The sequence below is a fragment of the Brienomyrus brachyistius genome, chromosome 17 (assembly GCF_023856365.1).
Source record: "Brienomyrus brachyistius isolate T26 chromosome 17, BBRACH_0.4, whole genome shotgun sequence".
NCBI lineage: Eukaryota > Metazoa > Chordata > Actinopteri > Osteoglossiformes > Mormyridae > Brienomyrus > Brienomyrus brachyistius.
Window position 1 is genome coordinate 17,515,826 of NC_064549.1, and position 118,366 is coordinate 17,634,191.

At 39.8% G+C, this 118,366-nt stretch overlaps 5 protein-coding genes across 9 annotated transcripts; 3 read left to right on the plus strand and 2 right to left on the minus strand.

Moving 5' to 3' along the window:
- Window positions 1–10,960: 10,960 nt before the first annotated feature.
- On the minus strand, window positions 10,961–16,282 carry LOC125711708 (vitamin K epoxide reductase complex subunit 1-like protein 1). Its single transcript, XM_048980915.1, has 3 exons — window positions 16,062–16,282; window positions 11,612–11,721; window positions 10,961–11,373 (listed from the first exon to the last, which is right to left on the minus strand). Exons 1-3 carry the CDS (start codon window positions 16,250–16,252, stop codon window positions 11,147–11,149), a joined length of 528 nt encoding a protein of 175 aa, XP_048836872.1. The 5' UTR covers window positions 16,253–16,282; the 3' UTR covers window positions 10,961–11,146.
- A 12,593-nt stretch (window positions 16,283–28,875) lies between these two features.
- Window positions 28,876–34,158, plus strand: LOC125711703 (dehydrogenase/reductase SDR family member 11). The gene is made up of 7 exons (XM_048980909.1): window positions 28,876–29,148; window positions 30,106–30,315; window positions 31,057–31,151; window positions 31,477–31,606; window positions 31,822–31,914; window positions 32,500–32,565; window positions 32,832–34,158. Exons 1-7 carry the CDS (start codon window positions 29,017–29,019, stop codon window positions 32,871–32,873), a joined length of 768 nt encoding a protein of 255 aa, XP_048836866.1. The 5' UTR covers window positions 28,876–29,016; the 3' UTR covers window positions 32,874–34,158.
- A 484-nt stretch (window positions 34,159–34,642) lies between these two features.
- On the plus strand, window positions 34,643–68,535 carry LOC125711692 (flotillin-2a-like). Its single transcript, XM_048980897.1, has 11 exons — window positions 34,643–34,793; window positions 43,215–43,296; window positions 43,438–43,528; window positions 61,322–61,445; window positions 61,959–62,077; window positions 62,367–62,480; window positions 62,577–62,696; window positions 63,677–63,891; window positions 64,225–64,408; window positions 65,539–65,688; window positions 65,843–68,535. Exons 1-11 carry the CDS (start codon window positions 34,745–34,747, stop codon window positions 65,879–65,881), a joined length of 1,287 nt encoding a protein of 428 aa, XP_048836854.1. The 5' UTR covers window positions 34,643–34,744; the 3' UTR covers window positions 65,882–68,535.
- A 7,496-nt stretch (window positions 68,536–76,031) lies between these two features.
- LOC125711701 (uncharacterized) lies at window positions 76,032–79,534 on the minus strand. The gene is made up of 2 exons (XM_048980907.1): window positions 79,233–79,534; window positions 76,032–77,811 (listed from the first exon to the last, which is right to left on the minus strand). Exons 1-2 carry the CDS (start codon window positions 79,238–79,240, stop codon window positions 77,040–77,042), a joined length of 780 nt encoding a protein of 259 aa, XP_048836864.1. The 5' UTR covers window positions 79,241–79,534; the 3' UTR covers window positions 76,032–77,039.
- Window positions 79,535–84,615: 5,081 nt separating this feature from the next.
- LOC125711691 (protein FAM222B-like) lies at window positions 84,616–106,336 on the plus strand. Of its 5 annotated transcripts, none has more exons than XM_048980894.1 (3): window positions 84,616–84,735; window positions 96,439–96,625; window positions 102,719–106,336. In XM_048980894.1, the coding sequence occupies exons 2-3, from the start codon at window positions 96,544–96,546 to the stop codon at window positions 104,335–104,337; spliced, it is 1,701 nt and encodes a 566-aa protein (XP_048836851.1). In that variant the 5' UTR covers window positions 84,616–84,735; window positions 96,439–96,543; the 3' UTR covers window positions 104,338–106,336. The 5 variants fall into 5 exon arrangements, with proteins under 5 accessions (XP_048836851.1, XP_048836850.1, XP_048836849.1 ...); XM_048980893.1 differs by having other exon boundaries at window positions 84,623–84,735; window positions 96,497–96,625; XM_048980892.1 differs by lacking the exon at window positions 84,616–84,735 and adding an exon at window positions 86,388–86,531.
- Window positions 106,337–118,366: the final 12,030 nt, after the last annotated feature.

Sequence of the window (118,366 nt, forward strand, 5' to 3'; positions counted from 1 at the left end):
CCACAGTCCAAAGGCATGCTGAGGCTAATTGGACTTGCTAAATTGCCCGTAGGTGTGCATGTGTGAGTGTCTGGTGTGTGAGTGTGCCCTGTGACACTGCGATGGGCTGGCCCCCCATCCTGGGTTGTTCCTTGTCTTATGCCCACTGCTTCCAGGATAGGCTCGGACCCCCCGCGACCCAATAGGATAAGCAGTTTGGAAAATGGATGGATTTAGTCTATTTTTATTTTAGCTGTCTCAATTATCAACTGTCATAAAAATATCAGTAAAATGAAAAATGAAAACTTATCCTAGTAGTGCTGCTCACTTAACACTTTCACAAAAATTTTATATTGTTATATACTTAACACCACTTCAGTTCCCAAACTTCTCCTCAGTGGCACCTGAACCATCCATCCATCCATTTTCCAAACCGCTTATCCTATTGGGTCGCGGGGGGTCCGGAGCCTATCCCGGAAGCAATGGGCACAAGGCAGGGAACAACCCAGGATGGGGGGCCAGCCCATCGCAGGGCACACTCACACACCAGACACTCACACATGCACACTTGGCAGTAAGTCGGACTCGTTCCCAGTGAGGGTTGGACTCCACCAGGGCTGCCCTTTGTCACCAATTCTATTCATAACTTTTATGGACAGAATTTATAGGCGCAACCAGGGTGTTGAGGGTGTCCTGTTTGGTGACCTCAGGATTAGGTCTCTGCTTTTTGCAGACGATGTGGTTATGTTGGTCTCATCGGACCGTGACCTTCGGCCCTCACTGGAGCAGTTCGCAGCACCTCCAAATCCAAGACCATGGTCCTTAGCCGGAAAAGGGTGGAGTGCTCTTTCGGGGAGGGGGTCCTTCCCCAAGTGGAGGAGTTTAAGTATCTCGGGGTCTTGTTCACGAGTGGGGGAACGATGGAGCGGGAAATCGACAGGCGGATTGGTGCGGCGTCAGCAGTGATGCGGGCGCTGCATCGGTCTGTCATGGTGAAGAAGGAGTTGAGCCAAAAGGCAAAGCTCTCAATTTACCAGTCGATCTACGTTCCTACCCTCACCTATGGCCATGAGCTATGGGTACTGACCGAAAGAACGAGATCGTGAGTGCAAGCGGCCAAAATGAGTTTTCTCCGGAGGGTGGCTGGGCTCTCCCTTAGAGACAGAGTAAGGAGCTCAGTCATTTGGGAGGGACTCACGATTAGATCCCAGTACTGTACCTTTTGATTGATACATTAGTGACTGTACATGGTTATATATGTACATATGTGCTTGTATATGTATAATCTGAATATGTAGGTCTTATAATTTTGATCTGCTTCGCTCTCTCCTAATTATTATTATTTAACTTTTCTTTAATGCATGTTAATCGCTTGTAATGGTACAATAATGGTAATGGTAAGACTTGGGCGCGAGTTGAGGGTTTGAAATGTCTTTTTCTGTTCTGTTTTTTTTTCTTTCTTTTCTTTCTCTGTTAAAAATGCCAGTAAAAAAACTAACAAAATTAGGTTGGCTGGGCTCTCCCTTAGAGATAGGGTGAGGAGCTCTGTCATTCGGGAGAGACTCAGAGTAGAGCCGTTGTTCCTCTGCATCGAGAGGAGCCAGATGAGGTGGCTTGGGCATATGCTTAGGATGTCTCCTGGACGGGTGAGGTGTTTCGGGCATGTCCTACTGGAAGGATGCCCTGGGGAAGACCCAGGACATGCATGTCTCCCGGTTGGCCTGGGAACACCTCGGGATTCCCCCGGAGGAGCTGGATGAAGTGGCCGGGGAGAGGGAAGTCTGGTAAAAAATCTCAGCTAAAATAACCCTATTATTTCCAGCAACCATACAATACACCCGGGTATTTTTTGACCTGACCTGAGTGCCCACCTTAATAAGTTAATTAATTAAGCGAGCTGGTGGTGAAATTTAATAAGTACGTAGAATGGTTCAGGTGCCGGGGGCAGCATGGTGGTGCAGTGGTTAGCACTGTTGCCTCACACCTCTGGGACCCGGGTTCGAGTGTCCGCCTGGGTTACATGTATGTGGAGTTTGCATGTTCTCCTCATGTCGTCATGGGGTTTCCTCCAGGTACTCCGGTTTCCCCCCACAGTCCAAAGACATGCTGAGGCTAAATTGTCCATAGGTGTGTATGTGTGAATGACTGGTGTGTGAGTGTGCCCTGCAATGGGCTGGCCCCCCATCCTGGGTTCTTCCCTACTCCATGCCCATTGCTTCCGGGATAGGCTCCGGACCCCCCATGACCCGGTAGGATAAGCGGTTTGGAAAATGGATGGATGGATGGTTCAGGAGCCACTGAGGAGAAGTTTGGGAACTGAAGTGGTGTTCATCTAGCTATCCAAGTAGATATCAGTAACTTTTGGAGAACAGAAGACACTTTTAATAGTTCTTATTGTGTTTTAATAGTTTTTATTTAACATAATGTTCTTATATGAAATATTTAATTTATATTAAATTATATTTGTTTTAAGAAAATGTGCACTTACTACCCACACAAATAGCATTAAACATTTCTTTTGAGTGCCTAAGACTTTTGCACAGTACTGTAGATACTCACATTAAAAAGTTTTTGACCAGAGAAACAGGAAGTGTAGATGTGCATTTTTTGAAAATTATTTGGAAAGTTACTTCAGATGAGTAAATTTTCATAAAGAGGGAGGGACCACAATTCAATTTTACCCTTAAAGTGGACAGCAACTCTTAAATTAACCTGTGTCCTCTAACCCCAGGTTTCCGGGAACGTTTGTGCCAGCAACAGAAATGTAGCTGTGAATAGCTTATTCCGTCATGAAACTATGACAAAAAGAGGAAGTGGCTGCAGTGCAAAGTTTGTGAGACAGAAAAAAGAGTCCATTGGGCTGTGTGTAGGAATAGTACAATTTGTTTTCTTTTAGCTTTCAGTGTTTCATGAAAAGCCTTGAGTGATTAATTTCCATTTAGGGTTATTGTAAAACAAATATGCATCATCCAAAATAAAAAATTGTTTACTGAAGAAACATCTTTTATTTCGGTTACAACAATTCACATTGTTTATTGGGAGGTTTACTGAAATTATTTCACAGAATCTAGAAACAATTAATTTCTTTTAATTGCTTGTGTTTTTATTATCAATGATACCCAAGGTTATAGCAAAAGGAGCTTAAGTATTACCTTATATGGGCAAGGCCTTGAGGGAACCAACCAGTGAGAAATGAGTTTGCAGGCCTGTGGGTTCTAACGACTGAGATAGTTTGCACAGAGAACATGTCGAACCACGCACGCAAAGCTAGGCAACTGTGTGTGGGCTGACACAAGCGGAGTTGTTTTCAAGGTTGTGGTTTAGGAAGTCCCATGTGAATTCAGAAAGTGAACTGGTTCCCGGTTTTGCTTTGAATAATTAGCTTGGTTTTGCTTCTGTATACTTTCCACTCACATAAGAGTTATGAGATTTCTTGCTGCATACCTGACAGGAAGTGTTAAAATGAAACTTGGCCACAGGCATTTCAATTTTACTTTAAAGGAAACTTACATTTACATTGACATTTTTGGAGGGAAGAAAATTCTTTTAACACAATAATCAATATACTGCATTTGGGAAATGTAAAAATGAAAGACATGTTTTTTTTTTTAATGCAATTTGGACATTCTTTTTTGACAAAGATGTTACTTCACCATTAAATACTAATTTTTTACAGTGCCGAAAAGGAACTGAAATCTTTCAGTACAAAAAGAGTCCCTTAACAAAAATAGCTAGTTTGTAATATAGTTTTCCAAAAAAAGTTATAAAGGTGTCTGTTTTTGTTCTATAAACGTTAGCACAGGTCTCAGTATTTAACAGTTATTTGTAATGTGTTTCTAATTCTATATATGAACATGTGCAGATTAATGGTCTGCCATTATCTCTTTGTCAATCCTGAGTGATCACTGTGCAGGAATACAAAATGTTACCTTTTTACATGCATCTCTTGATCCAGTACTTTTACATTTTTATAAAATCATAAATAGGATGATTTAAAAGAGCATTCTGGGTATATCACAACTGATTGAACTGATCTCGTTCATTAAATGTAATCCACAGTTCTCTTTTTTTTCATTTGACAGAAGTATGACACTGAATCGCATTCCGAAATAACACAGCCCTATTGACGGAGAAAAGTAAAGAAAGGTGTAAAGGTCTTTTGAACAGCACTGGTCACATGGTAAGATTACACAATGTGGACATTTACATATATTCATTAATCAGTCCGCTAACCATACACCCTAGGTCCCAGGGGATCCAGGAGCCTATCCAAGGCAGCACAGGATACCCTGAGGTACACCCTGAATGAGATGCTAGTCTATTGCGGAACATCAATTAACAAAAGGCATAGGGAAGGTTTCTCAGGAATGGTAAAGTGGAAAATATGTCGTGGAGGGTAATAAGAAACAGAAGTTAAAGAATCTTTGATTGTAATAGCCTACACTCATAGGACAGGTGGTTCTGAACAAATGGCAATTTACCAATAATCACTTACGGAAAATAATAAATTTAACAAACATGAACAAAAAAGAAAATAAAAGTCTTCACTTAACTTTGCCCTGTCACCCTAAGGCCACTTAAGTGTACAGCAAGCCAAGCCAGGCAAGTAAAAAAAATATTTACAGTAAGCCTATGTCTAACTAACTGCGAATATTGCAGGCGAAATGAGTTCATGTCAGATCATGTATTAACTGTAGTCATAGTCATTTTAATTAGTCAAATGACTAGACTTTCAATGACAGCTCATGAGAAAAGCACTATTGAAAAGTTAAATAAATCTTGACAAGGTGCCCACTAAAACTGACAGCTGATACACAGCAAGAACGATTTTGGTAGTCTTAAATGCAGTTATGTGAATTGGTGTCTAACCTGCCCATCGTGTGAGTATGTGGGGATGGATTGTAATCCTTTACATTGTGTTTTCAGCTCTGTATCTTATGCTAAGAGGCACAGTACAGGTCTGGTGATTTCATAATGCTTTATTGCCTTCTACTGGAGACATTTATAAAACAATTACACTTTCGAGTGCAAATGTCAAGTGAAAAAGTATGTTATTTACATGTATCTTGCAGTGAGTATGTGGGGATGGATTGTAATCCTTTACAGCGTGTTTTCAGCTCTGTATCTTATGCTAAGAGGCACAGTACAGGTCTGGTGATTTCGTAATGCTTTATTGCCTTCTACTGGAGACATTAATAAAAACAATTACACTTTCGAATGCAAATGTCAAGTGAAAAAATATGTTATTTACATGTATCTTGCAGTGATTTTTATAATTGCAATCTACAGTGGATTGTGAGAACATAGATTATTTTTATAGCAATTTACCTTTTATGGCACTAATGTAGAAACAGAAAGACACAATAACTATGTCTTTAGTATTAATCCATATAGCTATTCTTAACAGAGGCAATTAAATCTGTGCTTTCTGTGCTCTCTGGGAGCATCTCTGTCTGGTACGTCAGCTACAGTTCTGAGGACCACAGAGCTCTGCAGCGGGCAATAAGGTGCAGAGAGACAATCACCAGAACAGAACTACCCACCCTGCAGGACATCTACTGCACATCCAGCGATGTAGGTCCAGAAATGTCATCTACAGACATGGATAAATTTGTTGGTACCCTTACAGCTTATTGAAACAATGCTTCATTACTTGTGAAAAGTGATTCAATTAAAAGCAACTGTCTAATGTATACCTGCAAGCCTTTAGTATGTAATCGAGTAAACCAATAAAATTGTGAAAATAAATTATTTGTTGTTTATTTTACAAAGATATGTTAAAATATGGACAGATCTGTTGGTATCCCTAAAGAGACTATTTATCCTTGCAATATAATCATGTTTCAAACATAGTGTTTCTAAACTGAATCAGTATCACGGATGCATTCAAGATTTCCATCGGCCATTCACCCTGTTTCAAGGGAAAGAACCTGCAACTGTGTTGTTTGGTATCATTGTGTGCACCACACTGAACATGGACTAGAGAAAGCAAATGAGATAGCTGTCTGAGGAGCTCAGAAAGATGATTATAGATTATAGATATCCATGTTAAAGGTAAAAGCTATAAGGCCATCTCCGAGCAGCTTCATGTTCCTGTGACCACAATTGCCAATTTTATAAAAAAGTATAAGGTTCATGGGACAGTGGCCAACCTCCCAGGATGTGGACGCAAGAGAAAATTCAACCCCAGGTTGATCAGAAGGATAGTGTGGGCGGTAGAAAAAGGAAATGGTCCTCCTTGAACCCAGATGTTAATTCTACTGAACATCTATGGAAATATCTGAAAATTGCAGTGTGGAGATGCCACCCTTCAAAACCTGAGACCACTCAAGCAGTTTGCTCAGGAAGAGTAGGCCAAACAGCCTGTTTGCAAATGCAGACATTGCGAAGTACAGAGATTGCTTGTTGGCAATGATTGCTGCAAAAGGTGCTGTCACAAAATATTAAATTAAGGGTACCAGGTTTGTTGTCCATGCCATTTTCATTTGTTTAATTACACAAAATATTCAAAGTCCGATTTCTGTTAAATATGGACAAACAATAAGGGATTCCATTAAACTTTTGTCAGTTTCAAGTTTCTTGTGGATGGGTGCCAACAAATTCATTTTCCTGGAACCTTCCTGGTAAAATAAAGGATTAATAAATTAAGTCAATTTTGCCCAGCATGGCATCCACGTGGTGTTGAATTTCATAAAAATACTCTCCAAATTGCCACAATTCATCAGAAAAAAAACTTGATTTTAAAAACACGATTTCAAGAGCGTTTAAGTTGACAAAATAACTCAGCGGGACCAAGCAGCGACGGGATTTTTGTGTTTTATGGAGAATTATAAAAACGTTGGCGGCCGAAATGAGTTTCCTCCGCAGGGTGGCTGGGCTCTCCCTTAAAGATAGGGTGAGGAGCTCAGTCATTCGGGAGGGACTCAGAGTAGAGCCGCTGCTCCTCCGCATCGAGAGGAGCCAGATGAGGTGGCTCGGGCATCTGATCAGGATGCCTCCGGGACGCCTCCCTGGGGAGGTATTCCGGGCATGTCCCACTGGGAGGAGACCCCGGGGAAGACCCAGGACACGCTGGAGAGACTATGTCTCTCGGCTGGCCTGGGAACGCCTCGGGATCCCCCCAGAGGAGCTGGACGAAGTGGCCAGGGAGAGGGAAGTCTGGGTCTCCCTGCTGAGGCTGCTGCCCCCACGACCCGACCCCGGATTAAGCGGGAGATGATGGATGGATGGATGGTTGACGTCCGCTTGGGAAACCTCCGTAGACTTTCATTTTTTTTCCTCTTGTCGCTGCCGGCGGTTTTAGCATACACAAACCCATTATCTCAGACCCAATCAGCAAATGGTTGTCTTTTGAGTGACAAATATTAAGATGGCTGTGGAAGTGCGATGCGTTTACAGTGACCTATGGCAATTTACAAAGACGCTAAAACGACACCGCCCCTTTTTGAAAGTTCACGGGAAATGAATACCCGCCTAACGTGGGAAGATTCAAACACGCCCCAGTAAACAGGATTTCTTCATAGGGGGTTAGGCATGGTGCTAATATTGGTGCGATTTCGGGTTGTAGTTACATAAATTATTGAAACGCGAGATGTGGCTTGGATTTTTGATATGTTGTCTTCTTTATTCTGAGGACAAACGTTTCTTAACTTGCAAAACATACAGTGCAGCAAGCACTGTCAAAAGACCTAACACACACTTTGTGTTTCCCCAAATAAAACTGACATACCATTTATTACGTAAAAAAAGAATTTCAAGATGACAAGACGGATTACAGACAGAAGTTACATTGGCTATAACAAATACCAGTGAATATCATAACAGTGCATATCCTTAAGTTAATAAAAAGGTGAATTTGCAGTAACCATTCAGAAGGGGGCACAACATAACCCGTAACAGTATAGGAATGCATGTTTAAATGTAGGCCATGAAAAATTCTAAAAGAGGGAATCTATTTGTCAGTTTTCTGTTATTGCCTAAATTGTATATAAATACAGGACAAGTTTTTACACAAAAAAAAAGTTCTAAAAAAAATGTTCTGCTACTTAAAAGATTAGTGTGCGTAAAGTGCTTGTTCAGCAGATTTCACACAGCATAACAATCAAAATAATACACTTATAGCATCCTGAAAGGCACTCCCATTACATGGTGCAGTAACTGGGCAATATCATACGCAAAGTGCAATTGTACAAGCCTCTTCATCAAGAATAATCAATAGCTACACATAACCCTACGTTTAAACTGGAGGATCAGTCTTCAGTAGAGACCTCTTTACAGCAATAGTAAAAATCATAAACGGGAGATGTTTTACTTGTAAACCAATTTCACAACACATTTAAATGTCATTAAATTTATCAATAACCATTTATTTTACATTTCCTAGTCACATTTGTATTATGTTTGGCTTGTATTTCAATTCCTGTATACATTTAACATATATACTTAAATCAACATATGAACAACTTGCATTTGGCAAGTGTTCGTCAACCTTGCTTATTTTTACGAATTATACAAATACAAAAAACAAAGTCAGTATATAAAACCTATAATCAAGAAATTAGAAAATCCTTCATTAAATGATCAATGAACAATGGCTAAACAAAACTCCGACTTCCAAAACGAAAAAATCAAGAAATTAACCTTCAAAATAATCAGTCAGTTGGGCATGAGCATCGTGGAAAACTATTCCTTCTTCATTAGAGGAAAAACAATTAAAGAAATTGCAGACACAACAACTTTATAACAACAAAAGCAGCTTTAACAACGACGAGACCTATTCTGAAATCAGACCATCAGCAGAGATATTGTAGCATATCCTAAACACCAAGGTGCAATTTAACAAGCTTCTTCATCAACAATAACTGATAGCTACACATAACCCTATGTTTAAACTGAAGGCACTGTTTGTTACATTAAAACAAACATTTTATTACTCTACTGTATTTGGGTGAAAACATGTTACATTGCTTATATATTATCTGGTAAATTTGGATTTTATATATATATATATATATATATATATATATATATATATATATATAAAAATCCAAATTTACCAGATAATTCCTGTATTTAAAACTGTTAGTCGGAAAAATGCATCAAAGTCATGTTACATATTCTTATGGATACTGATGTCATTTTATTCTTATTTCAAGGATACTAATGTCATGGCCAGACTACCTTAAATCGGACAAATTATTTGGCTAAGCAAGAAATCCTGCTTCATGATAAAGACCCCAGATGGGTTGTTTTTACCCAAAGACACACTGGCCTCTGCAGGTGAATACCTTCAACCATGTGCTAAAAATCTCTGTGATTACAAAAAAAGTTACTGGATCCCCTTCTCCATGTACAAAATAGTGACATTAACCTCTTTGTCAAATACAGATACAATGTGAGCTTCAGTATGATGCTGAAGTTCAGATGGAAATGTATCAAAACTGTTTCTTAGAGGAAGATAAAGTTAACAGTTTCATCACCTAATTATGATCACACAGTCACCCAGGTACATCACATTACATATCCATGTAAGCTCACAAATTAGGCACTTAATAATCATTTTGGAAAAAAAAACATTTTAGCTTCCTTGACAATAACACTTCTGTAGGTCACACTACTGTGAGTATGAATCTAAAATACTGCCTGATATTTCACACTGAATCTATTATTCACTACAGCCAACAAAAGCTATATAACAACCTGTTTCACAACACAAGCTTTTTGACCACAGACAGGTAGTCAGGCCTACAACTGCTCCATACCATCCCTGTGAAGTTAGGTCCAGTTTCAATGTGGTGACATCAGCAAAGATTACAACGTATTCTGAGAGAAATAAATACACAAAATTAAAGTTTATACTATGTGTAGTGTCTTTGTAGCTTGTCTAAAACAAACTACATGTATGTTTGTCTGTGCACATGTTGCACTGTACGCACCAGAACTTCCCCCTGGGATCAATAAAGTTAATCGTAATCTTAAAATTACCCATGTAAAAACTGCATCAAAATTCTTCAAGAAGACTTGCCTAATTTTCAGATGGTTCCTTTAAGAAGCAGTTTTAACAGTTTATTTCTAAGATGACTGGTAATCATAAACAGCTGAAGTACAACTGCTAGTGAAGAAAGTGGAATGCTACAAAACTGCAAGCAATGAAAATTCTACTGGACTGGACAACTTGATCCTTAATTAACACCCTTCCTTAAAGCCACGTACAGGGAGAAACAAACTAAACATATACTAATTTCATAAACACCAAGCATGTATCAGAGAGGGTAATTATGGCAAAAATACACACAAAGCTATCAAAACTGACTTCATGATAAAACTTTTTAAGCAGTTATACTTTTTAAACACATTGCATGTGTATCTTATTTCTCCCACTTTCCAAAGGAGTGTTATGAAAATAATCCTTAAGTCCTTGATTGGACAAATATTATTTCTAAGTACATTTCAAAACAAAGAGACAGTGAATACTGTTCCAGAACAGTAAACATTTAGACTGTTACATGCCAGTTTCATCAATTCATTTTCACACCCTTTACACAGACATCTTTCCTTTGTTGCAGTCTGCATCACTTGTAAGAAAGTGTCTCCATTTCTCAAAAGTTAGGATAGTTGTACAGCCACGTTCTCCAAACATTCAAATGTGGCATTGTAAACATGAATGCAAATAAAAAATAAAAAAAAATCACTTTTCAAGTATATGTTTGAAGTCCAGTTTATCCATCAGTTTCAAAAATAATTCCCACGACCCATTGGAAAAATATCCATCTCAGCTTCGTTCCTTCATGAGGACATTATATGCAAAATCAGTTTTAAATTTTGGAAACAAAAAAGAAGTTAGGAAGAATCAAGATAGATATATATATATTATATATATATATATATATATATATATATACACACACACACATACATACACACATACACATATACATACACACACACACACACACACACACACACACACACACACATATATATATACATACACACATATACAAACACACACACACTTTCAGTGTTCAAATTAGCGCTTACAAAAACAAAAATCTTATTCTGTTTCACCGATGCAACTGGAAAAAAAAGATCTCCCAATGACAAAATAAATGATCAAAAGTCACATTTTTCCAATTGCTTCGCTGTTGTCTTCCTCTTCTTCTGAAATTTAGTCCCGTTTAGGGTGAAGTTGTTGCTTCCAGGCATCATTTAAATAAACAAGTCGCTTGTAGTTAAGAACAAAAAGGACCAAGTTCAGTATATATGCTATAACGCTGACAATACAAAAATCTTTCAACACAAAGTAAAGAATGTAGCTTAGGTAGAGAGAGCCCATTACTGACACAATGGATGTGGTCATGAGAATGAGAGCTGCCATTGCACTCACTGTCATCCCTGCAGAAACAAAAAGGGGGGGGGGGTCAGCATGGCAGCTACATCTCGGGTCACTCCCTGCCAGGGGTGGAGGTTTAACACCCTTACTGCATTACAGGCTTTTTACGAAATTTTCATTGAACACCAAACAGTCTTTGTATTTAACTGAAGTATAGTATGGTCGTGCCAAGATAGGACAATTACAAGTCTATTAAAAGTTGACTTTTTAGTATCTTTCAACCTGAACTCTTAGACTTACCTAGTAACAGTTGGAATATGTAAAACACAAAGCCGTAGACACTGTTCGGCTGGTTCATTACACCGTTTTTTCCAAATACTGAGCCGAACAGCCCAAATCCTCGACCCCACCTGAAGAGACAGATGGTACTTAAGTTTAGTTCACTGTAAAATGTAACCAAATTGCATCACCATAAAATGATGACCTCTTTATAAAATATTTTCAGCTTGATACTACAAAAGACTTGGATGGAAACATTAAGAGCAAATACCAACAGTCAGTAAACAACACAGAAAAGTAATAGATTAATGTTGGGCCATTTAATTAAATACTTGAAACTAGGTACCAACAGAAAGACACATTGACTGGAGTAAAGCATTAAAACTGGCCCAAAATGCTTCACTTAGGCTCTTCTCTGTCCAAAAAGGTGACATTTTTTGAGAAAAAAAATATTTATAACTATTTTTGCCAAACGATACCTTGTTATTTCTTTGAAAGACCCCATTGAAATTATCCACCAAATTGCAATGATTTTTCAACAGTTTGACCAAATATAAGTCAATGTAACCCTCAATGTTCATAGAAGCCTATAAAAAACCCAACAAAAAACAGATTTCCAGGAGATTCAAACTGAAATCCCACCATCAACAGCATAAATCTGCCTTGGAAATGAAAGTGAGCCCCCCCCCACTCATCAGGTCAGGTTGTGCCCCAATACAATCTCTCAAAATCAGACAGGTTTGAATGGTTTGATTATTTTTTGTCATTTACTGTACTCTGACTTATTAAATCAAACCAGGGCCAATTTTGGTGCTTACTAAAACAGAATGGCTGGTTGTCACATTTTGGGTAAGGGAAACCCAAACCTTTTTTTTTTTGAATATATTAGCCTAAAAGTAGAAAGATTACGCAAATTCTTTAAGTAGAATTTATGCAAATGTTTTTCTTCTACATATGTGCTGCAAGAGCTAAAGAAACTATGACAAAAAGTGTAACAGCCTTATTTTAGTAGGACAATCCACAGAAAATTAAGCACCAGCCAAACTAACCCTGTTGTGCCAATATACTGAGCAATTTGTTGTCATATATAAATAAAATTTAAACCAAATAGTACAATTCAAGATCGAAGTACTTCAAGTGTCATCAACTACAAACACAGTATTGTTTTATCTGCATGTTCTATATATAGCCATTGATAAAAGCTTATTATAGCTCTCAACTAGGTTTGGTGCTGTCGGAAATGAAAGCATGATATTCCCTGGAGAGTCCTTTCATTTGCTCTGACCATCTAAGCCATATCCGTCCCACACTCAGCAGCTTGTACAATTTCTAGAACTACTGGATGGATTACCAGAAAATTTAATAAAATTGTTTTTACCTGAATGCTCAGAGTCCTCATTGTGATATGTAGGTCTGAATGTATACTTACTCATTTATTGCTCATTCCACTTATATGACAATTTGCTAAGTCTTTCCCCACCGGTTAGGTGGCTACTTGTATTCTTTTGTTCATGTTTTAATGTCCATGTTTGAAAATGTCATTTATTTGTAAGTTTAAATATTAGGTATATTAACTTCATCATAACTTAACTTCATAACTTAACTTCATAATGCCTTTATGATGCATTCGTAGAACATTCAGTACACCTTCATAATGCATTCAGAGGACATTCATAAGAAACATGTAAGTATACTTTAACATCCTAACATACTTTAACAGCATTAACACAATAGACATTATATGATAATCATAAAATCATATACATTTAAAGCATTAACAAATATTTATATTGTATTTATTTCTCTTTTACACTATGACAAAAATTTTCCGTGAGTAAATACTATAACAGATATACTAATGGTATGTACCAGAGGTATTGAAACACTGGTGTAAAAGGTATGAGGTGTGAAAGAATTGAGGGATGGGGGCACAGGTGAGGGAAAAAAACACAAAAGTCTACTGGGGGGGGGGGTTGAGCTGGAGGTAGATCCATTTCGAAAATATTAAAAATAACATGAACACATTATATGCCTGTAGACAACGCCAACACATTGAAATAATTAAAATGTGTAAAATACTGTATTGCAAAAAACCAAATGTCAATGGTGTATTGTAAATATTGTAATGTATTGAATGCACTAAACTGTCAAGACCAATAATGTAATGAAAGCTTACGGTGGGAAACTTGCTCAATTAATGCTTACACAGGCTACTTGGAGGAGCCACTAAGAGATTTCTAGCTGCTAGTATTAAAAGAACATGCCGAAGAAAGAACTGAAAATATGACAACACTAGTGGTGGATGGTGATTTGCAATTTTGCAATGGGGGAAGCACAGTGTCAGCAGTATAATCAGTCAGCTACTTATATGTAAATTGTTATAAAAAAAGATCTATTATTCTGCCATATCAGCATGGCTGCTTCTCAAGCGATTTCAACCAACAAACTAGTCCACTAGAAATCACTGAAATATATAAATTTATATGTGTACCCATTTATATAATAAATAAATGAGAATAATGCAATCCAGATGTTATAGTCTTCAATCACAGTGCCTTACAGGACCATTTCAGATTGCTTTAACCTGTCTTTACTGTCAGCTCTTCTTGTAAAGTGGCCCATACATTGATTAGATCTGATGCATAAACTTATGTACATTATTAAACTGAAATGACAGATCAGTATAAATTTAGTTTTTTGAGACAGAACATAATCCGGCCTGCAGCTTCCTTGCACCAAAACAAAACCGGAGGTGCAAAGACATTGCCAGCAGGAAAGAGTTTGCTTACTCTATTATTTCTCTGTGCATAAACTAAAGGACAAAAGAAAAAGAAAGCTAACTGGTATAACTAGAATTCTTATGGATAACAAAGGCTTAATACTGTCTGCCTTTGAGGCAAAAAAACAAAAAGGATCATTTTGGTAACGACAAAGGCTGGATAGTACAATGTGTTAAAATGAATGATGACAGCATTTAGACCTGCAGTTCTTATATATGACAAAGGTATAATAACTATTTTGACAATTGAATACATTTACGTTCTTGTTGCTACTTTGATAATGCCTTTACCAGTGTGGTTCAACAAGTTCTTGATTAGTAACAGGAAAACTAAGAACATGTTCATTCACCAGATACCCTTAAATTCAAGACCTTTACGGCTAACATGTTTTTGTACTATTCCTTGCCAGTATAAAGATACATTTTACATGCACCAAAATTAGCATAATGTAAAAGCAGATTCAGTTTTCAATTTTGAATATACTTGTAAACAATTACGTTAGGAAAAAATGCATTTCTACTGCTAAAGTGAAATGTAAAATATTTAAAGTCAACCAATGTCAAATATGGAGCCCATTTCAAATGACAATAGAGGCCATATACAAGATGTTGAAGTAAAAAGAAAAAAAAAACATGCATGCTAATTGGTGGAAGCTAACAACTACTTAACCACCAAGCCATTCCAATTCAAATCTGGTTTTGTAAGAAAAGCGGTAGTGTAGCATTAAATATAATGAAACTTGTGTTTTAATAACAAGAGCCCAAACACTTGCATACCTCGATACTATAATTGTATATAAATATTTAGCTCATTTAGTTTTAAGCCCCATTAACTGAGCCAGGGTACCACGACTGGTACCCATACGTCTAGCAAGCTCAGCGTGTACAAAGGGATTAACAGTGGATTGAAAGGCCATAGATAACCGCTCCGACCTCAGGTAATGGGGTCTATATATCTACTGTGTTATCAATCACAAATCAGTCCAACCTTCCTACTAGAACATAGTATTAGAAATGTTAAATCCTTCATAGTGACTGCTTGAATATAAAGCGGTAACACGGTATGGTCAGTTACAATAACTGCATGTAAATATTAGCGGAACATCATTTCAAACACGGAGCAGTTTCGAAATAATGTTACCTGTAAAACATCCTGAATAGATACAAACGTATGACACAGCAAGTGAGCAATTTGTCGCTGTATGGGTGGCTTGTACGACCCAAGAACAAAAAAAGAGTTATCGGGGTAACTACGCAGGAGTAAAAAAAAAAAAAAAAAGCATGTAGCCAGTTCAGTACAAAGAAAAACTAATGTACTTGATATTAAACTACAACTCTCTTCAACTAGGTAAATGTTAACCCAGTTTACAGTGAACCGGAGACAGTTACTGGAGACACTCATATTTAGCATAAGGGAATTCTTCAAATAAATGAAAAAAGAAATATAACTTGGACCATTTAGCAAAATAATGCACGGTGGTGCACCGCTTCACTTACTAAATCTTTTCACCAGATTGTCAGCTAGCTGCAATTTATCTACTTAAAATTTTCTACACCGTTCATATAATAGCTTGCACTTGTCACTGTTTTATAGACACTGTCATAAACTTCTATATATAGTACATATAGTGGCGGTACACTTTTTTGTTTCCTTTAAATTTTATTTCATTTACCAATAACTGCCCAAGGTACCTGGAGTTGAACACTTTACAGCAGCCCATGGAAGTGATCACGTCGCATATGGCTTGGTAATTCGGGTCTCTCGCCTTTTCCCTTTCTACATGGAGGGCGTACATTGACAGCACCATGCCGAACATGCAGACTAAGAGCCGAGCTATTCTTTCCCACCGAGGGGTAGACACTCTGAGGACGGGCGCCGCCATCTTTCTCCGGCGTCGCGCGGGTACGCATCCGCCTGCCCAAGGCGGCGCTCTGTTATAGCGTGTGGGAGTCTGGTGCCACGTTTTGGAAGCAGCTGCTCACAGACACCTCCTTCACAGTCTATGCTTGTAGGCATAACTGCAATTTATTATGCAATTACAAAATAATCTCACAGTCCTAGAATTTACCTTTGCTAAAACAGCGGAAAGAGTGCTTCATAGGCATAACTGCTAATTATTATGTCCCAGAAATTACTCTAGAATTTAGGGAAAACGTTGTCAATGGAAACAGGGCTCGAGTCTCTGCCATGGCTTTGTGGGTGGAGTTTGCTTGTTTATCCCCCTGTCATCAGGGGGTGTTCTGTGGCTTTCCCCCACAGATCAAACCCATGCTGAGATTAATTGAGGTTACCGTATTGTCCATTGGCGTGTCTGTGTGAGTGTGCCCCATCCCGGGTAATTTCCTGCTGTGTACCCATAGGCTTTGGACCCCCGCGACTCTGAACCGGACAAGTGATTATAAAAGAAGATCGGGTAGGTTTGTCTTTCTTCCTTCTTCATCACAAAGTTTAAAAAAAAAAAATTGGTTATTTGTTTTTACTTTTGTTGTCAATTAATTTTCTGTCAAGACAAGTCCATCCATCTATCCATTTTCCAAGCCGCTTATAACAGCTCCCAAAGTTCTTCATTTGGTAGAAAACATACGCCCGACAGATGTTGACGTTTATTCCGTCTTTATTCCTTTAAACATCGTGAAAAACGTGTGCGCCTTCTGACCAAATGCTTAGGAGTTATTACAGGTCCTGCCGTGACAAGCCGACAAACCACAAGTCCACTCCATGAATCTCCCAGCATGCATTTACGCCTACCCGCTTCCGTCAGCTGACCATGTATTCACGGATCAATTAAACAGTCAGCAGAGGGCACTGGCATACATTTCACATTCTATATTAAATCAAACCAACAAAAGGTGATTATAAAATAACCGTCTTAGCGACAGTTACACTGCCACCAAAATTACAGATTTACTTGAACAGAACTGAATAATCACTGTAATTTTTCTAGAAACTGGAGTATATCTACAAGACAGCAAACATCCAAGTACAACAAAAATAAATCAATACCGAATTCTATGTTTTAAGGCATTCATGCTAGTGTCAATTCAGGCACAATTTAGGCATTACTCTCCACTAGTACCACTAATTTTTGAATAGGCCGCTCAAGAAATGATGTTTTTTTTCAAGAGTTCACCTTTCTTTCCTAGCTCACTCTCTCCTATTTGAATTTTGACCTTTCGCACAAGACCATCATCATCCACAATTGTCTGAACAACTCTTGCTAGTTTCCACTCATTCCTGGGAACATTGTCTTCTTTGATAATCACCACATCTCCTACTTGCAAATTCCTCCTAGGTGCATGCCACTTCTGTCTGAGACTTAAGTTGATCAGATATTCCTTGCGCCATCTACTCCAGAACTGTTCCGATAAATACTGCACTCTTCGCCATCTTTTCTTGGCATACAAGTCTTCTCTGACAAAATTTCCAGGAGGCGGAAGAGGTGCACGTGTCTTCATTGTAAGTAGATGATTAGGAGTTAATGGTTCAACACTTGTGGGGTCATTGATTGTATCCGTGGTGAGTGGACGATTATTCACTATAGACATGGCTTCATAAAAGAAAGTTCTCAATAAGGTGTCATCTAATCTTCCTGCAGCCTTTGTTAAGACAGCGCTCAACACACTCCTGACTGTCCGTATCTGGCGCTCCCACACGCCCCCCATATGGCTTGCTTCGGGAACATTCATCTGGAAGTCACACTGTTTCGTTGCGAGGTATGTAGCGATTCTCACTTTGTCCAATTCCAATAGTGCCTTTCCCAGCTCATTTCTTGCCCCAACAAAATTCGTACCTTGATCTGATCTGTTTCACTGCACCCCTAATGACTATGAAGCATCTCAAAGCATTTAAAAACGCATCAGTCGTGAGATCCTCCAACATTTCAATATGGATGCCTCTGGAACATAGACATGTGAACAACCCGTACCTCTTGAGTTCCTTCCGACCTTGTTTCGTGAAGAAGGGACGAAAACAGTCCATTCCAATATATGAAAATGGGTGTGAGGGATCTACCCGATCAACAGGCAGGTCTGACATGCGCTGTTCTTCAGTTGGTCTGTGTAACTTCCTACAAGTTACGCAGTATTTAATATACTTGGCCACTAATTTGCTAGCACCAATTATCCAATATCCACTGGCTCTGAGCTCATTCAATGTTTGGCCTCTGCCTTGGTGCTCAGTTTTCCTGTGACAGTGGTCAAGAATTAGCTGTGTGACAATGCCTTCTGCAGGAAGAATTACAAGATGTTTGAACTCAAAGGATGCAGAAGATCTTTTCAACCTTCCTCCAACTCTCAGCAATCCATTTACAAGGAAGGGATCAAGTTGGTAAAACTTGTGAGTTTTTGGCAATTTTGGAGATTTTTCTCTAAACTATTTCAGTTCCTCTTCAAAATACTACCTTTGGGCTATCCTGATAATTGCATGTGAAGCCATCCTTCTTTCCTCCACGCTGATGTGTCCTGTCCTGTCTCTATTTGCCAGCCTTAAAATCTGATAAATAATATTAAGGGCTGTGTTCCAGTCTGAGAATCTTGACATTCTTTCTAGGAAGTTCTCACCTTCAGAGGCATTTATTCTTAGGACTTTTACTTCTGGATCGCCTACTAGAAGCTCTGGGGACGTTCTGTGTGTAACAAACTCCCTTTCCCATAAAAATGAAGGTCCTGTAAACCAACTAGAATCCATCAGCTCTGCCACCTTCAGACCTCTAGACGCATGGTCTGCTGGATTTTGGTCTGTTTCAATGTGGATCCATTGCTTTGGATCTGTATGGTCTCTTATTTTCTGGACACGATTGGCACACATGAAAGTGCCTGGCTTCATTCTTAATATACCCAAGAACCACATGTGAGTCTGTCCAGAAAAATTCTTGATCTATTTTCAGTTCAAGCTCTTCTCTTAGAATGCTACTAACTGCAGCAGACACTGTGGCAGCAGTAAGTTCTAATCTAGGTATAGTGACTATATTGGTGGGTGCTACTCTGGCTTTACCCATGAGCAACGCACAATGCACCTTCTCATCGGCAACAACCCTAATATATGAACACTGGCCATAGCCGGTACTACTCGCATCTGAAAAATGATGGAGTTCAATTCTTTGAATTGTACCAAAGCTCTTAGGAATAAGGCATCTGGATATTCGAATTTTTTGAAGATCCTTCAAGTCACAGAGCCATGTTTCCCATTTTGGTTTCAGGTCAAGGGGGAGCGGTTCATCCCACCCTATGCTACGTTTGCACATTTCTTGTAGCACCTTTTTCCTGATCAAAATGTAGGGAGAAAGAAACCCCAAAGGATCATATACACTTGCAACTACTGACAGAATTCCACGTCGTGTGGCAGCCCTTTCATTAAGAACAACGTTGAATGTAAACGTATCTGTCTGTACATTCCACTTTACTCCCAGTACATTCTGCATTAAAGACTCACTGTAGTTCAAATCTACATCCTTTACGACACTGGTACATTGATTCTCAGGTACTACATCCAAGACATCTTTGTTATTAGACACAAATTTGTGTAAACGTAGTTTACCTTTAGCACATACCTTTAGTGCCTCACTGATAAGCTGTTTGGCTGCCTCAACTGAATCAATACTGATAAGCCCATCATCCACATAAAAGTTTTTGCGAATGAAGCCTGCTACCAAGGGGTAATCCCTCTCATGCTTACTGGCAAGGTATTTCATGCCATAATTGGCACATCCAGGAGATGATGCAGCCCCAAAGATGTGCACTCGCATGCGATACTCCTTGATTTCATTTTCTGTATTCCCATTTTCCCACCAAAGGAACTTCAAGAAATCTCGGTCTTCTGGGTAAACATGAAAACGATGGAATATTTTCTCCACGTCACAAGTTATTGCAATTTGGTGCTCGCGAAATCTACACAGCACCCCAATGAGCGTGTTCGTCAAATCAGGTCCTGTAAGTAAAGGGTCATTCAAACAAGTACCTTCATATGTAGCAGAGCAGTCAAACACAACTCTGATTTTGTCTGGCTTTCTAGAGTGATACACCCCATGGTGTGGGATGTACCATATGCTGCCCTCCTTTGGTGTCGAATCCACAACTTCTGCATCACCATCTCTGAATACGCCATCCATAAATTTCACATAATCCTCCTTATACTTTGGACATTTTTCAAATTTCCTTTTTAAGTGTTTCAATCGGACTGAAGCAAGTTGCTTGTTGTTTGGCAGCTGAGGACGCTCTCTGAAGGGTAAGGGCATTTCTAGATGTTCTTCAGTATTCCATCGAACCTTCTCATTCAAGAGCTGAAGAAACTGAACATCTTCCTGAGAAATTTTCCGATCTACGACCTTTGTGTCCAGAAAGTCTGCTTCAAGTGCCTTAATCACAGAGACAGGAGTGACCCATGGAAGTTCCTTTACTGAAATTCGATGACAAAAGCCCCTTACATCTTTAGAACTAGAATGAGCTGTTGTGGCACCCACTACACTCCAACCCAAGTCTGTTTTGACTGCGTATGGCTCATAATCTTCTCCTGATACCACCTGTTTTGGTTTCAGGGCTCTAGCACAGTCATATCCAATTAAGAGCCTTGCTGGACAGTTCAGCAGATCTTGCATCTCCTCAGCTATGCTGTGAAGGTGGGGTCATGCCTTTGTGGTTTCACGTGTAGGAATGCTTCCTTGATCTAGCGGAATATAATCTTTAGTGTATGTAGGAGGCAGATCAATATACTCTTCTGAAAGGTACCCTCTCACTCTAAGTCCACATACTCTGCGAGACTTCACTATCAAACCCTTGCCAGTCATTGTTGTTAACTTTAATTTGACTGATTCTGTATCTGCTTGAATCCTTCCACAAATATCTTGATCAATAAACGTATTGCTACTCTGTGTGTCCAACAATGCATAGACCAATATTTCCGAGTTATTTTTTAAAGCGCATGAAATCCATACTGGAACAACCATTGAAGTGTGATTGCTGTTGTTAACTCCCATACTGCTTAACACAGTAGACGTTTCACATTCTTGTGGTGATGTTTCTGGTTTTCCTCCTTCAGGATCTTCATGCAGCGGTGAGGGGTGACTTCGTCTGCAAATATTGCAAATGGACCTCTCTACAGTTTTTAGAGATGTGACCAACTCTGAGACAAGCAATTGATACAATGTATCAATTATACATTGTTTCTTTTCCTCCATTGACATTGCTGCAAATTTTCCACATTTATAAATAAAATGGTTTTGCTGACAGCAGGTGCATTTGATTTGTCTCGTATTAGGATCAGAAGAGCTTGATTTAAAAGCTTTGCCACATTCTAATGTTGCTTTTGTTTTCTGGGAAAACTTCGTTGATGTCACAAAGATACTAGCTTTATTCCGCTTCTGTTCCTTCCCTGGTTGTACATCCATATGCTTTAATGCATGAAGGGAGGTGACTGGATTGCATGCGATGCGTGCCTCCCCTGCTACAAAGTCTGAAAATTCCCGGAAACCTGGATATAACCTTCCTTCATCCAACTCTTTAGTAACATACTGATTCCAGCCTGTGACGACCCAGTCAGGAAGTTTCTGTAATAATTTTTGATTTTCCTCACAATCATCTAAAACACTTAACCCTTGCACATGAGGCATTGCATTCCTACATGCAACAAGGAAATCACTAAACTCCCTTAATTTTATTCACTGGAAGGCTCTTTGAATTACAAAAGGGTGGCCATAGTGTTTCTTCAATGCATCCCAAGCCTGGTTGTATGCTTCCTCGTCACTTCTATAAAACGTTCCTTCCACCACAGAAAGTGCTTCTCCACCAATATATTTTCTCAAATAGAACAGCCTGTATGCCAAATTCGTACAGCTTGCTTCGATCAAAGCTTTAAAGCAGGGACTCCACTCGATAAATTTTAGTGGGTCCCCTGTAAATACGAATGGCTCTGGTGCTGGAAGTCTACTCATTACCAGTGACTCCTTCAATGCTTGAACCAATGAGACTTCGTCCTCTTTAGGTTGTGGTTTATTTTCAGCGCAAGGAGGGATCAAGATACTCTGGGGAGCCTGGGCATATGAAATGATGGCGCCTTGTCGTGGGAGCTGATTTGGAGGCAAAGAGCTTGCTTCCCTGCCATTTACCTTTCCAACAATCAGCCTTGATTCCTCTTCAGCATATACCTTGTACTCAGCTTCCATGGCTTCAAGCTCCCTTTGATCTTCCAGCATTTTTAACCTTTCTTGCTGAGCTAGCACCTCCTTCTTCTGGGCAGAGATTTCCCTTTCCCTAATTACTTCAGCACGTTTTACGGCCAAACGAGCGGCAACATCTGCCCTTTTAAGTGACACATAACTTCCATGCTGACTATCTTGTCCAGCTCTTGATACCGTTGATCCATAGATTGACCTGGCATCATCTCTCTGGAGTAAAATTTGGAGCAATTCCTTCTCTGCCACTGCGTCAAAGTCTTTGTTACCCACTTCTGCATGACGCCTTTTCAGGAGTGCAATAATTTCAGATGTGACTGAAGTGCAGCTATCCATTTTTCTTCTGATGTCTTGAGATGGTGTGGTCAATGCATGCAAACTCTCATTCTTGCCTTAGATTTGATTCATATGTCTCCAACGGTATGATCATTTCACTTAGATCAGCTTTAGAGCATTCTTCCTTAAGTTTAGATCTGATGAACTGAGCATCTGCCTTAAAGTTTACATATATGAACATAAACTTTCTTTCCCTTTTTGTTATTTCATCCCTTCTAAACTCAAGCATTTTTTCTGTTGGCCTTTTTACTCTTTCTGACCGTCTTACCTCTTGACCATCTTGAGATGCTGATTCAGGGAGCACTGCCTTATGTGTATCAATATCTGCATCAATTTCAGCTATACGTTCTTCAATTTTTTGTCTTTCAGCATTTCCAATTTCACCTTCTAATCTATTCTCTAATTGTACCTTTTCATCTTGCAGCATGAGTATTACTTCCTCTAACAAACCAATATTTGAAGTACCCAGTTCCATCCTTTATCTATATTAAAACATCACAATTAACATATCCTTAAAATTCATACTACAGATCCAACATTGCCACACACTGAAGAGTATACAATACCAAAACATGCAAACTATAAATTTAATTGTCCACTTTATATCAGAAAATATCGATCTCGCGAATGTCTTGTGGCCAGACTGCAGCAGCGAATCCCCACAATTCCTCTGCGCTGACCTGGTAGTTTGCAGTCCGCGAAGTCACGTCAGGTAAATTCCGATAAATGTAAGCAGACCTTGGCGTGGCATACGTTGTGTAGTCTTGTCGTGACGCCGTGTTTTCCAAACTTCTAATGATGGCGGGCTAACTTTACTTCCATCAATGGCCACATTTTTCACTATAACAGCTCCCAAAGTTCTTAATTTGGTAGAAAACATACGCCCGACAGATGTTGACGTTTATTCCGTCTTTATTCCTTTAAACATCGTGAAAAACGTGTGCGGCTTCTGACCAAATGCTTAGGAGTTATTACAGGTCCTGTCGTGACAAGCCGACAAACCACAAGTCCACTCCATGAATCTCCCAGCATGCATTTACGCCTACCCGCTTCCGTCACCTGACCATGTATTCACGGATCAATTAAACAGTCAGCAGAGGGCACTGGCATACATTTCACATTCTATATTAAATCAAACCAACAAAAGGTGATTATAAAATAACCGTCTTAGCGACAGTTACACCGCTTATCCTACTGGGTTGCGGGGGGTCCGGAGCCTATCCCGGAAGCAATGGGCGCGATGCAGGGAACAACGCAGGATGGGGGCCAGCCCATGGCAGGGCACATTCACACACCACATTTGTAATTATTTAAATATTTAATTAGTTATGTTTTTTTAATAAGAATTTTCATAAATGTGTGTTAAATAGCTGGAAATGTAACATGTAATGTACATTCAGCAAGGAGTTGGAAATTTCTGCTCATGGTATCACTTGTTAGGGAATGAAGCCCCTGATAATGATGCTGGCTTGATATTAACCTGTTTAATCCAAATTTTTTCCCTGACATGACAGTTAATGGTTTTACTAAGCCTCTCCAACATAGGAACTGTATGCCTTCTATGATTTTATTTTGAATAAGTGAAATATTTTATTCTTGGTCACAATAGTGACCAATAGGAAGCAGCAGAGTCAAAATTGCATTCTTCAAATAGATCCAAATACAAAGAACTCAGTTTAATTGATTTTCTTAAGACCCTGTTTTTATTGCATTCCCTGCCCTATGGAGATTATATATGGTTTTAGCAACATTCTGCCTCCACCGTCTCTACCACTGCTGTCTCCACTGCTGCCATCCTAGACTTTTTAATATGTAAGGCAATAACTCAGAAACTATTTCATGGATCTTTTACAAACTTCATACAGGCGTTGTATGAGTGAGGAATTAAAACTGCCTAAATTTTGACACAGATGACATAAATTGAAGCAGTACTGTGATTTCAAGAAAGGGCAGTTTTGACACTTGATACTGTTAAGAGGATAACCCAATAACTATTTATTGGACAATAACTTTGCAGAGACATTGTATGGATGCTGAACTGGAATCTGTTAAATTCTGAGGCAGATTGCCCAAAAACTGAAGCAGTACCACTCAGTGGTAGCAAAGGGAAAGGTGAAAGTAGATACATTTGACCTTGTGAATGTGAAAAGTCACGTAGTATTTTATAGATCTCATTATAGCTAAGATTATATGGATGAAGATCTACAAGTGGTGACCTAAATTAGTAGGCCAATATCTCGCTTTTCTGACTTTTGATTTGAAAGGGAAAAAACAAACCATAGGCACAGAAAAATCAACCGTTTGGTTACTAAAATAGATGAGGTTACATTTGCCAGGTTGTTACAGCAAAATAATTAAAAGAATATTTTGAAAAGTAATATTTATAATTTTTGGCAAAGCAAAAAAGCCATAGGAACCCAAATAGAGTAGAAATTAACCAGAAAACCAGACAGAAGAACAGGTAGAGACAATGAGAAGAGGAGCAGCATTTGTGGATGCTAATGCTAATCTGAACCAACAGAGAGAGCGAGGAGAGGAGCAGTATTTGTGAATACTAATGCTAATCTGAACAAGCATAGATAGTGTAGAGAGGAGCAGTGTTTGTGGATGCTAATGCCAATGAGAACAAATAGAGACAGTGAGGAGAGGAACAGCGGTTGTGGATGTTGATCCAATTGAGAACAAGCAGAGACAGCAGTAAGAGGAGCAGCATTTGTGGATGCCAGTCCTAATTAGAACAAACAGAGACAGTAAGGAGAGAAGCAACATTTGTGGATGCCAATGCTAATTAGAACAAACAGCGACAGTGAGGAGAGGAGTAGCATTTGTGGATGCTAATGTGAACAAGCAGAGATAGCGAGGAGAGGATCAGTGTTCGTGAATGCTAATGCTAATGAGAACAAGCAGAGACAGTGAGGAGAGGAGCAGCTGTTGTGGCTAATGAGAAAGACCACATAGAGGAGTAAGAAAAATCTGATGCAGATGAAAAGTTTGCTGAAACTGACAGTTGTGGATAGAAAATATTGCATTGTTACATATTTAATTAATAACTTATTATCGTTGGTAAAGACTGATTTGTGCGCTTGACGCCATCATGATCTTTATGAGCTCCAGCATCTTTGAATTTACAAATTAAGCACTGAGCAACATTGACTACATTCCTGGCCAGGTGATGCCTGCATGCCTCAAAACCAGAATCATCCTGTTGTCTAAGAAGTTGACTGTGTCCTGTACCATCAAATACCAGCCTTTGGCACGCCTGTCATCATGAAGTGCTTCAAGAGGCCGGTATATAGGCACTTGAAGCCACAACACCCAGACCTACTAAACCCTCTACAATTTACCTATCAAACAGGACCATATTGATGATGCCCTTTCAATTGTCCTTCACCTCAGCCTCTCACACCTGGATAGAAAGACAACTATGTTAGAATGCTGTTCATTAACTTACGTTCGTCATTCAACGCAGTCATCCCACCGAGGCAGGTAGGGAATTTGAAGCTGCTGGGCATGGACGACAACCTATCTCTAAATGTTGTGAAGACAAAAGAGAATGTTGTTGGCTTCAAGAAGAATCTGACTGCTTGCTGTTCCTTGAACATCAATGGCTTTACTATTGAGACAGTCTGCAATATGAAGTTCCTGGGAATGCACATGGCAGAGAACCTCTCTTGGACCCTGTTTGGAATATTAGATCGTACTGTATAACACTTAGAGAATGTATTCATTAATACATTATAAAGACATAACCAGAAGCTGCTGTAAATCATATAGAATCTGACCTAGTGACCTTTAGTGAATGCTGCTGCACTTGATAATAACCTTGACATTTTTGTATCTGTATCTTATTGTAATCTTGCGTGTATGACTATCTGCCTTTGTTAGTGATGAAGCTTATGGTTATGTTTGAACACCAATGAACATAATTGGCTCTGTAGCTAAGCAATTTATTGCGAGCTTACAGTGCCAAGAGTATTACTGGTCATTATTGAAGACACCTTGGTTCTCGTGGAACTCCTTGGGGGTTTTGCTCAGGTCTCCTCTGTAATGTCCTTGGTCGGTTTTGGGCTCTCTTTCAAGACTATAGAACATTGTGGAGGCCATCTTGCTAGGATTGTACTTTTCAGAAGCTTTGACCAAAAAAGGAAATGATTGACAGCATTATCATATGGGGACAGGGAAGAAAATTGACAGAGAATAATAGTGAAGACAGTGAGGGGCAGAATACTAGAGCCCCGGTAAGGAAGCACAATGATTGCAATTGGTCCATAAATGTGATGCTTAGAACATCCCCTGTAACAAATATCTTGATAAGAGATATGAAAAAATGTACAAACCGGATTCCAAAAAAGTTGGGACACTATACAAATCGTGAATAAAAACTGAATGCAATGATGTGGAGGTGCCAACTTCTAATATTTTATTCAGAATAGAACATAAATTACGGAACAAAAGTTTAAACTGAGAAAATGTATCATTTTAAGGGAAAAATATGTTGATTCAAAATTTCATGGTGTCAACAAATCCCAAAAAAGTTTATTTTATAATTGTGAGAGCTGCAAGTTGCAGGGGACAGATGGCACAGCAAAAACTACGTAGAAATATTGGTAAGAACTTAGACATGAGTAAATGAAGCAGGAACACTAAGTCAGACAATAATGAGGATGACAATGTCACAGATAAGAAAAGAGGAAGAGCCTGATTGAAGCAATCCTTTCCGTTTTTTGTGGATTACACATACTGTAAAAGAGTGTTGAAACTATTTCAAAAGTGTGTGTGTGTGTGTGTGTGTATGTGTGTGTGTGTCTGTCTCTGTGGTTAAGTATGTGTTACAGTGCCCAAATATTCCAGTCCCCACAAGGGGAAACTCAATTTTATAAAAAAATCAGTAACTGCGATCAAAAAACTAAAAATTTCAAGTCATGGATTTTGTTTGCCTAATTATGGTTAATTATGGCTGGTTAGGGGTTAAGGTTGTCATTGGTTGGATTAGGGTTTTACCCATAGAAATGAATGGACAGTTGCTACGAAGATATGGATACAAACATCTGGCACTGAACACTTCTTTGTAAAACAAGGATATGGCAGGACACACCCTACAGTGGATGGAATATTTTATCATGCATTTGATAATTATGCACAAACAAAAACATCTGATTGTGTAATTCCCCCTGCAGACATGCTTAGATGTCAACATTTCAGTTGTTGAACAACAAAATGGAAACTGTTGATAAAAGGTACAATTATTAATGTGTGTGTATGACTATACAATCAATCAACAGTTCGGAAGCACCCTCTGATAATGATTTGATTTTTAATAAGATAATGACCCTAAGCACACCTCAAAGTTATGTAAATACCGTTATCTTGTGGACAAGGAAAGGGGTGGAGTGCTGAGACAGATGACCTGCCCCCATAATCCCCGGATCAAAACCATATAGAGCTAGTTTGGGATGAGTTGGATTTAAGAGTAAGAGTAACGTAGCCAACTTATGCCCAGAACTTGTGGAACTTGTGGAAACTCCTCCAGCACTGTTGGAGAAACATTCCAGCTAGGTCACTAAATGTGGAAGCTGGTTGCAGAGTCTGCAGTGCTGCCATATAAGTGAAACGGGGTTATTTTGAAGAGTGTAAAATTTGAGATTTTTTAGAGCTGTTGAACACTTCTTTTGGTCGTTATAATAATTGATATGTATTACTTAATTGCCTTGAGGCCTTTTATTATAAAGTGAATAACACTGCTAAATTAGAGATCAATGCATAAAGAACAGGCATCTCCAGACTTTTGACTGGTATTGTAGGTATTTCTGTTATTCAGATAATCATTTCATATAGTTTGCTTTTAATTACCAAATGCAATTTGTGTAGCTAAGCTAATTTGTTAAGCTAACTAAAATTCATAAGTAGTTAAACTGTATGAAATACTGAATAACTAAAATAAACCGAACTGTGTGCTGTTTAATATTTAGTGAGTGGGCGGGAATTTGAGCTTTCTTTGCATTACGTTTGCCTGAAAACAGTAAATGTGAAAGTGCTTGGGGACTGGGTGGGACTGTTCGTAACTAGTTAGAAAAGAGCCAGTCGATCTTTATTGGAATATATATAATAACTGAATTTTATAGCTTATCTGTGTACTTCTTGAACAAATGGAGCGCTGGAAAGGCAGAGTAGCCCTGGTGACCGGGGCTTCGGTCGGAATCGGAGCGGCTGTAGCCCGGGAGCTCGTGCAACACGGCATGAAGGTGGTTGGCTGTGCCAGGAGCGTGGAAAAAATTGAGGTTCATTCTCATTATTTAAAAATTTGGGCCAACAGTTGAACTTTATAGCAGTAACACAAAACACGGGAACTGTTGCCGAAGTACTAATTTAAACACACGATGTGCCGAGGCATAATGCTCTGGGATAGCTAGTTAGCAAAGATTAGCTTGTTGGCTAGGTGGTTCGTGAAGTCCAAGATCATGTAAACTGTTGCGCGTTCATGTGTCGTTTAGCTTCGTCATTGTGCATTTTATGTGAGTTACATGTATAGCATGCTGCTAGAACTCTGTTTGCATACAGTGCTTGAAATTGTTGATATGTATCGGTTAATAAGTAGTTTAAGATAAATTTCTTTTAAACCGGCAACGCTCTAGGTCGTCTAGGATATTTTGGGGTGTACGTGACGTCACCATCTCAGAATAATAACAATCCAATTTGCATCAATTTACCCTTAGTTTTATAGGAATAAGTATTTACGCGGATCTCGGTTTCCTCTGAAAAACATTACCAACATCGAATTACTTATGTGGTAGGCTTATTGGGCTAGTTTCAGTAATGTATCCTTTATATATATATTATCATATTCCACAAGTTTAAACATAAAGAATTATTAAACCATTTAGAAAAAAATGTCTAATTGTAGATTTTCTTGAACTCTAAATATAATTCAGCTTAGAAAATAAAAAGGGTCTGGAAAGGGGTGCTCTACATTTATAATACAAAATGGGAGCATCACCACAAAATGCGGTGCAATCATAATTTTATGTTGATTATTTTGTTTTGATTGTTGGAAGCTAAATTCGTAATTTAAATTAAAATTTGATGAATTTCCCAGCCCTTCTTCAAAGGCTTGGTTCTAGGCCATTTAGGATTATTATGATACTATTATGATACTTACTTGAAATTGAGAGGTCATAAAATAGCTCTTTTGGGGTCTCATGGCAATATCAACATCATCTTTTCTGATTGTGGTTTAGAAACTGGCAGCGGAGTGTCAGAGTGCAGGATTCCCAGGCACCCTGTTCCCCTACAAATGTGATCTCTCCATTGAAGAGGAGATCTTGTCCATGTTCTCTGCTATCAAGACTCTTCACCAGGGTGTAGACGTGTGCATCAACAATGCTGGCTTGGCCTGTGCAGAGTCGTTGTTGAGTGGCAAGACTGAAGGTTGGAGGACAATGATTGATGTAAGCGGTTCCCAACCATTCCCTACTGTCCATATATACCACAGCCCACACAGCACTAAAGCGACACACTTCTGTCTGGCCATTTTACAAATGTCCACCTTCCCAACTGAACTCCTCTTTTTTAATATACAGAAATTAATACTAAATGACTTGCACTGAACTCCAACAATTAAATGAACTACATTACTAAATGAAATATTTTTGAATGGGGAAATTGGATATATTATCCACCTATAAATTATTCTCAGTTTGTTTAGTATTGTTAACTGTGCCATAGACTCACAGGTAGTGGTTTTTCTGCCCTTATTTAAGACACTTTTTGGGCGTTGCTTGTAAGTGCCTGACAGCTTACTTTGGACTGCTATAAATCGGCATGCAGGCTAAATAATGTCTTATCAGTTATTCTTTTTCTCTTCAATAGCTGTAATTGTATTACTAATCTTATCTGTTAAGTTGCAGCTCGGAACCCATGTGTCACTGGGGAAGTAATTCTGGGTAAATTGCACTGCGTAGACACACAGGTGAAAACGTAAGCCAGGGAAATAGGATGGTGGTGACACTGTTACTTGATGAGCTCAGGAGTGTAACTTGTTAATGTCCGTTAATGTACCTACTGTTTATGACACCAAACTGATAATATGGATCAAACTAGATCTGCACCCTAATAGATAAGGCTAAAAAACTCCTCTTTGCAAGCTGTTCTGTCTGACCAAGGCCTATTCAGTGGGTGTTTTCTTCCAGATAAACATCCTTGCCTTGTCGATATGCACACGTGAGGCCTACCAGTCAATGAAGGAGAGGAACATAGACGATGGCCACATTATCAACATTAACAGGTACAGCTTGATCCCCCCTCCATTCGTAAATCTGGTATGCAAGAAGTTTTGTGAGTGCAGAAGGATAATAAGAATAGTGAGCGTATTGTCATTTTTATTCATTTCCCTCAGTTTATTTTTTTTAAGTACAAAATATATCCTATAAAATCCCAAGGCAGAAATAATCTTCTCTGAGTCCTGTACCCCTTTCTGAAGTTTCTGTTATCCAGTTGCAAATATGTTGTTCTGTGAAATTGAGCAAATTTGAGTCTTTATAGTCACAAAATTTAACTTGATTTTAGGGGGAAATAATTAGCTTTTATTTTCCTCTGCCCCTACTGCACAGCATGTGTGGACACAGGGTAGTGCCAAATGCCGACGTGCACTTCTACACAGCTACCAAGTATGCAGTGACTGCGCTGACTGAGGCCCTTAGGCAGGAGCTGCGCGAGGCCAAGACTCACATCAGGGCCACGGTATGAGCAGGTAGAACCCATGCTGAGTGCTGTCCTGTGCTGCGGAAGAACCCCCACCTGGAGCATCTCTGCAGTTCAGTGGAACCTCAGCTGTGGAGCAGTCATAGCTATTAATTTAGACTTGTGAAGGTGTATCTTTGGAAGTAGTTTTTATTCATGCCCAGTAAAAACAATTGAACTGAGAAGCCTTTTACATTTTTTTAACACTTTTGCAGTGTATCTCACCTGGCTTGGTGGAGACTGAGTTTGCTTTTAGGCTTTATGACAGGACCCCAGAGAAGGCAGCTGCTGCATACGAGAGTATAAAGGTGAGAATGCAAATAAGCTCTTTTGGTAATGATCAGTGCACTGAACCATGCTTTGGAGAACCCAGGTTACTTGGATACAAGAGTAGTACCTGAGGTCAGACGAAGTGCGTTTTCACCAAAAAGGACATGCGATGGCCCTGTGGTTAACTCATTTATATTAACATTAACCACACAAAGTCACAGCTTGAAAAAACAGGAACCATGGGTCACAAGCATGGGTGGATGCTGCTTGATAATGATGTTAATCATTTTTTGAAAATACATAATGAACTTTAAAAATGATTAGATTTTAAAAGTGAAAATAGTTCTTATGAAATAAATTCATTTCTTGAATTTGAATGTATAGTGCAGGGGGGTTCTAGCTCTAAGATCAGGGGTTTACCTAGGGCAAGTTTGACCCCAGGGCTAAAATACTCGGGGCTATAGTCCCAACTGATCGGACCTAACAATGCCCATGATATAATGTGTATGCATGCACTTTTTTGAGATAAAAAGTATAGAAGATGGTTAGAGACATCTATACGTACATTCATACATGGCCTATGCTTCTTGCAAAACCTTGAGCTTGTGTCCTCTCTCTTGTAGTGTTTAAAGGTGCAAGATATAGCCAGCGCAGTCACATATGTCCTCAGTGCCCCCCCTCATGTGCAGGTATGCGGAAGTGACAAGTGTATGTGTTGGCATGTTTGTGTTACGCATATGAGAGTGCATCCAATGTGTATTGGGAACTATTTATTTTGAGAAACTAAGAAAATTTTTGATAATTTCTGTTAACAGAGGGCAGTCTAGCAATCATGCCTTTGGAATGTGTGTGAAAGAAACTGGATGAAAAGGATGTAGATAATTGTTTACAGTAGTTTTTGTAAATTTTTTATTTTTTTTTTTTTTTTGCTGATTGATAATTCTCTTATATCCAGGTTGGAGATATTCAAATGAGACCCGTAGAGCAAGTGTCCTAGTAGGTGATCAACTGTCAAAAGCTGCATCAGTCAAGTCTGCATCGTCTGTGGCTGTTTAATATCCTGCTGGCACTTCTAGAGATAATTTGGTTTTGGAATGCTTGGGGGTGAGGAATTGCTGTAACATAAGAAGTACATATGATCTATGAAAGAATGAATTTTAACAAGTCATTCAGAGTGCAGTGGGAATGTGTGCACGGATGAATGTGTTTCTTCAGACTTTTCATGAATAATATCAGCAAAGCTTCCTTGTCCGTACGGTCACTTCTTGGCCACACAATGTACAATCAGTCGCATGGTGGTGGGATTTCTACAAAAATCTTTTTAACCCGATATGTGTAAATGTCCCAGCTTTTACCATGTTGTTCCAATGAAACTTGAATTTTTATGCGGTAACCTTGTTACACTTGATCACATTTAGGGGGAAGAAAATCACCAGTTAATCACTAAAATTACTGCTCCTGTTACGTAATTCAACACTGATACCTGTTCCCAATAGATACAGTTTGTTTTCTTTGTTTAAATGGTTTCCATTTTTTCTGCATATGTCATTTTGTGCAGTTTGGTATATAAATGCAAAAATGATTTACAGTTTAGGGGCAAAATGAGGTTGGTTTTTTTAAATGTGATTTAAATAGGACGTTTCTCATAAAGCTAAACATTTGACAACATGGCCTGGGAGCTCTGATGAAAATAGAAAAGAGTGAAAATGGAAATTGAACAATCATCAGTTGCAATATTTTCCCACCTCTTACAATCTGTCAATTTAATGCTGAATTCAAGCTCAATTGAAATATGAAAAGGGGTTATTTTCACTACTTGCCTTTTCTTCATTTCTCAACTTATTTTTTGGATTATAAATTTACTTAGACTTTCATTCTATATTGTTTGAAATTGTGTAAAATTTCTGCACATCAATTAATTTTTTTCCTTTTGGAATTACAGTGATCCTTGAATATATATGGTATAATTAGGAATATGCTTTTCATGGAGCCTGCATTTACATTTCAACCATAGATTAAATGACAATGTGTGATCATAAACACACAACTCTTTTTGATATTGTGGGAGAAAATGGAGGACTCCAAAGACACTGGAAACCTGGAGAAAGTGCAGAGCTGGAGCTGCATCTGAATTATTTTCTACTAATTTAACTGATTTAACCTTTGTCAGGGCAACAGCTGCCCCACTGGCTTATGTTTTATCTAAATCTAATGTAGGTTACCCTCATTTTGGAAACTATATTAATTTGCAATGAAGTTCATTAAAGTACAGATTTTAACAACCTGCGGTTTCTGGGTGAATACTTTTTCTGCCAGATTTCGTGATAAACTATGAACGACCAGCTTAGTCTGTTGAATTCTATGCATATCTATCGGTATGCGATTACGAAATCTAGTATATAGGACATGGCTAAATACAAACATAAACACGCTGACTATGAGAAGAGTCTAATTCGTTTAATGAATATTATAATTCCATCCAATTTCTATACCCGCTCATAGAATAAAATATAGACTGAGTATTTGAACAGAGGCTAGAGGTGAATAGCTGAGGTTTTACAAACAATATTTTGCTTTCATAAAAGTTCTGACAACGATTTTTTTACGGCATGTTTAATGCGGGAGAAGACGGACCCATAAGCTGATTGCCTTTGATCCGCACTCCACAACATATGATGGCGCTATAGAGTCTCGCTTACGATTCGATAGATTTAACCAACAAAAAAGATGCGGAATGCGGGGCGGTGCGGGGATTGTGGATGTCTGGAGGGAGGAGTTTGATCCTGGAGGAGTGAGCATTCATAGTCCGAACAACTAGTATTCGGAAGGAACTTCAGTGTTTATCACGAAAAGCTAAACCATAGTGGGATGGGTAACTGTCATACTGTTGGACCAAATGAAGCCCTCGTTGTTTCAGGTAAGGGTATCTTTTCCTCTCATACCAGCAGATGATTTGTTTTGTATGGTAAAAATTAAAAAGGAGCAGCCTCAGGGAATGCGGCAGTTTCTTTTAGAGGATCATTCACCTTAGTTAAATGAGGTATCGAAAGTCATGTTAACTAAAGAACACATTTATATATATATTTTTAAAGTTGGATTTCTTTTGTTATTTCAATTCTTGGGTGTGAGTCCAGTATTCTGCGGTAAATAAGTCGGCTTACAACTTAGATTGCATGCAGTTCCTTTTATGTGCGAGCAAACAAGCAAATGACACGACCTCAGGCACGCAGCCACGTAGTAAAGGTTTGAAACCGCCCAGAAATACATTTACATTTATCAGACACTTAGCCAGATAGCAAACTTATCAAATCACCCTTGAAACCTATCGGCAGGGTTGCCTGACTCCCTCGAAACTTATTTCTGGCTACGGGCCTGTACGACTGCGTACCTTCTGTGCATTTTAAACGAGATTCAAAAGAAGAGCAGCTTTGAGAAACGAGGAATAAAACCCCCAAATGAGCATGTGCTCTTCTGGGAGTTGATATTGTGGAAAAAAAATCCCCCTCCGCCGCTTTAGTTGATGGAGAAAAACAATCCGCCGTTAATTATAAACATATTTGATAACAGCATGGTACGCCGGTCCATCTCAAGTGGCAGTAGCCGAATGGATAGACTCCAATTTAGAAAAGGTGTCGTTTAGCAGGGTTATTAAATCGTGTAGGGTTACCTGGCATGGTAGCTACATCAAAATACTTGTCATTGTAAGTGCTGTTTTGAACTGGTGGAATAAACCATGCAAGGATTACTTGGCTTTCTTTATCTGGACAGTAAACACGACATAAAGCCCAGCGTAATACTAACTCTAACATTGAACCACCATTTGTCGTACTTCATTTTCAATTTAACATAGTGTATGATGATTTCGTTAATGTTTACATTAAAGTGAGTCGGTTTTATACCCCTAAATATACATGACACTGTAACTGATTTTTTTCCCCACCTAAGATAGTCGTTTAAAATCTGCCTCAGAGTATATATGACACTTATCTTTGTTATGGAGTTCACTTGAGTAATTACTTTTTACGCCCATGATAGATGTTTTTCAATCAACCACATTGTATACATGACACATCAGTGACTTTGTACACCTGTAAAACTCATTTATGTATATTTAAAATTTAAATCTTCTAAGATAAAATCTTCTTGTCTAATATGGAAAAAATACTTTTGTTTAATTTTCATATTAACCATTAGATCCCATAAAATAAAATCCAATAGGTTAATAATGCAATTTGGAAAACGTTTTAACATTTCCAGTTTTATAATGAGGGATCCGACTTAATCATTTTCTTTAAAGAGAAACAATTTTGATATTCACAATCATTATCATTAAAAGAATTCATTTTCACTGTATACAAAATCTATTATTTTACGCAATTTGAAACATGTTTACTCTTTTTGGATGCTAAAAAATTAAAGGTTCAGTTCATTACTATTTTTTATTTTATTTTTTTAGTTAGTGACCCTGATCAGTAGCAGAAGACCAGTATACACACACATTCATACTGGAAGTTTAGAGATGCCAGCTGGCCTATCTATTTCTAACCTGTATTTGGAATGTTGAAGGAAGATTACGTGAAGTAAACCTGGACAACTAGAGGAGGACAGTCAAGCTCCACGCACACATAGCGAAGACTGGAACAGAACTCACAACCCAGTGCCACTTAGCTTTAGTTCAGTCTTGGAAACAGTCTTTACAGTGTATTTTAAACAGTGTATTATATACGGGCTTTTATATAACATTAGTTATATAACATTTAGTTAGGAAGTACTTCCGAAAACAGGAAGCTCTCGTATCAGTTTCTGCATTTTCAGGAAGTACTGTAGAAATTTCCCAAATTGGAAGTACTGGGACTTACAACTTCTACATTTTGTAATTCTATATTTTTGATCTACATTTTGTGCTTCTCTACAATGTCAATTACTATATCAACCCCCATGCTCCAATTCTCAAAGAATACAAGAACGTACACATGCATGCACGAGTGCAGCAATGCACCAATTATTCACTCAGGCACTTATTCATGCAAAAAGTTAAGTGAGCTAGTGGTGAAATTTAATAAATAGATGGAAAGGCTGAGGTACCCCTGAGGAGAGGTTTGGGAACTGAAATGGTGCTCCTCTAGCCATCCAACTAGACATCAGTAATTTTTGGAGAGCAGAACAAATGCTTGCTAGTTTTATTGTGTTACACTTACTTTGCATATATTCTAATGTTAAATTTGTGTTTTCTTGTTCTGAGCAAATGTGCACAAGTTACTACCCAGATAAACAGCTTTAAACATTTCTTTTGACTGCCTAAGACTTGCATTGTAGTGTATTTTTAACAATGATGGAAAAATCTGAAAGCTATCTGTCGTTTTGACAGATTGCAAAACTGAAGGGCATTCTACCAATACTAATTCACACACCTGTCCAGTTGACGACGAATGTTCATATTGATTAGCTATAGTCTAGTCTTGTCTTTGACTTTGCGCGCATGATCTCGTTGTCTTATACCAATAAACATGCTGATTAGTTGACCACAAACACCAGTGCTAACTTGAAAGCTATGCTGTAAGGATGGGAAAAGAAGTAGTGGCAAAAATTGAACATATGGAATTATTTTTGTACCTCAGTTATGTTTAATGTATTAATGAATCCCTTTCTGTTTGGGTCTCCATATTTCTTCATTGAAATCAATAATCAATATACTTTGCTGACAGTGAAATTCACTATCGCTTATTGGTGGAATAATGTTACATTGTTTATCTTGTGGAAAACAAAAGATCGATCTACTGGCCAGGTTACTAACTTTAGTTAATCACAATACACCTCACAGTAATATTTTAGACATACTACTAATCTGCTTATCAAGTTTATCAAGTTGGCATAAGCAAATGTCCGTATAGTACTGAAGTGTCGGCATTGGGCAGATTTTTCTGGGTGTAAATACTCTGGTACACCTGTTATCTAAGTCCTGTTATATAAATATAACAAGCTTATGTAAGGATATAAATATCTGTTAAAATAAAATCCAAGTCATTGAAGAAATGGAAAACAACCTTGCAGTATATTCATTGGCCAAGAGACCGTTGCCAGTTATATACAGCAATATTGCATAAAATTATCATGATGCCTGCATATTCCAGTTCTTAAATGGTGACACTGTAGTTTCCTGTACTGTTACTGGTTTGTTTCTTGTCTTTTTTTTTTAATTTTTTTTTTAATTTTTTTTTTTTAACAGAATGCATGGAATTTGTTAAGAACTCTGCCTGTAATAGGCATAATAGTTCCTTCCCTTTGCCGTGGTTCATTACTAACAGGGTGTGAGACTTGTCATTGATTTTATTATTATTATTATTATTATTATTATTATTATTATTATTATTATTTGAATAGTGAGCTTTGGCTATGATGAATTCAGGACTTATGGCATGGGACAGCTCCTTTTGGATTTGGGGCAGTTAGGACTGGGAATTTTTCCAAAAAACTGTCTTGTTTGTGAATTATGATACAGGAACAGACGCAGCAGTACTGGATTTATTGTTGAAATTCTGGCTCTTCTAAGAGTGTTCTGTTATATGTTTTAATAAAGCATAATATGATTCCAAACGTGGATCAAAACATGCATGGAAAATACACTTTGTCGTTCAGTACACACACATTTTTATCGATCAATGGAAAAATACATATACAATCATTTTAAACTCAACACATGCTGACTTCTGTGTACTCTCTTAATGGCAGTTTATGCCTGGTGTACCAAACATTTGATAGGTTCCTAATAATTTGCTTATGCATATGCATTGTTTTTTGCCTATCTAAACATGACATGTGGTCTGAAAAACTGAGTGTGCGTTACAAGTGATGTAAGTTACTTGTAACATCTGCTTGTCTGCTCAGCATCTCTCAATTAACTCTGGTGCTTACAGTAACAGTTTAGCTATTGGCTAGTGATGGCTATCACTGATTTGATGTTTGTCAGCTGGCATTAGGTCCTCTTTAACAATGGAAAAATATCTTGTTTTCCCAGGAAAACATTACAGTCGTACTTCTTGCAGTTTAGAATATTTTGAATTGTCTGGAACTTGCGATACAGGTTTGTAATGTGGTAGATCATGGCGAACTCCGGTCCACATCCAGACCAAAATACAGTGTGATCCTCGACTTTAAGTTTGTGTCCGATGAAATTTGGACCGTGGGGAAAAATAATTAAGTACCTCTGCAATTGATAGGCTGAGGGATGAGATCATTTTCCATTCGTCCATCTACCCAACCAGCTTCTAACTGCTTATACTGGTTGGGTTGTAGGGCATATTTTTCATATTTTTAATATTCGTGCTACTATCCAACATCTGCAAAAGTGCAACTTGAATGTGAGTCAAATGTTGGGACTATAATATTGAAAAGAGAAAAAGGTTTAGGCAGCCAGAAGCACAGCTGCCATAGTGTGATTATCTGGAGTGCCTCAGCCCAGTTCATTCATCAGATCTCATAGGCTGCATTATCCTTAGGCAATATGGCTGAGAAGGGCCCTTGCCAAGCAGTCTAGAAGCAGTAGGGTTCAAAACAAGCCCTTTCTCATTACTCTGCTAATGGTAGGCTCTCACAGTTTCATAGAGGAAGTATGAAACGTGAACAATCAGTTAATTAATTGGCTGCACTTTTTTCATATCCGTCCAGATTAACTCTGAGGTTTACTAAGGGTTTTTTCGGGTGGTACACACAAGTTTAAATTGATTTAACATACAATAATCTATATGCGCATATGTATATATTTGCACCTCAGTTCCAGTCAAAACCATGCCTAAGCCACATCCCACAAGCAATTTCATTGGTCAACTTCATTTCTTTCTTTACATATCACTTGCCACCAGTGAATCCTGTGAGTTTATTGATAATCATTTAGCATATTAATGAGGTATTGTTAAAATGCACTGAAAATGTTCAAAAAGTACTGATACATAAACTGAAATAATATCACCATATTGACACCCACAACTATAATTAGCAACACTATGCACCTATTTTTTTTGGGTTGTTTCCTGCCTCCTGCCCATTGGGGAATTTTACCGTGGCTTACCATGAAACCAGTAACCATTTAATCTGCATATAGGGCCGTGCACTTACAGAATAGAAGAGTTAGACGTTTTGTATTCAGTTACAAACTAAATGCAGTTTCGTTTGGTATGGCAACATGCTATTAGAGGGGGAGTAAAAGAATTAGACTCTGCACCTTTGATTACAAATGGTTTTGCTAGTGATACTTATTTTAAGGTTTAAAGTTTGGAATTTAGAAAGAGTATTTGTCATTTGAAAAGTATTTTTCATTGTAAGATGTAACAAGTTCAAATTCTTTTATTGAAAATGATTATTTGTTGAACATTTGGTTTAAGGGGTAGATACAAACAAGAATAAAATCTTTCTGCTTAATATTTTAAAATGACAGTGTAAAATATGAATTTTAACTTGTGTTTATGCTTCACTCCGACTTAATTACACTGACATCTGATCGCCCAGTCAGCTTTCAGTGCAATGTTCAATAAAATATCCCATACGTAAAATGCATAAAAAATAGAGAGGATATGACCTCGGTATCCTCAATGGTAGATCCAGGCCTGAGACTCGCCCACCTTCTCTAATGTGGATGAGATCTTTGCTGCTGTTAGCATTCAAGTGGATTTCCAAAAGATTAACTGCTTAGTTGGTGCTATAACAAGTTCTGCAGAAGAATTTCATCCAGTGAAACTGAACGATGTTTCTGTGCCACAAACAGTGCGAGGTTTGGAATGTTATGGGGTGTTACTTTGTTATAATGACACTTGAAAGGCATGGATTTGACCAGACTTGCGTTGCGAAAGATTAGGCAATCTATACACTCCCTCCACTATACATGCTGTGAATTGCATTGAGGAAGAATCTCTAAAATGGTTCATTTGTAATGCTTTGAGCACAGACCTGGCAAATTATTTTCTGTATAGCGCCAACATGATTTATCCTGCATTTTCGGGCCGTATGATTGGTCCCACCCACTCTGCAAATTTTATAGTTGGACTTAGATTTTGGTCATATTGCACAGTCCTAAATTCCTGATGTATGTCATTTCATATCCCAGTAACAATGTATATCATGGTTGCACCTCGGATTTGTGGAATTTTTTCCACAGATCGCTGTGGTAGGAATTGGAAAAAAATCTGCAAATAAAAAGGAGTGAGGTCACAAATGTAACGCAATCCACAAATAAACAGGAAGTGACCCACAAATATGCAAAACTCTTTTCACGTGTACAAATCGCTCCATATTTTTGTGGATATGATTTAACACAACACAAATAAAAATACATTAATGTGGATGGTGATGTACTTGTGATATTTTTTTTTTCTACAGATTGCCTGTGGTTTACAGAGCCCCTAAAAGGTCTGGGTGGGAAATTAAAAAAAAAAAAAAAAAAAAAAAATAGTTTTGAGCTCTCTCGCAATAGTCTTGCATTCCCTCGCAATACTTCTCCGTTACTAATAATAACTGTACTGTGTCCATTTAACCTCACTGTGAGGGCTTCCTGATCGGATAAACTAAATCTAAGAATGGAGACTTGTGGCTGACTCGCGTTCAGCTTATGTTCCATGCAAAAATAATAAATAAATTGTACATTTTTAAACGTTTATTAAACTATGAATATAAACTGAAAATAATGTCCAAAATTTTACTATATTACTAAACTTCCATGGCCTAAACATGGTCAGAAACAGTGAGCTTCCACTGCTCATCCCTAACGCCCACCCCTTATGCCCCATAACTTAGTGACTATATTACATTCTTAAAATAACACACCCATTAGACACATTATTAAACAAAAATGAAAGTACTGAGACATTTAATAACAAAATAAAACACAACTAAATATTATACCTGACTATAAAAACTCATAGGAGACATTTGGCTCCTACACTCGCAATACTTTTCTGTTACCAATAACTGTACTTTGTCCATTTAAAGTACAGAATTAATGGACTAGTAAGTATAAACTTAAACGATACAGACATGTCCAGTTAAGTGTGCTTTAAACATTAAACTATGGGGGACAATGCACACTACGTAATTTTTATGTATATGTTTTAAACATATTTATTAATAATTGCACTGTGCCCATTAATCATCAGTGATTGAAAAACATGACAGCTGTACTATTCAAGGTGAATGGCACACAGAAACATTGAAATGTTGATTTAAAATTTGCCAATAGAGAAATCTGGAAAAACATGGGGTGTGGCTTGCTTTTGCTGAAAGATTTTGTTGAAAGTAGTCCAGCTGTCTTGCTTAAACTAATTTACAATTTTAAATTTAGTTTAAATTTAAACATAATATTAAAGTTACATGGTGTACATTGTCCCCCATAGTTTAATGCTTAAAGCACACTTTACATCACGTCTGTATTATTTAGGTTTAACCATGCCGTCACCTTGCAGCAAGTGGGCAAGTGTAGTGGTATTGCAAAACTACTGGGAGTGAACACAAAACTACTTCTCAGAATAGTTTCCAACCCAGTTCTTTTAGGGGCTCTGTAGCAATACGAACTGGACAGAAATCCACAAATCTATTGGAGGGAAGTCATAAATGTAACACGATCCACAATTAAAGTTCAATAAAAACTTCCATACCATATGTGCCATATGATGGTGTATAACCTTGCAAAACTCATCCCAATGATGGAAAAAATGTTGCTGTAAACAGTGTATTTTGTGACACCACAAAATAAATGATAATTTATATGAAAAAATATGATGTATATCGTCATATCGCACAGCCCTAGTCACACTGATATCGATGTCTTGATTATTAATAGAAATTATGTGCATCTTGGATAAATCATTTTGTGTAGTTTTTATATACGTAGGAATGCATTATGTTTAATTTTATGTATCAATTTCCAAAAAATAAATAATAGAACTGTAAAAATGGAGACAGATGGCCAAGGGTGGCCTCAATGGGCGGGATGGAGTATTTTCATTCACTTCATATATATCAGTCAGATTCTAGTTTTGGCGCAAGAAGGGGCTTCACCCCTGACGGCTGATCCCACACACTGCTGTAACGCTTTCCAGAATCGGACATCTGTTTTTCATGTGGCTCCTTCTGTTCTGATGTTGAAAGGACCAGTTCTTGTTTTAGTTTTTCCCTGCTATTTTTATTCCAACCATCTTCATTCCCATCTCCAAATGAAGTCCCTTTATAATATCTCTTCCCTTTGCCATCCTGCCCAAAAGGAGTGTCTTTCTTGTTTAACATTAGGCCACAGTCGGTCAGGTTGTAACTTCCTGTTTCCCTGTATCATGAAGTGCTCTCTGTGTCCCCACAGGTGCTTGTTGTGGCTCTGATGACAAGTCATATGTGGTTGGAGGCTGGACCTGGGCATGGTGGTGTATCTCTGATATTCAAAGGTATAACATCTGAATAATGTCATCAAATGCATTCTGTCACCAGCTTCAGAGCAGAATATGCTAATATTTCATTTTGCTTATGACAAATCATACAGAAATGGAGTCTTGTTGGTGATACACTGGCTGTTGTTTTCTTTACAGGATTTCACTTGAAATAATGACTGTGAAGCCCAAATGTGAGGATGTAGAGACAGCTGAAGGTGTAGCTCTTACTGTTACTGGGGTGGCACAGGTAAATCTTAATTTTTCTAAATTGAATGTTTCTGCTGGTAACATATCACGGTGGTGGCCTGCTGCACTAAAATCTTTGCAGTCTTGGCTAAAAGAATATCAATCCAATCCAATCAATCAGTCATCTAATCCTCAGTGGATCTGTTTGTCCGATATGCATACTGATGTGGATCCAGGGTGGGTGATATACTCATACACCAAAAGCAGTATATTTCATGACGGTCTGTGTCAGAGCGACCGGATGAGAGTCATTCAGGCTTTTAGTGGCAGTTTTCTTTGGCCCTGGAACTATGACGTATAGTGGTATTTATGTGCTGACAGCTGTGTGTTGCAGCACCTCCAGACCTGTATGCTGAATCAGGTATTTTTAGAAGGCGTCGGACCTCACTGATCATCTAGGCCAGGGGTGGCCAGCCTTATCCGCAATGGGCCGATGTTTATGCAGGTTTTTGGGGTAACCTGTAGGTCAGCTGTTCAAACCCAGGTGTGAGGACTCTTCAGCCAATCAGTCCTCGAATTAGTGACCTAATTAGGGAGTTGCAGTGAAAACCTGCACACACAGCGGCCCTTTGCGGATAAGATTGGCCACCCCTGGTCTAGGCCTTTTGGTTGTAGATAATGCATATCTGTTTATCAACAATCAGCTTATCAATACAGAACTTGATGTAATCGGGCAAAGAGCATGTGTAAGGGTTAATGTCTCACTTCTCAGTATGTGATGTTTGTTCTTCCAAGCTGTCCCAATCTGTGCACTCAGAACAGTCCTGTAGGTGGGGGAGGGCTTTCTCATGCCATATCATTATTATTTTGGTATTGGGTTTAATTCTATTTATGATTGGTTTGTGGAATGTTTTTAGGGACAGTGAGATATGGGCAGACTGTCCTAAATGTGGGGAGCTCTGTTTTATGTTATAAACATGCTATAAACATGGTCCAATGTATTTATACCTCTGGTGGGGAATTCCATCCATTCATTTTCTGAAACCGCTTACCCTGTTCAGTGTTTTGGGGGTTCGGAGCCTATCCTACAGGGAATGGGTGCAAGGCAGGGAACAACCCAGGATGGGGCGGCAACCCATCGCAGGGTGCACATGCACACCTATGGGCAATTTGGTAACTTCAGTTAGCCTCGGCATGTTTTTAGACTATGGGGGGAAAACAGAGTACCCGGAGAAAACCCCACGATGCCATGGAGAACATGTAAACTCCACACACATGGAACCTTGGCAGAGACTCAAACCCAGGTCCCAGCGGTGTGAGGCGAGTGTTAACCACTGCACCACCGTGCTGCCCCTGGTGGGGAATTTTACATGCTAAAATTTTGCAAATTGGTTTTATGATTTTTAAGATTTTGTCTTATAAGCCATAATCAACACTCCATTGGAGAATGAATTTTTGGTTTGAGTTATGGCTTGAAATGGATTGTCTAGTGCTACCTTTGTGTTAATGGTGTACATATGCAGCTATGATTACTGCAGCTGTAAAGTTGCTGAATATTCTAGTGAGGGGGAGCGGTGACAATTGACAGTCGGAGAACCAGTTGTTTTTTAATGTAAAAACAGTGACCTCCACCTTTGCTCTTACCAGAGTCTTTTGTACTGTCTGCAGTATAGGATGTGGCCTGCTAGTTTAATAGTAACACCTAGTGTTGGAGTTCACCCATGTTTTTGTAAATATCAAGGCCCAAGTCCTGTTCATTTGCTTTCCTGGTTACGGACTACATGTTGGCAAGGAAAGTACTGGGGAGCTTAGGATTAGTCTAGCTTGTGCTTTGGCCCCCTTGCCCCTCTTTTGTTTATGTTCTTTGCGCCACCTGCACTTCATCATGAGTGGCACCAGGATCCCTGGAAACCCTGACGCTCTTTTGGCCAATCATCTCCAGTGGTATACTAGTTATGTTAAACGTATTATAAAGATTTTTCTTGTGTTTCTGATGCTCATCAGTTCTTGGTGAGAGTATTATGTATGTTCTAATTGAATCTGTGTTAAAATGCTCAAATAAACTAAGAGAAATGTTAAGAAAAAGGGAGAATTCCTCAGTGTCTAGACACTCGGATGAAGTTCATCCATCCATCTATTTTCCAAACCGCTTATCCTATTGGGTCTTGGGGGGGTCCGGAGCCTATCCCGGAAGCAATGGGCATGAGGCAGGGAACAACCCAGGATGGGGGGCCTTCTCAGGGCACACTCACACACTATTCACTCACACATGCTCTCCTACGGGCAATTTAGCAAGTTCGATTAGCCTCAGCATGTTTTTGGACTGTGGGGGAAAACCGGAGTACCCGGAGGAAACCCCACTACGATATAGGGAGAACATGCAAACTCCACACACATGTAACCCAGGCGGAGACTCGACCCAGGTCCCAGAGATGTGAGGAAACAGTGCTAACCACTGCACCACCATGCCACCCCCTATGATGGAAATCTTTTTCAGTATTGTTTATATGTTTTTGTGGTATGTCAGCAAGTTCCAAAAACGATCCCATTTAATTGCTCAAGGGCACCTCATGAATAACCGAAGCTGCAAATGTCAAATTTAAGAGTTTGGGTGGGGGGGGGAAACTGTATATAATGAACTGAAATAAGCAGTGACCCTGGAAGCTTTTACCCTTTCGAGTTTATCTGCTTTAACCCTTTCAGTTAAATCAGAGCTATTGTAGATAAGATGTTAACAACTCTGAGCTATTAACCGAGTTCTCCCCAAACAAGCTTGATGGGTCGAATGGCCTCCTCTCATTTGTAAATTTCTTATGTTCTTAAGTGCCCCCCTCCATTATAGCCATTATTGATATAAACCTTTCTTCTTGCATGTCATTTTATGCCTGGAAAGAAGGGATGGGAAATATTGTTTGCAGTATACCAGGAACGGAGACCACTGCTAAATAAGCATGAGAGATGCAAAACATTTGTAGCTTAAACTTCACACATAATTTCATACAAAACTGCACCGCCACACCAAAACGGCAGAGGATAAGTAAAACAGATCAAAATAGAACATAGCCTTTTATTAATATTTTAATTGTATGACTCGTGTTCATGATTCTTATTAAATCTGGCCAGCAGATTGATCTTTCATTTTCCAAGAATAAAAAATGTTATCTCACTAATAAGCACTGGCAAGTTTCACCACTGGCAGCAGAGATATTAGGCTAAAGACAATATTAGTTAGCGATTGAATTTTTCAGTGCAGTAATATGGAGAATGTATTAACTGTTGCATTAAATGTAATTGAAGTTCATAAATAATTCCATGTGCTAAATCTTTGCTCAGCTGCACTTATTTTTCTGCACTTCCGTGTAACTTCCAAGTGGCACCAGTGCTAGTCATCAACCAATTGGCAAGTTTATCGCTATACGCACCTCCCCAGTAGTCTGCGTGTGAACAAAAAATACGTAGTCTGGAATTAGTCCTAAGAAGGGGTTCTGGAATTGCCTCCAAGGAACCACAATCGGGCCGAGTTCTTGCAGTGTGGACACAAGAAAAATCCCTGGTTCAAGGAAAAGGTTCTTGCGGCATGAAAACACTTACCTATTTGGACAGGTTCCAAATTAGAAATGGTTCTAAATTTTTAAGAACTCAGAATTCAGTAAGACATATGAATTATGGTTCCACGTATCGATTGCATGATGACTCTGCTTACACATTTGTAATTGATTTTTTTTTCCGCTCTGTTCCACAAAAGGAAAATAGCAATTGATTTCAAAATAAAGCAGGAGTATCTAAGTCTATAGGATGAGTTAAAAAATAACATTAGACTCTCCAAGGGGAATGTAGAAAGGAAAATTGCATTGGAGGCTAAGGATAACAATAAATGTTTCTTCCAATATTTTAACTCCAAAGGAGCTATAAAAGCTGAAATCACTAATTTGCAGGATAGTAAGGGCCTAGAAAATGAAATCGATATAATAAATGAGTTTAATGATTATTTTACATGGGTGTTCACAGTAGAGAACACGAGTATTTGACTATCTTATTTGACTATCCCTGCCGGCCCCTGGAGGATGGGCTCCCTCTTTGAGTCTGGTCCCTCCCAAGGTTTCTTCCTTCTTGGGAGTTTTTCCTTGCCACTGTTGCCTTTGGCTTACTCACTGGGGGGCTTTGGGTGAGGATGCTGTAAAGCGCTTTGAGACAATGTAATGTTGTGATAATGCGCTATACAAAAATAAATTTGTTTGTTGTTTGAGTAACTTACCAACATTTAGTATGTATACAGTGTCGTCTATGACCGGTATATGTATAACTGAGGCTGATGTGGTACAAAGCCTAGCTAAGCTCAAAATAAATGTAAAAAATCGCAGGGCCCTGATGACATTTTACCTCCATCCATCCATTTTCCAAACCACTTATCATACTTGGTCACGGGGGGTCTGGATCCTATCCCGGAAGCAATGGGCACAAGGCAGGGAACAACCCCACAGGGTACACTCACACATCATTCACTCACATACACTCCTATGGGCAATTTAGCAAGTCCAGTTAGCCTCAGCATGTCTTTGGACTGTGGGAGGAAACCCCACGATGACATGGGGAGAACATGCAAACTCCACACACATGTAACCCAGATGGAGACTCGAACCTGGGTCCCAGAGGTGTGCGGCAACAGTGCTAACCACTGCACCACCATGCCGCCCTGGCATCTTACCTATAGTTTAAAAAGAGATGAGGGATAGTATTAGCCAACCTTTACTATTCCAGAAATCGCTATCTGCTGGTGTGGTACCCTCTTATTGGAAGCATGGTAATATAATGCCCATATTCAAAAAAGGGGATAGAAGTAATCCAGCAAACTATAGGCCAATTAGTTTAACTTGCATAACTGGAAATGTAATGGAAGCTATAATCCAAGTGAAAGTGGTAGATTACCTGGATTCAAATAACATTCTGAGGGATATCCAACATTTAGCAGAGGTAGATCCTGTTTAATGAAGGAAGCTACAAGAGAAATTGCTGCTGCATGGCCACAATGTGTACTTACCTTTCTGGGGAGGTGCACATCAGGCTATGGTGTAGGGTCCATGACTATGTCATACAGTGTTGATCCGATGCAGAAGTATAAATCAGCCTTTACAGTGAAGGTTTTGTTTCTCTGTTATAACCTTTCAAATTGAGAATTCTGATATAAATGAGTTTAAAACTTATGTTTCATGTAAGGTAAATGCATATAGAATAAAACCTTGGATCATGAGTAATTTGGTTTGTGAGCATTTTGCAAGACGAGCAAAAATTTGTAATAAATTTTAACTTGATAAACGAGCGAGTATTACGTATACGCTTTGTCTGCCTAGTGTCACGTAATTACAACTGATCTGATGATTCCTCCTTCTCTCTCTCTCTCTTGCTGTGGGATTGTGGGTAATCGTTTCCCATGCTTGGTCTCAGTCAGCGTGCCTCACTTGTATAGTGAGTGTATAGTGAAAAATTAGTAGAAAAGCACCACCTGAATAAGGGCGTAGATGTGCAAGCGATGAATCTGTTTAATGACAATGCAATGTCCACATTTCCGCGAAATCGACAAGAAGGCAAAAGTGGCTGTCATTGGATAGGTTCCTTGTTAATGTTGCACAAAAAGAAAAGATTCCAGTGAGCCAACAGATAGCAGTGATTCTGTTAGTTATAGTAAAAGTCATCCTACAAAATAACCCTCCTCCTTTCTCTCGTCTCCCTCGTACCATCCGCGATTCATTTCAAAGGTAAAGTGCATGTTAATTTGTTTTATGTATTTTTACTTTACATTTTATATTAATCATTTTGCTAGATCTTCCTATTACTCCCAATTAGTCTGTGATGGTGAAAGAAACCCCAGAGTACTGTTCTTCACGATTAATAAGCTCATTAAAGTCATTTTACCAGCCTTCAGTTTTTCATTCTTTGAACTGTGCAATATGTCTCTCATATTTCACAAGCAGAGCGGTGCATGTGGAATGTTTGCCAAGGGTAGTCACATAGTTTAAGCCATCTGCATATTTTACTGACCCCATTCTTACTATATTTTTTTAAGCAAGCTTTTCAGTTATTTGCAAAATGGACTTTGCACATTGTAAGTACATCACTTTTAACAGGCACATTTCCAAATTCTTTAAAATGTGCCGTGGTTAAACTACTCCTCAAAAAGCCTGTCTCAGAAAATACTGTTTTTAGTAATTTTCGGCCCGTTTTATTGAAGATTGCCTATTTCCAATGTACTGAATTTCTTCATATTAATAATATATTTATAAAATTCCAAGCAGGTTTTAGTGCTCATCGTAGCCCTGAGACTGCATTATTGAAGGTAATTAATGATCTATTATTCTGATTTTCAGATTTTATGCTGTTGACCACCATCCTATTACACTGCCCTAAGTCAATAGGATTCTCTGATTCTGTTGAACTGTTTCAAGATGTATATAGCAGGAAGTTTTCTGGTCAAATTATGGGAATTTGTATCATCACCATTAACAACCGACTGTGGAATAGCACGAGGTAGTATCCTTGGTCCCCTGCTTTTCTCTTTATATGCTTCCTCTTGGGAGCATCTTTAGAAAATACACTGTTGGTTTTCATTGCTATGCTTATGATACACAGTTCTATGTAGCATGAGAATCTGATAATGTGACAAATAGTTTATATGCTTGTGTATCCTGTATAAATCAGTGGATGTGCAATAGTTTTCTAAAAGTCAATGAAGAAAAAAAGAGAACTATGATAAGGGAGAAGGTGAAATCAAGGCTGGGTAACTTAGTGTTCTCTCAATTCTCTTATCTTTTCAAAAATTATGTTTTGGAAAATTTTTAATCAGGTTTCAGAACAAACCATATCACTGAGTCAGCTCTTCTTAGAGTATCCAGTGACTGTTTTCTGTCTGTTGACTCGGGTAGCTGTGCTGTCCTTATTTTGTTGGATCTAAGCATTGCTTTTGATACAGTGGATCATGCTATTCTCTTCGATCAACCTAAATTAGTAGTTGGTATCCAGGGAACTGCATTACAGTGGTTTAGGTCCTATATAAATGACAGATCTTTCTCTGTTAAGATTATGAATGTTTCCTCATCTATGGAGAGGTTCTATTTTAGGCCCAGTTGTATTTTGTATGTATAAGCTTCCATTAGGTCATTTTTTTTCCAAAACCATAACATCTCCTATAACCGTTAAGATGGCGATACACAGTTGTGCCTCCCATTTAGATCAAATGATGACAATTTCTTAGCGTCTCTGGGTTGAGTGCCTTACAGACATTAAAGACTGGATGGCAAAAAACTTTCTTCAGTTAAATGAGAACAAGACTGAAGTGATTTCTCTTTGGCCCTCTGACCTAACATGAAACTATACCACGAATTTAGGGAATTTATCTACAAACATGCAGAACTATTTGAAAAATTTTGGCATCATCTTTGATTCTGATATAAAATTTGATAAACAGATAAACCCAGCGATACAAGCTATAAGAAAATTCAATCTTTTCTCTCTTAAGGATTTGAAAATTGTCATTCATGCTTTCATCTCTTCAAGACTTGATTAATGCAGTACTCTCGTACTTGTCAGTCATCTCTCTTCCACCTGTAGCTGGTTCAGAATACAGCCGCAAGATGCTACTAAGAGGGACAATTTTATCCTCTTACATCCAGCACTTCAAGGAAATCCTCCAACTTACGGGGAATATTTGAGGGTTAGTGGCAGGATTAGCACTCCAGCCACCGGAAAAAAACTCACACTGTTCCATTCGGACTATTCTGGTGCTGCACATCTGCACTAAGATACTCAGCCCTGTGGCCTGTACTACAAAGTGGGGTTACTGGCTTATCGGGGTAACTGTCGGATTTAAGGTACCACAGTTTAAATGGACTTCATATTCGTTTACTTACATTTTGCCCAGGCTACCTTAAATCCGACAAGCCAGTAACCCCGCTTCGTAGTACAGGCCGCAGAGGTAGATCACTGTGTGGTGTGTGCGGCAATGCACTGCAATCAGCATGTGCTCCTTACCTCTCCTCTCCATAACATGTTATAGCCATGTTTATTATGCATTATGAATGCTCTATGAAGCTCTCATTTTTAATGCACTATAATCTTTTTACCCTAGCTTGTATATTTTCTTAATTTTTTTAGCTGCCTGCAATTTTAGTTTTTAATTTTCTTACTGCATTTAAATATATATCTGTCTCTTTTGTTCTCTTATACTTTCATTTATTTTATTGTATTCTAATCAGTTTTGCCCTTTTATCTCCTACGATTAAGTTTGTCCTTTATTTTATATTATCATTTGACATTTATATAATCATTTGCAGTATCTGTTATCCATATCTTTGATGGCTTATCATGTGTAACTGCTGTTTTTTCCTTCTTCTTGACTGTTATATATGTAAAGCCCTGCAAAACTAGGTAATTACTCTATTCCAACGTCATTTCTAAGAAATGTCTCCCTGCTTTCTGCCTTATCACAACACTTGTAAATGACTCCTGTTCCCAAAATCTGGTTATAAACCTGATGATATCCTCTCCCCACTTCCAATCTTTATTTTTTGACAAAAGTTCTGGAGCATATTGTCTTGGCCCAAGTGCATGATTAACCCCATGACCATACGTTGATTGATTCATTTGTCGGGTTTTGGAGTTGCACATGAAACTTCCCTGGATCACATGGCTAATGATGTGCACAGAAATTGACTGAGGAGCCACTACCATGCACTTCTTCCTTGACTTAAATACAGCCATTGATACAGTTAATTATAGGATTTAAATTCAGGTCAGGTCAGGTTGGGGAGCATGCATTGGTGCAGCACGTCGCCGTACCCACCTCATGGCGAAACGCCTCGCCATCCCGACCGGCAACCTCCCAGGCATACACATGGTCCAGTCCCACACTCTGGAGAGGGCCGTCTGTCTACCACAGCCAGGTGTTGCATGGGCGTCCCCTCGGCCTGATTCAGCCACTCGGATCCTTAGCAACAAGGATCCTGCAAGCAGGATCACCCTCAAGGAAACGTGCCCCATGGCCGTAGTGCTGTAACTGACGCTACCTCCTCTAGCAAGCTCTCATCAGATACAAAGTCAAACCAGCAATACCCCAGGATTCTCTGATGAGACACAGTATTGAAGGAATCCAGTCTTCATCTCCGCTCATTGGATAGTGTCCCTGTGTCACAGCAAGACAGGGAACACCAGGACTCTAGAGACTTGAACCTTCGTCCTCTTGCAAATATAATATAATCCAGCGACCTCATGAACCCCCCTATGCTCTCCTAATCAGTTTTCTGACATCATGGGAAGAGACACCAGAGACATGAATGCCACTGCCGAGGTAAGTAAATCTCTCGACGAGGTCGACATTCTCCCTGCAGACAGACACACTACTGATGGCTGTGCCTAAGAAATCATTAAGGTCTGGATCTTGGTCTTTTTCCCGGACACACGCAATCCCAGGCACTCAAAATCCTTGCTCAGTCTATCAAGAGCCCTGATCAGAGTCTCCATTTACTCTGCGAAGATCACAGCCTTGTCAAAAAATCAAGACCAGTAAATCTCATCACCAACAGATACCCCACGACCCGGCCAAACACCCAGTCCATACAAGCATTGAACAGAGTAGGAGCCAAAACAACCCTGGCGAACCCCTGAATCAACTGGGAAGAACAGGGAGGTTCTCTCTCCACTCTGCACAGGACTCACAGTACCAGTGTACAGGCCAGCTTTGACGTCCAGCAAATTAGGTGGGATGCTGCGGATTCTCAGGATGTCCCACAGGGTAACTTGATCAACTGAGTCAAACGCTTTATGAAAATTGACAAAGGCTACAAAGAACCTCTGCCGATATTTGCGATTGCGCCAATGAGAACCCTTAGTGCCAGGATATGGCTGATGGTAAACTTCTTAAGTGTAAAACCAGACTGGTCTGATTGCTGATAGGCGAGCAAGTGATCACGGATCCTGTTAAAGATAACCCTAACAAGGAGCATACCCGGTACTGAGAGCAGTGTTATCCCCCTCTAATTACCGCAATGCAGGCAATCACCCTTCCCTTTCCAGCTAGGGACTACAAGTCCCATTTTCCAGGCAGTTGGGATGACTCCTGACTTCCAAGCAAAGATTGCCTGCAATGCCAGGAGGAAAGCCTTACCACCAGCTTGGAGAAGTTCACCCCGGATATTACAGATCCCTGCAGCCTTCCCTACCCCCAGCTGTTTCACCACCTGTGCATCTCAGTGAGATCTGGTGGTTCACAGCTGATTGGGGGATCAGCCTTAAGAACTGGATCCAGAGAGATCCAGTGTCCTAGCCGAAGGTTCAGTTTTAAACAACTACTGAAAGTAGCCGGCCCAGCGAGTCACAACTGCTAATGTCATTCATAAGGACCGTTCCATCACCCACCCTGACTGCAAGTCTCCAAGGAACACATTCAGATGTGCTTAATGCTTTGATTCTTCTGTAAGTGGGACGTGGGTCACAAGACCACAGATGGTGTGTCACCTGCTCACAGATTTGTCTAACAAACGCCTCCTTATCTGCCCTCCTCGATTGCCGGTACAGACTGGAGTTGCAATGAAGTCATACTCTGCGACTCCTCTCGATAATAGCTACAGTGCCCTGTGAGATGAAGCACCTCCTTCTGGGATTTTTATTGCGCCGTATGGAAAACCACCTCTAAACCATTTAAATTGGTTTATTTTTTACCCTTGTGAGTGTACTCATTCGATCAAAATCGGCTCATTCAAATCAGTTAGTGGTCCAGTTTTGCTAGGTGTTCCACGAGGATCAGCTGTAGAGCCATTATTTTTTAATATTTATATGATCCCCTTGGACAGATTATCAGGAGACATGATGGTGATACTGATGATACTCAGCTTTATATTTCATGCAAATCTGACATGACTGCCCCTTCTACAGTACAAATAACTGCTTATTGGACATAAGAAAGCTTTGCTGCATTCAGGATTTTAAGTTCAGCTCTGCGAAAACAGATGTGCTTTAGATAGTCACTAATTCATCTATTGTTAAGGCTGGGAACCTTATACACAAACACAAGTACACCCATCATCTTACGTATGCCATCTTGGCATCTTGCTTGATGAAGAAATCGCCTTTGAAACACAAAATATTTTTTTCCCCACCTCCACACTACTACTTGACTCGGGTCTTCTGTCACTGTCTGATGCTGAATATTTGCATCATCTTCTTTTTTTTTCCAAACCAGTTCATCGCAAACCATGCCCCACAGCCGAATCACAGCTCAAACCAGCCACACCACGTGCGGCACTTTTGGTATGGTACTTTCATTTTTGTATTTACTTCCGGATAGGTACGACTACTTGAAGTTGCAATACCAAAAGTGCCAAATCAGCTGGGGAACTTCCCTGTTCCCTTGTGGGACTTGAAATGCTTTCCTTGTCATTTGGTTATGCAACTAGCCTGCCTCTAAACAGAATACAAACACCACATAGAAAACGGGTTGCGAACTCAGGAAAATAATAAAATAAAAGTAAAAAAAAAAAAAAAAAAGTGGTTTGGTCGTAAGACCATATACAGCAAAAAGATCCAGATGAAATGACAAGAAATTAAAAAGTATTTTGTTGAATATACTAATACAGCATGCATATAGTGTGCTGTCCTAATGATGTGATTTCAGCTTTTTATTTATTTATGATAAATATTGGGGTATTTATAAAACAAAACAGGAGTTCATAAATTTCTCATAAACCCATCTTCGAGTGATTTAAATGGCAAGGATGAATATGATTATGATAGTCTCGGAGAATGTATGCAGCACTCATGCAAAAACAACAGAGGTAAACTTTTAATTGGTTTTTAAACATAAGAGTCTATAAAAGGAATAATAATTAAAACTGCACAGTGGATGTGACCAAGATGTCAGCTCTATTTGTAGTGAATTCTAATTTGTAACAGGATTATCATCTAAGTGTTTGTATGACTGAAACAGCCTCTGCAAAGTAGGCTTCTTTTGGCATTTAAGGTGCTTTGGCTAGGAAATTCAGAGTGGGCAAAAAAATAAATAACTATGGCTACAGATAGCTACAGATATGCAGACATAATCAATAGTACCGAACATGGGATTTAGATAGGATTGTGATTGCTATGATCTTATCTTTTTATTTTTAAATGTATTTTAAGTTAATTTTTGCAATGTGTACACAATCGTGAACATGGCACCCGGTGTGGCAGCCACGGTGCATGGCCATTGTCATTCAGGGTGTGAGGTCCAACGGCATGTCCAGATTCAAAAACCTTATGGCCTGGTGGTAGAAACTTCTCCTAAGCCTTTCAGTCCTGGTTTAGACCTGAACTCAGGCAGCTTCAATAAAAGGTGGAGCCTACAGGAGTGGTGACAAAAATCTGCCAAATGCAAACTAGAAAAAGCAAATAAAGCTGCCTAGGTGGATTACGCTAAAAAGCTGGAAAACCGGTTTTCAACCAACAAGTAATCTACAGTCTGAAAAGAAAGGCAGACAATAACCAGTTACAAAACGAAAAATGCCACGCAGGTACTAGACGACATCAACTGCCCAATACACTAAATTAATTACACTATAGGTTTGCAAAGCCACATTCATGCTTCATACAGCCCTCACCTTTTCACTGGCCTCCTTCACACCTCGCTCACACTCCCCCCAGCTCACTCCCCTTAAGTTCAGCCGGGTCTTCTTCACACCTGGCTTCCTTCATACCTTGCTTACAGTCCCTCCGGCTCACTCCTCCTACGTCCAGTCACCTCCCCATGAGATTCAATGTGAAAGATGTAAACAAGATCTTCAGAAGACAGAACACAAAGAATGCTCCTGGTCCAGATTCTGTGTCCCCAGCCACTCTGAAGCACTGTGCAGATTAACTGTCACCTGTCTTTTCTCAGAAATCTTCAACCAGTTACTGAATCTTTGTGTTGTTTCAGCCTGTTTTAAATTACTCACAATAATACCTGTTCCAACGGAACCCAGAGTCTCAATGACTACAGACCAGTGGCTCTCACATCAGTGGATATGGAGGCATTTGAGAGACTTCTGCTGTCATAACTTAAAACCATCGCGGACCCATTGTTGACCCTCTATGGTTTGCCTACAGAACCAACAGGTCTATGGATGATGTCATTAAGATTGGACTCCATTTCATGCTCCAACCCTTAGACTACCTTGAGAAATATGTCAGAATTCTGTTTGTGGACTTTAGCTCTGCATTTAATACTATTCTCCCAGAGCTTATGTGGACAAAACTCTCACAACTGTCTGTGCCTGATCCTCTATGGAAGTGGATCAACAGCTTCCTCACAAACACGTGTGAGAATGAGCAAACACACCGCAGAACCACGGACCATTAGCACTGGAGCTCAGCAGGGCTGCATGCTTTTTCCTTTGCTCTTCTCTCTACACAAACAGCTGCACATTAGGAGACCCTTCTGTGAAACTCATTAAGTTTGCAGATGACACAAACCTGATGGGACTGATTCAGGACAGCAACGAGTTGGCATACAGAGTGGAGATCAAGTAGTTGACATCATGGTGTTGTTAACACAACCTATAACTCAAAGCCCAAAAAACCGTTGAGATTGTCGTGGACTTCAAGCGAAATCCCCCACCATGTGTCCCACCCATAACCATACAAGGCTCAGTTGTCATCACTGTTGAATCTTTTAAATTCCTAGGGACCACAATTTCTCATGACCTGAAATAGCAGCTCAATATCACCTCCATCACAAAGAGAGCCCAGCAGAGGATTTATTAAGGATTTATTAGGCAATTAAAAATGCGCCATCTCTTTTATTCTGTAAATGATCTTTCTTTTGTTTCAATGCCTATTATTTATTTATTTATTTATTTATCATCATTATCATATCAGTTCAGGAACATGAAGCACACAGATGCACACAAGACAGTGTGAGACAACAAGCATTATGCAAACATGGTTCTAAAAATGAATAAAAAGTCAAATTGCTCTTGCATTTTTTTAATAGATTCTTTTATCCAAAGTAATGTACAGTGTTGAGGAAGCTTCTTTTGAACAGTAGCTTTTCAAGCTACAAGCTATTTATGATTAAAGGTAGCTAAGCTGCAGCCAAGCTTCTGTTTTATTATAGTAGTTAGGTACATGACAAGCTACAAAGAAAAAGTAGCTAACTACATCAAAGCTATTTCATCCAGTAATACTTATTATACAATACGATACAACTTTATTGTCAGTCATAGACTGAAATTCTTATTGCATCACTGGGTGGCTCATTTATGGCAAAGACATAACCATACATCTAAAAAGTAACAGGTGACAACCCGATGGCATAGACAAATACCCATAACATGCACCCCATTGCACTGGATTTGAACGTAACTGATTCAGCAGTATGATAGATTTGAATACAATTTTTTTTTCTTAATTGAATATGTTTTAATGAAATGACTCTGAAAGGTCTGCCTGAGGGCAGTAGTTGTTATTCTTTATGCAGAACATGTGAAGAGTCAGTGGAAATGTTTCTGGATAATCTAAGCATGCTCTTCTTATGAGCTTCCTGAAAGGACTGCACCACAGGTAATCCAATGATCCAATTTGATCATATTGATTTGTTTTATTTTTAACTGATAGGCTACTCAGCCATACAGTGCTACAATAAAGCATGATGCTCTGAATCATTGACGTAAAAAACAAGAAATTAATTTAGCTATAGCTCCAAAGCTACTAGTTCTGGAGAAAGTAAATATGCTGTTGTACATTTTTGCAAATGAGGGGTCCATGAGAAATGTTCATCTATCATGATACCCAAATATTTATAGGCTGATGCTCGATTAATTACCACATTATGAATCATCACTGGGTGTAATTGACTGTTAGAGGAAATTATTTTTGGAAAATCACAATGTTAATAATGAGACCATCTTTATCATACCATTCAACTAGTCAGTCGACATTTCTCTGATACAATGTAGAATCATCATACTTGGTTAACAGAATCGGTAGAGTGGAATCATCTGAGTATTTAAAAAAAAACTGATTTGGCAAACTAGGGATGCAATTTAAGGTATATAAGGTAAACAGCACAGGTGAGCTAATGCAACCCTGAGGTACTCCAACATTAGTTATATTAGGGGATGAAAATGTGTTGTTTACTTTAACTAGTTGAACCCTGTTTGTGAGGAAAGTAAAATTACAGCGTGTTGCCACACCCACCACATGACAAACCACCTCAGGGATGAGAACCTGACTACAGCCATGTGGCAGGAGATACCTCAGTTCATACCTTATACCCAGGACGAAGTTGATGAAGGACCTTGCTCAAGGGCCCAACAGAGTAGAATCCATCCATCCATTTTCTAAACTGCTTATCTTACTGTGTTGCGGGGGGTCCGGAGCCCATCCCAGAAGCAATGGGCACGAGGCAGGGAACAACCCAGGATGGGGGTCCGGCCCATCGCAGGGCACACTCACACCAGTCACTCACATACGCATTCTTAGGGGCAATTTAGCAAGTCCAATTAGCCTCGGCATGTTTTTGGACTGTGGGGGGAAACCGGAGGAAACCCCATGACGACATGGGGAGAACGCGAATGCAAACTCCACACACGTGACCCAGGCGGAGACTCGAACCCGGGTCCCAGAGGTGTGAGGCAACAGTGCTAACCACTGCACCACCATGCCGCCCCAGAGTAGAATCACTCCAGGCGTTCACGGGATTATATTTTTTGCTGTGAAGTATTTTTCAACCCTTCAACATCCATTCCCACAGTTTTCAAGCAAAATCAGACCAATCAGAAACACCTGCTAGTTGAAAATACCCGTCTTTGTAAAGAATGCAAAATAATATAGAATGTTATAGAATATAGAATCAGCCCTTTATTTTATATGCAATATATTTTATATATATAGTACACCGTATAATAAAATATCATCTTTAAGTCGTATTGCTTGGTGTTTTTACCCTTTTTATTACAATTTTCTTAATTCATTAATATAACTTTTTTTATCACCATTTAAGCTGCTAAAACAGAAACAGACAGGAATGTTCTGTGACCACGGCGAACTGTAGCCTGAACACAAGATGAATGATGGGCATCTTGCAGGGACGCTCACACTGCGAGCAGGCAGGGTGGAAACTGTCACTCATGCTGGGCAACACTCACCCTGCCAGACACGGCATAGTCATGGCCACATATCTGAGGTCTCGGAACGGTCGTAAAGTGATTAGTCAGAAGGCGCATAGGTCGTACTTGTAGTTTTTTTTTTTTTTTTTTTGTAGTTTTACCATGGTACCTCGCTATTTGTGGGGGGGAAAATGTGTTACTGGAAAAAGTACAGCATTTTAAAAGTAGCTGTGCTACTGATAAGCTACAGAAAAAAAGTAGTTGGGAGCGTCGCTAATTTTAGTTAGCTACTCCTCAGCACTGGTAATTTACATTTGTAAAAGCAGGGTCAGGTGGTCCCTGGAGCAACTGGGGTTAAGGGCCTTTTGCAAGGGCCCAACAGTGACATCATTCTGCCAGCCATGGAATTTGAACTGGCGATCTTTTCGAACTGGGCTACAGAAGCATAGTCACAGTCTCAGGTTTGCGCCAATCAGCTGCCCTCGGTGACTGAGATGGTCATTGCAGAAAATTTATTTTGGAAACAGGATTCTGAGGTCTGCTTTGGGTCATTGTCTTGCTGGAAAGTAAATCCATGACAACCAGTTTGTCAGCAGTATTGCCTGATACTTGGTGACATCGAGTAAGCAATTGATCTTACCTAGTGCCTCCAGTAAGCAGTCCATCTTACCCAGCCCCAAAACATCACTGACCCATCACCATCTTTCACCATGGGAGTGAGGTGCCTTTCCTTGTATGCTTCTCTGTCTCCATTCCAGATATGTTCAGTTTTGGTCTCTTCTGACCGCAGCACCTTTGTCGAGTCATAATTTAAATAACCTTTGACAAATGGCAAGCGTCTTGGGGTCTTGCAACATTTCTAAAGAGCCTGTGGTAATGGAGTTGGGTTCTGAGGATGCTTTTTGAAACCTGGTGACCCCAAGATGCCTCCAAGGTCTATGACCTTTCATAGTGATTCTTTGGGATTTTGTTGCTTCATTCCTTCCTATCTTAGGGGGCAAAATGCATATGTGTTCTCTGCCTGTCAAGTTTTCAGCTCTTCCACACTCTTAAAGTTTTTGAATAATCGCCCAGACAGTGCGCAGTGGCGTATTGAATCTTATGTGGATCTTCTTGTAGCCGCTACTAGATTTATGAAGTTCTACGACCTTCTGTCTCTTTTGAACTGCCAGCTCTTTTGTTTTCTTCATGGTGTGGAATGATAGGGGGATTTTTCTTGCACAGTGACTCATTTTTATACAATAGTGAAGCAGGAAAGTGATGCAATTACATAGTAATATTCCATAAACACTTACCTGAACTTAAGTACAATTAGTTTCATTCCTGGTTTAAATTTGATGGACTTTATTACAGTAATCTTCAGGGGTGTCATTAATTGTGGAACCTTTATTTGGAAAATGGATTTTTGATTAAATAAATGAGTAATTTGGGTTAGTTCCATTGATAAACCAATTTTCACACCGAAAGAGCATATTTTCATGACATGTTATTGCAGTGATATCAGTAAAGTTGATCATGCAATAAATATGCTTAACAATAACCCTACATACCCACACCTGTCTCCATTCATTATGTAACATTTTGTGTCATAGAAGCCTTTATTATACATATAATGAGGAAATGATGTGTAAATATATGTCTGCATCAATGATAGCCATTTTTTTTTAATTTACACTGTTAAGCTATGGGTTGAATGCAGTTCTGCTTAGGAGACCCTTTGACCAGAGCATGTTCATCTTCACCAGGTGAAAGTGATGACGGAGGGAGATCTTCTGGTCGTTGCCTGCGAGCAGTTCCTGGGCAAGTCTGTGTCAGAAATCAAAAATGTGATCCTGCAAACCTTAGAGGGACATTTGCGGTCCATTCTCGGTAAATTCTCCCTTCCTCTGAGGAATGCTTCTTTATACAATACTACAAGGGAGACCATTGGGCGTAAATAATCAAAACCACCCAACACAACCCCCCCCCCCCACACCCACCCCACACCCACCCATAATAATAATAATAATAAAATTAACTACATAGGGTACTCTACTGGACCCTTTGGCCAACAAACTGCTGAAGTCGTGCAGTCTTTCATATGAGCATCATAGAGTAGCTTGTGTGCATGTGTTCGTCATTAAAAATGACTGTATTTAACCCGAGTTTTTAATATAATAGGTTTCGTGGCAGTCTGTCTGTAAGTACGAGTTGTCCATAAGCCGGACATTCTCAGGCAGAGGTGTACTTGTGTAGATGTAGACCTTCTGTGGTATGCATGGATGCCTAGCTCTCTCTCTCTCTCTCTCTCTCTCTCTCTCTCTCTCTCTCTCTCTCTCTCTCTCACACACACACACACACACACACACACACACACACACACACACACACACACACACACAGGCACTCTCACAGTGGAGCAGATCTACCAGGACCGGGACCGATTTGCCCAGCTGGTGCGAGAAGTTGCAGCTCCTGACATTGGACGCATGGGTATTGAAATACTTAGCTTCACCATAAAGGTAACAATGAGCAGGCTTATCAGTAGTCTTTAGAACAATAACTTCAGTATATCCATTAATACGCTGTCAAGAATATATATTTTTTTATCTAGAAAGGTAGTGGGCTTGCTGTGTTTGTTAAATTATTACTCCTGTTTTTGTTTGTTATAGAGATGAATTATGTATGACAGCATGTCTAATTGGTGTATATGTGAATGATCAATGTCCAGATGCATTGACCAAAGTAGTGAGAGTAATGTCAAGGTGAAACTTGTATGTGACTTTGAGTTGATGGTTCTTGATCCTGTAGGATGTGTACGACAAAGTGGAATACCTGAGCTCCCTAGGAAAGTCCCAGACAGCAGCGGTTCGGAGGGATGCAGACATCGGTGTGGCTGAGGCAGAGAGGGATGCTGGAATAAAAGTGAGAATCTCTTAAATGAGACGCCGAAAGAAGCAAACAGGCATGCCTTGTCAGTATTTTGTCCGTTTGTAACCTGTAATGTTATTTTCTATCCAGGAAGCTGAGTGTAAGAAGGAGATGATGGACATTAAATTCCAGGCTGACACCAAAATGGCCGACTCCAAACGTGAGCTGGAAATGCAGAAAGCTGCTTTTAATCAAGAAGTAAACACCAAGGTACTGGGAAGTTATGTAATTTTAAATATACAAAATACAGCACATGTAGTTTGCTGTCTCATAAAATAGCTGTGCTGCATTTTGGAGGATACCACACTATTGGATATTTTGGCATGGAGCAGATGGAATAGTTATACATTTGAAAAATATGCACTGAATCTATGGGAAACATATTACTATTTACACAATGTGGTGCACCGATATAGAAATTTTGACCAGGAATAATAATCAATATATTTTTATCTAATATTTACAATAACCTCAGTGCTCCATAAATCTGTAGTCAAACTTATATGGGTAATGTTATGCACAGTAGCTCCAGCTAGGGAGACTTTAGCAAGGTTCTAAATGGTAAAGGCAGAGGAGCAAGAGAGATTTTTGAAGTGGAGGAGGACCAGACAGTGAGTAAAAGGTCTTTTTACTTTTCAGCTCATCTGACCATGTTTGAAGAGGCATTTAGTGTGACTTGGACTAATGCTTTAATACACTAAACATTTTGATTGACACTGGCTGACTGACTGGTATAGAGTTGCCAGTCACCCTTAAATGGCCTATCTGACAATAGCCGTGACAACAATTAGCCTTTTCTACAATGTGTTTAAATTTACCAGTATACCGTAATGCAGATTATTTGAGGACACATTCATAAATGTATTGCTTAGAGTAATTCTAACTATTTCATGTTGAGTAAAATAGTGTAAATATCAGCCAGCTATATCGACCAAAACTGACACATGACCAAGACTTACCGATATGTTAACCGATATATTGTGCAGTTTCTACCATTGCATCGCTATTATTTGTTCAGTTACTGTCATATATAATTGTTTGGGATAGGGCTGTAGTTTACAAGGAGTCGCAAAAATTTTGAATTGTTTAGTAAATTGTGAGCAGAATACTTGAGTATTTTTTTCTACTGAGAGCATACAGTCTGAACTGTAGGAAAGTAAAAATGGATGTTCTGATTCTACTCCAATCAGAAAGCTGAGGCCCAGCTGGCCTATGAACTTCAAGCAGCCAAGGAGCAGCAGAAGATTCGACTGGAGGAGATTGAGATTGAGGTGGTTCAAAGAAAAAAACTGATTTCTGTTGAGGAAAATGAGATCGCCAGGACTGAGAAAGAGCTGATTGCTACTGTCAAGAGACCAGCAGAAGCTGAGGCCTACAGGATGCAGCAGCTGGCAGAAGGCCTGAAGTAAGCCCCTCCCCCTGGTCCACATGGCACCCAAAACCATACATCTGTGTAGTTGTATACAGTCATAGGGGCATCTGTTCACCTGCATGTGCACCATATAAGGGGCATCAGTGGATATTTTATTGTCTTTTAAGAATCAACAGTAGGAATTACTTACCTCATTTCCTTGTATTCTAAGATACCTGCTTTTTTCATATAGGTTTGTTTCTTTATTAAGTTTAATTTGTTTGAGTTTATATAAAAAATTTTATGTTTAAATTGAAGGGGTAGTCTCATTTCATTTTGGCATTCTGAAAAATCATGTTGACCAATCCCTATTATCATCCTGACCAGGATCAAGAAAGTGCTGATAGCTCAGGCTGAAGCGGAGAAGATTCGGAAGATGGGTGAAGCTGAAGCTGGCTCGATTGAGGCTTTGGGGAAAGCTGAGGCTGAGAAAATGAGGCTCAAAGCACAAGCCTACCAAGAGTATGGAGAGGCAGCCAAAACTGCTCTGGTCCTTGAGGCTCTGCCAAAGGTTAATTTTTATGAATGCTTTCCTCTTTATAACCCCATTCTGCATATATGTAAGATAATAAGTAAGGAAGTTAAAGTGCTGAGTACATACGTGACATGCTACAGCTGTAAAACAGTGAAGGGTGCACTAGGTAGCCTCCCTTACTGAAAAGTAGTCTTAACAAAAGTGTAGTCTTAAAAACACTAACAAATGGGAGCTACGCCTGTGTGCCTATGATCAGAAAGTTGCCAGTTCAAACCCAACCTCGGCACGTCTGCAGGTCTTTGAGCAAGACCCTTAACCCCCAGCTCCCTGGGCACCGCAACAGGTGGCTACCCTTCACAGCCAGCTTACTCTTGCCTACAAAGCTCATTTCCCCACAGGGATCAATAAAATATCAATTATTATTATTATTATTATTCCAGAATAAGTAATTTATTAATTTTCCTCACACAGAAACGAAAAAGGCAAAACAGTCGTGATGGACAAATTGACGCTTCATGAACCATTTGCTGTATTTTTTGACCACACTAGGTGGTGCTCTTGGTTTGCTTTGGAGTATGTTTTATGCCCTTTTTTGATCAGAGTGCACCATCTAGTTCAGTCAAAAAATACAGTAAATAGTTCATGAAGCAACATTTTGTCCATCACTACAAAACAGCACTAACACAATGATGTTTCAGAAATGGGGTGATGCTTATTGTACCTGAAATTCATGCTATTTATCAGTCCTACTAACCTTACCTAGTCTTATATTCAAGATTACCTTGGCCATTGCTTGTAATATAAGGAATACTTTGTATTTATCCTGCCCAGTACTGTAAAAGAACACCTTGGATTATGTTTCCATTTGATGAAATACAGGAATAACACATGAGGGATAAAAATTATCCCTTCCACCACTGACAGTATTTATGACCAAGCATAAAACATTTGTATAATGAAATGTATAGTCGCATAACAAAAATGTATGTTGTTGGGGTTCAGAAAACTTCAATAACTCAAATATTCTATGAATGCTTCTTTTTGTGATCATTTATGTTTGCTCTACAGCTGTTTTTCCAAGATCCAGTTTGTTAACATGACTGAAATGCTGAATAGATGCATTAGTTTTTTTTTTTTTTTTTTTAATCTTTGGTTTGTCTATTCAGATTGCAGCGAATGTTGCCGCCCCCTTAGGCAGAACCAATGAGATTGTCATCCTGAGTGGGGATGGGAGCCATGTGACCGGGGAGGTGACTCGCCTTCTGGCGGAGCTGCCTGTGTCTGTGAATGCCCTAACAGGAATTGATCTATCCAAAGTACGAGACCATTTTTTCCCAGCCAGTTTTACTTAAATCATAATCAGGTTGCTGGATGTATAACGTTAATTGTAGACAGTGATTTCAGGTCTACATTTGGTAAGCATGAAGGAGATTTTGTTATTACTTGTTAATTTTTTGTATTTCGATACAGATTCCCTTGTTGCAGAAGATGAGCAGCGCTCAGGCATGAAATACACCACAATTATCCTTCTCCACTGGGTCTACTTTACTGCACACACACACACAGATGGTCTACTAAAGAAACAATCATTCAGGACCTCTAGTGCCTTCATTTTGGGAGGAACAGGACATCTTCATGTACTGATGCCCACTTTTGTATTTTTTTTTTTGATGAATGGATAAACAAACTTGACAAACCATCAGTACATATTTAAGTTCAGTAATGTCAGTCTTAATGTTTAAGAAGGTGTGTGTATGCTACTGTAAATGTTAGATCTATTGTTACTTTTATTAAACTTATCATAGGCTACTAATGTGAAGAAAAGTCTCAGGAGTCATTGTTACTATAACAATATTGCTTTTATTTGAGAATACAAAGGGTAGCAGTTGACAGGAATATACTAACATTAATCTAACATTAATCTAATTAAGCTTCTTATATTATATTGCTAAGCTGCTAAATGTTTATTTCCTATGTCTTGCAACAGAAGTTAGTTTTATAATATCTGTTATCCACATGGCTTCAAGTGTATTAGTTCCCACACTTTGTGGTTTTCCGTAGTCACTCCTGTCACCTGTTCTGTTCTCTACAAATATATTTCCTTTTTTTGAATAACTAGACACAATACCATAACATGTGCATAAAATGTCATGTGATTATGATGGATGTGTAGCTCCTGACAAAAAGGATTATTTATGTACTACTAATAGTATGACAAACAGCTGAGAGGGCTTCACTTTCTATATACATATTTCCTTGGCATTATTTCCCAAGTACTCTTAGTCACAGTCACCATATTAACCAAATGGTACAAATGAGCAAGTAGTTGTTAAATAGTACCTCAGAACTGAAGTTGCCATTTCAGCTAAAATTATCTACTTTTTCATTGACAATCTGCACCCCTGACGAGGATAATCAGTTTATGGATGGATAGATGGTTAATATTGATTTCCAAGGGGAGCACTGTTTTCATTATTTATCTTGTTTACCTTGTCATGACATAGACTGTACTCATATTCTAAAATATAAACTTAGCATAACTATAGAGAGAAGCTACAGGTTTTATTTCAGTCATTTGGAAGAGAGTTGCATGGTACTGATCTGTAAATTAAGAAGGGGGATGCATCTAATTAATTACACTGTAACAAGTGCAGCACTTTCATCAGAAGATAATTCAGACCCAGGTAAATCATTAAAGGCTAGTTCATGTAGACATCAGTAATGTGGGGGTGTGGTACTGAGTGGTCACTGTCACACTGGATGTAACAATGCAATTTTACTTGTGAATGAGCTCATCAGTCACTGATCCTATCAATTTGTAATGTAGAAAGGTCCACGCAGTTACTTGAAAATTCTGAGTTCAGCAGCAGATCACATTTATGTACCATCATGTATGACTTGTTGCTGTTAAGCGGAGAACTGTTATACGGGAGAGAAGTATCCAGGCTGAAAAATATCTTTCGGAATTTTACTGAGGTCAGAATGTCATTGGCCCCAAAGTGGCATTCCCATATCAGTTGAAATATGCAATTGTCTGCATGCATAAACTTGCCTCTTACGCCATACTCCATGCTAGGAAATAGCTATGAAAAGATTGTACTCGTACTCACCTCAATCTGGGAATACTATTGTTGTTAAATAGCTATGCATTAGATTACATTTGCCATGGCTGAGACTGAATCACTTTCAATCACTACATGATGGTTATTAGGCATTTAATTACTAGCGGCTGTCAGTGATTGTTAATTGCTGTATAGTAACTTGGGAGAATGACACTGTGGATGCTGGAGCAACCGAAGCTGTGTGCAGACTCACCCCTTTAATACGATGACAGTGTAGTTCTGCTTTAGCGGGATGATTACTGTGCATCTGGTGACAAAGATTTACGATGGATCATTTAAAACCCAAGTACTGGAATACTTTGCCAAACAGAATATCCTGATGAGCAAATTAATTTCATTTTTTCAACTTTAAAATAAAAGTTATTTTTGGTGATGGTAACTTTCAATTCCCCACGATTCCCCAGTTCCAGTCCTGGAGGCCTAGTCTGCACCCAGATTTTAATACTCAAACACCTTATTCAGCTCACCAGCCAATTACCAGGTTTAGTAGGTGTAGGTCCTTGCAAACTGGTCCTCCAGGACTGGAATTGGGGAACCCTGATATATAGCATTATATATCTATATATAAAAAATTTATCATAATTGTGGGGTGTATTTTTCTAAATCAGATTTTCAGGAACTGGACTGATGTTTTTGTTTGTGTGATTTTTTTAAATATATGTATCATACTACTGTGTTTATTTCTCCCACAGTGAAATAAAGGGCATTCTTTTTTTGTCAAGAAGAGCAAATAAAGTCGAACAATGCATCATTGAAGTAATAAAGTTTATCAGTTTTATCAATACAGATGCAGCTTAACTGTGAAGTTGGACTTTACTTAGGAATACCATTTCTATGCAGTTATATGGGTCATTTGTCTTTGTTGTGTAGCTGTTAATTGTCTTCAAATATCACAAACTCTACTTCAGAGAAAATGAAGCTCTGATAACAGTGTGTGAATTGTATGTTTGTGGTGTTCTGCTTTCCATGTACAGTTGAAGTGCTTTTCATACTCTTCACTACCTCTGTTACAATTCAGTAAAAGACCATTTTTCCCACCAAGTGACATTTGTTATGAATTCATTTTGGGTAACTTGGGAAATTTATATCTAAAATCAGTTTTTTAAACAAGCCTGGCTCTGAGCACGTAACATTCTGCATTTATACATATATAATGTCACCTGTTTGCAATTTTTTTTTCCTTATATAACATGTGGTAACATCATCAAAATCACACTTTAGCTAGTTGATTTTTTAAAGACTGAACTGCACTTTAAAGTGTGACCAAGTGCTGCTCTGTACTTCTGTACTACTGGCAGAATCTGGAGGCCGTTAGCTGGGAAAGATGAAAAGAATTGAGGTACGAACATTATGTAGTGAAGGCTTTGCAAATAAATATGGCGATCAGCTGGCTGTCATGACTTTCACAGTCACAAATAATCCATGTTGTTGCACATTTAAAAACGATGTATATGAATAGATATAAAGATGATCAAAAGGCTACAAAAAACACCCAGGATGGGGCACCAGCCCATCGCAGGGCACACTCACACACCATTCACTCACACATGCACGCCTACGGGTAATTTAGCAAGTCCAATTAGGCTCAGCATGTTTTTGGACTGTGGGGGGAAACCAGAGTAGCTGGAGAAAACACCACGATGACATGAGGAAAACATGCGAACCATGTGACCAAGGCGGAGATTTGAACCTGGGTCCCAGAGGTGTGAAGGAACAGTGCTGACCACTGCACCACCATGCCGCCCCCCTTGGTCAATCCATTCAACAGTTATTAGCCACAAGGCAGGTTTACTTATTGCAACGCCACCTAGTGGTGGAATGACACCATTTTTGTTCTTATTCCTCAGAATTGGACCCCAAGTCCAGTCATCAAATTAATTTTAACCAATCAAAGTTTTGTTGAGATATGGCCACACATCCTGTATAGTGGCTTTGTCATCAAATTCTTTGGACGACAGTGGCCATAGCATTTGATATAGCATGATTCTTTGAATACCTTTTGGTCCCCTATATTGTAGATCATGCACACGAAGTTTGTTGGTGATTGGATCAACTGCCTAGGACAAGTTCACAAAAGTAGGTTTTCTGAAAAATTCAAAATGACAGAAAATCCAATAAGGAAATTAACGGCAATGGATGAATTTGAATCGGGATGACCAAAGGATTCAGAGGAATGAAAGATCACAAATCTAGGCCAAGGGGTTTTAACATACTTCATATATCAAGTATAATACCAGTAAGAAATGAGTTTATTATAAGAATGTCCGCTAAAGTCAGCTAAAACTGCTTAATTTCATTCTTTTTAGCTTTGCTCTGACTTTAGCTGAGTATTTTGTTCACCCTGGTGCTTGTTGGTAATATCCCAGTGAATACAGTGTACCCCCCCTCCCCCAAACGGATTCTTCCCACAAAAATGCGCGAACCTCCTTCACGAGGGAAAGATTTGGGATCCATTTAGCCTTTATTTATTTTTAATAGAGTATAAACGACTCACATATTTTAATTAATTACTTACATTCAGTGCTGTGTGTGGTTCTGGATTTACTTTAATATGAAGGAGTGTCTGCAGGTTTCCTGCCACACACAGGTACCAGCCCGTGTCCATCCTCTCCAGTCGCCTCATTGTGATGCTGAGTACTTTATTAACTCTTTCATCGCTGAGCTCCACAGGCCTCCCATCCAAACTCCCAGAATTCCCTACACAGGAGCCCCTGCCCATCCTACACCACATCATGTCAATGTAAATGTCAGTATAGTGACACTGAATACTGACAGTGTCTCCTTTCATAGGCGTCACCTCCTGTTTGTCCACAAGCTGCCCTGGAGATCCTGAAGACACAAACCAGAAACAAAGGAAACACTAACGTTTGCATAACAATAAGATATTCTCACTATGATTATGAACCAGTAACAACATGTTTATATCGTCTGTCCGTACATTTTATGCATATCTATAGCTAAGCTATGACATTTATTATATTACTTATCATACTTAACACTGGGGCAGCATGGTGGCGCAGTGGTTTGCCCTGCTGCCTTACAGCAAGAAGGTCCTGTGTTCAATCCCAAGTCCTTTCTGCGTGGAGTTTGCACGCTCTCCCTCTGTTTGTGTGAGTTTTCACCAGGCGCTGTAGTTTCCTCCCACGGTCCAAAAGCATGCAAGAGGGGTTGAATGGTGTCTAAATTGGTCCTGTAGTTGTGTGTGCACCCTGTGGTGTGTTGGTGATTCCCCAGGGTTGGTTCCTACTTGTGCCCAGTGTTCTTGGGATAGATTCCAGTCCCCAGGCAACCCCAGTTGGAATTAAGTGGCTTCAGAAAATGGATGGATGGATACTTAACCCCCTGTAGAAGCCCATGTAAACTTATATAAGAACATAAGAATATAAGAACTATACAAACGAGAGGAGGCCATTCGGCCCATCAAGCTCGCTTGGGGAGAACTAAACTAATAGCTCAGAGTCGTTAAAATCTTATCTAGCTCTGATTTAAAGGAACCCAAGGATTCAGCTTGCACTACATTATCAGGAAGGCTATTCCATACTCTGACTACGCGCTGTGTAAAGAAGTGCTTCCTTAAATCCAGCTTGAAATGTTCTCCCGCTAATTTCCACCTATGGCCACGAGTTTGTGTATTTAAACTAATGCTGAAGTAACTATTTAGTTGAACAGCATCCAAACCTGTTAGAATCTTATATACCTGGATCATGTCCCTCCTCAGTCTCCTTTGCTTGAGACTGAACAGATTTAGCTCAAGTAACCGTTCCTCGTATGACATTCCTCTAAGACCAGGAATCATTTTTGTGGCCCTACGCTGCACCTTTTCTAAGGCCACAATGTCCTTTATAAGATATGATGACCAAACCTGCACACAATATTCTAGGTGAGGTCTCACCAAGGAATTGTATAATCTTAGCATTACCTCCCTTGACTTATACTCCACACACCTGGAGATATACCCCAACATCCTATTGGCCTTTTTTATTGCTTCCCCACACTGGCGAGAATAGGACATGGAAGCATCAACATACACACCAAGGTCTTTCTCATGATCAGCTACCTTTATTTCAGTGACACCCATGAAATACCTGTACTTTATATTTCTGCTCCCTAGATGGAGTACCTTACATTTATCGACGTTAAATTTCATCTGCCAGGTATCGGCCCAGTCACTAATAAAAGCAAGATCCCGCTGTAGCTGCTGAGCCGCTAATTCAGTATCTGCTACACCACCCACCTTGGTGTCATCTGCAAATTTCACCAGTTTACTGTATATATTGGTATCCATATCATTTATGTAAATTAAGAACAATAGTGGTCCTAAAATTGAACCCTGCAGTACCCCACTATGAACGCAGGCCCACTGTGACATTGTGCCTCTTATAACTACTCGCTGTTTCCTATCTGTTAACCAGTTATCAATCCAGGTCGCTACGGTACCTAAAATACCTGTCGCTTTGAGTTTAAGTAGGAGCCTCTTGTGGGGGACATCAAAAGCCTTTTGGAAATCTAAGTAGATGACATCATAGGCCTTCTTATCATCAACTTCCTGAGTAGCTTCCTCAAAAAACTCCAACAGATTCGTTAAACAGGATCTACCTCTCCTAAATCCATGCTGGCTATCCCGCAAAAGGTTATTGGAGTCCAGGTAATCTACCATTTTCTCCTTGATTATAGCCTCCATAACTTTACCAGTTATACAAGTTAGACTGATTGGCCTATAGTTAGACAAATTACAGTTGAGGCCAAAATTATTAGCCCCCTTGGAATCATGGAACATTTTCCTAAACTTCTTCCCAAAGTTTGCAACATTGATGAAACTTGATATAATCAAACACCCACCAGTGCTATTTACTAGCTTTTGATACATTTTGTAATATAAAATATATTTTTAGTCTTGCTTTATATCAAATATAGTAAAAAATGGGGTGGTCAAAAATATTAGCCCCATGCCCATTAATAGTCAATACTCTACTCTTTTTGAGCCATAACTGACAACAATCTATTAGAGTAGGTCTTTACTAGATTAGCACAGGTCTCCTGAGGGATTTTGGTGCATTCCTCCATTGCAAATTGTTCTAGCTGGTCCAAATTGCGTGGTTTCCGAGCATGGACATTCACTTTGAGCACTCGCCACAGATTCTCAATGGGATTGAGGTCTGGGCTCTGAGGTCCACTCCAAGATCTTGGTTTTGGTATCCTTGAAAAACTGTTGAACTAATTTTGATGTATGGTTTGGGTCATTGTCTTGTTGGAAGACCCAGTGACGACCTAAGCCTAGACTACGAGCAGATTCCTGCATATTCTCCCACAGAATGTCAACATAATTTTCTTTTTTCATGATGCCATGCACCCGAACAAGGCTCCCTGTGCCTGAGGCTGCAAAACAGCCCCACAGCATGATGCTCCCACCACCATGTTTAACTGTGGCAACTGTGTTCCTAGGGTTGAAGGCCTGTCCCTTTCTTCGCCAAACATAAGCAACATCCATGTGCCCAAACAGTTCCAGTTTAGTCTCATCAGACCAAAGCAGACTTCCAAAAATCATCTTTACATTTCAAATGTTCACGGGCAAACCTCAGTCGGGCTGTGATGTGCCGCTCTTTGAGTAAAGGGGTTCTTCTGGGACGATGGCCGTGAAGCCCACCACGGTGAAGAGCCCTCACAACTGTGTTCCTTGAAACATCAACTCCAGAAGAGGCCAGGTCAGCAACAATCATCTTGGCAGATGTCCGGGGTTCCTTGCTGGCATCTCTGACTATTTTTCTCTCCAGAGTTCTTCAAATCTTGCGCTTACGGCCACGGCCAGGTTTGTTTCTAACAGAATTTGTCTCCTTGTACTTGGCAATGATGCAACATACAGCAGTTCTAGACACTGTGAATCGCTTTGAAATGGCAGTGTAGCCTTGCCCCTTATCATGAGCCTCTGCTATCTTCTTTCTGAGCTCCAGACTGATTTCCTTTGTCTTTGGCATGGTCAGTAACAGTAGTCCCTCTCATGTGTTCAAGAGCCCTGTTCCTTGGGAGTCTTTTTATGCTGATTGAGTGTTGTTAGGATGCCAATTGACTGCAGGTGTTGTTAGGAAGCCAATTTATTGCACAGGTGTGGTTTCAAAGCTGATTGGTTAATTAGTGTAGGTGTGTTTTGAAAGCAAACATTAACATGGGGCTAATATTTTTGACCACCCCATTTTTTACTATATTTGATATAAAGCAAGACTAAAAATATATTTTATATTACAAAATGTATCAAAAGCTAGTAAATAGCACTGGTGGGTGTTTGATTATATCAAGTTTCATCAATGTTGCAAACTTTGGGAAGAAGTTTAGGAAAATGTTCCATGATTCCAGGGGGGCTAATAATTTTGGCCTCAACTGTACTTCTATCCCCTTTTTTGAAACAATATGGTTACTTTTCCCACGCTACATTTATCATATTGGGAAAAATTAAAATGCATAGCAGTGGCCCTTCTACCTCCGACGAGCTAAAAGGTGTGGCACAAGTCCCCTTATCCTCAGGACACTTTATAACTGTATCATCAAGAGCATCCTAACTGGATGCGTCGCCGGCTGGTATGATAGCCACACCACCTACCCCAGCAAAGCTCTGCAAGAAGTAGCACGGTGTGGGGAATATCATTATGAGATGAGCTTCCTGTCAGGGTCAGCTCCTGTTGTCCCAGTCTTGCATCCATAGCTTCTGGCTTTGACCTTGAATAGGATAAGTGCTACAGACAATGGATGGATATTCCATACTTACATGCACTTCACACATTAATGTCAAATGAGAATATAATTTTGTTTACATGCACTATTAAGTATTAACATGGTCTATATGAGTAATTATGTAACTAATATTAAATAAATTTAAAGAATATATACCATGCAGTGTTGGCCTCCCATCTCCAGGGTAGGCCACACGAATCCCAGCCATAGTCTGTGCCTATGTGTATAGACTTTACATGTCCTGAATATGTCACATTAGACATAGATTGATATCAAGCTTGGTACTTCATGATTAAAGCTAAATTAATAATGTAAAATATTCCCATTTAAATATTCAATTGCTTGGGAAAAGGCCTATTTATCAATTAAACCAGTAGCAATAGCACATAGATCCATTAAATACACAGATTATGTTTAATTTGGTCTCAGGTATTACAAAACCAAATGAATAATACACTGACATTAGGTCTATATATTTGTGTGTTTTTTCCCATTAGCCTAGCCTACTTTTTGTCTCTGGGGAAAAGGATAGGAATGAACTCGCATGTACGCTAAACATGACTTTACACAAACACGGAATGTAGTGTCCAGTGCTCAAACTCATTGATTTCAGGTCATTTTCACCTGTTGAAATGATTGAAGACAACAAAAAGATCATTTAAAGCATAAATGCATTTATTTTCTAATTAGATGTCTGCAAAACATTGAACATTTGTATGCAGTAATTGCATACTATTGTTGTTTGCAAACTTGCCTTTGATTAAAAGAGGGACTTTCACAATTGTGTCCATTGAATTGTTCAGGCAAGATTTGGCTGAAGAAGAAGAAAATTAACACTGCACTTCTACAAAGACTAAAGATTCTACAGAATTCAACAGCAAACCATGATTAGCCATAAAGAATTATGCTGGAGAAATGTTTTAAAGCTTAATCTGTAGGTGATTTTACCAGTGCTGTACAGATGTAACAGAGGTGTACTAAAATGACAAAACTTTTTAAACATTTTTTAGGGTAAAACAAACATGGATGTGTGGGAAAACAAAGGGCTTGTAGGAGTGTGAAAGAATCATTCCAGATGAGTGCGACTCCTGAGAAATACGGGAGACTTGGCAGGTCTGCATCTTTAAAGAGATGCCCCCCCCCCCCCCCACACTTGTAGCAGTGTTTGCATACTGGTGCTGGCAGGTCTGTGTGGTCACTGTTTTCATTCAGTTTAAAGCTAAACTAACACCATATCTCACTTCTGCTGCCCTATGTATTAGCTAGAGGTGGGCAGCAGCAATTTCCATCTATGTAACTGCTCTGCACAATAGACACATGAAATGACTGACTGTCTCTCCCCTAAATGCAGATTCAGTACATCCACTACATGGAAATTTCTTAAAATGGGAAAAAGAAAACAAAATGTACAATTTTAGGTTTCTGGTACTGTGATATAATACTGATATCAGCGCATTGAACAACGTTACACATGACAGGCTAAACTACTGCTTCTAAGCTAGGTATCCTAAACTCAGTACGTCCAAACAAAAGCAAAAACAGAAATACTGTCACAGGTCCAGGGCGGATTGAGAGCGACAGCGTGGCATGGAGCAAGCAGAAACAGAGAGTGGACGACTCACTCAGGGATTCAAAGGAGGAAAGGGGAAAAACACTAGAGACACTAATAAAACAAAAGCAGACCACGAGGGGTCAAAAACAAAACAAGGAATAACAGTAATCAAATAAGAAATCAGTCGGTGGGTCACAAGCTTTTTTTTTTTGTTTTTCCCTCCACCACCCCCCCTCTGCGGAGGACTACTTTATTTCTATTTATTTATTTATTTATTTATTTTTACTTGTTTCCTCAAGAGAGGGAGAGAGAGGGCGAAAGGAGGACGAAAATGGAGAAGGGAAATAGAGGAGGGAGGGAAAAGAGGAAAGAAAAAAAAACAGATAATCCGCTTCAATACCTGCTGATGAGAGAAAACAATAACCAACATCTGTACGAATCACAATGAACATGTTAAGAAGCAACAGCCGATTACGACAGAGTGTGTCTGTGAGTACCAGTTTGTACACCTGTGTGCACACCTGTGTGTGTGAGCGTGCTGGTGTTCAAAAGGTTTCACCATGGAAATGTCTAGTAGTGTGTGTGGGGAGCCACAGCCCCATCCCTCAGGACATGAAGCAGACATGGAGGTGGCCCGGACCCCAGACATCCAGAGGCCCCCCAAGGGCATGGGAGCCCCCGGAGGACCACCGCAGGGAGTATTGCAGCCCTCACCCAGAAAAGGGCAGAGGAGAGCTCCGGAGGGAGGCCATCCGGCAGCCACAGTGCTGGAGCCGCAGGGGGCCGTGGCGGCGAGCCCGCAGGCTCCGCACGGCGGCCGGCCACACCAGGGAAGACTGGGCTCAGAGATCCAAGGGCCCCCCCACCCCCCAGCAAGGGCCCGACAGAGCCAGGAGGGCCAGACCCCTTAGGCATTAGGCACAACCTGTCTCCAATTTAACCTGCGGCCCTCTCATCCTTTGCCAAAACAAAAATAATTCCCAGGAGAAAATCAGACCCAATTCACACCTCCACCAGGTGAACCACCCTTAACGACCCACTCTATTGGAGTAGGAGGGACTGCTAAGGTGTGATGGTTACATCTACCCGCAACTCCCCCCCCCCTTTGTTTCACTCAACGAGCCCCCTTAGACTACTTACCCAGGAGGATAAATATGTGGACACTTACAACCTCCATCAGTCTGAAGAAGCTCCTTGGATGAGCAGCGAAACGTTTCTACCTTTCAGAGACAAGTCCAGTTGCCATGAGTCAACCACCAGACAGTACGGTCTAAGGTTGCCTGGTCCTTCTGTTCATCTGCTGTTTCCCATGAATTGATTGTAAGGGTACCTTCACCACATTGCCATTTGATGCTGATACCTTCACATTGCTTGCTTCTAAATCGCCAACGATCAATTCTTCCAATAATAATTTGTCCACCTTAGTTTCAACAATGTCCAAATTGATAGCATTTAGCTGGAATTCACTGTTTATAACTTCTACTGCCACATCCACAATTTCCAATTCAAATGCTTTTTCAAAAACCTTTTCTCTAGTCTCCCCCACTTCGACTTCTCCAATTTGTACTTGTACAATTTCAAAATGAACGTTACTTTGATCTAAATATTCAAGATCAAACTGGCAGAGGTCTACCAGCACAGCTCCTATATTCAGACTGTCTCGATGGTCGTCTACAGGCTTTATGGAGATTGTCCTGTTATTTATTACAAAAGCCTCCAACCCATGCACATCTATCCCTTTATCCCTCCCAAGTTGGCTGGTGGGTGGAGTTACTTGGGAGCACTCCTCTTCATCACTCCAGCAGATGATCTCTTCCCACTTGTCCCAGGCTGCCCAATATGCATCATCCGTCCAGCTAACTGCCTTGGCAATTCGCCTTCGGGAGTGTGACTCAGTGGAACTGTCAGCCTGGTCAGAAGGTGATTCTGCTGGGGAGCACAGCTCTTTCTCATCTCCCCAGTCAATCACCTCTCCCCACTTGTCCCAAGTTGCCCAGTATCTGTCGTCGCTCCAGCAAACAGCTTTCTCCATTCGTCTGATTCTGAATGAGGAAAAACAACATACAGGCAATGCAATGGAGCTGTCAGTCACTCCTGACACGTGGACTACACTTCTGCACTGACCCACACCTTCCCAATCAACAACCGCATTACTGCACAGGCAGAGCTGCCATCTTTGGTCAGTTGGCTGGCGTGAGATTTTCAATTCCAGACAAGTCTGCACATTCATCTCCATATGTGTAACAGTCTTACTACCTTGTAAATAGTCTGGAGGGTTTGCAGACTACCCCAACACTTTTGATGGAGCTAATTTTAGGTTTATAATGGAACAAAAAAGATTGACTACAAGACATCTTGAGTGAGGGTTGGCAACCCTGCATATGACACTAACTAACCTGCACATGAAATTTAAATATAATCCAAACAATATACTGAATTTTACACAAACATATTTCAATATACAGTCATACCTCGGCTCACGAACTTAGTTCCTGACCTGAAAAGTGCGTGACCTCAATCAATTTCTCCCATTTAAAATAATGTAAATATGTATTATGTTCAATATGTTTAAACCTCAGAAACGCTGCATTTTTTCAATTTTTAACATTTTTCTGTGACCAAGAATCCATCCATCCATTTTCCAAACCGCTTCTCCTACTGGGTTGCGGGGGGTCCGGAGCCTATCCCGGAAGCAATGGGCACGAGGCAGGGGAAAATCGAGGATGGGGGGCCAGCACATTGCAGGGCACACTCACACACCATTCACTCACACATGCACTCCTACGGGCAATTTAGCAAGTACCCGGAGGAAACTCCACGACGACATGGGGAGAACGCGACCAAGAATATAGACTTAAATTAAAATAACCTTACTTACAACAAATAATGCTGTTGGCACGTCAAACTGTCGGTATTGCGGTAAGAAAATCGGGAGAAGACTAACAATAATAGAGGATTTATAAATGGAAAAATAAGTTCACACAACACGTTATTCACCATGAACTAGGACATATCGCCGTCTTTCTCTTTAGGTCACTCTATACATACATATATACACTTCGAGCACGCGCAGTACAACTCAACACCCCCTACCGTACAATCAAATTATGACAGATTGTGCACATATAACTGAGAGCATACATTTACATGCTAACAAATGCTAAATTAAATAAATTCGTAAATTTCGAAAATGTGATTTTTTTTTTATTATACTGGACATTTCTTCGCGTTTCGGGTGGTTCTTTGGGGAGCTTTCATTGGACCCTTTTGGGGACGTTTGTGTGTTCGCGGCGCGAAACACGGTTCGACAACCGGTACAAAACATTTTGGAACATCTGGTTCGTAACCCGATTTATTCGTGAACAGGACTGTTCGTGGGTCGAGGTACCACTGTACATACAAAGACAGATACTAAATAATAAGATAAGTTATACGATAAAATGGGAGCAGAAATGCTACGTACCTTGCCATCTTGGTGCAGAAAAGCAAGTGAAGCCGCGTCTTTCAAACCGGTAGCTTCCCACGTGCCGAGGCGTCAAATGTAACCAAGCAACAACATAATTAAATAATAACATCATAATACGTATAGTTGTTATATAATAATGACAGTTTTATAAGTTTTTATTTACTTTTAGAAGTAAATAAGAAAAAAAGTTGTGTAAGAACTGCAAAGCAAGAGTATAGTAGTAAGCATGAATCACACATTCAGCTCTGGATAATATCAGACAATGACTTAGAGACACGTGAAATGAACTGCACTCTTGGAGTCTGTCTCTCCCCAAAGCACTATGCAAGGTAACTTGTTTAATATGGGAAACATAAAATGGCATTTTGGTAACATTTCAAACTGTTGTATCGCGATACATAGTGATCAGTATGTAGAACTGTCACGCCCAGCTCGTACGATCCTCGTATGTGCCACGCCCCCCTGATTATCCACGTGTGCTTCCCTGATTGTACCCCAGCTGTGTCCGATTATTTTCGCCCAGTCCTGTCTATTTCAGTCCATGTCTTGCCTTCGTTCCTGGTCCATCATTGATGTTAGTCGATGTTCGTGCGTCGTCCCGTTTTAGTGCTAATAAATCCCAGTTTCCCTGTGTTCTGCCTGCCTGCTCCTTGCTCGCTCGCCTGTTTCCTGCCAGTGAGATCGCGCTCGCAACCAGCCGGAAACCTGACACGAACAAGGTTATACGTCACACAAGCTTCCCATAAGAACCTGTAATCACACTAAGCGCGTACCACACTGGGCCCGGCTGCCTTATACTGTAACCGAGCACGATCGCCCCGCCCCCCTGTTGCACTTACTGGTCCGGACGCGAGCACGTTTTGTCATCAACCTGCAACTTTTTGTGTGGAAGAAACATAAGAAGCAAAGCTGTGTACCACAGTAGGGTAGAATTCATGGTTAATTTCGTGGCTTATTTGGGGCGGTTTTGAGTATGATGACAAACACAGATTTATCAGGTATACAAAGCAGAGATTTTTATTTATTCGTGCTGCACGTATAGGAATATCCACACTTTATCAAATATCTCAGGCAGACTGATGCTGCGCGGGATACCGGTGCCGAAAAGGTATTGCGGTACCGCCTTTTTGAAAGCTGTTCGGTATTACATTACATTTCTTTAGTACTTGTACTAATTACACTATTTTCGCTTCCGCTAACTGTGGGATCATGACGATGGACTCAATATATCAAAACCACTGCCGAAACTAAGTTATACACTAAGTTAGATTTGCACCCATCATGCTATATAAAATACTAAAACGTCAGCTAGTTAAGTATGACGTCCATAGCTTCATGTGAGTGATTTATGTCAGGGATATACATTGACGTCATCAAAGTTTGATGTTTGAATAATAAATAGATAATAAAGCATAATGCGCTGCGTGGGAAGTGTTTTATATGTGATCAGGTCATCAGGTCTGTATTATGGGATGTCACCAAGACAGGTAATGCTAATACTTAATAGTAAATAGCATAATCATACAATGATAAGAAAGAGAATAAGGCAAAAACATTTCTTGAAATTTGGCCTGAGGGTGGCGCTAGAGTGATGGATGGATTGAACCCAAATTTGGTATGAATAGATGGAACTGACTATCGATGTGCCAAATTTCAAAAAAGTTGCCAATCAGTTCTATGGGCTGCCATAGACCCCCATGGCAAAAAGCATAATAATAGTGAAAAATACCAAAAACTATAGGTATCCTAATAATAATAGACCGTCATCTCTACATTGCCCACAGTGTATGAGTGAGTGCATTCCCTGCAATGGACTGGCATCCCATCCAAAAGTATACCATTGTGTCCTATGCTACCTGGGATAAGCTCCAGGCCCTCGTCTCCAGGATATGTGGTACGAGGATGGATGAATAATAATCATGTTTATTTCAATTTCAATTATTGGCAAATATAAAAATGTACCAAGGATAATAGCAATAAATACAGTATGCCAAAATAAATGCTAGAGGAGAATCCTGCAATTCCTGCCCCAGTCCTGGGTCTGGGGAGTTTATTCTCGCTGAGATTGCATAGGATTCCTCTGGCTGCTGTTTTTCTCCCATACACGTGAAGTGCTACTTCTTCATTGCCCACATGTGAGCCAGTATGTGAGCCCTGATCCGGGCTACCATCCCGCCCAAGGCATTTCCTCTGTATGCTGCTTTCTGCAGCCCTGCAGTGGATAAAAGGAAAGGACAATGGTTTGTTGATTTATAGTACATGTATTATTATATTTTATATTGTTCAAATATACATTACTCAGTAATAACTAAGTAACTACTCAAGTACAAATCATGACAAATACAGTAACTGTCATGATTAAGAATGAACGAACGTGGGATCAGTATATAACTAATACTTTCTGGTTAATTAATAAATTAAGTAAGAGTGTACTACTTCAGGGGCGGCATGGTGGTGCTGTCATGCCCGGCTCTTATGATCCTCGTGTGTGCCACGCCCCCTGATTACCCACATGTGCTTCCCTGATCTTGCCCAGCTGTGTCCACTTATTTTTGCCCAGTCTCGTCTATTTCAGTACATGCATCTTGCCTTAGTTTCTGGTCCGTCATTGATGTTAGTTAGTCTTAGTGCTGTCTGCTCCGTCCCGATCCCGAATAAATCCCCGTTTTCCCCCCGTACTCCGCCTGCTTCCTGCCCGCTTGTCAGCCCGTGCGCACTACCCGCTTTAACCAGCGAACTGTGATAGGTGCACTGGTTAGCTCTGTTGCCTCTCACCTCTGGGACCCGGGTTCGAGTCTCCGCCTGGGTCACATGTGTGTGGAGTTTACATATTCTCCCCATGTCGTCATGGGGTTTCCCCTCACAGTCCAAAAACATGCTGAGGCTAATTGGAGTTGCTAAATTGCCCGCAGGTGTGTGTGTGAGAGTGAATGGTGTGTGTGTGCCTTGTGACGGGCTGGCCCCCCCATCCTGGGTTGTTCCCTGCCTCGTGCCCATTGCTTCTGGGATAGGCTCCGGACCCCTTGCGACCCAGTAAGATAAGCGGTTTGGAAAATAGATGGATGTATGTACTACTACATTATTTGTGCCCCCTCAAGTAAAGTGTTGCTCCTAACTCATCTGGTCTTTTTATATGTTGTTAAAACAGACTGAATTAATCCCTGCAAAGAAATTCTTTGAGGGGGTTAGGGAGAAAATGCAGGAGACTGAATCCAGAACCTCAACTATATCTTTTTTAAGTGTTTACGTGTAAACAGTCAAGACTTAACTATATGGGCTCATACTAAAATTAAAAATTCATGGCAAAGTGTTACTCCATTTTTAACAATATGAGCAGAGTATGCACAACCTTTTTATGTGAGACACAGCTATAAGCACTATATATTTGTGCTTCCCCTAGACTCCCTGAGACCTTAAATAGTGTGACATTTGCAATAGCGAAAGCCTTCATTTTAAAGATGACTTTTCATGTTTTCACTTGAAATCATGTGGAAAGATCACATCTCCACCCACAAAGCTCTTTCATATTTCCTGAGAGCCTGCTCCAGTGGGCTCTTGGGCAGGCAATATTGTATGTTACAGACCAATAAGAAGGATCACTGTTTGAGGGTACTATCATGGCTCTTGAATTATATTACTTATTATCCTCAGTCTTGATAGAATGGTACACTTCATTGATAAGGACCTACAGTGGTCTGTCAGTAAACCTACAACTGGGACCACTACCTTAATTTCAGATCAGGTCAGGTCAGGTTGGGGAGAATGCACTGGAATAGGGTATTAGGGACCCTGTGAGCTGGATCACCCTCAGGGAATCATGCCACATGGTCATAGTGCTGTACCTGACACTTACAATGCAGGTAAGCTAACTCACACGGGACTCCCTGAGCAACCACTCATTTGACACGAAGTCAAACCAGTGGTACCCAAGGATTCTCCGAAGAGACACAGTACCAAAGGAGTCCAGTCTTCATCTCTGGTCACTGGATAACGTCCATGTCTCACAGCCATACAGCAAAATAAGGAGCACCAGGAGTCTAAAGACCTTCACCCTCTTACAAAAATATCAGGAGTGCCACAGACCCCATTCCAGCGACTTCATGACCCCCATGCTCTCCCAATCCATCTACTGACATGATAGGAAGAGGCACGAGAGACATGAATGTCACTGCTGAGGTAAGTGAACCTCTCAAGGTTGACATTCTCTTAACAGACAAATATGAAAGACCTAAATGCATTTTAAAATATTATTTCCCTCCAATGTTTTCTTTTTTTGCCTGCATACTGAATATTTCATTTATCCAAAACAGAATGCTGATCAAGATCAATTAATATGGAACTCAGCTGCCAAACTTTAAAAGAGAAAATGCTTTTCTTTTTCTGAACTACATTTCACTGTAAACAGTACATCTACTGTAGATTCCCATTCATATTCCATTACTGCTTCTCCAGTACAGGGAACTGCTGTGCTGGGAGCTTACAACAGGACCCAGGGTACCCAGGGTAGTATACACACAGTCACAGTTCACACAGTCTGTTGATGGAAACTAGTGAACACAGAAAACTCGCAACATTATACTGATTTTTTGTCAGGGTCAGAACTGAACTCACAGCTCCGTAATTGTGGGGCCATGGTGTTACCCACTGAGCAAAACAAGCTCATGTCTGCATGTCTGCAAAGTCCCCTATGAAGAGAAACAGAAAGGACCGTGTAACTTTGCCTGGATTATGGTTAACAGGGTCCTGTCCTGGGGTCAGGCCTCGTGGTCTTGCTCTACCCATAGGGCCCTGGCTGAGCACTAGAGTTACATGGGTCCGCCCTCCAGTGGGCAATTTAATCAGTTTCATTGCAGCACCCATAAAAACCCTCTGCAATGGCTGAAAGACCTGTCAAAAACCGTTCAAGTTAACGGGATCAAGTGTAAAAGCTGCCCTCTTTTTTTACTATCACTGCTACTTCAATTTGCTGGCGAGCTGTCTCAAAATTTCATCAGTTCCATTCCAGCCCCCTATAATGCCTCTGCAAAGACTGAAAAAGATCCATCAAACGGTTATTGAATTATGGTCTTAACAGGGTCAAACATCAAAACTGCTCCTTTTTTCATTATCACTATGTGGCGCTGCTTCCATTTTGGGACTGTTTCAAAATTAAATCAGTTCTAGTTCCTCACCAATACCTGTACAAAGTTTGAAAAGGATTCGTCGAACGGTTTATGAGTTATTGGCTTGCATACCAAAGTATCTGCAGCGACAGGGGAACAGTGCTAAAACCATAAGTATTCCCTGAAGGCCAGAGAATACAACAAAGGTAATTTATGCTTACAGATCTGAAATCTTACTCCGCCCAAAACGTCGCTAATGTTTTGCCTTATTGCGCATGCGTCAGAAGTTCCTGCCGCAGAAAGCAGCAGTGATTTGGTCCAGTGCTGCAGACACTGGTTGTAAAATAGTAAAGCATAACGTTGTTTCAAACAATGCCCAATGCTCGACTTCGTGGAGAGTGAGTATGAGCGCTGTTGAAGCGATTTATAATATTGCTTTTTAAATCACTGTCCTAAAAAGTATAGTCTTAGCGGCAACAAAGAAGTCCTATGGGCAACGTTAGCTGAAATCAAACTGAACGATTTGCATTTAGCATCGTTAATAATATATAATAGTAAACTGAATATTGTTATAAATGTTAGTTAGTTAATGGAAGTGAAATTACCAGGATCAACAGTTGTAGCAAACACGCTGATCTTGGACCTAATGTGTTACTTCCAGCTATCTAGGAGGTAACTATGTGACTAACTCAACTGAAAATGAAATGTAATTGTCTGCAAAACATTAGCAGCGCCCTAAATTTTTTAATAACTGACTAGGCAAGTCACATTTCCTTAGCTGAAGTTTTAAATTGGTAGACATTGTATGAAAGATAAAGGGTTGTTCAGCATTGTGGTCACATCGTACGTGTTCAAAGCTGCATATCGACATGGACATAATCTAACAAATGACTTGAATGGAATAAGGAATGAATTCAGTTGATTTTGTCAGATGTCAGTACTGGTGAATATTTGTAACTAATTTACAAAGTTATTCGTTAGTCGTTGTAGTTTACTGCTATAGCTAGTTGTCTTAATCTCGTCGGATGTTTGCTTTGTGACGTCACAATAAATGATCAGACCGCAGAAAATAGATTGCCTGCAGTGTTGTCATTCCCTTGGTTTTTGTGGAAAACAAACATGTTAAGACCCGATATTATTATTTTTTAAATCGAGTCCAATTTTACGATTTTTCTTCCTTGTCGCCCATAATAAAAAGGCACTTTATTTTATGGCCTACTAACAAATTGAATATTCACCCCTCCGCCGAAATTCATCTGCGATTACTATACTGAAACAAAATAATTGTTGTATAAACTTAAACTGGAACTTCGTGAACGTAATTGAAATTCACTGACCCATTTAAGGGTACAGAGATAATCCAACTTGTTTATAATTGACTGAAGTAGCGCTTTTTATTTTACGTCCATTAACATTAAGAAATACACCAATACAAAGTAAAACGTGGAGTAAGTCTTTTGGGGGTCATTGCGAAGCATGTCATGAATGATTGTAGATACATAATCTCAATTTTACAAGGGGAGAAATGGTTATCACGCAAATGGTGTTTAATATATCTTTAAGTGCAAGTAATTTTAGTAACGGTTGATGTAACCCAGTTGCCTGATTTGATCGAACGACTTAGTTCGTGTGCGGGTATTATTAGACATCCGGCTATTGCGGGTAATATAACATCATGCAATATTATAAACACAACCATAATGTGCCAGAATTCACTCTATATATTTGCTGCCCCAAGAGGGACTTATTAATGTTTGGTTACTCTTTCTATTTTAATTTCACAAGAATCCAAAAATACATTTTCCATTGATGTGGGTCAGGACCGTAACAAAGGGATGTCGGGGTGTTTTATATCCGGCCCTTGATCTTAGTGCCTCTTTAACTCTGATGGCTTTTCCGATTGGCTGGAAGATGCCGGTGTGGATTTTTTATTTGGTTATTATCCAATCTCCATAGCCCTGAGTTGGACTTCCGGATTGAACCGAAACAATTGTGGGCTGGAGTTTTCACGTCGGGGAGGATGGGCTTCAGCTAGTCTAGAGCAGGATGCATCCAATTTTGCAGGATGGACGTCCTTTTGAGGAGTGATTTACTGTTATCCTGGAAATTGAAAACTATGTGCCTAGCCAACGGTTCAGCTGATACAGGGTCGTAAGCCCCTCATCTAAAAATTTCCCTTAGAAAGAAAGCCAGGGTAAGATGTGCGCCCTTTGTTGCTCACAGGGCATGTAACTCACGAGGTCGTGTACTTGTGTGTTTTTTTCAGTTGGATTGATTATGCGGTGTAGAATTGGTAATGGAAAATACTTCGCTATATTGTGCCTGTTGGATTACAGCATTCAAAATGAAGATGTCGCTGCATGTTTTTACAGCAATATAATACGTATATCTCTGTAATCAATGTATGTGTATATCTGAATATGTATGTGTCTTTATATGAATGAATGTACATGTGTGTGTAATATCCGCGTATGTATGCGTGAGAAGGATAGGATCCGCGCTATTATATTCTAAATATCACCGTTGTCAGTCAAATACATACAAAAAGGTAGCCCTGATGACAATAATATGTTTTACTCGACTGTCTTTTATTCATGAAGTTTATGCTGGGGTGGTTCGGCAGCATTATGTATTGCATTGATTTGAAAGAAACGTATTTTGTAATGGGCATTATTCCACCCCCCACCCCCCCCACCACCATCACCACCACCGATAGACAGGATCAATAATGTATTTGTGTTCCTGGTAAAATGATCATATTACCGTATTTTGGAAGTGATTTTTATTTAGTTGATGGATATGTATACTTGCATATAAGTATTGTATTCATGTATGGCCCACTTCAGTGGCAGCTAAAACTGCTATGCATATTCCTTTTAATTGGTGCTCCTACCCATTTTAATGTGCCATTGTCTTCAGGCTTCTTCATCATGCGAAATAATTTGTGTTGAAAGAGTTGCTGCTTTGTTCTGCCTTGCTAACTAAACTGTAGTAGGTTGCTAACTAACAGGGATATAATCTTAAAGACTGGAATGACACACTACAAGGCTCTTTTATTTCAGATTTATCTCATAATGGTTTTTAATGGAAAGTTTTTTTTTTTTAGGCGCTCATCCCTAGTTTCCATTGCAACTGTTTTCATAGTTTTACAGTCTTTATCACTTGTTAGTTGACCTTTGAAAAACACCTTCAATTATCTTCTGTAACAGTGATTTGATTTTGGCGATGTCTTGCCAACTAAATCATTTGCCTGTTCAAGTATGTTTAGTAGGGCTGGTTACTTCCAACTAGTCTATGATACAATACTCATCATGATACCAGCTTCATGATTCAAGGCATCACTATGCAACATGATAGTACCATTGTATCCTGATTGTTAACAATACAATTTTGAAATAATGGAACTATTAAATTTAAAAACTGCCCAAATTTGATTAATTGACATTACCAGCATTTAACTACTAATGATGAGTCAATATCTTAATAACGATGTTGCGCTCTTCAACTGCTAATTGTATAAACCACGCATTTAATTTTGCATACATAAAGTGCACATTTCTGTTCTTAAAACATTTGTACATTTGTAGCATTATACAGGTAGAGGTAGGCACTACAATGAATTTTTTGCCTTGCAATGCACGTAGCACAGACTACATAAACAATTACTGAAAATGATTGAAAAAGCAAATATTGAAGAAATGTTCAACATTCAACATCTGCCAGTGTATAATAGTACTGCAATAAATCAATGCAAAGGTTCACGAAACTGAATCATGAATTATGACAACTCCACGTAATATCTTAATTTAAACAAGTATAACAGTCCTTTGCTATAATTCAGACTCCAGAGACATAGATTGTAAAGTAAGTCTGACAACTTGCATCGATGGAAGTCTGAAGGATGTATTGTTCTTAGAAAGTAATGATATTTGTATGCTTGCTGCTTTGAAATCTAGATTTCTATATGTGCAGGATTAAGCTGTATAGTCCATCAGCTAGCTTCAAATATTCCGATAATGTCTATGTATTGAACCTAGTGGCTTTATCAAACTTTTGAAATAGTTTCTAGAGAATTTAGCGCATGCCTGTTATTTCTGTCTTCCTAGTCCCACATTCTCAAATGGCATCAAAGTCCTCTACCTATAAAGATTAGAAGCTCTCAGCAGGTAATTTGTTAATGGAGGATCCTCACTTGTTTTTGAAGTCCACCACCTTTCCTTCCATCTTTTGTGAGAGGTGTTAACCATCTCCCTCATTCCCAGCCACTTGGGCTTTTTGCGCCTGAATTTTGGATCTTCATTTGTGTTTTATTACAGTATAAGCAAGGCACTCAGCCTTTCCTGCATTCAGTTTTGAGGCTGTTAATGAAAGATTCCCAATGAAAAGATGAACCACGATATCTTAAAGTTTTAAGATATTTTCTATTGAAGATTCTGCCGCTTTTAAAGATTGATGCCCAAAATGATGAAAATTGGTTTTGGCTACTTTTTGGTCATTGGAGCAGACTGATTTCTCTGGTTTCCCCTTCTATTAATTGTTTATGTTCCTTCTTTTATAAAAAAAAAAAAAAAGGTTTCCCTGGTATGTGGTTATCATTTAGGAATCAGGTTAAGAAATTAAATATGGATGTGCGCCAACCTTTGGTTGATGGGTGGCTGGTGGCTGTTATAGGCGTCTGTGAATGCTTTGCTCATTCAGGGACAGAGCCTCACAAAAGCAACATGACCCCCCCAGTGTGTGTCTTTATTTTATTAGCCAATAAAGCTGGTGAGTTCAACATGTGACACAGGAATGGCTCCCTGTTTCCTACACTAAAGTATAGCTTTCATTATGGATTAATCATATATTCAAGTGATCTACTGCTTTAATTTGACAATTAATCGAGTAATATTTTATGCATAATATATAAATTGTAATTGGCGCCAGGCAGGAACCAGCCTGCTGCAGGGTGCACATCAGTCACAGACACGGTTAGTTTAGGTACTCCAGTTCACTGAAGTTGCATAGTTTTAGACAGTGGAAGGAAACCAGAGGATTCACCAAAAATCTCCACACACACACACACACAGAGTGAACATGCAAACTCCATACACACAAAGCGGCAGCGTGCAGGAACAGCGGTACCCAGTGCGCCACTGTAATGCCCTCAATACTAGGTTTGCACGATGTGGGTCTTAATATTAACAAGGCATGTTGTGTACATACAGTTGCCATATTGTGTCATTGGGTGGGTTGAGACCATCAATAAGTTGTGCTTAAACATTTTTACTTAGTTATTTAGCAAGCTGTGCAATTTTAATGAATATTATTTAGTGTTTTCAGCAGTACGGACTTTCGTCTGCCGCTGTATGGAAATATTTTGGATTCCATAGATAAGGTATTCAGCAAAAGCAAGTGATTCGTTGGCCCTGCTTTATGTCTGTTGGCACAACTCCCGGCAACACCACAAACTTATTTGACAACTTAAAGAAGTTCTATTTGGCTATAGTTAATTTTCACCTCCTGAATGACTGGAAAAACCTCAAATATCACAGTATGAACTTTTTCCGCTATCATTTTGCTGTACTCAAAACACAAGACGTTCACAAAAAATATATATGGGTATTATGTACCATATTATGTAATGTGATGTGGCTAAGCAATGCCCTGTCCTTTGTTTTAGCATAGATTATGGTAAATGGACTGAATTTATATAGCGCTTTTCTACTCCTACAAGTACTCAAAGCGCTTTACATTTTATGCCTCACGTTCACCCATCCACACACCCATGGTGGCGGCTGCCATGCAAGGTGCCAACCTGCACACCGGGAGCCGAACGATAGCACTACCTCCTGCGCCACCATCTTCCCCATCTTATTTTGACATTCTACAATCAGTGTTTTTTTTTTTTTTAGTTTTGTCAACCGGCCAGGTTAGTAAGAAGCTAAAAGACAGGCCATAGATAAGATGCCAATCTTAAATATGACAGTAGCATGTCTGCAATGCTATTATATCTTAAAAGAGACTGAAATGTCTTAACAGACTCAACCAATTATGCAAGGTTAGCCATAGATCAGGAGTAAGCAACCCTGGTTCCTGGAGTGCCGGTATCCAGCAGGTTTTCCAGTATTCAGGGCAGCTGTACTCCTAAACCAGAATGAGGTTGTGTTGCTCATAAAGATATTGTGCTGAGTGCAATTGGAATAGTACAAGGGTTTCAGAAATGCCTGCTCTTTTCTACTGAAGTAGCTCCTGAACAGAAAGCTAGCTTGACAAGGGTGGGCATTCCTAGAAAGCAAAATTTTACCCATTCAGGTATAATTGAGGCAATTGGAAAGGCAGGTTTGTTGGTGATGATGCAGCTGCTGGAAGTGGAATATTTATGCTTATTTTCCACATTCCATAGTTGCACTTCAAGTAGCTGACTCTTGCTCCAAGTGTGATTAGTTTTCGTGGCATACATCCATAAGTTTCGTCCCCTAGTTTGGATTAGATGGCCTTATGTTTGCGTATTTATTTTTCTGTGGCTTTCTTGTGTATTAGTGTATGTGAATATAATACAAAGTGATAGGCGTGTACAGTTTGCACAAATATGTGATTTTTTAACAGAATATTTGGTAATGCTTTACATTAACTGCTCCTTCGTAATGCATTCAGTATGCATTGGTAGAATATTCAGTGCACCACCAGCAAACATCATACGACTACACAATTATAATGTTTGATAACTTTAATAAGAAACAAATGACATTGTTAAAATATGTGAGGATGTTAAGGTATGTGTGTGTGTGTATATATATAATATATGCTGCTTTTGAATGCATTGTATGCATTTTTTAGGTACGATTAATGCAAAGCATTACCAACACTTTCTCTAATTGAATGATTGTTTCTGCAGTGTCTTGATGTCTGCTAGTTGATTAGTTGAATTTGTGTCACTGTGATATTTTAAACTTAGAAGCCCCGTTTTCCATAGAAAGCGTCCAACTGGTTACCAGACCTTATTGTGAGTGCTTCACCTTGTTCACTGGAGAAATTTCATTGTACCGAAGAGGTTGTGTACCTAAAGTGTCCAGAACTGAGGGTCATTCTGGATGGTATTGTGCTTTTTAGTACTGCTGAAAAATCTTAATTTTCTTACTTAATATGGGTTTATACATTTTATGATATTCAAGCAGATGAATTCAAGTTTCTGGCAGATAGTAAGTACTCTAATTTCACTATCACTGGAAAAAACCTATATGATGTGTATATTGACTCATTTGGATGGAAATATGTGGCTGTTATTTAGCATTAATCTTAGACATGGTATCATGAAAGCTCTTGGATCAAGTATGGCCTTGCCAACAGCCTGCCTCATGCTAATATGAAGGGTTATGTGGGTTTGGCAGGGGAATTGCAGTGCTAAGCAGCGTCATTTGTGGGTTTCAGAATGTGATTGAAATCCTGACCCCATTTTACAATTCCTTTTCAAGATGGCAGTTATTTTGCCTCTGGTGCAAGAAATGCCTGTTTCAGTGTTTTTGGGACACTCTGTTCTTTTAGGAGATAACCAATAAATAAATACTAGCTGAACTAGCTAAGGAAATGGTTACATTTTTCACAGTTTTCATAGCTTGAATATTGGTTCTAGTTTATTAAGGAACCAGCACAGCTTAAAGTAAGCATTAAATGTGTCCTTTTTTAAGGTACTGTGGGTCATTAGTAATGAAATATTTTCTTGGATTCTTAATGCATTACTCTATTTAAATCTTTATTTGTATGCTTTTAGTATTTTGCATTATTTGTAGAATTATTCTGCATGATGACACACAAATTTGGCTTTTGATGCCATAAGCTCTGTTGGAACCTAATGTTGTGTAGTTACATGAAATTACTAATTGCCATCTTGACATTCTGTGGTATATTTGATGTAATTCATTTTCATTAGGAATCAATGATAAAAAAATATAGCTTTGAAATGGAATATGGGTAATTCAGAAAATATAGGTTATGTTCATTTATATTGCCATTACAGTTATTTTTCTCCAAGGCAGACTAACAGGAAAATTAGCTGGGTCATTCCATTTTTATTCAACAAATTTTCAAAAAAGGGATTGCATCACCATTTTTGATTTTGAAGAGATGAATCACAAACACCTTCCAGAGTTCAAGAATAGTTTCAGATTTCCTTAGAGATATAGTACATTTTCTACACTGTGGGCAGACAAAAATACAGTGGTACCTTGGTTTGCGAGCATAATTCGTTACGGAAACGTCCTCGTAATCCTGTTTAGAAATAATGGAAACTCAGATGATTTGTTCCACAACCCAAAAATATTCATATAAAAATGATTAATAAAAAATTAAGTAAAAATACATAAAACAAATTAACCTGCACTTTACCTTTTGAAAAGAATTTTGGATGATGTGAGGGAGACGAGAGAGAGTAGCAGAGGACGGTTATTTTGTAGGATGACTTTTCACTATAATGGAACCACTAGCACAGCAAATAAATCTGTTGGCTCACTGGAATCTTTTTCTTTTTGTGCGACTTTAAGAAGGAATCCAATGACAGCCACTTTTGCCTCCTTTTCGATTTCATGGAAATGTGACATTGCATTGTCGTTAAACAGATTCACTGCTACAGCCTTATTCAGGTGGTGCTTTTCTACAAAATTTTGACACTGACTGAGACAGAGCATGGGAGACCATTACCCACAATCCCGCAGCGAAAGAGAGAGAACCACCATCGGCTCAGTTGTGATCACGTAATGGTAGGCAGACAAAGCGTATACATAATATTCGTATTGCATGATCTCGCTCGTTTATCAAGTTAAGCACACATTTTTTATAAATTTTGTCTTGCAAAACACTCGCAGATCAAGTTACTCGCAATCCAAGGTATTACTGTATTTCAGAGTGCTTTCTAATTACCTGTAGCTTTTTATTATAATAGCTATATGGCTGGACTGTAGTTTGCTAGAAAGCTTAGAAAAGAGTGTTTTTTTTTTCATGGAAATTATTACATTAAAGTTTTGTGTCTTTTCAAAGTTCATCTTGCTAACTACATTTGTTATTGCATTTGGTTTTTAAAAAAAACAGTGATGTACATAAGAAATACATATGTATAAATACTACTTGTATGTAAAACGTTGACCTGTTACTTATGCTCTTCTGAGGAAAATTAATAAGACAGGAAAGACTCCAGGACAGATTCCAAATGGCACGACCAGTCCCTCAAACCTGGATGTTCCAGAGCTTTGTTCTCATCAAATGTGTCATGCAGGCCAAGCAGACTTTGCCCTTATTGAAAATCAGCATTTTCTAGCTTGCTAATGATGATGAATCCATCATCTTTAAGCATGCTACATTTTTCACTGAAAGTTTGCAGACTGATTAACAAGAACAAAAACAACAGATACACTATTTGACCAAAGGTATGTGGACACCAGCTTGTTCAGCATGTCATTATGAAACCAAGGGTATAATTATGAAGTTGGTCACGTCACTGTTGCTTTAATAGCCTCTGCTTTTTTGGCTAAGCTTTCCATTAGGTGTAGCAACATTGCTGGATTTTCTGCCATTCAGGTTGAGTGAATAGGCCCCTTTTCTGTGATCTTGTGTGGCCAACTAACTCACAATTAAACTTGTTTCCACATGTTTTATCCTTCACAGTGATGTCACATGTATTTTACCAGAGCAACACTGGCAGGGCATAAATGTGGCAAGCTCACTTGTTGGAAAGATGGCGTTCTATGATGGCGCCAAGTAGAAAGTCGCTAACCTCACCTGTACAACAGCCACCCATTCTGCTGATAATGATTGTTGCAGAAGTTTGCATAACTCTGTGCTTATTTGTACATCTGTGTCAGCAGTGAGTGTGGATTAAATTGGAAATTTCTCTGATTAATTGGGGTGACCGCATCCTTTTGACCATATAGTGTAAATCTACACCCAATTTTTTACTGTATCAAAGGTTAAGGCAGGTGTTCCACGCATATTAAAGGACCCCCTCATGGAGCCCGTTTGGCTTAGTCAGTGTGGATTTGTTGGGGTGTTCAGAATTACATTCAGTCCAATAACGATCTGTCATTTAGACATTACTTTGGCTAGCCACCCTGACGAGCCTTTTCACTGTACCTCCCGTCACGTGCACATTCCGTCTGGCACTCTGCTTTTATCCTAAAGTCCTGTTCGTGCTGATTTTAGTTTATGAAGTTTATCCTGTTTTTATATTGTGCTGCTGAGCCATTTGAAAAATAAACTATTTTGGTAAACCCTTTAATATAATCCAGCTTCAGTTGATCAATGAGGATTTGCTGAACGGCGCAGAATGGTGGTGGTTTGATCAAGGGTCATTAATGAAACGGGGATTTTGGGTTTGGATCTCCCCTTCTCTTAGGTAGTGGGCAATAAGTATGGGATAAACCATAGCGAGGTGTGTGTGGTTATATGAAAATGATCAACAGCTTGGTGTAAGTTGGAGCTCATTATTTCTGCATAACTGCATACCTCAAAGTGATTTATCCTATTTATGCCACGGCTAGCAAACGAACAATAAATTAATGATAAACTAATCACAGTTCATTTTTCAGAAGAAATTTATTTCAGTTAGCATTTAACAATGTTGCGATGTGCTCTTAAAAATATAGTCCCTAAAAGGATACAACATGTGGTCAGGATACTCACTGGAAGCAGCAAATTTGGTAAGTTACTATGGAAACCGTCAACAGACAGGCAAATTTGTTTTGAAAACCAAGGAAAATTATGCTGATTTGAATGACTGCTTATCTGTGCAGTTTTTATATTAACATTGGGCTGGGTGATATGAACTCAAATCAATATCACGATTAATTGAACATTTTGCCTTGATTACGATTAATGGACGATTATTTTTGTTTTTGCCCTCATATTTCATTGCCAAGGTTTGCACTGTAGCTCAACAAGCTGGGAGATGTTTTCTAATGAAAGACTATATCTTTATAATTTTAAAATAATTACAAGAGACACACAGATGAACCATTTGTGGTTATTCATTGAATATTTTGAACAATTTAAATCAAAGCACAAATCATTTGAAATGAAAATGTCTTATGAAAAAGGTCACATTTTATATTTTAATGTAAAAAGCAAGTTCCCTAAAAAGGTTTTATAGTTTGTTTCTTGCAAAGTAAACAGTTTATAGTGATCACGTCTGACTGGGTGAAATTAATCACTATAAGCAGATGATCATTATAATCAATTTTCTTTTTCTTTGTGTGAAGCAGATTACACTCTGACATTTGTATATTTATTGCATGAATATAACGTAATAAAACAGACAGCGTCGTACTTAATTTTTTGACGATTTCAAAATACAGTACAACTCTTTCAAATGCTTTTCAAATTACAGTACTACACAAATGAACTGAACTATGTATAATTCAAATACTACAGTACTGTACATAACATTATTGTTATTGTAATCTCGCTATTGCATCTCATTGGCTTGTCTTTGGCAGTTTATCATAAGACTTGATGAGTCTCTAAATTTGTCATTTAGAGAAAATTACTTTCTTTTCTGTGTATACAGCATTATCCTCAGGTAGCTAGCAAAAAGCAGATGGGTTACCGCAAGACAAAGTAGAACCCTGCATTGGGAGTGGGATCCTGCAGGACCCAATGGACATCTTGCGGGAGCGGGGGGTTTTAAGGTTGCCACGGGCGGGAGCGGGCGGCTAAAAATAGACAGCGGGTCCCAAGATTTTTGGCAGGATAGAGAATGTAACTGATGTCATTTATTTTGTGTTATATATATTCATGTTTGTTCTGAGCCATTGTATTAAATTATGATGTTCGGCTAGTTTAAATGTATTTCTTTGAAATAAGGTTCTGGGTTCACTTCTGTTTTTAAGCTGCTCTTGTTTGTTTATAATGTGATATAGGTACAGGTTGTTAGAAAACGCTCAGAATTATCATTTTTGCCTACCCATTGCACTGTATCTCAAAAGGAATTAAAAAAAAATCAACAAAAAAAAATTTCTATTCTCTGGAAGGTATGTGTAATTCACATGCCAAATTTCAACAAAATCAAATTATGAAGATGCAAATGCATAGTTATGTGCAAACAAATGAATTTTCATGATTTGTCAATTCTAAAGTTTTAGGCCCCCTGGAGGAGCTGGTCCCTGACGGCTCTGGGCTCTGTGTCGTCTGCAGTGTGACGCGGGCTGGGACATCCATGGTGCACTAGGAGGCCGTGTGCAATGCTGGTGTGTCTGCCAGTCCCCGGTGACCTCCCCTTCCAGCTGCTTTCCCACTCGCAGATGAACACTGGACTTCAGAAATGTAAGTTGTGTTCTCGCCTTTCTCCCCCGTCCTTTGAACCGCTTTCATGGTGTAGCGAGTGTCTCATTGGTTCCAGAAAAGGCCGGTAAGAATATGTTACAAAAGCAGCTCTGTAAGCAACATCACTGGTGCTGCTTCCTCAGAAATAGGAAGCATAACTACAAATTTGTTGTCAGTACTTCAGTCCATATCGACCAATAAATCCTGAAGCCCCGCTGGTATCTTCCCCTTCATTTTACTTTGATTCAATGCTGCTGGCACCAGTTGTATTCACGCTGTTATAGTGTCAACTATATTTTAAGTGGAAAGTCACACAGTGTCCTGTTTTTGTGTCGAGGGCACATCTCTCAGCCCAGGAATTCAGCATACCCTATCTGGAACGTGCCCCATGCTGAGAAGGTGGGCGGTAGCCTTATTTGCTATGCTAATGGCTGGGATTGCAGAGAAGGGAAACAGCCTTGACTGGTACTACTTCATTGTGCTAAATCAGAAGTATTGCTCCTTATGTGTTGCTGTATCATGAGCCAAGAATTGGCTTCCATTCTTTATGAAGGCCTGGTGTGACGTCTAGGCAGATCTCAGCAAGTCTGGGCGGCATTTGGAATTTAACTGGAAACATCCATCATCACAAAGAGGTCAATAACAGAGGCTGAAATTAGTGGGTTTTGTCTGGGACGCTACTTTTCGCCATTTGGACTCATTCATCCGCAGTGTGATGGCAGATGCAGCTTTTCAAAGGAGTCCCAGGTCAAGGTTGCAGTGAAGGCAAATTCTGTTCCCCATTTCATTTTTAATTAAAATAATTATGTTTTCAGGTAATTAGGACATGAGGAAAATTGCTTGACTTAAAATATGACCTTGAATCGAATTGGATATTGAATTGACTGTCTTTACCCAATTATTTACTTAATGGTTCTGAGATATAAATACATATAATACATATAGGTAACACAAATGTATAGCAGTTTTCTAGGTGCCCTATAATTGTAATATAAATTAATCTAATGAACAGAAACGTACCTTGAATAATTTATAAAAAAGAAAAGGTGATAATGTTTAAACAGGAAATGAGATTTTTAATTTTCTAGCTGGATTGGCCAGTAGCTCAGAATATATGCAGTGCTAGTTTATGTGACTCCTAATAGGTCTGATTTTTGAATAGCTGTTCATTTGATTTTCTAAATCTATTTGAGACCCTTTGTCATTTTTTTCCAAGTAAAGGCTATGATCTGTCTTTGTATCATCTGTTTATGGTGCTATTGCTTGTAAGATTATTTTCAGTTACGTTTGCATTTTTTTAGCAGAGACTTTTATCCAAGGTCACATACGGTTGAGAAAGCTGAGTCAGCCAGTACTTGCTCAGAAACCCAGCTACCTAACGGTAAAATCATTCCGCTGACCAGTGGCAACCTTCTGCTCACAGACACAGCGTCCTAATCCCCTGAGCCACGCACTGTCCCCATGCTCTTTTAAGTATGTACCTTTTGCTTCGTTAGTCTTCTGCCTTGTTTCTCAGAATTGTAGCACAGCTACATACCGGTGTGCTGGGTGTTCTGTCCTCAGCGTCTTTCTTTGTGGCTGACTGAACTGGTAGTTGAACTAAAACTCTTCTCACCACCCCCACCACTCTGCACTCTGCTGTATCACTGATAAATCCTGCCAGCAATTAAACAAATGGTAGCAACCTGCTGGCTGAGCTTCTCCTGCCCAGCCAACAAAGCCGCCCACCCATTCTGTGGCTGAGTAGACACACCCCCCCATCCTCTCTGCTGAGTCAGTGTGTACAAACATCTTGCATGGCTCATTTTCCTGATTCCAGTCCATCTAAAATGTAGCCAGTCATCTAAGCAGTGGTGTGAACAAGTAAGCTCACCACAGGACTGGAATGTTTAGCTAATTAATTGCTGGGCACAGTGTAGCTAATACCAAGTATGCAACTTAGTGCATTTTAAGGTAATTAAATAGGAATTCATTATGCATCACAACCTGTACTTAAACATGCTTTGTGAAAGTAGTCTGTTACATTTTGATGAAATGTACGCACACTTAGATTTATTACTCATGTATGCACAAAGGGATCAAACCATATGTTTATTTTACAAATGTTCATCCTTCAGACTTGATATTTAGTGGAAGCTACCGTTGCACTGTTTTCAATTAACATAATTTTATTTTACTTTTTTGTGAATACAGGTGCATAGAAATTAATTGATTTTCACATACCCCGATTTTCTGCAATAATTTGACACATTTCAGCTTCCCAACTAGCTTTGCTCTCTCTGTTTTAATAATCACTTTGTTTTCCCACATTTATTCGGTTCAGCACTTACTTGTCTGCTCAGTAAATCAACTTCTATTATTTAATGTTTGTTTACGTTTGTTTAGCAGGCCAGAATTTAAAGAACAGCTGAGAAATCAGGGTTAGCCCGGACCTGGAGCAACTGGGGTTAAGGGCCCAACAGTGACATCAATCTGCACACTACAGGATTTTAGCAGATCACAGGCACAGGACCCTAACCTGCTAAACCAAACACAACCCTTCTTAATTAATTAATAGCTGTTCTCACACTGTAAGGGTTGTTGGTTTGACTCCTGTTTTGTTCCGTAATACTGATACATGCGATTTTGTTCGGTGTGTGCGTGCGTCTCACCTATGATTCCTGCCATAGGTCATAGTGTCAGATTTTCTGCAGTTATCAGCAATGGATGGAAGACACGATGAATAGCCGGGCCTTGTGGTTGGAAAGGCTGAGAAACTCTCGTTTAGAAGAATCTGTTTTAGAGGAGTGCAAACGGGTTGTGAATGTTCGGATCTGTCCATTTTCTGTTGTTTGACTTTGCTAAAGGCCCCGGTCACCTAGCAGTGGCACTGCCTCTGTTCTAGACCAGATAAGTCTGATCTTGCCTTTGTTTGATGGCTATCACCTCTTTGAACCACTTCTAAACTTCGGCTTCTTGAGGTGCATTTAATGTCACTCTTTTAGACTCCGACCGAATTCAGGGCTGATGGTTATAGAAGCTTCTCTTCTGATTAACAGCAGGCACTTGTCCTTCCACATAAAGGTTTCACGGCCGTTCTGATCTGTGTATAATGGGCCATACCTAAAATTCTTTCTTCTTTTTTTCCTCTTGAATCAATTCTGTGTTAAAGGTTCTGCCATGACAATGAGGAAAATGAGGAAACATTTCTGCATTCTTCACATGCAGAGTCTTAATTGTTTACACTCCTGATTGTCTTCTGCATATTGATGTGAAACTTCACCTACACATATTTTCTGCTGTTTATTGCATCTTTTTTTTTTTTTTTTAACAATTTGTTTATTAGTATTTCAAGCAAAAACAGAACAGACTGATTGCACAGAATCTCTGTCTAAGGGCAAATCAAGAACACAAATAAGAACAATAATAGACATACATCTGTATAAAAATACCAACAAGGAAGAAAAATTCAGTCAGCCACAGTGTTTTTATATAGTGTTGAAATGATATAAACTAGGAGACACCATACATTCACAATCAATGGATCTTTTAGCTCCCAACCCCACACTGGGTAACACAGGGGAGACAAAACTATTAATCAGGTTTGGTAATGAAACACCTGAATTTCTCAATGTAAGACGGCATTGGATCCCACATCTTACTAAAACTATAAGAACCCTTCATTGTGCATCGGATTTTCTATAGTGAATTATAATTTAAAATGCTTTCAATGCAAATTTCATGGGAATGGGGTGTGGGAGATTCCCATTTAAGTACAGATGTCTAGCAAGCAAGATGGCAAAAGTAGTGCCTTTTTTATAATAATGTAAGCTGTTAAATGGGGTGAGTGACTCCAAATATAGCAATGAGAGCACTAGACATGATCTGAGTCCTGCTAATGTCTTTTAAATATCTCTTTCCAGTCGTCCTCAAGGGCTAGACGTGACCAGAGCATGTGTGAGATATTTACTGGGGATTGATTACAACTGCTGCAATATGGATTAACATTATCATAGATTTTAGACAGCCTTGCATTGGTCCAGTAGGCATGGAGTACAGATTTACACTGAATGAGACCCAGTCTGACTCACATTGTTGATGAGTGTACTTGTTTTAGTACAAAGATTATCTAAAATTACTTTATCCAACCCCCCTCCCAAAGCATCTTTTCACCATGTAAAGGGTGCAAAGAGTGGATTTGGTTTTACATTACTGATCTCATACCTTTTACGGTGGGGAGCTAATCTGGTGTATCGTAAAAAAGGGAGATTGCATCTCTTTCAATCCTTTTTTTGTTCTCCGGCAATGTGATCATTTGGATTTGTGTCTCATATCAGCAGGACTGAGAATCCCACTGCCCAGATCTGAGTGTGGAGTTCTCTCCTTGTACTCTGGCGGCTTCCCATAGTCAGAAAACGTGGGGAGTGTTTAAATTGTATCAGTGGATGGGTATGAGGAGTTGTGAAATTGCCAAGTACAGATGGTCCCTGATTTAAAACCTATGCAGCTCACACATATGACCTAAGTTTACATAACTTATGTAAATGAATGTGATATATTTTGTGTGGCCATATGCCCAGCATAGCTGTGCTACCTTGTGTGCTCTGCATGACGTATGATAACGATGTACTGTATGGCAGCACGATCATTACAAGCTCACACCTAAAATCAGTCTCATTATCTGACCTGCAGTACCATTCCAGATTGTGGACAGATCAATCACAGAGAGGTTTTATCCATCCATCCGTCCGTCCGTCCGTCCGTCCCTGTGTCTGTGTCTGTGTCTGTCCTATTCTTTACATTTTAGAATAAATACATTATAACTATAAAACAACACGTAAAGAATTATTCACTGACCAAAAAAAAAATTATTTTATTAAACAGAAATTTTGGGTTGGGATTCAGAAGGTTGCCGGTTCAAATCCCTGGGTCAGTAGAGTAATGCTACCATTGGGCCCTTGAGCAATGCCCCTAATCTCACTTCCTCTGGGTCTGGTTGACCCTACTTTTCCTACGTGCCAGTTCCATTAGGTGGCCTCCCGCAATGCTTTTCCAGCTGTCCTGAAGGTCGTCACACATATGCTGGGCACTCATGGGCCATTTTACCTTCACACACTGGTCTAACTCCTCTAAAACCATTTCTGCTTTGTTCAGGTCAGATGATCAGGTCAGGCGTGTCCAAACTTTTGGCTGGTACTGTACATCCATTTTGATTTATGTCTGTCTGAATGGAACCCCGTAGTGACAATATACTGTATAATATATATATAATGTATGGTTTGCATCCTGTTATGGATGGATCATATATGGGCCTGTACTTTCGCAAGGCATTGCACCAGTTTCCACTCGGTTTTCAAGTAAACTTTTTAGCTTTTGTGTTGATTCATTAAAGAGTGCCCCCCCCCCCCTTCAAGTTATTGGCTGTGTGTGCTGTACTGGGTAACACTAAGCTGTCGCTTAAATAATCTTTGAGCACATTAGACATCGCTGATAGACTGCTGAATCAACAGTTCCTTTCTCATTTACAGAAATGAAGTCAGGATTGCATTTTATTATTGAGGAATATTTTTTAGGATTGTGCTCTTCCATCCTAAAATGGATCATATTTGCATTTTCCATCAATCAAATGTTTTATTTATGTATTTTGTGAAAATAGAAAGCTAGTTATTTAAAATTTTCTGCTGTGCCATTGCAGACTGCATCAATATGTAAAATTTCCATCTGCTTTACCGAGTCCTGCTGGTTCACTACTAATATAAGCTCATCTTTATTCAGCTACTTAAGCATAAAAACTGTTTTTAAAGAGCTCTCTACATGTACACATGGTTGGAAAAATTTGGTGCACTCTTAAGATACAGTACAATTCCAGTTGAAGAAGGATCATTCTGCTGGTATTTTGGCCATAACTAATTTGTTTCTTTCTTTGCTGCTAACTTGGTAAGGGGTAATCATCTGATTATGACACGATTACCTATAAGTTCATTTGTTCAACCAGTGTTACTGTTATTGTATGTGGTTCCATTTGATGTGTGTGCAAGCTCATAACTATGACTTCCAGATTTGTGATGCCTCACCATTTAATGAACTAATCTGATATTTTCCTCCCTCTTTCAGGGGACACTACGCAGAAGATGAAATCTGCACAGTATCCAACCCCAGCAGAGTTGGATGCATATGCTAAGAAAGTTGCCAACAGTCCCTTGACAATAAAGATCTTTCCCAATAGTGTAAAAGTTCCCCAGAAGAAGCATGTTCGGCGTACGGTCAACGGGCTTGACACTTCCAGTCAACGCTACTGCCCCTATCCATCTCAGGTCAGTACCAAGGCAGGCCTGCTTGCTGTCGTCAAGGTTCCACTAAAAGGCTTCCTCAAAGAGCCAGATAGGAGTCAGGCCCGCCTGTTTCCCGAGGTAGCCATGAATTGTCACGCTGGACCTTATATTTCTCAGAGCACTTTAAACCTTCCTCGGACTGTCCAACATCTGCAGGGCGCTTTACGGCCCCAGCATCCTCCTCAGCAGCAAAACTTGCCCCAGCCACAGGCATTGACCCAGCAGAAGCAGCAGGGCCTCAACTGTCTCCAGACCATTCAGCAACAACAAGCAGTGCCAGAAGAATTGAGGCACCTTCCAGGTTCAGTCCAGCCGCCAAACCTGCAGGATACCCAGGCCTTACCCCCGGTACAAGCTCTCCCCCACCCAGCAAGCTTGCATTCTCCACTACCCAACATGATGCTGCCACATCTACAGCAGCAGCCACAGTCAGGGCTACACGGGGCAAGGAAGGCAGCTGGTGGTGAAGCCCCACCAAATGTGACCATGTCTACCTCTACCATCCCGCTGTCCATGGTTGCAGGACTGCATCACAACCGGTCGGCCAACCTGACTAGCGTTGTGCATCAGATTAACCAGTTCTGCCAGACGCGGGTAGGAATAAGCTCTACCTCCATGTGCGAGGGCCAGATAGCCAACCCTAGCCCCATCAACCGCAACCTACTCATTAGTGCCACCTCCCGAGTATTGCCACAATGCCCAGTCCCCTGCATCCTAGACCCCCCAGAAAAGGCTACCACCAGCACCGTGCCTGGGGATGTCGTCCCGACACTGGATATGGCTACTGTGAACTGCATGCCCATATTTCAGAGTGAAGGCAAAGCACAGCCACATCACCACTGGAACCAGCGGCAGGTTGCGTACCTGCACATCTCCGAATCCGGGCACCCGTGCAAGCCTCTATCACAGGATGCCTCGGGGGTACCTGCCTTTTCTGCTAAGGCTGCAGGTTACCCCTTAGATGTTTGCCTGAGCCAACCCTTCAATTTGAAAGCTCCTGGGGACAAGCCCACCACGTCACCTCCTGTCAATGGCTTGCCAGGGGCCATGTCCTACCCTAATGGACGCTACTATCAGCCATTGTGGAATAGTATTCTCCCAATCCCAAATTGTGATAGCTTAGGCTCTCAGGATTTGGCCTTACCTTTCCATGGGGGCCTTGCTCCTCTCTCCGAAGCTTCTGTAGACTGCCCCCTAGTTGCAAGCCACAGAGCTGAAGCCAGTTCTGGCCATGCTAATGCAATGCAAACTATGGAGTATGTGGGCAGGAATTTCCAAACACCCTGCTTCCATGAGCATAGCTTAAATATAATGGGGAAGATGAACAGGTCTGCTATAAGCAGAGGTGCAGAGCTCAGCAACAGCAGAAATGCTCACATGCAGCATCCAGGGTACAGATAAACTATAGCCTCGTCTTTATAATTACCCATCTCTTCAAGTCTCATAAATTAAGCAAGCAAAATTAAAGCTTAAATTGATAGCGGTCTTAAAGGTTATATTCACTCTCAGTGTTTAACTTGCAAGTGATCAATTGACCATTGCTTTAATATATACCTGTACTCACCCAGACCACCAATAGTTACATTTTATTCAGGTTTGCAAAATGTTTTATTTTGTATTTTCCCCCTCATTTATTGTCTTACATTTTTTTTTCTTAGAATGGATATCAGCTGAAATCCTATTTTTGTGTTTATTATCTTGATTTAATTTATTGAAATGCCTGTTGTACTTGAGGATAAAATAGTTGTGAAACATCAAATCTGATCAATGACTTGATCAGTTGTTTACAATGTCAGCACAAGATTGTGGGGGAGAAGCAAAAATATTCTAAACTCTGTAAGCTATTAGTGTCTGTATGTCTTTGTTTACCTCTTGCTAACAGTTGAAGCAAAAATTTCCAGTAATAGTTTCGATAGGTGAAAATGGAAATAACCCAATCAGAACATTTTTTGTTATACTATGTTTATCCAAATCTGTGTAAATGATCAGGGGTGAGTTTCCCAAAGCCTGTTTAACGCTACGTTATTTGTAAGTTCTGTCTTTTAACATAACCCCACGTTATTCGTAAATTGTAAGGCTTCGGGAAGCCCATCCCATGGCAGATCTTTGTTGTATGTATCATTTTTGCTTATACTGCCAGCTGCTCAACAGTTATATTTTATATTACAAACGGGTTTTGCTAAACTGATGACCTAACTTGGGCAAAACCATTAAATAACTCAATTTTGTTTTGTTCAAAGTTAAAGTATTTCAGTCACTGTTAGGAGCTGTTTGCCACATTCAGCATGATAAATTATGTGTATTTGCACATTCATAATATCTGAATATCACAGAAGCTAAATTTCACTTTGTACCACCTGCCTGTATCAGCATCAGTGTCAGTCACGCAGTTGTAAACTGAGGCATTATGACATTTCAAGTCTGAACTAATGCCACTTTATATGGTTGCTAAGTTCCAAACAAGCCTTTTTTTGCTCATTTCCTTGCTTGAAAAGGTGGTGAATAATTCCTAAATTTTTCATCTAATTTCAAATGGAAATTTGGTGATTATGACTGAGAAATACCCCTGATTGCACTAAGATCTCTTACCTCTCTCTTCTTTTTTCAGCGTCATCTCAGTTTGGCCTCAGAGGCCTTGAGAATTTGCTGCCTGTGCTATCTCAAGCATTGTCAGAGGAAAGATTTCATCAGCTTATCACCACTGTCCACATACTGTCACGTTAGGCTTCCTTTGCTTTGAGCAGCTTTTCTGAGTCACTCACCTTTTTCTATGTGAAGTTTAGATTTTTAATTTGTGCAGAATGATCTGTTAGAGTAATAAATAATCCCCCCAAGGGGGGAATTAAGGATTAGACACTACATGAGCAGAGAGGATTGTTTTTCTTTACTTTTCAGTGAGGGTTGTTGTGTTCTAATCAGATTGATGTCCAAACCTGGTGTGTGAATCGACTGCTGCTGTTATTGCTATTATAACTGGTCCAAGAGAAGCAGAACCTACAGCCCCTTGAGATGGTCAGCTGGGATTAATTCAGGGTCCTGCTTACTGACTTTTAGGTGCCTGATGATGAAGTTCAAGTGGAACTTTTAGTGTGTTGATTTTTTTTTTCTCCTTTAAATACTCAGAAGGTAGCACCTTTTGCCCTTTGGTTAATGTAGCTGAATTACAGAAACGTAAGATTATAGTGGAATTGGGTGGCTTCCGCTTAAGCTTCCTATTCTTCCCTTTTACTTCAGAACACAAAAGTATTTTAGGAAAAAAGTAATGAGATGAATTTTACTTTGTATTTTATCTAACATTCCTTTAGCTGGAAGATAGTTGGAAAAAATAGAAATGAAGGACTTCATGAAACGACAATTGATCACTTGCAAGTGTGCCAATAAAAAATCTTGTTCGATCTGATTATTGCCTGTTGGTTTGAGTTTGAGTGGCGATTATGTGTGGCTATGGCTGTTTGCCTCCCTCCCTCCCTGTAGACCTATACAATGCCTTAAGTATTTACATTTTGGACAAGCATGACAAATGATTACAATGATCATGTTTGCAGACTGTAAGAGTCGTATGTTTTATTAATTTACAGTGTTAAATGGAACTGTTAAAGCATTAGTATGTTTAGCTACATATGGTATGGTAGGTATGAGTAGGACTGGGCTGTAACATTTTGTTTGAAGTTTCAAATCAACCTTACTTTTTTCTACTCCAGTTAATGTTAAACATTGTGCTTTTAATTTTCAGAAATGAGAGGATTCAGGGTTTTTTTTATGGACTCTAGGGCTGATTTATACTAGGCGTAAATGATGAGAGTGGCAGCGGAATTCTGGAATCCTATCAGTTTAGCCTCACAGGTTTTCCGCTCCTTGTGAAACATCATGAGATCGTCATTTCAACACTGCTAACTGTGGCAGGCAAGCCATGCTCAGTCAGTTAGCCTTATCTTAAGCAGATGTTGCTTGGAAAATAGCATGTCTAATTTATAACTTCAGGACAATTAGGCACTGGCTTTTAAATACCCATAGGTGTATGATTTATATAACCATTATACATATATCAATACTGGAGGGGACACCAGTACAGTTAGATGTGCTGTCTCAAGGTGTTCTGTCAGTTTAACTTGCTTCTTGGCTTAGTACTGTTTATTATTATTATTATTATTATTATTATTATTGTTTATTTTACATAAGAAAAGCAGGTAAACCTATCAATTTGTTCACATCAGAATAACATGCGTAAAAGATTATATCTGTCCTCTGCTAGTTTCAGTTGTGGTACAGTCCAAGGGCGAGGAGCTTTTGTTAGTCTTGCCACTTTTTATAAATGTGAAGTGCCTCCACTTGACTGAATATAGAAATCTTGTTGTTTTTTCCTTCCTGTGCATGTGTGTGCACATGCAGACATACGTGTAAATATGTGCCCTCTAACACACACAGCCATGGCGTGTGCATCCTCTTGGGCCAAACTACTTGACTACTGATGCTGTGTGAACAGTTTCTGGTGTGTTACGGGTAAAATATGCTTGGAGTGTGAGTTGCAGCTTCATTTATGAGTGATTATTAAAATAATATATTATTGTTGTTTTTGTATAATGTTTTGGAAAGGAACTAAATTGACTGTAAAATATATTAGGAGTGAAAGCTAAATTTGTTTTTCACTAGATTTGGATGGAAATTGTGAAGGGATCCTATATACTGAAATTCTAAACTGAATCTAAAAGAGAGCACTGCCACCCCAGCCCCCCTCCTCCCCTCCATTATTTTGAAGTAACATTAGAATTAAACATTTTAAGAAAAAGCGATAAATATATGTTGAGGACATGAGCACCTAATATGTTGAATAAGGTGAATAAGTCAAAGAGCCTTTTATCTTCAAACTTGGATATGGTCCGTGGCTTTCCTGTTAGTGCTTATTGGATGTTTTGCTTTGGCAGTTCTCTTTTTGTCACTTCTCAAATGTGCAATTGCATTTTTCCAAGTGCACTGTCATTTCAAAGTCTTTGAAAAATTTTGTGGCACTTTGACTGAAAACTTGAAAGAGAAAATTTAAAAGCAATTGTCAGAGACTAATTTCCTATCATTCTTAATTCTACAGTGTACAATCTGCATTTTCAGTACAACCACTGACGTACTGATAGTTGGCAAGAATGACCATGTGCTGTCGACTTTGGGGAGAAATCAGTCTTTATTGGGCTTCAGAGGTGTCCTGTGGGCAAGCATTCTTACATCATTAATTCCCATGATTTTCCTTTTATTTCTTGAGAAATGAAGTATATTGCACAAACATTCCCTTTTAACCAAAATAAAGTCTGATTTGCATTTCTAAAACGTGATCCTGGCTCTTTCTCTGCTTGTTCTTTCAGAATGATTATCTGAGTTTGACTGAGAAAGCAGAACACACATACACACACACACACAAGCGATCAAAATTAGAGAATGAGTAACATTTTCATAATTAACTTTGAATTAGCAGTGACATTATCTCAGCATGAATAGGAGAGACATATTTTAATCGTATTTGATCAGTGAAAACTATCCCACATCATAAAATAAGTTATAAACAAATATAAAGAACTTGGAGAACTGTTACAATTTTTGCAGAAGAATTTGGAAAAGAATTTAGTTTTTCTGACTATTACAACTGCAAAATTATCAGGAATTTAGCTCTCAAAAATCTCGGCACACCTACACCCATAAGACGTAACTAATATCTTGCACAGGTTTGGTTTGATTTTGTTCTATTCTTCCAGTTTCTTCCACAATTCAGTAAATGTTACTTTGTCACCAGTTACCTTCCCTAAATAATGGACAGGGTTTAGGACTCTGGGCTGACCATTTCGTCCTTTTGATGTTCTCATCTTTAAGGAATTGTTTTGCCTATTTTGCAGTGTGGTGAAGGGCATCGTGTTACATAAGAATGGCTGGCTGATTGAGTGATACAGGGACGGAATGGCATGTTGCTGAAGGAGGTTCTGATAGACATTAGCAGTCACCATGTAGTCATATCAAGGACCTAACTCCAGTTGCAGAAAGCTTCCCCCTTTAGGTGGAGTCTTTCCCCAGATCAATGCCAAACATAATGTTTCCCTTCTAACCCAAATTTCATCACTGAAATGAACTTTGGACCAGTTTTCAGTGCTCATTAGCAAAGGCTAGTCTTGCCTTTTTATTCTTCTTCCTGATGTCAGGCTGGGCCACTTCAGTCAACAAGACATTTTATGTTGAGATAAATTCTTGCCCTCTCCAGCACTGAATTGGAGAGCGATTCCAGCAGCAGTGTTGAACTGATTCCCCACAGTCTCTCACTGTCACCCAATTCTCTTGCACACTTATCTTACAGTACATGGAAAGTTGGCCTTTTTCCAGGACTTGGATGACTGATTTTCTTTGTACAGCTTCAAAATTTTAGAAATGATGCTCTTGGAATAACTAGCTTCTTTTGCAACAGTTGGAAGGGCCATTTCATGAGCATTCGTCTGAACAACCTGACATCACAGGTTGTCAGATGCCTTGGGCCCACTCCCCACCTTGCAAAATGTTGCCAAATAAATTGGGGTTGATATTTCAAGAAACTACCAGACTAGAACCAAAACCTGTCAGGTATAACAAAACATTTTCTACTTTTGATCACAGATCTTCTTTGAATTCAGGTAAGTATTGACTTCGTAAATTACAAAAATGTTACTCAGTACGCATTCACCAATAAGGTAAACATTCTGAACACAATAATGAAATAATGCTGACTATCTAGTAAAAAGTATGCATGCCATGGTCTGGGATATATTAAACAGTAAGGTGATATCCGGTGCTTATAGTGAATATGAATGAATGCAGAAGAAATGGGCAGGAATAAAGATGAGTGACTGACAAGGGCTAGATCATTGCAGCTAGGTGACAGGGTGAGAGCATCTCAGAAACAGAAAGGCTCGTGGGGTTTTAATGGTCAGTAGATGTAAAGATGCATTGTGATGTATCAGGTATTAAGATGGTAATTCAATGCATCGATCTGTAATGTCAAAATTAGATTTTTGGGGGTAAAATAAAGATACTACTTTTTTGGGTTGTGCTCTCGTGCTTACATGCTGAAGGTTGACGTGCAAAGTAGCAGCACCTGGATGTTAATTTTCTAAACGTAGGATGCAGGGAAAGGTTTATTAATATTCATTAAGGAAGCGATATATGATGATCTTTGAGCTACGATGCTTTTGGGAAAAGCTTCTCTTTTTTAGGGTGAAAAATTTTTGCAAGCTATGGTAGCAATGGTCAAGACCCTGAAATAACTAACCAGCTAGCTAAGAAAAAGGTAATGTAAACCTCAGAGATGCACAACATATTCTATAACATACCAGGATTGACCAGTATTTATTAATAATGAAAATACAACTACTGAAATAAGTGAGATTATTGCATTGGACAATCATTTTCCTTAGAAGAGGTCTCAAAGTACCCCTCTTTGTGGTTCATTTGTAGTCTTGTATTTTGTTTTACACGATTACATAGAAAACAAAATAACGTCATTCTGCTAATCTGTGCCAGCAACCCCCCTCCCATCAGGCAGTGCTTTCTTTAATGTTTGAAATATTATTTTCTGTACAGTTCAGTAGTTCGATTTTTGACAATTTTAGTTACTGTTTAGTGTAATAGCAATAATTCATGTTCTGAGATTCTGCTTTCTTTGTTTTCCCTCAATAGTGTGTAAGTAAATTTCCATGGTAATGTGATTTTTTTTTATTTCAGTTAAAGGTTTAATTTAGGTTATCAAAATAAATGTTTGATCAAATCAAATAGTGATAAAAATTAAAGATTTCCTGATGCATCAAATCATTCCCTTGATAATTGTAATCAAATCGCATCACCTTGGGCCTGTGATTTACACCATTGAAGGTCAGCTGTGGTGAATTCCTACTGAGAGTGGTCCAAGGAGTAATGCAGGATTTGAACGAAGACTATCATGTCTGGTATAAACCTACAAAAGGGCTGCTGTGACACAAATGGTAGATAATTTAGATGATGATCATGGGAGTAATGTGTGGAGCTACATAACCGCAGGCCAGTCAGACTGCTGTAAAACATGGTTTTGTTGCTGTAGCCAGTGATTCACCATCCAGCAAGGTTATGTGCTGTTGGGAATGACAGCATTGTCCTGTCATTTGGTCCATACAACTAATTCATACTCATCCCACACTCAGCAGCTTGTACAATTTGTAGTACTGGAAATGGATCACCTGGAAATGTTAAAATTAATAAATATATTTTTACCTAAATGTTCAGAATCTTTGTAGGATGTTGATCTGACAATAGACTTATTAATTTATTTCATGTTCCATTTACATGATAATTTTCAGAATCTCTCAACACCAATTAGGAAGTTGCTTATATTTGGTAGTATGTGTTTTAATGTCCATGTTTGAAAATATCATGTTGTTCATATTATATATTTTTACATTAGACCCCTTATTAAGAGAAACATAATGGAACCACGATTTCCCTCGCCCGGACACAAGTCACCGGGTCCCCCCCCGGAGCCAGGCCTGGGGGTGGGGCTCAATGGTGAGCGCCCGAAGGCACGTGGGTCCCCCCTCCAATGGGCTCACCACCTGTAGGAGGGGCCAAAGGGGTCGGGTGTAATGGGAGTTGGGCAGTGGCCAAAGGCGGGGACCTTGGCGGTCCGATCCTCGGCTACAGAAGCTAGCTCTAGGGACATGGAATGTGACCTCTCTGGTGGGGAAGGAGCTTGAGCTGGTGCGCGAGGTTGTGAAGTTCCGACTAGATATAGTCGGGCTCACTTCTATGCACGGCTTGGGCTCAGGAACCAGTCACCTTGAGGGGGGTTGGACCCTCTTCCACTCTAAAGTTGCTCATGGGGAGAGGTGCCGGGCAGGATTGGGCTTGCTTATTGTCCCCTGGCTGAGCGCCTGTACATTGGGGTTTACCGCAGTGGGCAAGAGGGTAGCCTCCCTTCACCTTCGGGTGGGGGGATGGGTCCTGACTGATGTTTGCATGTGCCAAGCGGCAGTTCAGAATACCCACCCTTTTTGGAGTCCTTGGAAGGAGTGTTGGAGAGCACTCTGCTTGGGGACTCTCTTGTTTTACTGGGGGACTTCAATGCTCCCGTGGGCAATAACAGTGAGACCTGGAGGGGTGTGATTGGAAGGAACGGCCTCCCCGATCTGAACCCGAATGGTGTTTTGTTATTGGACTTCTGTGCTCATCATGGATTGTCCATAATGAACACCATGTTCAAGCATAAGGGCGTCCATATGTGCAATTGACAACAGGACACCCTAGGCCGCAGATTGATGATTGACTTGCGGTCGTGTTATCAGACTTGCTGCCGTATGGACACTCGGGTGAAGAGAGGGGTGGAGCTGCCAACTGATCACCACCTGGTAGTGGGTTGGTTCTGCTGGTGGGGGAGGAAGCCGGTCAAGCCTGGCAGGCCCAAGCGTATAGTGAGGGTCTGCTGGGAACGTCTGGTGGAATCCCATGTCAGGAGGAGTTTAAACTCCTACCTCTGGCAGAACTTCGCCCATGTGCTGGTGGAGGCGGGGGACATTGAGTCCGAATAATCCATGTTCCATTGTGGAGGCGGCTGACCAGAGCTGTGGCCGTAAGGTGGTCGGTGCCTGACATGGCGACAATCTCCGAACCTGCTGGTGGACACCGTCGGAGAGGGATGCCATCAAGCTGAAGAAGTCGTCCTATCAGGCCTTTTTAGCCTTTGGGACTCCAGAGGAAGCTGACAGGTACCAACAGGCCAAACAGAAGGCGGTTTCAGGTGGTTGCTGAGGCAAAAAACACGGGTATGGGAGGAGTTTGGCGAGGCCATGGAGAACAACTTCTGGACAACTTCGAAGAGACTTTGGTCCACCATCCGGCAGCTCAGGCAGAAAAGTGGTGCAGCATTAACACTAACACGCCTTCCAACAAAGAAGAGAGAGTCTGGGGACTTGAGGTGGACTCCCCTATCTCTGGGGTGGAGGTCGCTGAGGTACTTAACCCTCTGGGGTCGAGTGCATCGTCGGCGACACAGTGTACTTCCATTCATCCATTTTCCAAACCGCTTATCCTACTGGATTCGGAGCCTATCCTGGAATCAATGGGCACGAGGCAGGGAACAACTCAGGCCAGCCCATCGCAGGGTGCACTCACACACCATTCACTCACGCAAGCACATCTACGAGCAATTTTTAGCAACTCCAATTAGCCTCAGCATGTTTTTGGACTGTGGGAGGAAACCGGAGTACCCGGAGGAAACCCCACGACGACATGAGGAGAACATGCAAACTCCGCACACATGTGACCCAGGCGGAGACTCGAACTCGACTCCCAGAGGTGTGAGGCAACAGTGCTAACCACTGCACCACCATGCTACCCCCCCACAATGTACTTTTCTAGTCTATTTCAGTTTATATCTCGCTGATATCTTCATGTAAAATAATTTAAAAAAAAACGCTGACTAAATCCACAACTTCTTTTCAAAACGTCAATTGTCGGAAGTATTAAAGTTTTTAAAATTAGGTTAAATCAGCAAAAAAGTAAACCATTTCACCTTTTTTTGTTTCACCTGCATCAGGGGCGTGTCGTGCCGCCCTCACCTGAAAATCGCTATTTGCATTCTAAATAACCGCATTCGTATGGTAATTAGATGAACAACACAACTGTGAAACGCGATCCAGCTACATTCCCATCAGTGCCATAAAAGGGGGGGGGGGGGGGGGAATGTGCCCAAGTGTGAATGGCTTATGCATACACATGAAAGTTGCTACATATTCAATGAAAGGAGCCCAGAAATAGTGAGTTAGGTTTTTCTTATTTATTTATCCAACTGAACGTTACAAATACACCATTTAGTCATCTTCATGTAGCCAAGACTTTGGTGATCAGATATTTGGGATCAAAACAAACTGCCACCATTGCTTACTATGTACTCTTATAATGTTTCTGCAAGTGTTCCAAACTGCATTTTGCAATGTCTATACTTTGATGTTAAATTACAAATTTCAGATAAATCTGACATTTACACTAAAGTACATTAAAATTAAGATGAGTTTAATGCCAAAAGAAATAATTTATTTGCCATGAATTAAGTTTATGATATTGAATGAAATGTGTGACCATGCTCCAGTCAGTGAAAGTGTGTTCCCTACCCCTAGACCCCAGAGGGTTGAAAAGCTCCTCGGTCGTCGGGCCAGGGGGGTGGATGAGATCTGCCAGGAGTTCCTGAAGGCTCTGGATGCTGAGGGGCTGTTCTGGATGACACGCATCTGCAGCGTCACGTGGACATTGGGGGCGGTGCCTCTGGATTGGCAGACTGGGGTGGTGGTCCCCCCTCTCCCATACCCAACTATAGGGGGATCACAATCTTCAACCTCCCTGGTAAGATCTATTTTGGGGTCCTTAACAGGAGGGTCTGTCGAATTGTCAAACCTCAGATTCAGGAGGAGCGTGGTTTTTGTCCTACCCGTGGAACAGTTGACCAGCTCTATACTCTCGGCAGGGTCCTGGAGGGTGCGTAGGAGTTTGCCCAACCAGTATACATGTGTTTTGTGGACTTGGAGAAGGGTCCGGGAGTATGGGGTGCCGAGCTTCCTTGTAAGGGCTGTTCGATCCCTGTACAACTGTTGTCAGAGCTTGGTCCAAATTGTCGGCTGTAAATTGGACTCGTTTCTGGTGAGGGTTGGACTCTGCCAGGGCTGCTCTTTGTCACCGATTCTGTTCATAACTTTTATGGACAGAATTTCTAGGTGCAGTCAGGGCGTTGAGGGTGTCCGGTTTGGTGACTTCAGGATTTGATCTCTGGTTTTTGCAGATGATGTGGTTCTGTTGGCTTCATTGGACCTTTGGCTCTCACTGGGACAGTTCACAGTTGAGTGTGAAGCGGCTGGGATGAAAATCAGCACCTCCAAGTCCGAGACCATGGTCCTCAGCCGGAAAAGGGTGGAGTGCTCTCTCCGGGTAGGGGATGGATTCCTTCCCCAAGTGTAAGAGTTTAAGTATCTCGGGACCTTGTTCACAAGTGAGGGAAGGATGGAGTGGGAAATCGACAGGCAGATCGGTGCAGCGTCAGCAGTGATGCGGGCACTGCATCAGTCTGTCATGGTGAAGAATGAGCTTCCTACCCTCACTTATGGCTATGAGCTGTGGGTAGTGACCGAAAGAACGAGGTTGCGAATACAAGTGGCTGAAATGGATTTCCTCCGCAGGGTGGCTGGGCTCTCCCTTAGAGATAGAGTGAGAAGCTTGGTCATTTGGGAGGGGCTCAGTGTAGAGCCGCTGCTCCTCCGCATTGAGAGGAGCCAGATGAGGTGACTTGGTCATCTGGTCTGGATGCCTCCAGGACGCCTCCTCGGTGAGGTATTCCGGACATGTCCCACTGGGAGGAGGCCCCGGGGAAGACCAAGGACACGCTGGAGAGACTATGTCTCCCGGCTGGCCTGGGATCGCCTCGGGAGTCCCCCGGAGGAGCTGGATGAAGTGGCCGGGGAGAGGGAAGTCTGGGTCTGGGTTTCCCTGCTTAGACTGCTGCCCCCGTGACCCGACCAGGATAAGCGGTAGAGGATGGATGAATGGATGGTTACATTTATTTGTATTCTATTAATTTCTCATTTGCACTATGACCAAAAGTGTCATACCCTTATGGTAAATACAGAAGTCTTGAGGGGGCACAGGGAGTTTTTATTTTTTGTGTGCAGGATGTAACTTCTTTATATTTAACTGATGCTTTTATCCAAAAAGGGTTACAGAGGGAAGGGAGAGGGAAGAAATACAATCAGAGGCATTTCTAGGTTCTGAAAACATCCTTGACACAATCTAATATATTCAAGTCTTTTCCTGGACCATTGTACTGGGGCCCAATGCATTTTTATTACACTTCTACACACCAAATACCACGCATTTTTACAATATTCACAGCCTAACTCAGTAATACAATTAATGTATCAACAAACATACACACATACATCTACCATAACTGCATAACTGACAGAGTACTCCAGCCATTTAAAACTCTCAAACCATTTTTTTCTAAAAGACCAATCCAAAGTTGATGAGAGGATAATTTTAAAGACTGGGGTGTTTTGGTCTTCTCTGTACTTAAAATCATTGCCAATTTATCAGAGAGAAAGTGAAAAAAATGGCAAATGGCATGAAAATAATTGAAAAAGATCCATAAATGCTTTTGAGTTATTGTCTTAACAAGCAAGGCATTGTATGGCTGCCAAACTGGAAATAATATTAAAAAAAGCAGATAACATTTGATCTTGTGAATGTGATGTCAAAAAGTATTTGATGGATCTCATTACTACTGCACAACATTATATGGAATGAAGATCTACACCTGGCAGTACACCTGGAAATCGGAGTACTTGAAGGAAACTCCACAATGACATGGGGAGAACATGCAAACTCTACATGCATAGGGCCATGGTGGAGACTCAAACCCACGCATAGGGCCATGGTGTTTCCCCCCCCCAAATGAGGAATACATAGAACAGAGATATTTAGACATATAAAGAACATAAGGTAATACTTCACATTAACTGCACCTTCATAATGCTTTTATACAGGGAGTGCAGAATTATTAGGCAAATGAGTATTTTGTCCACATCATCCTCTTTATGCATGTTGTCTTACTCCAAGCTGTATAGGCTCGAAAGCCTACTACCAATTAAGCATATTAGGTGATGTGCATCTCTGTAATGAGAAGGGGTGTGGTCTAATGACATCAACACCCTATATCAGGTGTGCATAATTATTAGGCAACTTCCTTTCCTTTGGCAAAATGGGTCAAAAGAAGGACTTGACAGGCTCAGAAAAGTCAAAAATACTGAGATATCTTGCAGAGGGATGCAGCACTCTTAAAATTGCAAAGCTTCTGAAGCGTGATCATCGAACAATCAAGCGTTTCATTCAAAATAGTCAACAGGGTCGCAAGAAGCGTGTGGAAAAACCAAGGCGCAAAATAACTGCCCATGAACTGAGAAAAGTCAAGCGTGCAGCTGCCAAGATGCCACTTGCCACCAGTTTCGCTGCAACATCACTGGAGTGCCCAAAAAGCACAAGGTGTGCAATACTCAGAGACATGGCCAAGGTAAGAAAGGCTGAAAGACGACCACCACTGAACAAGACACACAAGCTGAAACGTCAAGACTGGGCCAAGAAATATCTCAAGACTGATTTTTCTAAGGTTTTATGGACTGATGAAATGAGAGTGAGTCTTGATGGGCCAGATGGATGGGCCCGTGGCTGGATTGGTAAAGGGCAGAGAGCTCCAGTCCGATTCAGACGCCAGCAAGGTGGAGGTGGAGTACTGGTTTGGGCTGGTATCATCAAAGATGAGCTTGTGGGGCCTTTTCGGGTTGAGGATGGAGTCAAGCTCAACTCCCAGTCCTACTGCCAGTTTCTGGAAGACACCTTCTTCAAGCAGTGGTACAGGAAGAAGTCTGCATCCTTCAAGAAAAACATGATTTTCATGCAGGACAATGCTCCATCACATGCGTCCAAGTACTCCACAGCGTGGCTGGCAAGAAAGGGTATAAAAGAAGAAAAACTAATGACATGGCCTCCTTGTTCACCTGATCTGAACCCCATTGAGAACCTGTGGTCCATCATCAAATGTGAGATTTACAAGGAGGGAAAACAGTACACCTCTCTGAACAGTGTCTGGGAGGCTGTGGTTGCTGCTGCACGCAATGTTGATGGTGAACAGATCAAAACACTGACAGAATCCATGGATGGCAGGCTTTTGAGTGTCCTTGCAAAGAAAGGTGGCTATATTGGTCACTGATTTGTTGTTTTGTTTTTGAATGTCAGAAATGTATATTTGTGAATGTGGAGATGTTATATTGGTTTCACTGGTAAAAATAAATAATTGAAATGGGTATATATTTGTTTTTTGTTAAGTTGCCTAATAATTATGCACACCTGATATAGGGTGTTGATGTCATTAGACCACACCCCTTCTCATTACAGAGATGCACATCACCTAATATGCTTAATTGGTAGTAGGCTTTCGAGCCTATACAGCTTGGAGTAAGACAACATGCATAAAGAGGATGATGTGGACAAAATACTCATTTGCCTAATAATTCTGCACTCCCTGTATTGCATTCATAAAACGTTCAGTACACCTTCATAATGTATTCATAAAACATCCATAAACATCATGCATGTACACCTTTACATCCTAACATCCTTTAACAGCTGTAATATAGTTGATTAATACATGATTATATGATTATACAATTATAATGTTTGTTATTATATAATATAATTATTATATAATAACAAACACTATATAATAATAACAAACATTATAATTGTATAATCATGTAATGTTTGTTATAAATGTGTATTAAAGCTGTTAAGGGATGTTAGGATGCTATGGTGTACTTGCATGCTTCTTATGAATGTTCTATGAATGCATTTTGAAGGTGCATTT

Excerpts from the sequence above, each read along its gene's own strand:
- LOC125711692 (XM_048980897.1), top strand. The coding sequence starts at position 34,745 with ATGGGTAACTGTCATACTGTTGGACCAAATGAAGCCCTCGTTGTTTCA. Across the intron at positions 62,697-63,676 it reads ATCAAGAAGTAAACACCAAG|AAAGCTGAGGCCCAGCTGGC; the intron begins GTACTGGGAAGT and ends TACTCCAATCAG. Across the intron at positions 63,892-64,224 it reads CAGCTGGCAGAAGGCCTGAA|GATCAAGAAAGTGCTGATAG; the intron begins GTAAGCCCCTCC and ends CATCCTGACCAG.
- LOC125711708 (XM_048980915.1), bottom strand. The coding sequence starts at position 16,252 with ATGGCGGCGCCCGTCCTCAGAGTGTCTACCCCTCGGTGGGAAAGAATA. Across the intron at positions 11,722-16,061 it reads TGTAAAGTGTTCAACTCCAG|GTGGGGTCGAGGATTTGGGC; the intron begins GTACCTTGGGCA and ends CTGTCTCTTCAG. Across the intron at positions 11,374-11,611 it reads CATATTCCAACTGTTACTAG|GGATGACAGTGAGTGCAATG; the intron begins GTAAGTCTAAGA and ends TTGTTTCTGCAG.
- LOC125711691 (XM_048980894.1), top strand. The coding sequence starts at position 96,544 with ATGCTGGTGTGTCTGCCAGTCCCCGGTGACCTCCCCTTCCAGCTGCTT. Across the intron at positions 96,626-102,718 it reads GAACACTGGACTTCAGAAAT|GGGACACTACGCAGAAGATG; the intron begins GTAAGTTGTGTT and ends TCCCTCTTTCAG.
- LOC125711703 (XM_048980909.1), top strand. The coding sequence starts at position 29,017 with ATGGAGCGCTGGAAAGGCAGAGTAGCCCTGGTGACCGGGGCTTCGGTC. Across the intron at positions 29,149-30,105 it reads GGAGCGTGGAAAAAATTGAG|AAACTGGCAGCGGAGTGTCA; the intron begins GTTCATTCTCAT and ends ATTGTGGTTTAG. Across the intron at positions 30,316-31,056 it reads GTTGGAGGACAATGATTGAT|ATAAACATCCTTGCCTTGTC; the intron begins GTAAGCGGTTCC and ends GTTTTCTTCCAG.